Genomic DNA, 144179 nt, shown 5'->3' with positions numbered 1-144179 from the left:
TAAAGAACTCTATTATCTATAGCCAAGCCATCAGATACAATCGTATATGTTCCAACCCCATGGATAGAGACAAACACCTTGGTCGCCTCAAAAAGACCTTTTTGAATCAGGGTTACCATCCAAGAACAATTGAAAACCAAATTACAAGAGCCACCAGATTGTCAAGGAATCACCTGCTACATTACAAAGCTAAAGAAGAAAATAACCGAGTGCCTCTAGTAGTCACCTACAACCCAAATCTGGAGGTGCTAAGGGGAGCTGCACGGAAATTACAACCTTTACTACAAAAAGATGCCCGATTAAAATCCATTTTTCCAGACCCCCCACTGCTGTGTTTTAGGCAGCCCCCAAATTTAAGAAGCATCATTGTCAGAAGCTCCCTGTCCTCTCCAACAGCTGCAGGAACCTTTCCTTGCAACCAGAAAAAATGTAAAACCTGTCCATTTATAATGACCACGGACAAGATAAAGATCCCCAACTCACATCAGGACTACAAGATCCCAGGTACTTTCACCTGCATTACATCTAATGTGGTGTACTTAATTATTTGTACTAAATGTCCAACTGGGGGTCTGTATGTGGGGGAGACAGGGCAAAAGCTTAGAACAAGGATGAATGCTCATCGTCACACAATAAGAGAAAAAAGAATGGATCTACCTGTGGCAAAACATTTCTGTATCCCTGATCACAGCAGCGTGGATATGAAATTACTGGTATTGAAAGGTAACTTCACATCTCAGAGAGAGAGACGAGTTTGGGAGTACAAATTTATGACGAACTTTGACACTCTCAGTGCTGGAATGAATGTGTCGCATGGATTTATGTCTTTTTACATCAATTAAGGAATTTCCTTTTAAAACCTTGTGGGGAAACACAGAACTAGAACCCAATCAGAGGACCATAAAACATCCAGACTCCTTATCTATGAACTGGTCCAATGTTTATATTTATGTTTCTCCCTCTCCCATATTGATAGTTCTGCTTCACGTCACTTGTCTTATCTATTGCATTTTTTCTAGGCTGTATTGTGCATAAATATGTGACTTCAGATTTTGTATTAGTCTAGCCTGATGAAGAGACCTGAGTAGTCTCGAAAGCTTGCAATGTATTACCATCTTTTCAGTTAGCCATTAAAAGGTATTCACTACTGAGGACTCTCAATCCTGAATATTTTTCTTTCAATACCAGTAATTTCATATCCATGGTTCTGTGATCAGGGATACAAAAATGTTTTGCCACAGGTAAATCTATTCTTTTTTCTCTTGTTGTGTGACGATGAGCATTCATCCTTGTTCTAAGCTTTTGCCCTGTCTCCCCCACATACAGACCCCCAGTTGGACATTTAGTACAAATAATTAAGTACACCACATTAGATGTATTGCAGCTGAAAGTACCTGGGATCTTGTAGTCCTGATGTGAGTTGGGGATCTTTATCTTGTCTGTGGTCATTATAAATGGACAAGTTTTACATTTTTTCTGGTTGCAAGGAAAGGTTCCTGCAGCTGTTGGAGAGGACAGGGAGCTTCTGACAATGATGCTTCTTAAATTTGGGGGCTGCCTAAAACACAGCAGTGGGGGGTCTGGAAAAATGGATTGTAATCGGGCATCTTTTTGTAGTAAAGGTTGTAATTTCCGTGCAGCTCCCTTTAGCACTTCCAGATTTGGGTTGTAGGTGACTACTAGAGGCACCCGGTTATTTTCTTCTTTAGCTTTGTAATGTATCAGGTGATTCCTTGACATTCTGGTGGCTCTTGTAATTTGGTTTTCAATTGTTCTTGGATGGTAGGAAACTGTCCCATTTAAGGTATGTTGGACGGTCGATTGGCTTTTGATACAGGGATGTCTCTATTTCATTGTTTTTTAGCTTAATGATGGAATAGCAGCAATAGGTCCTCTACCAGAAGGAACCATCCTGGCCACCATCTTAAATTCTTACACATAAAACTTTGGTTTTCTGACACTAGTTTGGGCAAAAATAGGATGTTGGAAGTTCCTTAACTACTAATAAATTATAGTATATGTGACCTAAAAGAAGTCACAGTGACCTGAAGAAAGACATGTTTGGGCAAATGCATTCCCAAAGTAATATGAAAGGAAGAATCTAACCCCAGAAGTTATCAACTTAACTGAGACTACATTCCTCACAATAATGGCTACATTATTTCATGACATATTGTACTTTATGATAGTAGTAAAATTTCTTAAATATTTCTTGTGTTTATTTGTGAAAAAAATGTAAATTTGGCAATTTTTTTTTAATTTTTATGCCCCTAAATCAAAGCGTTGTGTCACACAAAATAGTTGATAAATAACATTTCCCACTTGTCTTCTTTACATCAGCACAATGTTTGAAACATATTTTTTTTGTTAAGAAGTTATAAAGGTTAACATTTGACCAGCGATTTCTCATTTTTTCCACAACATTTACTAAACTATTTTTTTAGGGACCACCTCACATTTGAAGTCACCTTGAGGAGTCAATATGACAGAAAATACCCAAAAGTGACACCATTTGAAAAAACTGAACCCCTCAAGGTGCTCAAAACCGCATTCAAAAAGTTTATTAACCCTTCAGGTGCTTCACAAAAATTGAAGCAATGTGGAAGGAAAAAAAATGAACTTTTTTTTTCACAAAAATTTTACTTCGGACACAATTTTTTTTAGTTTGTCAGGGGTATCAGGAGAAAATGAACCACAATATTTGTTGTGCAATTTCTCCTGATTACACCGATACCCCATGTGTGTAGGAAGATCACTCTTTAGGTGCACGGCAGGGCTCGGAAAGGAAGGAGCACCATTTGAGGTTTTGAATGTAAAATTGGATGGAATCAAGAGCGGACGACATGTCGCGCTTGGAGAACCCCTGATGCACCTAAACAGTGGAAACCCTCCATAAATGACCCCATTTTGGAAGCTATACACCTCAAGGAACTTATCTAGATGAGTGGTTAATACTTTGAGCCCCCCAAGTGCTTCACAGAAGCTAATAACGAAGAGCCGTGAAAATAAAAAAATCATATTTTTTTCCACAAAAATGATCTTTTTGCCCCCATTTTTTTATTTTTCCAAGGGTTTCAGGAAAAATTGGACCTGAACATTGTTGAACAATTTGTCTTGAGTATGCTGATGCCCCATATGTGGGAGTAAACCACTGTTTGGGCGCATGGCAAAGCTTGGAAGTAAAGGAGCGCCGTTTGACTTTTTCAATGCAAAACTGTCTGGAATTGAGTTTGAACACCATGTCACGTTTGGAGAGTCCCTGATGTGCCTAAACAGTGGAAACCCTCCACCAGTGACCCCATTTTGGAAACTAGACCCCCGAGGAACTTATGTAGATGTGTGGTGAGCACTTTGAGCCCCCAAGTACTTCACACAAGTTTATAACGTAAAGCCGTGAAAATAAAAAAATCTGTGAAAATAAAAAATCATATTTTTTCCAAAAAAAGATATTCCCCCCCCCCCAATTTTCATTTTCCCAAGGGTTACAGGAGAAAAAAGACCCCAAAAGTTATTGTGCAATTTGTCCTGACTATGCTGTTACCCCATATGTTGGGGTAAACCACTGTGATCGCCTTACTGCGATCTTTGGGAGGCAGAATGAACAAATCCACAAAAGGTGAAGAATTGGTTTTATTTTTTACGCTGATCCTCGTTTGGTATAAGTGATTAGGCAACTTTATTCTTCGAGTCACTGCAATTACAGCGATACCAAATTTATATCCTTTTTATCTTAAGCTTCTGTCACACACTGAAAGACACTTTTTTTTGTAAGATGTTTTTGCATCGTCATATTTTGAGAGCTATAATTTTTCCATATTTCAGCCCACAGAGTCATGTGAGGGTTTGTTTTTTGCGGGACAAGCTGACCTTTTTTGTTATAATAATTGTAATAAAGTCCTTTCTTTTATGTACAGTATGTATATATATATGTGCGTGTGTATATATATATATATATATATACATATACTAGCTATGAACCCGTTCTACATAAGGGTGGCGAGCATTTTTATTGGTATATGGTCTCCCATCCAGGTATGTGCTGCCCTCCTCCTATCCTGTTATGCTTGGCACCTCTCATCCCTATCCTGGTATGCATGGTACCCTCACCCCCCCCAATCCTGGTATGCATGGCACCCCATTCCTCATCCTGGTAAGCATGGTCCCCTCACCCCCAATTCCTGGCATGCATGGTACCCCCTCCTCCTATCCTGGTATGCATGGCACCCCTCCTCCCAATCCTGGTATGCATGGTCCCCTCACCCCCCAATCCTGGTGCGCATGGTCCCCTCACCCCCCTATCCTGGAATGCATGGTGCTCTCACCCCCCCCTATCCTGGTATGCATGGTCCCCACACCCCCATTCCTGGTATGCAAGGTTCTCTCACCCCCCTATCCTGGTATGCATAGTGCTCTCACCCCCCTGTCCTGGTATACATGCTACCCCTCACCCCCCAATCCTGGTATACATGGTCCCCCTCACCCCCCTTTCCTGGTATGCATGGTCCCCTCACCCCCCTTTCCTGGAATTCATGGTCCCCTCACCCCCCAATCCTGGTATGCATGGTCCCGTCACCCCCTTTTCGTGGTATACATGGTCCCCTCACCCCCCTTTTGTGTTATGCATGGTCCCCTCACCCCCTTTTTGTGGTATGCACGGTCCCTTCACCCCCCTATCCTGTTTTGCACGGTCCTCTCACCCTCCAATCCTCATATGCACGGTCCCCTCACCCCCCTATCCTGGTATGCACGGTTGTGATGTCCGTCTGGTGTAAGTCTGGACTGCAGTTGAGACAGCACCCCAAGCAACCTTGAGACCCTTTACCCCTATACAGGGATCTGGAATTACAGCAGAGCCCAGGAGGTAGCTGTCTGTATAAGAGCAGCAGACCAGAGCAGGACGGTTGCCAGAAAAAGAAAAATTAATGGACCGAAGGCGTAGTCAGGAATCCAAGTCTAAACCAGGCGGGCGGCAGAGGTACAAAATCGGCAGACAGTAGCAGAGTCAGAATCCAGGCCAAGTTCAAAGTCCTAAACCAGGAGGGCATCAGAGGTACAAAATCGGCAGGCAATAGCAGAGTCAAAATCCAGGCTAAGGTCAGAGTCAGCAATAGCAAATACACACTAGCACACTGGGGAAACCAAAACTATATCTGGCGACTTGCAAGACAGGCCCCAAAGTATTTGAAGGATCAGGTTATCCCTCACAGGCTCACAGTCTGATGACCTCATTTGGACCGCCCCCAGAACCAGGCCAGATGGCGATGCACCCACCCCTTCATGACTGACAGAGGAGCAGAGCCTGCACCCACTAGATGCCTGCGCAGGAGCCCCTACTCTGTCACCACCATCACCCACGGGCGAACCACGGCGCCTCCCAGTGGTTGAGGCAGGAACAGCAGTCCCCGAGTCTGACGGCGACGTGACAGTCCGGCGCTTCCCAGTGGCTGAGGCCGGAATAGCAGTCCCTGAGTCTGACGGTGACATGGCAGTCCGGCGCCTACCAGTGGCCGAGGCAGGAACAACAGTCCCCGAGTCTGACGGCAATGTGACAGTCCGGCGCCTCCCAGTGGCCGAGGACGGAACAGCAGTCCCTCAGTCTGATGGCAACGTGACAGTCCGGCACCTCCCAGTGGCCGAGGCCGGAACAGCAGTCCCCGAGTCTGACGGCGATGTGACAGTCCGATGCCTCCCATTGGCCGAGGCAGGAACAGCAGTCCCAGACTCTTACGGCGACGTGACAACGGTTCTCTCACCCTCCAATCCTGGTTTGCACGGTCCCCTCACCCCCTATCCTGGTATGCACGGTCCTCTCACCCTCCAATCCAGGTATGCACGGTCCCCTCACCCCCCTATCCTGGTATGCATGGTCCCCTCACCCTCCAATCCTGGTATGCATGGTCCCCTCACCCCCCTTGGGCAGCACGGTGGTTCAGTGGTCAGTGGTCCTGGGTTTGAATCCCACCAAGGACAACATCTGCAAGGAGTTTGTATGTTCTCCCCGTGTTTGCGTGGGTTTCCTCCGGGCACTCCGGTTTCCTCCCACACTCCAAAGACATACTGATAGGGAATTTAGATTGTGAGCCCCATCAGGGACAGTGATGAAAATATGTGCAAACTGTAAAGCGCTGCGGAATATGTTAGCGCTATATAAAAACAAAGATTATTATTATTATCCTGATATGTATGGTCCCCCTCACCCTTATTAAACTGCACACACACAAGAAAAAAAAACATTTATACTCACCCTTCTTTCCTGTGCTCCAGCGCTTTCATGTTCTGCTCTGCTGTAGGCTGGGGGAGGAGTCTGGCGCTGGAGTACGCGCATGCCCATAGTGCTGTGCGGAGCCATATTGCTGAAGACACACTTCAAATGTGTCTTCAGTAAATTGGCGCCGGATCGCGCTATGCGCATGCGTGATTCTGGACGCACTCCTGCCCCGGTCTCCGGCCGAAGAAAAGCCCCGTGGCAACGCTCCTCCCGCTCAGGTAAGTATGTAACTATGGCGTCGGAGATGGCGGTATGCAGTGTGTACAGTACCGCCATCTCCGGCGCCATACACATTCCTCACCGCTGGCTGCCTCATTCTGTCTGGAGCCAGACTGCACAGGCATATCGCGCTTGCGCAGTCTATAAAGGCTTCGGACAGAGTGACGCTTACAGCGTTATATTATAGATAACAAGAAAAAAAATGTAACAAGAAAAAAACAAAACAGCACCAAGACAATAACTTACTGAAGTACACGCTTCCCCAACCAGTGTTCATTTGGCACAGCAGGATAAGTAGCAAAAAACAGGGAAACAGCACATCATATTAAACTAAACAGCCACACACACATATATATATATATATATATATATATATATATATATATACTGTATATATGATTGCATGTTTGACATTTAAGTTTCTAGACTTAGAAACTCTAGTCAGCTGACGTAATGTGAACACATGGGTGTAACAATTGTGAATGCATAGTTGGCTTTCCTAATCTTACGTACAAATAAAAGTCTCAACCCTTTTACTTCTCTGGTAACGTAGATAAGGATTGCTGACAGTTAAGCATATTCCAACATACAGTGCCTTGAGAAAGTATTCGGCCCCCTGGGACTTTTCAACCTTTTCCCACACATCATGCTTCAAACATAAAGATACCAAATGTAAATTTTTGGTGAAGAATCAACAACAAGTGGGACACAATTGTGAAGGTGATCGAAATTTATTGTTTTTTTTTAAATTTTTTTGGAAATTAAAAAACTGAAAAGTGGGGCGTGCAATATTATTCGGCCCCTTTAAGGTAATACTTTGTTCTGCCACCTTTTGCTGTGATTACAGCTGCAAGTCGCTTGGGGTATGTCTCTATCAGTTTTATACATTGAGAGACTGACATACTTGCCCATTCTTCTTTGGCAAACAGCTCGAGCTCCGTGAGGTTTGATGGAGATCGTTTGTGAACAGCAGTTTTCAGCTCTTTCCACAGATTCTTGATTGGATTTAGGTCTGGACTTTGACTTGGCTATTCTAACACCTGGATACGTTTATTTGTGAACCATTCCATTGTAGATTTAGCTTTATGTTTGGGATCATTGTCTTGTTGGAAGAAAAATCTCCGTCCCAGTCTAAGGTCTTTTGCAGACTCCAACAGGTTTTCTTCAAGAATGGTCCTGTATTTGGCTCCAGCCATCTTCCCATCAATTTTAACCATCTTCCCTGTCTCTGCTGAAGAAAAGCAGGCCCAAACCATGATGCTGCCACCACCATGTTTGACAGTGGGGATGGTGTGTTCAGGGTCATGAGCTGTTTTGCCTTTATGCCAAATATATCATTTGGCATTGTTGCCAAAAAGTTTGATTTTGGTTTCATCTGACCAGAGCACCTTCTTTCACATGTTTGGTGTGTCTCCCAGGTGGCTTGTTGCAAACTTTAAACAACACTTTTTCTGGAAATCTTTGAGAAATGGCTTTTTCTTGCCACTCTTCCATAAAGGCCAGATTTGTGCAGTGTATGACTGTTTGTTTCGTATGGCTAAATGTTAGCACATCCGGTGGAGGAGGTGCCGTACAGTAGGTTCCCAAACCTTGAGTATATATAGCAAATACTGGGCACACTCGTGAATTGCGGATGTGAAAAATAAATTTTAATACATACAGTAGCCACTAGATACAAATGTTTCGGTCATTATAGACCTTCGTCAGTGTACTACAAAAAGGAAAATAAATAAAGCAGTGTGAAATACATAACAAAAGTATATACAAAAAAATTCTATAGAAGCATAGGTCAAATACACAGAGATAAGTAGGTCAACCCATTAAGAGGTAATCCAACATTGCAATGAAATATATCATAGTCTGATGAACACCAACATACCTAAGAATCTCACAAAGGTATTGCCAGTGGATAAATCTGTAGTAGTGAGAGAGAGAGCGCATAATTAGCGGGACCAAGTGTAGTGCCAACAAAGAATACTAATATGAAGGTGGAACCAACCTCATTAAATAGGCTGTGAAAGGCCTGGGTGGTCAGTGACCGCAGGTAAAGGCCAAAACTGTGAAGGAGAGTGTACAGACTGTTAAGTATGGAACGCTGGTGGAGAGGGACGCTAGGGGTTAATGTGGCGCCCCCAGGAGTATGGTCACCACAGTGGCATTGCCTTCCTTCAGGGAGGGTGATGTCAGGCTTGGAGGCAATGAAGGGTCTCTCTAACAGTTAACCATGTCATGCAACACAGTTCCCACTCCAGGCCAGCAGAGGGAGCTCTGAACCAGATTTGGGGGAGGGGTGCTCTCTGAGGGCCAGGAATGGAAATGAGGAGTTAATGTGAGGAGGGCAATGATTGTAGACGTGTGGAGAGAAGCTGGAGGTTGAGCTGAGGATAGAGCGCTCCCTCCCAGGGATAGCACATGATCTGGAGCCTGGTCTCCACAGTTGTATGGATACTGAAGGTCCTGCAACAGAAACCAGAGGAATAGGAAGCTGTAAATGCTCTATTCCCAACTAAGACTCGGAGGCATAACAGCGACGGGTGAGCCAAGAGAGATAGAGGGCTACAGCTGTCTGCCATATTAGGTAGTTCTAAGAGGCTCTATTCCCAACTAAGACTCGGAGGCACAACAGCGACGGGTGAGCCAAGAGAAATAGAGGGCTACAGCTGTCTGCCATATTAGGTAGTTCTAAGAGAAGATAAGGAGGAACTTCAGTGTAACACAGTACTGGATGTACCTCAAGCCAGCGCTAGGAAGGAGACTACACAAACCATCTGATAGAGAGATCCCTGAGTTGCTTCCAGGCTAGCCTGCTCCTGTGCCATTTGTAACCAGGACCCTGGACTGCATTTGCCAAGTAAAGGTAAAGAAACTGCACCCTTTTGTGTCCTTGCCTCCTTCCTGCAACATCCTCAGCACTGCTACATCTCTGTGCCAAACACTGCACCCTCTTCCTAAACATTTCGCTACACTGCCCTGGGACCAACAGCCCACCTGTGGAGGGTTCTAACATCATTGCTGCACTACACCATCTGTCCCAGAGGATCTGCTTGCAGCGTCGGCTTAACACCTCCCTTGCCGAACACCACAGGTGGCGTCACGAATCACTTATAAACTTTATTCCCAACTCAACCCCTTTTACATGGGTGCCCAGGGCCACAGACAGGTCACCGCTTCTGTGACAACCCCCTCTGAGAGACCAGCCCGGTACTGAGTACCCCACAACCCTGGGAGGGCGACCCATTTTCACTTACCAAGACAGCTGTGCTGCTCTGTGTGCTATGATGTAGTGATCCGCCACTTGTCAGGGAGGTAGTGTGAGAGGCCCTGCTGTGCAGAGTGTGTTCACAGCGTGCATTGAAACCGTAAGTGGGAGGCTGTGAGTGACAGCTGAGCTGTGTAGGGCGGAAGTGCCCATAGACTGCATTACAAAGCCTAGGAGACGGAAGGCATGCGTTCCACAAAGTGCTGGTCACTGAATAATATGCTAATGGACAGTGATGAGGCGGAACCTGTGAGTCCAAGGCTGGCAATACCTTTGTGAGATTCTCACATATTCTCTTATTCTTACCCTAGGTATGTTGGTGTTCATCAGACTATAATATATTTAATTGCAATGTTGGATTACCTCATAATGGGTTGACCTACTTGTCTCTGTATATTTGACCTATGCTTCTATAGAATTTTTTGTATATACTTTCGTTATGTATTTCACACTCCTTTATTTATTTTCCTTTTTGTAGTACACTGACAAAGGTCTATAATGACCGAAACGTTTGTATCTAGTGGCTACTGTATGTATTAAAATTTATTTTTCACATCCGCAATTCACGAGTGTGCCCAGTATTTGCAATAGATATGACTGATTGTTGTCCTATGGACAGACTGTCCCACCTCAGCTGTAGATCTCTGCAATTCATGCAGAATGATTATGGGCCTCTTGGCTGCATCTCTGATAAATCTTCTTGTTTGAGATGAAAGATTAGAGGGACGGCCGGGTCTTGGTAGATTTGCAGTGGCATGATACGCCTTCCATTTCAGTATGATCACTTGCACAGTGCTCCTTGGGATATTTAAAGTTTTGGAAATCATTTTGTATTCAAATCCAGCTTTAAACTTCTCCACAACAGTATCACGGACCTGCCTGTTGTGTTTCTTGGTCTTCATGCTGCTCTCTGTGCTTCCAACAGAACCCTGAAACTATCATAGAGCAGGTGCATTTATACGGAGACTTGATTACACACAGGTGGATTATATTTGTCATCATTAGTCATCTGTTGTGAATTCGCTTTCTGGTCTCCCTCTGGTTATTACTGAAGGTAGTGGAGCTGGTCAGATTGACAGACGGGTTGCGAGTTCTCTTTCTGGGCTCCCTCTGGTGGTTACTGGAGGTAATGGAACTGATCTGATTGACAGAGGCTTGCCACCTGATAATGAGGATGATGATTGGAAATCTGGGGTTTCAGATTGGGATTTAAGATAGCCGACCCCCTCTATCCCTGCTGGTGATTTTCTTCCTGTGCTTCCTGAGGTCTGATGTCTCCAGCTCTGTCCCTGCATGTTCAGCTAAGTGGTTCATTTGCTATTCTGTTTGGATTTGATCTGGTTTTGTCACTCTCTGCTTTGTGCAGGTCAGCCAGCTCCACCTGGTGCTGTGCTGAATCACCGCCCATATGTTACTACTTGTGCCAGTTTCTTTTGTCCCATGTTAGATTGGTCTCTTTTTGCTCTGCTTTCAGAATATACCAGAGTACTGATTTAGTGGGGGGGCGAAGTCGTGCGACTTCAGTGTTTTTGTGCATCAGACGTGTTGGACTTTTTGCAAAGTCTTTTGCGTGATTGCAGACAGTGTCTTTCCTTTCCTGTCCTGTTTAGTTAGTGTGGGCCCCATCATTTGTTCAGTCTATTTTCCTGCCTGCGTTTGTGTTTTCATCTTGTCTCACCGACAATATATGTTTGCGGGCTATCTATTCCTTTGGGGTCTGCTCTGGGGCAGTTTAGATTTCCCCTTTCTTGCTTTAGGCTTAGTTAGCTCTCCGGCTGTGCTGAGGCGTCTAGGATCATCGTAGGTATGCTCCACGGCTACTGCTAGTTGTGTGGATAGGATCAGGGGTCTGCAATCCGCTTAGTTAGAAACCTCTCTGGTTTTCTGTGGCCTAGCCTGGGCCTGCTCTCCTCCTCGGTGACCCATTCATAACTGTCATCTAGGACAACATTGGATCATTCAGAGATCCACAATGAACTTGTAGAGTGAGTTTGCTGCACTGAAAGTAAAGGGGCCGAATAATATTGCATGCCCCACTTTTCAGCTTTTGAATTTCCAAAAAAATTAAAATAACCAATAAATTTCAATCAACTTCACCATTGTGTCCCACTTGTTGTTAATTCTTCACCAAAAGTTTACATTTGGTATCCTTATGATTGAAGCATAATATGTGGGAAAAAGTTGAAAAGTTCCAGGGGGCCAAATACTTTCGCAAGGCACTGTATGTACTATTTTGCAAACTTTGTATATTGAACGCCATTCTGTTGTTCAACTTAAACTCAAAGAATCTGTGTTCTGTCTCCAACATTTAAATCATAATCCCTGATTATCTGCTTGTTAATGTTTACAGTGTTTTCTGGCTCCATCTAGTGACCAGAGTCATAACTGCAGTGTTATTGTGTGTTTTACTTTCACTTTCTATTTCCCTCTGTTTACAGTGCATTCTGATAAGCTTGCAATGCACCCTGGTAGCCTTTTGCAAAGGATTATGGTTAGTTCAGCCCCCATTTTCCCTCCAGTCCACCATTTTCCTTCTGCCTGCATTCAGGAAACATCTCATTTCTCTTCTCCCCTTGTGACAGCATCGCTGTTTCACTGCGCCAATATACCATGACATTCAATAAAGCACAGATTCAACCTACAGTCTCTTTATTGGACCCTGGTATAGCGGTTTAGCTGCCTGTATAGCTACGTGAAGTCTGCTTCATTTAGTGAGGACAGAACAGTGAAAAGGCAGCTATCCAGCTAGTGGGAACTCAGAGAAAGAAGAGCCTTCCATCCTGCAGTGGCCAGTAAAATAGCGGCCATCCAGCAAGTGGAATTCAAGGAAAAGACAGCCTTCCATCCAGCTTGCAGGAACTAGTGAAACTGCATCCACCCACCTAGTGAGATTCAAGTCACCGGCTACACAGAAACTAATACAGTTACAGCAGTCTCTGCACAGCCAAGCATTCCTCCAAGACACCATGTCCCACAAATCACACAGGACAAAATCTGTTACATCTGTCTCCTCAAAGACTATATCCATCAGTAGCGCAGTCGCCATTGCACACGCAAATGCTGAAGCCGCCAAAATGCGAGCAAGCTATGCAGAAGAAGTGATGCAACTTAAATTTGAGAAAGCAAGCCTAGAAGACCAAGAGAGAAGGTCACACACAGAGAGAGAGGATCAAGAGAGAAGGTTACGCTTAGAAAGAGATGACCAGGAGAGAAAGATGCAGTTAGAGAAGGCACGCGTGGATGCCACCTTAGAGAGCTTAGCAGTAAAAAGAGAAGCTGCTGCAGCCCTAGCTGAAGCAGAATCGCTAGAAGCCGCGCAAAACCCTGAGCTGCATAGCAGAAGCAGTACGTTAAGTATGAAGTTGCGACTGCAAGATTCACCACAACGCACATCTCAATATGTTAATGAACTTCCTGATCCAAGCAATAACCAAGAACACGACACATCCAGTGAAGCGAATGAGAGTCATCATGAGGCTCAGCTCCAGGAAAACGTGGAGCAAAACAACTCTGCTAATGACTAACTTGCCCCTCACCAAGTAACCAACGTGAATCACCTTGCTGACACACCGCATGTCAGACCGAAGTAATATAACACCGGTTGGAGCTACCCTGAGGATACTAACAGGTATGAGCGCACCTCACATCACTATCAGGGTGACCCATCACTAGTATACTCTGCTGACAACTGGTTCACAACAGAATTTGCTAAGTTCTTCACACGACTTGATCTGGTTGCCAAGGGACTCATGAAATTCACTGACCACGCTGAATGTTACAGAGTTTGGAAAGCTTCCTTCCAAAATGTCACTAGATACTTGGTGCTACAACACAGGGAATAGATAGAACTCTTAGTCAACTACCTAGGAGAAGAGTCAGTCAAACATGCAGTTAAAGTCAGAGACATTAATATAAACCACCCTCAAATTGGCCTCAAAGAGATCTAGAAGAAGCTGGATGAGTGTTACAGCTCAGCAGAGGTAATAGAGAGAGCCTTGTTCAAAAGAATCAATAACTTTCTTAAAATATCCAACAAAGGTCTCCAGAAACTTAGAGAACTAGGTGACCTGTTAAAGGAAGTCCTAGTTGCCAAATGTGAAGGTGACCTACAAGGACTTGCATTCCTTGATACAGCCAAAGGTGTTAACCTTATAGTCCAAAAAGAACACAGAAAGAAACAACACAATTATAAATATAAATAATTGTACAGCCAAATAACAATGAAAATTAAAAATTAATAAAGTAATAATTAAACAATGTGTTTCTTCCAAAAGGTGGATGGCAGACCATCCGGTATATATGAAAACCAACCACTGATATGGGGAGAACCCGAATAATGGGATTGTAAAAATGGAGACAAAATATAGATAAAAAATAAGCCTTTATTAAAATTATGGCCAAACAACAATGACAGCGATATTAGAAAAAACATATAAAAATTGGCAAGAAAACCGCATAATACATAAATGATTAAGTATTTATACTTATAATGATATCACCACATATAAAAAATGAAATGGGTCATATATAATACTCCCTATATATAGCAACCAAAACACATGGTAGGCGCAATGCAATAAGAAAATATATAAAGATATAGAGAAAATGCAAATATACCCAAAATTAGTAAGAAAAAATATATATATATAGAAAATGTATATGTATACATATAGAAAGTGTCTCCATTTTTACAATCCCATTATTCGGGTTCTCCCCATATCAGTGGTTGGTTTTTTTATAGTCCAAAAGTTGCCCTACAATCCACAGGAGAGGTGGCTCATACATGGTTCCATGTACAAATACAAACACAGCGTTTCATTCCCTCCCTTCTCCGTTTTTGTAGACTTTATACACAAACAAGCGACAATCAGAAATTATCCCAGCTTTGATTTTGCAATGTCATATGCCACACCGTCACAGTTGCAAACCCACGCAGAACGTCCGTTGCAGTGCACAAGACTTATGTTTCTTCCCCAAGTTCCAATTACAGGTCTGCTGGCTGCTGTCAATTAGAGACAAAGGTGCAGCACCTTGGCAAGTAGTGCCTGCTCCATCAGAAGCCTCATCCTCTCCTGAAATGCAGAGGCTTCAGGGGAAAATCTATGCCAGATCGCAGAAGCTTCCTGAAAGAGAACGGTATCTGCTACAAGTGCTGCTCATCCACAACTCATCTCGCCAAGGATTGTAAGGTCAGTGTAAAATGCACAGAATGTGGCACCACAGCTCATAAAACTGCTCTACACCCTGGCCCAGCTTCATGGAGTCTGTGCAGGGCTACTCACATAAATCAATATTTTGAGATGTACTCTTCATACCTGTTTGCAAGACCTGGACCTAATGCACCAAGCTGGCAGACAGTCGCGAGCCACAATTCATGGGACCGCGAGCCACATGTGGCTCCCGAGCTACAGGTTGGGGACCCGTGATATAGCATAATACACCAGATAGTCCTCAACATAGTATAATTCACTCCCCATAGGCAGAGTCTATAGTATAATGTACTCACAATAGGCAGCATCTATATTATAATGCACTCCCATAGGCAGCCTTGGTATTATAATGCACCCCCAATAGTCAGCCTCTATATTATAATGCACCCCCATAGGCAGCCACTACATTATAATGCACCCACATAGGCAGCCTCTATATCAGGGGTCCCCAACCTGTAGCTCGGGAGCCACATGTGGCTCGTGGTCCAATGAATTGTGGCTCGCGGCTGTCGTCCAGCTTGGTGCATTAGCTCCAGGTCTAGCAAACAGGTATGAAGAGTACATCTCAAAATGGTGAATTTTGTGAGTAGTCCGGCACAGAAAAGAGCAAATCTGGATGCACATATACTGGGCTTAGGGGTTTTGAGATAATTTAAGTATGGTACACTGAAGGATGGTACTACCTGTCAGAGGAGATGTTTGAAGCTGGATGTGACAGTGTGTTTTGGAGTCCTTGATGAGAGAAAACTGAATGGAGGTATTGTGAGAACCCCTGGATCTTGATATACTGCTTTGGGGTGATATCTGTGAAAAAGCTTTGGTTACCATTATGCCTGTAATGGTGGCTCTGGTTGCCACTATTGTGAGGGGGTTGGACCTGAATGTGGCTCTCAACCTTCTCTCATAGCTGAATGTGGCTCTCAAGGTCAGAAAGGTTGGGGACCTCTGCTCTATATTACAAGGCACCCCCATAGGCAGCCTATATATTATAATGCACCCCATAGGCAGCCTCTATAGTATAATGCACTTCCCATAGGCAGCCTCTATTGTATAATGCACCCCCATAGGCAGCCTTGGTATTATAATGCACCCCATAGTCAGCATCTATATTATGATGCACCCACTATAGGCAGATTCTATATTATGATGCACCCACATAGCCTCTATATTATGATGCACCCCCATAGTCAGCCTCTATATTATGATGGACCCACATAGGCAGCCTCTATATTATAATGCACCCCTATAGTCAGCCTCTATATTATGATGCACCCCATAAGCAGCCTCTATATTACGATGCACCCCCGCAGTCATCCTCTGTATTATGATGCACCCCCATAGGCAGCTTCAATATTATGATGCTCCCCCATAGTCATCCTCCATATTATAATGCACCCCATAGTCAGCCTCTATTTTATGATGCACCCTCATAGGCAGCTTCTTTTATATCAATAATTTTTATTAAGATTTTATATAAAACAGATTATACACCGCAACAAACATGCGGACAGTTGAAAAATTTGTCCTATAACAGCAGGACAATAAAATTCAAAGTAAAAACAGATAACAGCTGAAAATTCTGCATAGTAGGGTTAGTGAATACAATGTGCAACTTAGGAAGCAAGGGTAGGGATGATAGGTAATAAAATCACAGGTCCACCAATCAGGACTGGAAGGACGAGAATTTGGACACCACCCAGGGGAACCAGCGATTCCTTATTTTATTTTTGGTAAACATATCTGAGGTCAGAAGGAGCTCGTATTGGTAATGTTTATTGATTTTTTTGGATAATTTCCAATTTAGAGGGGATAGTTATTTCTCTCCAGTGGTCTGCCAGACACATACGTGCTGCTATTAGAATGTGTGATACAATTGGTCTCAAATCGCCAGGGAATATATGTAAACCGATCCCCAAAACCACTAGCGGACCGCTCAAACTTCTAGCCAGGCCTGTAACTGAGGTAATAATGTTAGACACTTCTTCCCAAAAAGGCCGGATGAGCGGGCAATCCCACCATACGTGCCCTAGGGAACCAACACCCGAGAAGCCCTTCCAGCAGGATCAGGGATAGGAACCACGGAATTTGGAAATCTTCAGAGGGGTGTAATTCCAGTCAAATTGAACTTTCTTAAGCAGCTCAAGATGATTGATACAGGAGGAATATTTCTGCAAGTCACCAGAAGCGGACCACCATTGGTCCGGGGTTGAGGAGAAAGCAAGAGCCCCTTCCCAGCGCCTCATATACATTTGTTTAGGACCATTACCGGGGGAATTAAACACTTTATATACTACCGAGAGGCCATGTTTTTGAGAGGAGGAAGAACTAAAAAAACGCTGTATTGGTGAGCAAAGAGCATTATGGCAGGATATGGGAAATGGGAAATACACATGAATTTAAAAAATGCTAAATTTGCAGGTACTGGTAGAAGTTATTTCTGTGAAGGCCAAATTCATCTATTAGGACAGAGAAAGGTTTTAATTCCTGAATTAACAGGATATCTTTCATGACCACAATACCATTCCTCACCCAATTGCCTAACGTGAGGCCATCCACATGAAGCTCCGAGGCTCTAATAGAGATAGACTCAAATGTAATCACCTGACGAGAAGAGACCAGATCAGACCAGTAAGAAAATGCCACTTTCATTGTCTGCAAGGGAAGAGAGGGGGCAAAGGAGCCAAGCACTAGGGCCTCCAGTAGAAATCTCAAAGTCCCACGTGGGGCCAAGTATTTCTCCACAAGCACCCATTTGTGAGTACTAGAATCATCATACCACTCCCTTAACGCCTCTAGAACTGCTGCTTTATGGTGCAAATAAAAATTCGGGACCCCCAGACCACCATGTGAATAACTATAAAATAAGGTAGCCATACCAACCCTAGGTTTCTTTCCTGCCAAAATAAATCTGCTCACAACTGCCTGCAGAAGAGAGAGAAAACTCTTGGGGAACCTCAAAGGAAGACAACGGAATAAATAAATAATTTTTGGAAGGAACATCATCTTAACTATCTGAATGCGCGCCATCCAGGAAAGGGGTAAATGTATTTGATTGTCTATGCCCTTTCGAATGGAATCAAGCAGAGTATTAAAATTCTGTTTGACAATATTGGAAAGTTTACAAATCCTTAGTCCTAGTATGAGAAGCCGTCCCGGGCCCAAGTATATGGGACAAGTGAGGAGATTCTATTTATAACAGATGGTGGAACATTAACCGAGAAGAGAACCGATTTTCCATCGTTTAGCTTGTAATATGAAATCTTAGAAAATTCAAGGAGAGCGTTTTTGATCCCTATCAATGATCTTTCACTATCAGTGCAAGAGAGAATTACATCGTCTGCATATAGACCGATCTTATGCTCTACAGGGCCTATTTTAACTCCAGAGATTTCCGGGTTGAGCCTAATGGACTCCGCCAGGGGCTCCATGACTAAAGCAAAAATTATAGAGGAAAGGGGGCAACCCTGGCGGGTCCCATTAGTCAGGTCAAATCTATCAGAATAGAAGCCAGCTGCGCAGACCGAAGCATTTGGTTTTTTGTATAAGGCCATAATAGCACCCTTGATAATACCAGAGAAACCAAATTTGTCCAAAACGGCGTCCACATAGCCCCAGTGTACCCTGTCAATCGCTTTTTCCGCATCTAGAGACAGGAATACACTGGGGGTACCACTGGACTCAAGAAAATCCATCAAATCAATCACTCTTCTAGTGTCATCTCTAGCCTGCCTCCCTGGGACAAATCCCACTTGGTCAGGGGAGACTAGGGCCGGCAAAACTGAGAGGAGTCTATTAGCCCAGACTTTTGCATATAACTCCACATCACAATTCAAAAGAGATATACTGTAGGTCTCAAGTTACCAGGAGAGGTCGGAGGCTTCCCCGGTTTAGGAATAGTAGTGATTGTCGCAGCCAAGCTTTCAGATTGGATATCAGATGAGTCCCTCCATAGTGAGAACGTTCTAACCAAAAATGGAGCCAAGATGTGCGCAAACTGGCGGTAGTAAGAATTAGAAAAACCATCTGGCCCGGGGGCAGAAAATCTCTTAGAGGAATTAATAACTCGAACTACTTCCTCCTCAGTAAGGGGGGCATTAAGAGCAGCCAGAGCCGTGCGGGAAAGTTTGGACAAATTTAGTTTAGCAAGGAAAGAAGAAATTTCACCCTTCGTGGGCTGGTGTGTTTTAGGATCTGACTTGAGATTATATAGTTGGGAATAGTATTCTTTAAACTCACTAGCTATATGAGTAGGGTTTAAAACTTTGGACCCGTCGTGCTTAATCAAAAAGGGAATGGCCATCCGAGCCTCCCTTTTCTTCACTCGACTTACTAGCACCCTACCGGCTCTATCACCCAAGCTATAGAATTTGGATTTAAGCTCTTTTAGATTTTTTTTATAGGAATACAGCATAATTGATCTCAGCTGATCTCTCAGACCTCTAATAGAGTCAAGGAAAATGTCAGAGGGGTGGGCCTTGTTTGCCCTTTCCAGGAGCTGGAGTTTAGACAAAATATCATTAAATGTTTTTAACCTTTCCCTTTTCTCCATTGCTGCAATTTTGATTAGGACACCTCTAGCAAAGGCCTTATAGGCTGCCCAAAGAGTTTCATCCGAGACCATTTGATTATCATTAATAGCAAAAAATGATTTTAATTGCCGAGCGATTTCATCGCTGGTATCTTGGTTAGTGAGGATATAATCATTCAGTTTCCATTTGGAAGGAGACCTGGTAGGCCTCCGTCTGAAACTGTTAGCATAATGGGCGCGTGGTCCGACCACATAAAGGGGCCAATGTTAATCTGGTCACAACCCAACAGTAACGAATCATCTACTAAGATATAATCTATTCTAGAGTAGGTATTAAACCTTAGGGAGTGAAAAGAGTAGTCTCTCTCTCCAGCATGAGCACATCGCCTTATATCATGAAAACAAAACTCACGGATCAGGTGGCCCATCTCTTTTCTGGCCAGGGCTTGGTGGGAACAATCTAGGAATTTACACATAGGGACATTAAAGTCTCCGCATATCACCGAGGAACCCTTTTATGTATGAATCTCAACTGGCCCACATTGGGAGCATACACTGAAGCAATAGTAAATTGCACATTATTTAGTAAACCAATTAAAATGACATATCTCCCCTCAATGTCCCCCACCACCCTTTCAAGCTGGAAGGCTACAGAGCTTTTAATGAGGATTCCCACACCCGCCCTTTTGTGGACATTATTGGCAAAAAACTGATGAGGATAATTAACATTTTTCATTCTACCATTATCCTGGGATAATAAATGTGATTCTTGAATGCACAAAACATCACTACTCGCCTTCCCTGCCTCCTTCCAGACCCATGACCTTTTATGCAGAGAATTTAATCCCTTTACATTTAGAGACAATACCTTTAAACCCATGGTATGTAAGGCCAGAAGTGGCTGTGATAGCTGAGAATCTGCTCCCTTTGGAGTATTAACCCTGCAGAAAGAAACGGTGCAAACAGTCAAGACCTATCAACAAATAATATGACATAACAATTAAAGAAAAACTGAGAAACAAGTTACTCCTCACATAACATGACGGAGCTACACAAGGACTGACAAGCAGTCAAAGCAGTAAGAGCGAAATAAAGATGCTCGTGGGGCAGGAACTGCAGGTGGGCTGGATGCGGCCACAAAATTTAGTAGCCAGCACCCTCTGCAGAAACAAAAAAAAAATCCAGAAAAATGGAGACCACAACCTCAAAAGGCGAAAGTTATGGGAACTTCAAGCTTTAAACCATTCAGGGTTAATTCTCCTGTTTTGGGGTGAACCTTTACCCAAGGAAGATGGCGGAGGGGGTGGAATATCCCAGTCCTCAAACACTTTCCCAAGTTGCGCAGTAGAGAAGCAAACCCAAGTGTTACCATTTTTACTGACAATGAGCTTGATAGGGAAACCCCAACGATACAGTGGGGAAAAAAAAATATTTAGTCAGTCAGCAATAGTGCAAGTTCCACCACTTAAAAAGATGAGAGGCGTCTGTAATTTACATCATAGGTAGACCTCAACTATGGGAGACAAACTGAGAAAAAAAAATCCAGAAAATCACATTGTCTGGTTTTTTTTTTCATTTTATTTGCATATTATGGTGGAAAATAAGTATTTGGTCAGAAACAAAATTTCATCTCAATACTTTGTGATATATCCTTTGTTGGCAATGACAGAGGTCAAACGTTTTCTGTAAGTCTTCACAAGGTTGCCACACACTGTTGTTGGTATGTTGGCCTATTCCTCCATGCAGATCTCCTCTAGAGCAGTGATGTTTTTGGCTTTTCGCTTGGCAACACGGACTTTCAACTCCCTCCAAAGGTTTTCTATAGGGTTGAGATCTGGAGACTGGCTAGGCCACTCCAGGACCTTGAAATGCTTCTTACGAAGCCACTCCTTCGTTGCCCTGGCGGTGTGCTTTGGATCATTGTCATGTTGAAAGACCCAGCCACGTTTCATTTTCAATGCCCTTGCTGATGGAAGGAGGTTTGCACTCAAAATCTCACGATACATGGCCCCATTCATACTTTCATGTACCCGGATCAGTCGTCCTGGCCCCTTTGCAGAGAAACAGCCCCAAAGCATGATGTTTCCACCACCATGCTTTACAGTAGGTATGGTGTTTGATGGATGCAACTCAGTATTCTTTTTCCTCCAAACACGACAAGTTGTGTTTCTACCAAACAGTTCCAGTTTGGTTTCATCAGACCATAGGACATTCTCCCAAAACTCCTCTGGATCATCCAAATGCTCTCTAGCAAACTTCAGACGGGCCCGGACATGTACAGGCTTAAGCAGTGGGACACGTCTGGCACTGCAGGATCTGAGTCCATGGTGGCGTAATGTGTTTCTTATGGTAGGCCTTGTTACATTGGTCCCAGCTCTCTGCAGTTCATTCACTAGGTCCCCCCCGCGTGGTTCTGGGATTTTGGCTCACCGTTCTTGTGATCATTCTGACCCCACGGGGTGGGATTTTGCGTGGAGCACCAGATCGAGGGAGATTATCAGTGGTCTTGTATTTCTTCCATTTTCTAATTATTGCTCACACAGTTGATTTCTTCACTCCAAGCTGGTTGGCTATTGCAGATTCAGTCTTCCCAGCCTGGTGCAGGGCTACAATTTTGTTTCTTGTGTCCTTTGACAGCTCTTTGGTCTTCACCATAGTGGAGTTTGGAGTCAGACTGTTTGAGGGTGTGCACAGGTGTCTTTTTATACTGATAACAAGTTTAAACAGGTGCCATTACTACAGGTAATGAGTGGAGGAAAGAGGAGACTCTTAAAGAAGAAGTTACAGGTCTGTGAGAGCCAGAAATCTTGATTGCTTGTTTCTGACCAAATACTTATTTTCCACCATAATATGCAAATAAAATGAAAAGAAAACAGACAATGTGATTTTCTGGATTTTTTTTTCTCAGTTTGTCTCCCATAGTTGAGGTCTACCTATGATGTAAATTACAGACGCCTCTCATTTTTTTAAGTGATGGAACTTGCACTATTGCTGACTGACTAAATACTTTTTTTCCCCACTGTATATAATGCCTTTATCCCGTAGAATCTTTGTAAAAGGGGTGAATTCTCTCCTCCTCGCAAGCGTGCCAGCTGAGAGGTCTGGGAATACCGAAAGGCGAGCAAATCTGTCTGGCAGGGAAGGTTTCTTCTTTAAACCAAGCAGGAAGGCCTCCTTTGTTTTATAGAAGTGAATGCGGGCAATAGAATCTCTGGGAATCGAAGGGTTAAGTCCTCGAGGCTTAGGGATTCTGTGAATCCGGTCCACTAAGATATCTGTCTCTTCTGCTTCAGGCACAACAGCTTAAATAAAGTCCTGTAACAGGGGGAGCAAATCTTTATCATGTACTTCTGGTATTCCTCTTATTCTGACATTGTTTCTCCTGGATCTGTCCTCCAGGTCCAGCATTTTAGATGTTAACTTGCGGACTTCAGCTTTAAGCTCCTCATGCTCATCTATCAGTACATTGTGGGACCCTGTTAACTCCTCCATTTTGTTCTCTAAATGATCTGTGCGGTTCCCTATAGCTCCTACTTCCCCCTTCAGCTCTGCCAACATGCTCTTTATATCATTTTGCATAGATTTCCTGAAAGCTGCAAAGAGGGATTTCATCTCCTCCTTTGTGACAGGCTGGTTGTCAGGGCTTGCCATTTCCACAGTGCCCGCAGTCTCCATGGAGCCTTCTCTGCTTGAGGCAGAGGAAGTAGCAGAACGTGCTGCTCCTGCAGACTTTTCAGCATGAGGGGAGGCAGCAGCCATCTTAGAACTCCTCTCCAGCCTGGAGCCTCTGGCAAAGAAGTCAGATACCTTTCTGGGGGAGCTCCGCAGCCCGGTTTTGGACCACCTCATCTGATCCCATGGTGATACTAAGTGCCTGGAGAAAGATTCACCGCTGAAGGAACTGCTGGTAAGATGTGTGAGCCGCTTCACCGCCTGAAGTCGTCAGAGCTCCTCGATTATGTGACCAGCACCATGCTCTGCTAGGCCACGCCCCCCATAGGCAGCTTCTATATTATGATGCACCCCCATAGGCAGCCTCTGTATTATGATGCACCCCCATAGGCAGCCTCTATATTACAATGCATCCGCATAGGCAGCCTCTATATTCTGATGCACCCCCATAGGCAGCTTCTATATTATGATGCCCCCCATAGTCAGCCTCTGTTATGATGCACCCCCATAGGCAGCCTTTGTATTATAATGCACCTGTGGCGCCCCTGAGGATCGATCACCACAGAGGTACTGCACCTTCTCCTGACCTTAGCCAGCTGGCATGGGAAAGGAAAGAGAAAGAGAAATGTAGAACTGTAACCTTCATTTCCATAAGGGAGATAAAGACAAATGCGGAACGAAGTGGAAAGAGAACAGAGAGGAGGAGTGCGTTGCATAGGAACCCTGCCTATAGGTTCTCAGCGCAAGGCCGGGGCCCGGTCGCCGAGGTTGTACAGACACTTATGGTTCTGCAGCAGACACCGGTGGAGTAGTTGGCTGTAAATGCACTACTCCCATCAAAGACTTGGGACACAACAGCAAACTGATAGAGAGCCGGGATTCAGGAGAAGGGAGTCCCCGAAGCAGGCTACAGCTGTCTGTCATACAAGTGAGAGTTGTTAGGAACATCTGACAGGAGGAACTTCAGAGAACCACGGTACTGGAGCTCTTCATACTAAAAGGCGCAATAGAGGAGTCGTTCAGGATGGCACATGTTGGCGGGGTGCTGGCGGGGAGAGTCCTATCTTGCCTGGAGGTTGGCTGGGCCTCTGCCCCGGAGGACACGGTACCGAAGCAGGCACCTGAGTGCACTACGAACCGTGAGTAAAGCTTTGAAACTGCAAGTTCTGGTATCCTCCATTCATTCCCGCATCAGCACCGCTACATTTGGGTATCAACATCTACACCATTCGGTGCCCCTACTCCTTCATCGCACCTATACACTGCCCTGGGACTACAGCTCTACCTGTCGGGAGCTATACCATCTTTGCTGCATCACACCATCAGTCCCAGTGGATCTGCATGCTGCGTTGGCTAACATCTTACTTGCCAAACACCACAGGTGGCGTCACGAACTTTTCATATAAACTACACTACAAGCATCACCGCCATTGATATTGGGCGACCAGGGCCACGGACCAGGTCATCGCTGCTGTGACACCACATCATCCCCCTGACACCGGCCCGGTGCCGAGTACCCCACAGCCCTGGGTGAAGCCAGCTAGGGCGACCCACACCCCCATTACAAAAATAAAAAATCCAATACTCACCTCTCTTCCTCCCAGCTCCTGCGCTGCTCACTGCTCCCGCTCATCTCCCGACTGCGGGCGCTGGGCAGTGATGTCAGAGCACCCGCTGTCAGACGTTAAACTCCTGGAACGCCTGGTCCACTCCCGTCTGATCCACTATCCCTCCGATAACTCTCTTCTCGACCCTCTATCTGGTTTCCATTCTTTACACTCTACCGAAACTACCCTCACTAAAGTCTCTCATGATCTACTAACAGCTAAATCTAATGGTCACTACGCCATGCTAATTCTCTTGAATCTCTCTGCAGCATTCGACACTGTGGATCATCAGCTCCTCCTCACTATGCTCCGCTCCATTGGAATCAAGGACACCGTTCTCTCCTGGTTTTCCTCCTATCTCTCTGACCGCTCCTTTACTGTATATTTTGCTGGTTCCTCCTCCTCTCATCTTCCCCTTACTGTTGGGCTTCCTCAAGGATCAGTCCTAGGCCCCCTTCTTTTCTCTTTGTATACTGCCCCTATTGGTCAAACAATCAGTAGATTTGGTTTCCAGTACCATCTCTATGCTGATGATACCTAATTATACACTTCTCCTGATATCACGCCTGCCTTGTAAGAAAATAGCAGCGATTGTCTAAACGCTGTGTCTAACATCATGTCCTCACTATATCTGAAACTGAACCTTTCAAAGACTGAACTCCTTGTGTTTCCTCCCTCTACTAATGCACCTATACCGGACATTGCCATTTCCGTGTGTGGTTCCACTATTACTCCCCAGCAACATGCCCGCTGTCTTGGGATCATACTTGACTCCGAGCTTTCCTTTGTCCCCTACATATGATCACTGGCTCGCTCTTGTTATCTGCACCTCAAAAACATTTCTAGAATTCAACCTTTTCTTACTTTTGACTACGCAAAAACTCTGACTGTTTCTCTTATTCATTCTCGTCTCGACTATTATAAAGGGCATGTCACACTAAGCGATATCGCTAGCAATATCGCTATAACTTGTGACGTTATAGCGATATTGCTAGCGATATCGCTGTGTCTGATACTTACCTACGACCGGCTCCCCCGCTGGTTATCGTTGATCGCGCGAGAACGTCCTGGACCGATTCTCGTCGTCAGCTTCCTGCGGCGCTTCCTGCTGTGACGACGAGCAATGCGTGGAGCCGGGCGGGAGGATGCAGGATCGCCTCGTCTGACAGGTAAGTAGCGACCCCCATCCCCAGCGATGTCGCTAGTGAGATCTGCCTGTGTGGCAGCTCACTAGTGACCACTTAGCGATGTACCAGCGATCCTGACCGCGTCATATCGTTGGTCGGGATCGCTGGTACATCGCTAAGTGTGACAGTACCTTAACTCTCTTCTAATTGGTCTCCCTCTTACCAAACTCTCCCCCCTCCAGTCTGTCTTGAATGCTGCTGCCAGGATCATATTCCTCGCCAATCGTTACACCGATGCCTCTAAACGTTTAGACCATGCATAACAGGGGGTGAAGGGACCATGCATATCACGAAAGGGGGGTGAGGGGACCATGCATACCACGAAAGAGGGGTGAGGGGACCATGCATACCAGGATAGGGGGGTGAGGGGAAAATGCATACCAGGATAGAGGGTGAGAGGACCATGCATACCAGGATAGGGGGGTGAGGGGACCATACATACCAAAATATGGGGTGACAGGACCATGCATACCAGGATAGGGGGGTGAGGGGACCATGCATACCAGAATACGGGGGTGACAGGACCATGCATACCAGGATAGGGGAGTGAGGGGACCATGCATACCAGGATTGGGGGGTGAGAGGACCATGCATACCAGGATTGGGGGGTGAGAGGACGATGCATGCCAGAATAGGGGTGAGAGCACCATACATACCAGGATAGGGATCAGGGGTACCATACTTACCATGATAGGGATGAGGGGTGCCATGCATACCAGGACAGGAGGTGGGCAGCACATACCAGGATGGGAGACCATATAGCAATAAAAATGCTCGCCACCCGGGCGTAGAACGGGTTCATAGCTAGTTATTATTATAATGATGGGAGAAGGAGCGCTCGCTCCTTCTCTCATCAATTCGGTGAGCTGTATTGCCTAGATGCCGATACAGCTGACCCTGCGATGTCAGGCGGGGGGCCCACTGCTGGTACAGGGCCCCCCACCTCATGCTCAGGGGCCCCATAGCAACCGGGCAGCAGAGGAGCGAGATAGATTCTCCCTGCTCTGCCACAGAATGTAACTGTATCGGCGTGCTGCGGCCCATGAGCAAGGTCCTGTCTGACTGGACTTGAACGGAATGTATAAAATTTTCTCTGGAGCACTCGCTGGCGCACTAAGATCATATGTGTTTCGTGTGTTGTTGGATACGCTACCACCCTGTGTGCATGTGTGCGGCTTCTAGCATGGCGATTGTGTGATTGTGTGTCTAAGCAGGCAGTGTAGGGTGGGAACTCCTGCTTGGTTCAGCATCTGACTCCGGTTGTTCTAAGTCACGTGTGCAGTTAGCACAGTCGAGTGTCAGAGTGAGCACAACCACAAGCCTAGACTTTCCTGGGGATAGCTATAGGCACCTCCAACTAGCATAATTACCGCTATACTCCTGTAACTTCTAACAGGATGTAGACTCTAGTGCTTCCTCTTGTAATACCACTCTGTGGAGTAGCAGAGTCAGGTATTTTGCACTCTGTTCACACTGAGTGACGTTTAACTCAGTGTGCTTAAGGTGCTTGCTCGCAGCTTTGCTCCGCCATTGTTCTATAGCTGCGGTTTTCCATCACCACACGGTGGACCCCGGGTTGCGATCAGACTTTATCATCTTTTAAATTCAGTGTGATCTGCTTGCCCTAATATTATCTTAGCACTAGGATCTGGCTAGCAATGGCGGATGAGCAGCAGCTTCCATGGAATATCCAGTAGCTGGAGACCAGGTTGTCTGCGTTAGAGCGAGCAACCTCAGCTGTGGATCAATCCGCAGTAGCGGTGCAGGCAGCCAGTGAAGCTGCAACTCCTGTTCCGTGTTTTCCACATTTCCCACTCCCCGATAAGTTTTCTGGGGATTGCAAGGCTTGCAGGGGATTTGTGAACCAGTACTCGATTCAGATGGAGTGGGCTACGCCGTTATGGTCCGGAGCGCCTCTCGTTTTTTGAGCGCCCTGAAACAGTTCTTTCTAGGACCCCAGGTTACCCATGATGCAGCACTCCAACTCTTGGCCTTGATGTAGGACTCTGGTCCCACCAGCCAGTTTGCTATTCGGTTTCGGATGCTAGCTTCCGAGCTGGAGTGGCCAGATAATGTCTTGGCCCCGGTGTTTTGGAGGGGCCTTGCAGACCACGTTAAGGATAGTTTGGCCACTAGGGAGATTACAACTACACTGGAGGATATAATAGTCATATCCACTCATATTGACTTTTGGTATGCCGAACAATGTTTGGAACGAGTCCAGCATAGGCAAAGGATTCGGTTGTCACCAAATTTTACCAATCCTTTTGGGGTCTTCGACTCGGACTAACGTACTGGGGGATTCTCTGGTGGGTCATAGGGCGGAGGCTAAATCCCGTCCCGTACGTCATCCTCCCTCTAACTTGTCTTGTTTGTGGGCAGGCTGGTCATTTCGCCAACAGGTTTTCCAGGCATCAGGGAGAATGTCGGTCTCTAGTGGCTATTGGAGGGGTCGCTCCAGATTCGTCGAACGTGTCCTCCAAACTAACGTTTAAGGTGACACTGTCCTATGGGTCAACCTCACTTCCTTTGCCCAACGGCACACAATACCCCTAGTGATGCACTCTAAGCCCATTACCATCTGAGTCAGCATCCACAGGATCCTGTGACCGTGCCCGTGCCCATTTCATCTTCCGGCTCTAGGGTGGTGGATTAGGCTGTGGAAGCTCGTGACACCTGGGACCGCACACAGGACGCCATTAAGGCCTCTATGGAGAGAATGAGGGTCTCCGCCGAAGCACATCGCCGTCCCGCTCCTGTCTTTGCGTCTGGTGATTTAGTGTGGCTCTCAGCCTGTAATATCAAGCTGCACGTAGAGTCCACTAAATTTGATCCTCACTGTCATGGAATATGACGTAAGTCTTATTGTTCAATCACGCACACTGAGCAATGCTACAGCTCCGTGGTTTTGTGTACTGACATGCTACATCCCTGATCCCCCTTGCAGCTTCCCCCTTCAGAGCTGCATGTGTGTGAGATTCCACGCACCCCCCTCCCACCAGCTACACTCTATGCTGTAACTTGAGACCCTAGTGTGTGCTGAGCTGGCACAAAGATCCGTTCTGTGACCAGCTAAATCCTGTTGCCGGAAACCCATGTTCCTTTGTCCATGAAAACTTAAATATAATGGCACCGATTACTGATAGAGGTGTGAAACTTACATGTTTGGAATGTGCATGGGTGAAACCACCCCTCAGTGAGTTTTCTAGATTCCAGCATCAGCAGAATCCAAGAAATGGATTTCTCCTGAAGTGGGTCATACAACTGCTTCATATTTGGGCTCAAATGAATGCCAATTTCATGCTGAGAAAAATGATAATTTTGTCACCCTTCTACGAGCTTCCCTCCCAGAGATACGACAATTATGAGTTTTTAGAATGTTTTAGTAACTGGAAAAAAGGGGAGTACATCCCATAGCTCCACCCTCTCAGTCATGTCACAACCACAGGGTATAAGATATTGAACCTCATTTAGGAGTGGAGCTTTTGCCCAGGACGTGAGCTACCAGAGGCTGTGCAGCCTGACTTGATGCATTGGGAAGTCTCCCCTGTCCCCACCTCATGACTTACCATTGTCTAAGATAATTGTAAGTGTTTTTCATCCCTTTTTATTTGTAATTGTCTGTACATACTATAATTGTCTCACTTTGTAACATCTTTTTCTACTTTTGTAAATACTGCCTATTCTTTTCGGAGTAAAATATAAAACTTTACTAGCTTTGCTCTCCTTGCTGAAATAACTTATGGCCACGTCCTCCGACTAAGTCAATGCTACTGAATGGGTTGGCTCCTGACCCAATATTAATTCAAAACAGGGGCTGATGACAGTGAAGTGCATTCTGGGGTATTGGGAAGACACTGGCAGTGACGGACAGAGGTTGATAAGTGTAAATCCCGCCTGGGACCGGGAATAGTCTTTTTGTCCTCACTGCAGCATGTCCAATATCCAGTATGCAGCAAGGCAGCCTTTTTGGTGACTACTTATCCTAAGTGCAGTTCACTGACTGACCTGAGGTTAAGGGGGGTGCCAGAGAGCTGCAAGTTCCAAACCAGAACTGGAAAGTGGAATATACATAATCTCTCCTGAAGAAGAACTGGGGGCAACTAAACACCCCCTGTTAATGACACTCACTATTTAGGTCTTTTCAAAGACCTGGAGCAGGTAAACCCTCTAGTGAATTGCCCTGAACCTTCTGCCACATCTAAATATTACCGACAACTTGCACGTCTTCCTCTTGAAACCCGAACACATTTCTTGGATTCCTGAGTCTTCTGTTGGGCCTGCGGATTCATCTTCGGACGATTTCGAGGTGAATGCAATTGTTAGTTCCAAGGTGATCCACAACGTGGACTGGAGGATAGGACCTGGGAGCTGGTCGAGCACATTCGTGCTCCCCAGCTTATCGCGGCCTTTGAGCGTAGCTAGGCTCGCCAGGGGGTAATGTTAGGAACCAGGATTCTCCCTCTGCAAAGGGTAGATTCCAAGCCTTGTCTGCCTCTGTGGTCTCCCAATCTGCTTTGGCTGCAGTGGGAGCTGATCAGCAAAGATGTCGGCCTCAGCGTCTTGCTCAGATTCCTGCTGTTAGCTTGGTTACTGCTGGCTCTTCAGTCAAAGCTATAGTAACTAGCAATAGGCAGCAGCGAACAGGCGTTCCAGAGGCTAAGTCCAGAAATCACCCAACTGAGCATGCTTGTGAGATGACGACCTCTCATTGGTGGTTGGTTATCAGCTGCTCGGGTGATGAAGCAGTTCCAGATTGGTCCACGAGCAAGGTCCTGTCTGACTGGACTTGAACGGAGCATATAAAAGGTTCTCTGGAGCACTCGGCATGCTAAGATCATATGTGTTTGGTGTGTTGATGGATACGCTACCACCCTGTGTGTACGTGTGGCGCTTCTAGCACAGCAATTGTGTGTGTAGGGTGGGAACTCCCGCTTGGCTCAGTATCTGAATCAGGGCGTCCTAAGTCGCATGTGCAGTTAGCACAGCCGAGTGTCAGAGCGAGCACAACCATAAGCCTAGACTTCTCTGGACTGCACTACTCAGCCTGGAGAATTTTAGGGTTATTCTCATTTTAGTAAGGAAAGTGATTGGGTCGCCCTCCCAGGGCTGTGGGGTACTCGGTACCAGGCCGGTCTCTCAGAGGGAGGTGTCACAGCAGCGGTGACACGGTCCGTGGCCCTTGGCGCCCATGTAAAAGGGGGTTTGAGTGATGAAATAAAGTTTATGAGTGATTCGTGATACCACCTGTGGTGTTCGGCAATGAAGATGTTAAGCCGACGCTGCAGACAGATCCTCTGGGACAGATGGTGTATTGCAGCAAAGATGTTGTAGTCCTCCACAGGCAGGGCTGTTGGTCCCAGGGCAGTGTAGATAGGTGTTGGGGAAGAGGTTGCAGTGTCTGGCACAGAGATGTAGCAGTGCTGAAGAAGCTGCAGGAAGAAGGCAAGGACACAGCGGAATGTAGTTTCTTTACCTTTACTTGTAAGTGCAGTCCAGGGTCCAGATTACAGATGGCACCGGAGATGATTAGCCTGGGAGCAACTTAGGAATCTCTCTGTCAGATAGGTTGTGTAGTCTCCTCTCTAGTGCTTACTTGAGGTACATGCAGTACTGTGTTACACTGAAGTTCCTCCTTCCTCTTCCCTTTTGGATCTACCTCGTATGGCAGACAGCTGTAACCCTCTATTTCTCTTGGCTCACCCGTCGCTGTTGTGCCTCCGAGTCTTAGTTGAGAATAGAGCATTTACAGCTTCCTATTCCTCTGGTTTCTGTTGCAGGACCTTCAGTATCCATAGAACCGTGGAGACCAGGCTCCAGATCATGCGCTATCACTGGGAGGGAGCTCTCTATCCTCAGCTCAACCTCCAGCTTCTCTCCACATGTCTACACTCTTTGCCCTCCTCACACTAACTAACTAATTTTCCCGTTCCCGACCCTCAGAGAGCAGCTCCTCCCCCAGTCTTGGTTCAGAGCTCCCTCTGCTGGCTTGGAGTGGGAACTGTGTTACATGTTATGGTTAACTGCCAGAGAGACCCTTCATTGTTTCCAAGCCTGACATCACCCTCCATGGAGGAAGGCAATGCCATTGTGGCGTCCATACTTCTGGGGGCGCCACATTTCCGCCTAGTGCAATTCAGTACTCCTGGACTGATGAAAAACAACATGAACAAAAATAAATGTACAAAATTTAGAAAAATTACAAATTACAAAAACCCAAGGCTCCAAAAATAGTCCTGTGATGGTAAGTCCATGCATCAACGTCCATGGTCCATTCCTGGGCAAATGGTGAACTATGTACAAAGTTGGTGACCACACACAGTCCTGTGGCCATAATGTCCATCAAAACTAAACTGGAATATTCCAAAAGGGATTTCTTACAGATTATCTGTAGGCACAAACTTGAACAGTTACATATATACACACAATTTCAACATTTACATGAACTTACTGTATCTATACACGATATCTGATGGGCGGTATACCTTGTGTAGTACGGGTAGACCTGCGTTACTCTGGTGTGGGTAAACTGGGTAGTATTCTCCTACGGACTCTTAATCTCACCATGGGTATGGCAGATTCACCACTGGCAGGGCGAGGGTTCTCTGGCTCCACTGCTGGTATGGCATCTGCTACCTGAACTTCCTGATTTTCAGAGTTCTCATGAGTCACTTCTTCTTGTACTACCAGTTGGGGAAATGTCAACACTGTTCACCACTATGGCATCATTCACTTTAGTCCAATTTGCAGGGAATTCTCCAAGTATAGTGTTGACCTTTTCTTCTTCTATGGGTTGGATGTTATTTTGTTCTTCCATTCTTTCTCTTAACTGGTCAGGGCATAATTTCAAATGATCCCTTGACACTGCTGCTGAGGTTTCTCCTCCATCTTTACTAATAAGGCACACCTTGGTATTGTCAAAATTTGAGGATAGAATGGTGTAGGGTTCAGCTTCCCACTGGTCATCCAATTTATGCAGTCTTCTTTTCCTCTTGAGGACTTGTTCTCCTGGTGACAAGGGGACTGCTGGGGAATGTTGGTTGTAGTGCCTTTCTTGTTTTTGTCTTGCCTGAGCTAGACTCTTCTCCACACACTCATACTCTACGGTACTGTTGTTGTCGTTCTGTATCCCAGTCAGCATCTGGTGATGTTACTTCAGGTGTCAGGACTCCCATATCCAAATCAATAGGCAGTTTACCAGGCCTCGCTCTCATTAGGTAGGCTGGAGTGCAGTTGGTGGAATTCACAAGAATGTGGTTGGGGAGGTGTACCAGATCTGGCAACTTTTCTGGCCACAGATTCCTCTCTTCCAAAGGCAAGGTCTTCAGCAGGTCAATCACCACCTGGCTCATCTTTTCACACATGCCATTGGTCTGTGGATGGTATGGTGTTGTCCTGATTTTCTTGCCACCATACAAGTTACAGAATTCCTGGAAACACTTCTGCCTCAAAAGCTGGACCTTGATCTGTAAGCACTCGCTCAGGATATCCATGTGGTCTACAGAAGTGCTGTTGAAAGGCTCTGGCTGCTGTCCTGGCTGTTTGATCTTTGACAGGCACTACTACCAGGAATCTTGAGTAGTGGTCCACGATGGTAAGAGCATAGATGTAGCGTGAGCGGCTTGGGACCAGCTTCACATGGTCTAGGGCGACCAACTCAAGTGGCTGTTTGGTTATTATTGGCTGTAGAGGAGCTCTCTGGCTGTTTCGATCCTTTCTGCGCAGGTTACATTGTCCACACTCTCGGCACCACTTTTCAATAGCTTTCCTCATACCAGCCCAGTAGAATCTCTCCCGGAGCAAGGCTGCCAATTTCTTCCATCTGAAGTGTCCAGTTCCATTGTGATATGCTTCCAAGACCATTGATGTCTCTCTCTTCGGGACTACCACCTGCCAGACCAGGTCATGAGTGCGGGCATTGATACTCCTCCGGCACAGCTTTCCTTCATAGATGAACAGCCGACCTCTTTCCTTCCACAACTGTTGGGTTTCTTCAGGAGCATCCGACTCTAGGCGTGAGTCAGCTTGTGACAGTAGCTCCTTCACCAGGCAGACTGTGGGGTGTCTATCCTGCGTTTCTGCCCAGTCATGATGAGGCAATGGATTTAGGGTGGCCTCTTTCAAGCCAGACCGTCTGTTTCTCACTTCTTGGGCACGTTGGGCCGCAATTGGCCGGTGGAAGGCAGGTAACTCGATTTCTTCAAGTGCCTCAGGGTCTTCTCCTGCATCTGGCAGATTAGCCATTCTGGACAGTGGATCAGCATTGGCATTCTTGTGCCCTGCTCGGTACTTGATGGTGAATTCATAGTTAGACAGCCGAGCCATCCATCGCTGCTCCAGTGCACCTAGCTTAGCAGTTTCCTAGTGAGTCAACGGGTTGTTGTCCGTGAAGATGGTAAACTTGGCTCAAGCTAGGTAATGCTTGAATCATTCAGTCACAGCCCAGACTATGGCAAGGAACTCCAGCTTGAAGGAATTGTAGTTGTCAGGGTTCCTTTCAGTGGGACGAAGCTTACTGCTGGCGTAGGCGATCACTCTTTCTTTGCCATTCTGTACCTGTGACAGTACTGCTCCCAGTCCCACTTTGCTGGCATCAGTATACAACACAAAGGGTTGGTCATAATCTGGGTAGGCCAGAACTTCATCTCCTGTGAGAGCCATCTTCAGTCAAGTGAAGGACCTCTCCAGCTCCTCATTCCATTCGAATGTAGGACTCTGCTTTCTGGCCTTCTTGGGCTGACCCACCAGAAGATTTTGCATGAGTGGCTATCACAGTGAAGCCTTTGATGAACCTTCGGTAGTAGTCTACCAGCCCGAGGAATTGACGTACTTCATGGAGGTTGCTGGGCTTCTGTCAGTCCCGGATGACTGTGACTTTGTCAGGATCCGGTGCCACACCCTCTGCACTCACTACATGACCGAGGTACTGAACCTTGGGCTTCAGGAGGTGGCATTTGGAAGGCTTCACCTTCAGGCCAAAGTTGGACAAGGTTTCAAACACCTCAGCCAGGTGCTTCAGATGGTCTTCATAAGTCTTGGCGAAAGCAATGACATCATCAAGGTACAACAGGACCATCTCGAAGTTCTTGTGTTCCAGGCAGCATTCCATCAGCCGTTGAAATGTTCCTTGGGGCAGTGCAGAGCCCGAATGGCATATAGATGAACTCACAGAGACCCATTGGGGTGATAAATGCTGTTTTCTCCTTGTCTGCCTCTGCCACAGGAACCTGCCAATACCCACTGGTGAGATCCAGGGTGGAAAAATAGTTAGCAGTTTTAAGTGCAGCTAATGATTCCTCAATTCTGGGTAATGGGTAGGCATCTTTATGTGTAATGCTGTTAATTTTTCTGTAATCAACACACATTCTCATGGTACCATCCTTTTTCTTTACAAAAACTATTGGAGCTGTTCAGGGGCTACAACTGTCTCTGATCACCCCAGCTTCCTTTATTTCCCGCAACATACTTTTGGCACATTGATATTGTGTTGGGGGTATTGGCCGGTACCTTTCTTTAATGGGTGGATGATCTCCAGTGGGGATATGATGTTGAACTCCTTTTGCCTTCCCAAAATCTAGAGGGTGTTTGCTGAATACCCGCTCATACTCCTGAGTCACTCGGTAAACCCCATTCTTTTGGTATGAAGGGGTGGAGTCAGTCCCCACCTGCAGTTGCTGACACCACTCCTCCAGCTGCTTTACAGAGCCATTGTCCTCCACCTGATCGGATGAGACCAAGGGCTCTGCTGCCCATATGGCGTTGTTGCTGACAGTAAGCAGCTTAGCAACTGTGGCATACCGAGGTACTATGGCCTCCTCCTCCCCACAATTCAAGAGGCGTACAGGTACTCTCCCTTTGTGAACATCAACTACCCCTCTGGCTGTCAGGACAGTGGGCCGGCTGTCAGAGTTCACTGGTTCTACCAGTGCCTGGTAATTTTTCCTCTGAGGCCTATGGCTGCCCGACACCAAATCAACATTTCAGATCGGGGGGGTATTGCAATGGGGAAAGAATCACTCACTCTGACGCTGCCAATTTCTCCTCCAGAGAGTTCTACCTGCTGTCTTTGCATCAGGGCCTTGATCTCCTTCTGCAGGACTCGTTGTTCACTGGAACCAGCAGTCTCAGCCATCTGTTGCAACAAGACAATAACCTCAGAAAGACAATATTCAATCACATTGGCACCAAGGGTCATCATTGGGTTACAATCTCGTCGATCAATATCTACAACTATCAGACCTTGAGATTTTAACTCTACTCTACCCACTTTAACAGTAATTTCTTTACATCGCACTTGTGGTAAAGACTGACCATTACTGGCAACTACTGTGAGTTCATCACTTGGGCTTCGAGTAAGTTCAGAATCAGCCCAATACCGCTTGTAAAGGATATAGGGCATAGTTGTCACCTGGGAGCCAGTGTCCAGCAAAGCGTTCATGGAGATACCGTCAATCACCACTGGGAGGACTGGTCTCCCTCCAACATACTTGGCTCGCCAGTTCTTTGGGCCTTGCGGTCCTGCTTCTGGTGGTTGGCCCTCTGCCCAGGGGTTGCTCGTTTAAATGACAGAATCTTGCGATGTGGCCTGCCTTGTGGCAGTAACGACAGATGGGACGTCCGTCCTGGTCATAGCAATCGTTGTTCCTTCCTCGGAGTGGCGGGATCCTCTTCTTCTTTAGCCACGGGATATCCTCTGGACTGGAGGTGAGCTGGATCTTTTCCTTGGAGGATACCTGCAGGGACTGCACGGTTTTAGCAAGTGCAGCCATACCCTTGGTCAACTCCTGGACCTGAAGACGCAGTTCTGCTGATGGATCTTTGTCCAGAGTCTGTGCATCAGCCTCCACAAGGATGGAAGGGAAAGATGTTGCTTCCTGGTGTTATGTAATCGCTGGGCACCTAGGGGGCGCTGGACGGCTGACCTTTGGTTCATGCAGCACCCGGATAGCCCTGTCTTTGAAATCAGCAAAGTCTAGATCAGGGTTCTGTAGGGCTATGATGCGCAGCTGTGCTCTGTGGGTGCTGGATAGGAGTCCTTCAATAAACTGCTCCTTTAACAGTCCATCTCCATCTTTCACACTGTCTGGATCAATCTGCTTGACGGCTCGCAGCACCTCCTGCAAGTTAAGAGCATAGTCCCGTATACTGTCCAGCTGTTTACATCTAAAGAATCTCATCTTGATTTCAGCGGCAGGGCAGGTGTCAAAGGTGCTCCTTAGCTTAGCCAGGATCTTTGAACAGTCTCTATCAGTGTCCTGCCAGGCTTTTACCTCTCTCTGTGCAGCACCTGTTAGCTGCCCAATAAGGATGTTCACCTTCTGGTTTTCAGACAGAGGATACACTTTAAACAAACTGCACAGTCTCTCTTTGAAGTCACTCAGGGTATGTGACTCCCCTGTATACTGCGGTAGCCATGCTGCTCCCGGTATGTAAGGCATAGACAGCGGCATTATGGGGACCGCTGCGGTGGGCACTGCTTCTTGCGACGCTGAGGGGTTGGCGGGGGCGTCCGCCGCTGCATCGGCGCCTGCCTCCGACATTCTTTTCCCCCCTAGTTAACGTTAGCCAGGCCCCGGGGTTGAACAGGCTTACTGGCTGCAGGCCTCAGCTCATCCCACTTCCCGTGCGCTGTCCTCTTCCCACGTGGCACTTCACTTCTTCGCACTCTTCGGCAGGCTCCGTCCACGACGGCCCGCCTCTTTGGTTTCCCGCGCGCGCCAAGCAGCGGGGTAATGGCGGCAATTTCACAGTCTATAGCACACACCAGTCTCTGGCACACAGGACCCGGGGACACCGGGCTCCGTAATCCTGTTCGTGACTCCTGGGGGCGCCACATGATAACTAGCTGATTGCACTTTTCATAGGGAATTCTTCCCACTTCTTTTGCACACTTTCTACTGTATCAGGACACTCCATGGCAATCCGTCTGATGAAGGTCTAGATGTAAGACCAAAACGTTATGAACTTTGGGATTGCTTCACTTTAATAAATCAATCTTTGCATACCATATGTGTGCTGGAATTTTGATGTATATAGCTGTTTATGTGACTGCCGGAGATACCTGAAGAAAGTGGATGGTTGATAAATTGTATCCCATGGGTAAATTACAAAGAAGAAAATATTTCTTTAAAGAAAACTTCAGGCTTAGCCCTATAATGTATTAGCAGAGTTTCTAAACATTCCCTTGTCTTTAATACCTCTTCTCCTACCTGCTTCCATTAAGCTGTCAATAACATTGTTGTGTGCATGATAATAGTGCATTCGGCTAGAGTGTTCTTTTATGAGTGGCAGCGTCTTGATCTGGTTCAGGTAATTTATCAATAATGTGCTGAAATTACACTGTATTGTTACCCTAAGTACTAAAACGTTTACCTATTATGATAGGATGTTTAAAAATGTTATTAGAGGTGATTCCAATACATTACAGAGCTAAATCCTGATGACAGGTTCCCTTTAAGTAGAATTTATTGACTATGAAAGTTATTTACAAGAATCATTAAATTGACCTTATCATGCTTATTTTCATTTATGCTTGGTTGTATTTTACAGAGAAGCAGAAAGCAAGAGTGAACATGTTCTTTACCTAGAACAGTATATACCAGTAATGTCTTCCTGTTTGTTCTGGAGTACTTACCTTAATGTCATGTTCAATTATTGCCACCTACTTTTTAGTGCTAGATTGATCATCAGCTTTTATCTGCAGTCATTACGTAAAGATTGAATCTTAGGAAAATCTAGCTACATGACACCAAAGAATGGGGATCCTCAAACCAACTTTCATGAAAACCGGTGGCCACCAATGAGTGCATGGTGATATTGAAGGCTTAATATTTTTCTATGTTCTATTTATTTTGTACTAACTAGTCCTATAGTCTCATTTTTTTTAAATATTTTTCTTATTTTCCTATCTCATATACAATGAGAAAACTATGTGCTATTGGTAGTGCACTGATTAAAACATAACAGCTTTAAAATCTCATAACATATTTGTGAGAAGGTGGAAGTTGATGGAAATTTCAAGTTGGAAATACATGTGTCTGTAAATGTCATAAAAAACCTGCCCAGGGGGTAATAGAATTGTTTTGCTCACAACTGGTATGCATTTGTTTTCTCCAAGTGTTCATGACTTAGAGTGCCGAGTCCCACAGTTTGGCATCACTGGTGATCCTGTAATCTGACTTTGAGTCAGAACAAACAGCTACAAAAGCGGTAACATTGAGGTGTACCTACAAACTTGCATGTTCCTTGGCCCTTGCAAGTAGGCATGGCTCTTGAGTCTTGACCCTATGGTGCAACCATAGATCACTTTCCTTTTCTTCCAAATTTCCTGGGATGATGTTAAAGTCCATTATGGTCACCCAAATTTGGAATAGTTTCCACCTTAATAGCCTTCCCCCTCTTATTTAGGTTTAGCTAGTTATAATTCATTTTGGATTAATTGGTGATGTCATGATTACTGCAAGAAGCTTATTTTATTAATTCTCTTTCCAGTTTCTATTCCTTTGGCTCTAGTCCAGTTCACATTGCTTACACAAAGATTTTCTGATTCGGTGTCCATATACTACAATCCTCTAGGTTCTTCTGATGCACTCTTTTTTTGAACACATTGTCCTTTTGCCTTTTCTAAGAACGAGCAATGAATTTGATTTTATGGGTTGGAGGAAGATTTTCTAAGCCACTTTCTGTAGGCGAGATGTCGAGATTAGAGTTGAGCAAAACGGGTCAAAAAATTTCAAAAGTCGGGTTTCATGAAACGAAACCCGACCCTAGGATGAGGTCGGCCACAAGGTCGGGGACTTAAGCGCCAAAGTCGCGTTTCAAAAGTTTGTTTTGCGCTCTTTTTCAGCCAATCAGGATCCACGGACACTGTGGGCAACGTGATGACATAGGCACGGGTCACCACCATCTTTCAGAAGGGCATGCAAGTGATTGGCTTGCTTTGGTGGGCATCACAGGGGGTATAAAAGGGCGTGCACGCCGACCGCCATGTTACTCATGCTGATCTCAGAATAGGGAGAGCTGCTGCTGATGATGATTTTGTAGGGAGAGCGTTAGGCAGGGAAGAAGACACCAAAAACTGCTTCTGCTGCTAGCGATTTTGCCTGTACAACACACCAGTCACTGTGTGTGCAGTGCAAGTGGAGGCTATATTTTGCCGGATCAGCGGTGTTGGTTGTTAGGCTGCCTTCTAAGGCTCCCTGATGGATGCATTGCTGTTTACCCACTGCTCTGCAAACTGCTTTTTTAAAAGCAATCCCAATTTTTTTTTTTGTCCTGGTGAGGTACTGAGCGTGCATTTTTTCACACCATACAGCGGTGCACACTCCTCACACAGTACCGTGTAACGGCTGTTATCACAGCCACAGTGAAGCTATCTGTGTGTCACTCTGTAAGGATAAGTCGAGGACATGTTTCGTTCTTACAGACCTGCACCTTCTAGTTTTGTCTAGCTTTCAAACAGTTAAATATATTTGCTGTTTGTTCACATTCAAAACTATAGAGAGACAGCGTGTGTCAGTCCGTATACTTAAAAAACACGGAGCTTGACAATTTTACGTACACCGGACAGCCGTGTACGTGCACGCTCCTCTCTCAGTACCGTGTAACGGCTGTTATCACGGCCACAGTGAAGCTGTGTGTCGCTCTGTAAGGATAAGTTGAGGACTTGTTCCGTTCTTACAGACCTACATTCTAGGGAGATTCCTATTCTGCCCAATTCTATATACACCTTGTAGTTTGTCATACACTAGCCAATTTCTGCCTGTGACATAGCGCTGTGATATTCACTGGGCCTCACACAATCCAAAAGTGTCCAGTGTCCACAAGTGTGTGCTGAAATTAAAAATCTCCGTTATCCTCTAGTCACATTTTTCACACCTGCGACATTAAGCCTGTGACATAGCGCTGTGATATTCAGTGGGCATCACACAATCCAAAAGTGTCCAGTGTCCACAAGTGTGTGCTGAAATTAAAAATCTCCGTTATCCTCTAGTCACATTTTTCACACCTGCGACATTAAGCCTGTGACATAGCGCTGTGATATTCAGTGGGCCTCACACAATCCAAAAGTGTCCAGCGTCCACAAGTGTGTGCAGAAATTCAAAATCTCCTTTATCCTCTAGTGACATTTTTCACACCTGCGACATCGAGCCTGTGACATAGAGCTGTGATATTAAGTGGGCCTCACACAATCCAAAAGTGTCCAGTGTCCACAAGTGTGTGCAGAAATTCAAAATCTCCCCTGTCCTATAGACACCTTGTACCTTGTTTTAAATTACTATATAGTTTGTTGGATTTTGTCTACATTTCTACCAAAAATGAGGAAGACTGGTGGAAGAGGCCGTGGAATTGGGTGGGGGTTGGCAGCTGGTAATGATGGTGTTGGTGGTGTATCTGCTGGTAGTGGCAAAAGCAAAATAGGACCGAATGCAGGAGGTGTTGAGCCTGCGTCATCGTCTGGCTCCACAAGGCCTCGAACGCTTAGTTTTCTAGGAGTTGGCAAACCGCTTTTAAAGCCAGAGCTTCAGGAAAAAGTTTTGTCTTACATTGCTGACTCAGCCTCCAGCTCTATCGCCTCCTCTTCTGAAGTTGTAAAAAATAAAAGCACTGAGTCGTCATTGGAGGCTCATGTTCATGAACCACACCTTTCCTTGTGTCCTTCACCCCAACCAAGATTGAAGGATGACGCAGGCCATACTACTGATTACTCCATGGAGCTGTTTTCACATACCATGCCTGGATTATCAAGTGAAATGGTGAATTACCCAGTACAAGATGAATCTGACATGGAGTGCACTGATGCACAGCCACTGATAGATGATTCTGCTAGTACATTCACTCAGAGCACTACATTGTCCTCGCAGTGTACAGAGCCAGATTCTGACCCTGATGAAACTCAGGTGCCCCTTCCCGCACACTATACCACCATACATGGTGACACAGAGGAAGGTGCACATGACATTGACGAGGAGGTGATGGATGACCCAGTTCTTGACCCAGATTGGCATCCATTGGGGGAAGAGGGTGCTGCTTCCAATAGCTCAGATGAGGAGGAGGAGCATCCACAGCAGACATCGACATCGCAACAGCTGTTATCTGGCAGGCCCGGAGCACTCCAAAGACAGGTTCCAAAAATCAAAAGAGTTGCTGGACAGCTTGTCCAGAGGGTCAAAATATCACAGAGTGCTAGGCCGCAAAATGTCTGCCAAAGTAGGAAGAGTGCAGTGTGGCACTTTTTTGAACAAAATCCTCATGATCCAGCCAAGGTTATCTGTAAGAAGTGCGCAAAGACCATTAGCCGAGGGAAAAATCTGAAAAATTTGAATACCGGTTGCATGCTTAGACATTTAACCAGCATGCACTTGCAAGCGTGGACACAACACCAAACCTCAAGTACCACATGTGCAACTGATCACAAAGAAGGTAGTCAGCAATGCTACATTGTTTCCCCCACTGTAAGCCCACCGGTTAGCACAGCAGCAAATGTTGAGGTGTCGTTGCAAGGCCACAGCAGTCAGGGAATCCCACTGTTATATCAACGAAAGACTGAATCTAGGCCATCAGAAAGAACACCAACTCCATCACCATCATCAACCCTCTCTCAGTCCGCCCTGTCCACCGCTACTTCCACCATATGCAGCTCTCAAGTACAGCTCACCTTCCCAGACACTGAGTAGGTCAAGAAAGTACTCAGTCTATCATCCGCGTACACTGGGTTTGAACGCCCACATTGCCAAACTAATCTCGTTAGAGATGATGCCCTATCGGTTGGTGGAAAGCGCAGCTTTCCGCAAACTCATGGCCTATGCAGTACCACGCTATGACCTTCCCAGTCGCCACTTCTTCTCTCGCAAAGCCATCCCAGCCCTCCACCATCATGTGAAAGACCGCATTGTCCATGCACTCAAGCAGTCAGTGAGTGGAAAGGTGCACCTCACAACTGATGCATGGTCCAGTCGGCATGGCCAGGGCCGTTACGTGTCCATCACTGCGCACTGGGTTAATGTGGTGGATGCAGGGTCCACAGGGGACAGCGGTGGTGGGACAGTGCTGCCTAGCCCACGGTATAGGAAACAGTTGGCTGTAGGCGTTCGACCATCCTCCTCCTCCTCCAGAAGCGAAAGCTCGTCCACAGAGCGCAGTCGTACGAGCACTCCATCTGCAGCTGCCACTGTTGCACACGAGGTGTCCCCCTATCGATCAGCTAGTGGAAAGCGTCAGCAGGCTGTGTTGCAGATGATGTGCTTGGGCGACAGACACACCGCCGAGGTGCTGGCTGAGTACTTTCAGCGACAAACTGAGTCATGGCTGGGCAGTGTACATCTTGAGGCAGGCAAGGTAGTTATTGATAACGGCCGTGCTTTTTGGCAGCCATAGCCCTTTCAAAACTCAGCCACATACCTTGCTTGGCTCATACCTTGAACCTGGTGGTGCAGTGCTTCCTCAATAATTATCCGGAGTTAACAGCCCTGCTCCAGAAGGTGCGAAGACTGTGCGCGCACATCCGCCGGTCGCCTGTACACTACATTTGTATGCAGAAGCTGCAGTGATTGCTCCACCTTCCCAACCACCGCCTCATTATCGACATTGCAACAAGGTGGAACTCCACGCTGCACATGGTTGAGCGGCTGTGCGAGCAGAGGCAGGCCATAATGCATTTGTGGGAGGATACACGGCCAGGCACTTTGAGAGCAGACATGGAGTTGACAGGTGTGCAGTGGTCGAAGCTGAAAGACCTCTGTAAAGTCCTTCAGTGTTTTGAGGAATGCACACGACTGGTAAGCGCAGACGACGCCATCCTAAGCATGAGCATCCCACTTATGCGTCTGCTCATGCAAACTTTGACGCACCTTAAGGAGCAGGCGTCTGCAGCCAATGTTGATGAGGAGGAAGAGGTGGAGGGAATCCTTGATGACATTCAGCCATTGTCTGCTCAGGGACCTCTCCTGGACGAGGTGGAGGAAGAAGAGGAGGAGGAGGATGATGATGGGGATGATTACTTAGGGGAGGAGGATGCATCTCGTGGGGCAAGTGAAAATGTTGGCGTGGCAAGGCCTGGTACAGGGTTTGTGCATGACTGGAGGGATGTGGGTTTGCCAGAAAGTGCTCCTCCACCCAGCACTCGCAGTGCATCATTGACACCAGGAACATTGGCCCACATGTCAGATTATGCCTTGCAGATCCTAAAAACGGACCCAAGCATTGCCAAAATGATGAACGATGACGACTATTGGTTGGCCAGCATCCTGGATCCACGCTATAAAGGCAAATTACAAAACATCATGCCACAGGAGAACCTTGACCTAATATTGGCTACTAAACAAGCAACTCTGGTTAACCGGTTGGTTGAGGCATTCCCAGCACACAGCAGCGGTGATGGTTCACACACGAGCCTTACGGGCCGGGGGCAGCTTGGCAGAGGTGTTCGTGGTGCACACAGCAGAAGTGGTGTTGGAAACAGGGGTTTCATGACAATGTTGTGGACTGATTTTTCACGGACCGCTCACACAACTGGTAATACTGCATCGATGGAAAGTGACAGGAGACAGCAGTTGTCAACTATGGTTAACAACTACTTTTCCTCCCATATCGATGTTCTCCCGCACAGGTCATTCCCCTTTGACTATTGGGCCACTAAACTGGACACCTGGCCTGAATTGGCACAATATGCCTTACAGGAGCTCGCTTGCCCAGCTGCAAGTGTGCTATCGGAAAGAATCTTCAGTGCAGCTGGATCAATCCTGACAGAAAAAAGGACCCGTCTGTCAACCCAAAATGTGGATGATCTAACCTTCATTAAAATGGACCATGCATGGGTTTCCAAGGATTTTATCCCACCTTCCCTTGATGACACATTGGTTGCCAGAAAAATGGCTTGCTTTGGTCCTCCTCCTATTCCGCGAACTTGACCTATTTCGCCTTTTGCAGCAGCTGAATGACCCACATCTACATATGCCACTTTGTAAACCTCCCTAAGTGGGCGCCCCCCCCATGGCCGGGGTCACCACCTAGCGCACAAAACCGTGCGAGTGCCGTTGCCCTGGACAGGTGGGTAGGCCGACTCTTGGGCACGGGCACTGGCATAGGGTCCCTTGTAGAGCAATCAAGTGTCTCTGACAGTGGTGGTGCACACCCGCCGTCAGATACACCGCCGTACTATGAGGGGCCCAGTGCCTGTACCGATGCCCACGAGTGTGCCCCCCTTGCTTGGACAGGGCCCCAGCATTTGCAATGTTTACCTCTCCCTGCTCCTCCGCTGTGTAGTCTGGGCTGTCAAATCCTTCACTGGGACTGCCACTACAAATTGATTGAACTGAAAGATGATGGTTAAGATGTAGCTATGCCCTGTCCTGCTGGCCAGGCTCTAGCTCCAGATGATCAGTGGCTTCCATTTCTTATGGACGTCGACTCACAATTACATGCAGTGGTGGTTTATCATCAGCTTTCACAGTTTTCCTACTCACAAACGTGTGACATTCCATCGCACATTTCAAAATGTGCCCTCTCATGCCAATCAAATAGAATCGCCTACGGCCTGTGGCTTCTGAGTTTTGCACGCCAAAGTTACGTGACAGATCATGATAGCCAGTGAGCACCATGTTTACATCGCTCCCTGTGATAAAAATTGGATTGAGATGAGTAACAGTGATGGAATCAACGGAAGTGCGATACAGCAAGACTTTATTCACAAAAAAATGTTTTCACTGTCTCAACACACAAATTAATTGAGGGTCAGCATCGCCTATAAGAATTGTGACGGAAGTTTTTCCCGTGAATAATAATTCCTAGATTTCTGCAATCAATAGCCTTTATGTCACTAATTGTATGCATCTCATTTCCTATTGCAGAGAGGCTGGACTGTATTACTGAGACAGAAATATATGAAGATTTAAAAATAACACCAAAAGTATATAGTTGCGTACACCTCAAATGCATTTCCTTTTTTCCACTTTTTAGATTGCTGTGTAATCCATACTGAGAACACGGAGATTTTACATGTTTAAACTATGCTATATATACCTGCTATCCAGTGATAAAGTACCCTTTCTCAACTTTGTACAATCTGGTCAAATCCATACTGGGCCTGAGAACATCTGAGTCTGCCTCCTGATCTATAGACATATATTTTTAATGTGTAAACTAGGCTACATATATACGTGTTATCCGGTGAAACTGTACCCTTTATCAACTTTCTACTATGTTGTTGAGTCCTTACTGGGCCTGAGAACGGCTGCCGAGCTGTTAAGCAAGCTACAGCACCTGTGGTTTGGACACGTAATTTTTTCAGGAATGACGGTTAGGCCTCACTCCGGAATTGCGGTTGACCTGAACTTACTGGGAAATCATCATTCGTGGGGAATAATCTGAATCCCAGATCCCCATCACTAACGGAGTTCAGCAGGTTATCTGCACCTGTAAGCGACAAAAGCTGGTCCTTTCAGTGCATGCAGCCCCGGACATGTACTGGAATGCTAGACCTGTTATTGCTCGATCTCACATGCCACAGCCTCGCGTATCCCTCTAGTAAGCTTGACGCATTTCGCGGGGCCATGCCGGAGTCTCGGTCGTTAACGGAATAAAGCTGAGAAATCGCTAGCACAACTACAAACGGACATACCACACCACACACAGAATCGACAAAGCTTGCAATCTGTCCATCTTTTCTGTAGCTTGTATGGTAGTGGTTTCCCGGGTGCAGTCCAATTAAGCCACAGGCTCCACTCCTGGTGGTGCCCTTTTGGACATTCCTTTAAGGTTCAGCTTTTCAATCATACTGCCCCCGGAAACCAAAAACTTTGCCTTCAGGGACGCTGTTTGGAGGTTCGTGGGAATAACGCCGCCCGATCAGCAGTCGGCATATGGGTCGCCCTCCCAGGGCTGTGGGGTACTCGGTACTGGGCCGGTGTCAGTGGGATGTGTCACAGCAGCGGTGACCCGGACGGTGGCCCTAGGCGCCCATGTAAATGGCGTGGTATAATGGTAAGAGTTTATATAGATAGTTTGACGCCACCTGTGGTGTTCGGCAACATAGATGTTAGGCCGACGCTGCCTGCAGATCCTCTGGGACTGATGGTGTTGTGCAGCAAAGATGGTGAAGCTCCCCACAGGTGGAGCTGGAGTCCCAGGGAAGTGTAGATGTAGTGATCGGGGAAAGGCACAGGCGGTGTAGGTGCTGGTACCCAGATGTAGCGGTGCTGGAATAACTGTAGGACACCAGAGCGTGCAGTTCCAAAGCTTTACTCACAGTCTGCAGGTTACACAGATACCTACCTCCGTGCTGTGTCCTCCGGGTCAGAACCTCTGCCAACCTCTGGGACCAGAATGGAAAGCTCCCTTCCAACACTCCGCCAGCATGTACCTTCCTGAACGTCTCCTTTCTAGCGCTTGTGGGGGAAGCACTCACAGGACCGTGGTTCACTGAAACGCCTCCTGTCTAACAGATGTTCCTCAGACTTTACTTGTATGGCAGACAGCTGTAGCCTTTTCCTTCTGCCTCGCACACGTCGATGCTGGGGCCTCCGAGCCTTAGTTGGGTACAGAGCATTTATAGCTGCTACTTCCCCCGGTTTCTGCTGCAGGAATGTCAGTGTCCCTACAAACTCGGAGACCAGAATCCGGACCATGCGCTCCAGCTGGGAGTGAGCCTTAACTCTGCTCATCCTCCAGCTCCCCTTCTCACGTCCACACACTTCCCCTTCCCTGCACAGAGTGCCCTAACTTACCTCCTCCCGACCACAGAGAGCAGCTCCTCAGCAGTCAGGTTCAGAGGTCTCCCTGCTGGCCTGGAGTGGGAAATGTGTTGTGTGTTGGTTTCACTGCTAGAGAGATCCTTCGTTGCTCCCAAGCTTGACAACACACTCCCTAGGAGGAAGGCAATGCCATAGTGGCGACCGTACTCTTGGGGACGCCACAAGTGCACTGATGCCCAGCCACTGCTGGATGATGCTGCTGGTACATTGACCCAGACCACTACATTCCCCTCGCACTCTACACAGCCAGAATCTGACCCAGAGGAAACTCAGGTTCCCCTTCCCGCATACTATACCACCTTACACGGTGACAAAGAGGAAGGTGCAGATGAAAGTGCAGGTTCCTTGAGCAGGTGGGGGGGGCATACTCATGGGCGATGGCACTGGCACAGGGCACCGCATAGTACGCAAAAGTGTCTCTGCTGGTGGGAGGGCCTAAACAGCCAAGTGCAGTGAGATGGAAGATGGGGACGACAAGGAGTTCAGAGTAGTGCAGGGATTCCCTAGCAAGGAGACTTTTGTAATTGTTTTCAATGTTGGGACAGCAATTTTTGGGGAGCACTATACTCTGGTGAATGATATATGGGGCCCACCATACACTGGAGCATTCCAAAGGTGGACATCAGACACTGGAGCAGCATTTACAGGGCCCATTATACACTAGAGCAGTAGAAATGGGGCCCATTATATATGGAGCATTATTTGGGCCCATAAGACAGTGGAGCTTCATCCATTGGGACCAACATATACTGTAGCATTATGTGGAGCTCATCATATACGGTTTGAAACATTATATGGGAATAATGATTCCGTATGGAGAAATATATGGGCCTCATTACTCTGTATAGCGCACTAAGCGCTGGCCATAATACTGTATGGAGTTATATACTGTCCGTTTTTGGAGGTATTGGAGAATTTAAAATGGATATCAGTCATGAGATGTAAGAAGTGAAGTATTTTTCATTGTACTATACTGCTATTTCTCTGCCGTATCGGAGCATCATGAGTTGTGGTATGTGTTAAAGGGGCGCTCTTTGGCCCTGGGCCCACGAAAACTTGGAGCCAGCCCTCCCCCCCACAACTGTAGCCAAATAACCCCCATTTTTCAGTGCGTAACTAGTATTATGAAGTTAATTAAGGTTGACAAGCTTCAGTAACAAGAATTTATGCTTTTGGCATTCAAATGGGCACTGTTTGTGTTTCCTGTCCTCCTCTCACTGCCGACTTTAATTCTCCATTGACTTACATTGGGTTTCGTGTTTCGGGACGACCCCGACTTTTCCCTATAGTCGGCCGATTTTGCTCGACCCGACTTTTGGAAAAGTCGGGTTTCATGAAACGAAACTCGACCCTAAAAGACCAAAAGTCGCTCAACACTAGTCGAGATCGTTGGGGTCCACTATAGACTTCAGGGTGAATTTTTGTAGGATGACCGTGATGAAAATAAAGAGTTGTAGGTGCACCAAGCTTTCAGCAATGCATGTCCTCTTTCCTGTAATACAGATAGTGTATTAGTATATTGAATTATCCAAACTATGAGGACCCATAAAACTATTCCCAGCTGGGACATTTATATTTTATCCACATTATAAATATAGAAATTTACAGCAAAATCACATTTATCTTGAGAACAGGGGACTGGAGAAGTGGCCATATATGCACTGCTCTTGCTGTTGACTCCTGTGACTAAGCTTCCTCAGCAACTCCCATCTAACTGAATGCAAACAATTTTGCACACAGGCAGTGGGGTTCTGTTCTTAAGATAGATGTGAATAGCCAATAAATGACCATTAGAAAGTCTGTGGTTCTCCTGATTAGAGATGAGCCATCCCCTGTATGTTCGGGTTTGGTGGTTTTGGGGAACAGGTAAAAAAGGTACAAGTGAAGGTACAGTATGGCTCTACGGCTATCAACCAAGTATATTAAAGAGGTTGTCCACTACTAAGACAATCCCTTCTCAATCTGAAAGTTTGCACCTGTGAAAATAAAAACACCATCTTCCTGTGCCGCCTCTGTTCCAGTGGTGTTAGCACTCGCGTTCCCTGGGGCTTACGTGCGGTTGTTACTTGTTATGACACGTGAGCCATGAAGATGTGAGAGGTCCACTTAATCTACCAGGAGTAAAACTTCTTACAGACTAGTTCCAAATTAGTCATCCAGTAGAACTAACCCCATATGTGCCTTAATGCTTGGGACAATTTTAAAAACTTTGCTCTAATTCCTAATGCTCATCATACTGGCGCCTCAATTATTATTTTATTATTATTAATATTATAATTTTTATTATTATTATTATTATTATTATTATTATTATTATTATGTATTTGGCACCATTGATTCCATGGTGTTGTACATGAGAGGGGGTTACATGCAAAATACAAATATCACTTACAGTAAGCAAACTAACAATGACAGACTGGTACAGAGGGAAGAGGACCCTGCCCTTGCAGTCTTACAGTGCATTCTATGTGTTGATGAGGATGGAGACAGTAGGTTGGGGGTTTGCAGCAGCTCTGGTGATGGTGAGGAGGCAGTGGGGTCATTGCACACTGTAAGTTTTAAGTTAGAGTTGACCTATTATTAGCCCATTTACGTCTTACATTGAGTTATGGGATTTACCTTGGGGATGTGGTTACCATGGATGGTCACATCTCTAGTGGTAGATCGCATTACACCAATTGGGAAAGTATCACTAATTCTCTGCATCTCATGCAACAAGACATTTGTGTAGGGCATTTTGTTCCTGTCATCCGCCTTAGGAGCCTTTTCTTTCTCCATACTTTGCTCCATGTAGTAATTCAAATTGAGTATACTCAGGACTACAGAATAGGAAAAGGATTGGGTATTCTGGTTACAAGTAAGCTGAGCTGCAGTACTCAATGTCAGGCAGCAGCTCAAAAAGCAAACTGGATTTTAGGGTGAATGTTTTCTCTGTCTACTAGTTTTATCAGTCCAAAATTTTGGAGGAAAAGGGAGGAAAAGGGAACCTACTGCATGGGCAGAACTGGTGACTTGTAATATCCTTAAACTTATATGCCATATGCAATATCTTTCTCCAGTGATAACAGAAGGTGTACCACATGCTAAAAATTTATCTGTGGAGACACAACATTGTGTCTTAACTAATCAGACGTCTATTTTTAGTAAACCAAGAAGAATAGGCTGTTATCTGTACGTTGGCTTTTGAATTTATGTGCTGGTCAAGAAAACAGACTTTTGCTTGTGTAAGCCTGTAATATTGATATTTCATATAATGTATTGTGCTGTTATCCTTCATGACTAGTGATGCTTACTGATATGCTGATATGCTAATTATGCATTGTATTAGGCTAGATAATTGGGTGACTTCAATAATGCCAGGAGGAAAAACTGCAAATAGATTAAATAATCACTTAATGCTGCTTGATCTCATCTCCATTCTTACCCTTTATGTCAATACTAAATGAAGGACACTTTCAAAGTATAAAAAGAGGTTACATGCCTATATAGAGAATAACAGAGTCAGAGAGAGACAGCCAGAGATTCTGCCAAGACATTCAAACATCCAGGGGACCCTACAGGACTGCTGGCAATACACCATGGCTTCATCACGAGGGATACTGATCTATCATTCTACAGGAAACAACCTAGGGGACCTCGGACTCGGGTGGAAGAATACAGATCTGTTCCACTGACCATTGCTGAACCATGGATACATTTGGAGAAAGCCAGGATTGGTACCCTCCGGTCGCCTGGCTCCATGCAGATGTTTGGAGAAGCCAAGTTGTGACCCTCGGGTCCACTGGCCTTGTACCTCAATGTACTGTCATCTTACTTTGTTTGTCGTTATCTCCTCTCTATGTGCATGCCACAGGTGGGGTAGTCGACCCTGTGAGCTCTGAAGTAACAGCTGCCATTATCCTGATGAGTCAGCGGAAGGGTGAGACTCTAATATGCAACATCTTGGGGTACTTTGCTGGGACTGTTCTACTTGTTATCTGCCTGTTTTTGTGGTTCAAAAAAGCACTGCCACACTTTTTTACCCTGACTCTGTGTTGTCTGAGTAGCGTTTTGCCCACTTTAAAGGGAGAGCGGGTGTTCGGAGGAACGATCCCTGGTCCATGCAGTTTCGGCTAGTGGACTTGGGTGCCCGCCAACCCCCCATGTCTTCACATTATCCATTAGCCTTTTCTTCATGCCTTCAAATATTTGAAACAGCTCTGAAGGGGAATGCATCAAGCAAAGACCAGCCCTGCCCCCAAAACAGACTTCACTTTTGGGATTTGGACTTTATATGCACTGCTGATTCCAAAAAGGATCCGATGACAGGTTCTAAAGAATAGTGGTTTATTGTCAACGCGTTTCATAGTCAAATTGACTACTTCATTCGGACAACCAGGTTTTCTCCTTACAATGCACACCGATAATGAGGATTTATGAGGGCTAGCATATGCAAGGAAAGTAGGAAGATGAGTAGGAGTAATAAACATGCTAATAATATTAAATGGCTGCTGGCAAATGCAAGAAGTCTTGCAAACAAAATGAAAGACTTGACAACTCTTATGTCATTCAAAAAATATGATGTGGCTGGACGAAAGCCATGATTGCGTGACAAACGTAGAGAGTTACACCATATTTATTAGAGACAGGAAAAACAAAAAAAGTGAAAGGGTGTGCATTTTCACTAAATCCAATTTAAGACCAATGTTCAATGATGACATTGGGGGGAGCTGCGACAGTGTAGAGTCAGTGTGGGTAATGTACATGGGGACAGCAATAATGGAACGCTGCTAATTGGAGTTTGCTACAAACCTCCTAATATAGCTGGACAGATAGAGTAGGAAATGCAGCAGCAAATTAAAAAGACAGCATAGACTAATAGGGTCCTTATTATGGGGATTTAAACTATCTAGACATTCAATGGGACATCTCCTGGCTGTTCTAAAAGCTGCAAGTTCTTATTCACAATTCAAGACAATTATCTCTCTCAGCTGGTAGATGATCTCCTGTGAGGAATTACGGTAAGTGCAAATCTGGATGTTGGTAATGTGATTTATCTGGACTTTGCAAAGGCATTTGATATTGTCCCACATAACAGCCTAGGCAAGAAGCTAGGACTAGGGGAAACTATATGCAGATGGGTAAGGAATTGGCTACATGACAGGAAACAAAGAGTCGTCATAAATGGTACGTTCTCTAAATGGGATATAGTCAGCAGTGGGGACCACAGGGATCTGTGCTAGGAATGATTCTTTTTAACCTCTTTATTAATGACCTTGTGGGTGGGATTGAGAGTAAAGTGTCAGTCTTTGGTGATGACACCAAACTATGTAGAATATTAAAATCTGACCTTGACATTACAATATTGCAAAACGATCTGGATAAGATAACTGAATGGGCAAACACTTGTAAAATGAGGTTTAATGTAGATAAATGTAGAGAAATGTAGTTAAATAGGAAAGGGTTCTTTACTGTTAGAGCAGTCAGAATGTGCAATGCCCGACCACAAGAGGTAGTAATTGCAGATGCTATTACATTTATTATACAAGGGCTGGATGATGTTCTCAAGTACACATAACTTTGTGAGCTATAGATAATTGAGTGATAGGAATGTATTTGTGGAGAAAGGTTGAATTTTGTGGACCTAGGTCTTTTTTCAACCTACGCATCTATGTTGGCTGAACATGTGCCATTCATATAGGCACGTGTGCAGTCACAATAGAAGGCTCTGATATACTTAATGAGCCAAGTTCTGGATTATTAGCACACTGTAAGGATAGGTTTTCAGCCTATTAATATTTCTGTAAGCTGACCACAGAGATATAGCTCCATTTACCTTTTATTTTTGGATATTTGATAAGCATCAATAAACCAAAGTATATTGTAATTGCAGTTGGTCTCTGAGCCTCCAACGAACATGTCTAATACAGTTTCTATCAAATTGGTTAAGTGGAAAGCTGTGTTCGGGTTCTTTGCTTCCTCTAAGGAAAAGCAAACCATCATTTTAGCAAGAACACTTAATTATCATAGTCAACTCATAGAATATCTAGAAGTGTTGTGTAGAAGTCAACTGGACTTGCAATGAAATCTTGAAAATGTTATCTTCTACTTTTTGTGAAATGTATCACTTCATTTTTTTCTACTTCTGAAATCCTCAGTGATCATCTACAATCTGTGATAGTTAGCAGCAAAAGTTCACTATCCCTAATATGGCAAAAACAGGGGAAATTAATGGGGTTGTCTTGGATCCTAGATCCTATCCCAATATGTAGTAGGTGTAATAATAATAATAATAATATTAGCAAATACCTCCAATTAGAAATGTAGCATAGTTTTTCTGATTCCCTATGACTCTTTCCTCATGTGCAGACATTGCAGGACACTATATATCCATGGTTATAGCCACTGATATATTGACTGTTAGTTAGCTAGTTGCTAGCCATCATAACTATGGAAATCTTAGGTCCTGAAATGCGTTGTCCATGAGGAAAGAGACATAGCGAATCAGAAAAACTGTGCTACATTTCTAATTGGAGGTATTTATTAATATTATTATTACACCTTCTACATGCTAGGATAGGATCTTGGAAATGGGAATACCCCTTTAAGTATTGCATGGGGCCATTATTATTATTATTAATTATTTATATAGCACCGTTGATTCCATGAAGCTGTACATGAGACGAGGTAACATCAAAATACAAATATCACTTACAGTAGACAAACACAGAGGGAAAAGAACCCTGCACCTGCGGTCTTACATTCTAGAGAATGATGAGGAAAGAGACAATAGGTTGGGGGTTGCAGTAGCTCCAATGGTGTTGAGGTACAAGCGTGGTCATTGCAGGATGTAAGCTTTCTTGAAGAGATGGGTTTTCAGGTTCCTTCTGAAGGATCCAAATGTGGTGGATAAACGGACATGTTGGGGCACAGAATTCTAGAGAATGGGAGATATTTGGGAGAAGACTTGGAGGTGATTGGGTGAGGAACGAATAAGTGTGGAGGAGAGAAGGAGGTCTTGGGAGGACTGGAGATTACATGAGGGAACATATTGGGAGATTAGATTGGAGATTTACAGAAAGGAAAGGTTATGGATGGTCGGTGTTAGTAGCTTGAACTGGATATGCTGGGAAATTGAGAGCCAGCTAATGGATTTGCAAAGGGGATAAAGTAGGAGTGTAGCGAGTGTAGCGAGGAGAGAGATTAATTAGTCGGAGAGCAGTGTTAAGGACGGACTAGAGCGATGCATGAGTGTTAGAAGGAAAGCCACAGAAGAGGATGTTGCAATAGTCGAGGTGGGAGATGTTGAGAGCATGCACAAGCATTTTGGTAGTGGGTTGAGAAAAGGATTCTGGAAATATTTTTGAGCTGCAGGTGACAGGAGGTGGTGAGAGCTTTGATGTGCAATTTGAAGTTGTTGGAATACGTTTGGTGCAACAACTTCATTCCTGGTGACATTAAAGAAGAGTTGTACATGAGCCAACCCCAGGGATATATTAAAAATTGTGAAGAGCACTTTGTTTGTAAAATGCAAAAATCTCTCTATGAACTTAAGCAGTCGGCAAGAGCTTGGAATTCGAAAATGAACAAAGTTTTGATGGTTGAAGGATTTAAAAGATCTCAAGTTGACCCATGTTTATATGCAAAAAATGGAGTGAAGGAGTGAATGTATGTTCTCCTATATGTAGATGAAAAATAAATTGCAAAGTTAGGTGAAATTCTCAACCAGCACTTTGAGACTAAGGACCTTGGAAATGTGACAAACAGTATTATTTGGAATCCAAATCCAGAGAGGGGAAGATGGGAGTTTTCTTCTCAACCAAAGTTCTAAAATTTCTGCAATCCTAAACCAGTTTGGAATGTCAGAAGCCAAAGGTGTGTCAACACCAATGCATCCATCCTAATTACATTTGGAAGGAGAAGATGATCTGCTATCCAGCAATGAGAGTTACAGACAAGCAATGGGGGCGCTTCTGTACATAGCAACCACAACTCGTCCAGATATCACAGCCACAGTTGAAATTCTCTGCCAACGTGTAAGCAAGCCATGCCAAAGAGACTAGAATGCAATTAAGAGAGTTCTTCAATATCTTAAAAGAAACACAAAGGCTAAATTTTAAGATATCTATATCAAGAGATCTCACTCTCAGAGGTTATGTGGATGCAGATTGGGCTGGAGATTCAAGTGATCAGAACTCAACAAGTGGTTACTTGTTCAAGTTAGGAGAAAATTCAATTTCTTGGTCCAGCAGAAAACAAGTGTCAGTCACATTATCTTCTGCAGAATATATGTCTGCTGCTTATGCAAGTCAAGAAGTAATTTGGTTGAAACAACTTTTGGAAGATTTTGGCAAGCCATTAGCTCAACCAACAGTTATGCATAGAGAAGAAAGTGGATAGGCACTGACCATACCGTGCAAAGAATATCCTTTATTGTGGCGTCAAGTTACCAACAGCAGGCAGATAAAATCATGGAGCAAGTACAGACGACGATCGTTTCGCGCTTACATTGCGCTTCAACAGGTCATATGTAGGGCAAAGCTCACAACATATTTAAAAGCAACCATTGCCCTTGTCCCACCCATCAAGCATCAGGTGACAGCATCTCATTAATTGTGAACAAGTGGAAAGCAAAAAAAATTACAAAAGACAGATGCTTCAGGATTACCTGCATGTTTTTTTTTTTATATGTTCCATTAGTCTTGGGACCCCTTCACCTGAGGTGATGGAGTTAAAGTGCTCACGGAAACGTACAAATAAGGGACGAATAGTCTTTCCAATATAGTGAAAACCGCATGGGCAAAAAACAACGTATACAACGTAATTTGTGCGGCATGTTATTAAATCTTGAACTTTATGCAAAATGCCTCCCATCTGTAAATATTTGTAGTAAGATGGAAGGAACAGAAAGAACAATTTCTGCATTTATGATTACCTACAGGCATATTTTTTTGCAATCAATTATTAGATTCAGTTTTTACACGATTGCGAACTAGAATATCTTTAATCCTCTGGTTTGTAACAAGCGGGCCCCTGGACACTATATCCGCAATTTCTCAATTTCTTTTTCTCCCTCTAGCAAATGCCAATTCCTGTTGATCGCAGATCTAATTTGACTATCCATAGGACCAAATCTAAAATTAAAAATAAATCTTTTTTCTTTTTTGTTCTGTTGGACCTGGCGTTTCTTTTCATATGAAGCACTAGGACAGTCCTCAACCTTCTTTAATGCCATGTCCAGTACAGATTTGGGATAACCCCTGTCTGAAAAACATTTCTAGAGGTCCATAGGTTGTTCCTTAAACCTGATGGGGTCATTATTAATCCTTTTCAGCCGTAAAAACTGTCTGTAAGGTAGGGATTTTTTCAAAAACAGCGGATGAGCGCTGTCAAAATGCAGCAGTGAATTGGTGGAAGTTGGTTTGCTATATACTTCTGTTCGTAAAAAGCCATCATCAATTTGTAATTGTACATCCAAAACTTCAAGCGTCTTGCCCCAAAATATTCATATTATTGGACGTGTTCAGGTGATCCACAAAATGGTGGAACGATTCCTGAGACCCGTCCCATACCATGAATATATTATAGAAAAAAGATTTATTTTTAATTTTAAATTTGGTCCTATGGATAGTCAAATTAGATCTGCGATCAACAGGAATTGGTATTTGCTAGAGGGAGAAAAAGAAATTGCGGATATAGTGTCCAGGGGCCCGCTTGTTATATACCGGAGGATTAAAGATATTCTAGTTTGCAATCGTGTAAAAACTGAATCTAATAATTGGTTGCAAAAAAATATGCCTGTAGGTAATCATAAATGCGGAAATTGTTCTTTCTGTTCCTTCCATCTTACTACTAAATATTTACAGATGGGAGGCATTTCACATAAAGATCAAGATTTAATAACATGCCGCACAAATTACGTTGTATATGTTATTTTTTGCCCATGCGGTTTTCATTATATTGGAACGACTATTCGTCCCTTATTTGTACGTTTCCGTGAGCACTTTAACTCCATCACCTCAGTTAAAGGGGTCCCGAGACTAATTGAACATATAAGAAAAAAACATGCAGGTAATCCTGAAGTTTTACGGTTCACAGGGATTGAAACCGTTAAAATGCCTGCACAAGGAGGGGACCTAAGTAAATTATTATTAAGAAAGGAGGCCTAGATGGATTATTCGGACTTGTGCTCAAGGCCCATCAGGTTTCAATGATAAAATCGATATGGCAGTGTTTTTGTGATTTTTTTATTTGTTTTTAAAGCATCTGTCTTTTGCAATTTTTTTTGCTTTCCACTTGTTCACAATTAATGAGATGCTGTCACCTGATGCTTGGTGGGTGGGACAAGGGCAATGGTTGCTTTTAAATATGTTGTGAGCTTTGTCCTACATATGACCTGTTGAAGCGCAATGTAAGCGCAAAATGATCGTCGTCTGTACTTGCTCCATGATTTTATCTGCCTACTGTTGGTAACTTGATGCCACAATAAAGGATATTTTTGCACGGGACGGATTGTGCCTATCCACTTTCTACTCTATGGATATACAGACTCTTTTCCTTGGAAGTGGCACCCGTATTCCCTGATGTGTGTGCAGCTTCATTAACCTGAGGTCATACAGCTGTCCCTTTGTCCTGCTTTTTTTCTTCTATGGTATGTGATTTGGATCAACCAACAGTTATCTATGAGGACAACCAAGGATGCATAAAACTTGCCAGCAGTGAGAAGATTAGTGCAAGGACTAAGCACATTGATGTAAAACATCACCATTTACGTGACTTAGTGGAACGTGGTGTACTCGAGTTTGTTTATTGCGAGTCTGACAAGATGATAGCTGATGATATGATAAAGCCATTATCAAGAGCCAAGTTTGTGGACTTCAGAACCGCAATGGGACTGCAGTAGTTGTTGAGTGGGGATGTTGGAATATGTTTGGTGCAACAACTCCATTTCGGTCTATGAGTGTTTAGTTGCTAGATTTGTATGCTGTTTATAAAATTAGAACAAAAAAAAAACAAAACTCCAAGAGGCTCACACAGGGAGAGCATGTGACTGTATTTCCTGTTTTTTCTGTGTCTGAGTATGAGAGAAGCAGCCTGCTGTAGATGCTGCACAGATAGAGTCAAACAAATGATTTATTCCTGATCTTTTAAGCATATTGTTCCTGATATTCCTGAATAAAGAAGCTCTGTTGTCACATGCTTGGAGAGTATCCTGAAAATTCCGCTGCCAAGAGAAGTACAAGGCAGAGTCAACGGTTACTGCGAGGCAGCTGATTTCCGGTAGAAGGGCAAGTGTGATGTCATGTTTTGTGATAGATAGATCAGGTAGGGTAGATATGCGAGATGAAGGAAAGATTAGTTCAGATTTTTCCATATTGAGCTTGAGGAAGTGAGAGGAGAAGGAGGATATGGCTGATAGACACTCTGGGATTCTGGACAGCAGACATCTGGGCCAAAGAAGTAGATCTGAGTGTCATTATTATCATTATTATTATTATTTATTGCTATAGCGCAATTTGTTCCATGGCGTTTTACATGTAAGGAGGGGTATACATAATAAAACCAAGTACAGTAATATAAAAAATAAAAAATACAAGTCACGACTAGTACAGGAGAAGAGAGGACCCTTCCCACGAGGGCTCACAATCTACAAGGGATGGGTGAGGATACAAGAGGTGAGGGCAGAGCTGGTCGTGCAGTGGTTTGGTGGATCGGTGGTTACTGCAGGTTGTCGGCTTCAGCATATAGATGGTACTGAAAGCCTTTATGAGTTGTCGCAAACCAAGGGTATACCTGGAGAAGAGTAGGGGTCCTAGGACAAAGTCTTGAAGGACACCAACAGAGACATGGCAAGATGAGGAGGTAGTGTAGGAGTAGGAAACGCTAAATGTGTGGTTGGTAAGGTATGAGGAGATCCAGGATAGAGCAAGGCCTTTGACGCCATATGAAGAGAGGAACTGTAGTAGCAGGCAGCGGTCAACTGTGTCAAAGGAAGAGGACAGGTCTAGAAGGGAGAGTATAAAAAATTGTCTGTTAGCTTTGGCAGTAAGTCGTTAGTAATTTTGGTCAAGGCAGTTTCAGTGAAATGATGGGGACGAAAACCAGATTGTAGGCTGTTGAAGAGTGAGTTAGATGCAAAGTGAGAGGAAAGTTCAGCGTGAACGTGCTGCTCAAGGAGTTTGGAAGCAAGTGGGAGCAACAATATGAGGCTATAGCTAGAAATAATGCTCGGGTCAAGGGATGGCTTTCTGACGATAGGTGTGATTGTGGCATGTTTAAAAAGCAGAGGAGAAGGTAACAGAAGTTAGCAATAGGTAGAAGAGATGGGTTAGGGATGGGATAAGTGTGGTGGTGAAGTTGGGGAGGAGGTGGGATGTGATGGGGTCAAGTGCACAAGTGGTGATGTGTGATTTGGAGAGATAAGTAGGCTCTACTTCTGTGAGAGGGAAGTTATGGGGTTAGGGCATTGGTCTGGTATACCAAGGGGTTGTGGTGGTCGAACAATAAAGACTTGCCTTGATTGACCTATCTTATTTTTGAAGTGTGTGGCAAAGTCCTCGGGAGAAATTAGGGAAGTCGGAGGGGGTAATGATGGGCAGAGAAAGAAGTTAAGTGTTGAATAACTGCTTGAGGTTGTAGGGTAAGGAAGATATGAGGGATGTAAAGTAGGCCAGTTAAGCAGAGGTGAGAGCTGATTTGAATGCTAGTGTTGCTTGTTTGAATGCGGTGAAGTCGTCTTGCAAATGCTTTTTCTTCCAACGCCGCTCTGCAATTCTGGATACTTGACAAAGCTTTTCAGTGATGTTATTGTGCCAGGGTTCTCTATTCATTTGTCCCACTCTGCTATGCATGGGAGGGGTGACTGAGTCGATAGCCGATTCGAGAGTAGTATTGTAGAAACTACTGGCAGTGTCTGTGTTATGAAATGAAGATATGGAGGACAGTGGTAGAATAGAGTCAGAGAGTATGCAAGTGTCTAGATGTGCAAGGTTTCTGCAGGGATGGACTAGTTGTTGGACTTGGGTGACAGGTGAAGAGGGCAGTGATGAGAATGTGAGAAGATGTTGGTCAGATAGAGGGAGAGGAAAAGTTGTGAAGTTGGATAGGGAGCAGAGGCGGGTGAAGACCAGGTCTAATGTACAATATGTCTGTCTGTGTGGATGGCTGAGGAGGACCACTGGAGGGCCATAGAATTCCCACTATAAAATCTATGTCACCTTAGTGTTTTTTTGGGTTAACCCCAATGGCATATTTAATCGGATAGCAAGATAAAAAAAATGAATGTAGACAAGTACCATAAGTCACAGGACAATCATTGCTTAGATATGCCTCAATGGATCAAGCCTCCGGCTGCCATATTGTAACTCTTTTTCTAAATATGAGAGATTTCAAGTTCTAATTATATATTCACTTATAACCACTATAGCTGGTGTTGTAGATATGTACTGACTTGATTCATTCGGATAAGGAAGCAATCAATGTAATCTTGGGGACAGGCTGGATCCAGTGTCTTCTGTTGGGTCTTGATGCTTTCCTTCACGTAGTCTTTAAGGGATTTAACAAGTTGAAATATTTTTCTATGGGGTCCACGTAAATACTTCATTATGCTAGGGAAGGTATCATATAGCTAAAAGAAAATAAAAGTTGTAATGAATAGGACTATACATACTGGAGACTCAAGTGAAACATTCACCTGCTTCTAAAATGTAGAAGCCATACAATCTTCTTCAGCATTTTTATTTGGCGTTTTTAATATTTAACGAATGTTGTCATTTGAGCAGGGAAATCCAACTTCCTGCTTTGAGAACTGTCTAAAGGGGTGTTGCATTTTTTAAAAAGCTTAATGAAAATCTGCTAAGTGAAGGGTGCATGGATAGGATGTCACTCCAATATTGATGAGAAGTAGAGAATCACAGCACATTCCTTCCTTTTGATGGATCCACCATTGCCAATTGTGCTAACTCATACACCTGCCTCTACAGTAATTTGCATTTTTCTAATGAACGTCTTGCTAACTGAAACAATTGCATTTTTCTGATGAAGGTCGTGTTAACAGAAACGTTAATTATTTAATGCATTTAATGCACTGATAGGAGTGCCATGATTTTCTGTTTTTCATGAATTATTTGTTTTGTAAACCAACCAACTCTTTTGAGCACTTTCCAATGAATGAGGTGTTATAGGCATCTCTAACATATTACTTAAAGGGAACCTGTCAGCAGGATTGTGCATAGTAACCTACACACAGAGTCAGGTTGGTGCCGTTATACTGATTACAATGATACCTTAGTTGAAGAAATACATATTGTGGTTGTTGTTTAATCTTTATTTCCAGTTTTCAGTTAATGATATGCTTGTGCTTTGGGACGGCCTGTGTTTGCGGAGCTTCATGTGGTGCTCTGATTAGACTGCTGATAGGTCACTGATCCCTCAGTGACCTGCCCCCTAATTTACATAATGAATATATGCACATCCTGAAAAAAAAAACCTTCTGCATGCAGGTGCCTGCTATTTCACCTGCGCTACAGCATAATCGCGTGTGTACTGTGTTAATAATGAATGTGGCTGAGATTATCTTGATCGTAAAAAAAAAAATCCATTTGAAAATGGCGCCCGCCGCGCCTGCGCAATAGCAGCTATCTGTGTATATAGAGGTGATCCAAGAGCTGCTATTGCACAGGGCCATCTTGCTAGAGAAAAATCATTTCCTCCTCAAAGATGGCGCATAATTTTTTTTCAATTTAGTTTTTTGTTATGATCAGGATAACCTCAACCACATTTATTATGAACACAATAAACATGCGATTATGGTGTTGTGCAGGTGCCCTGGCCTGAAGAAGGGTTTTTTGTTTCAGTATGTGCATATATTCATTATGTAAACTAGGGGGCAGGTCAGTTAGCCATCAGTGACCTGACAGCAGTCTACTTCAGTATGAATAGCTAATCAGAGCACCACATGAAGACCCCAACACAGGCCACCCCGAAGCACGAGACTCTCATTAAATGAAAACTGAAAATAAGCAGTAAACAAGAACTACAAGACAGATTTCATCAATCAAGGTATCATTGTAATCAGTATAACGGCACACACTATGTGTAAGTTACTCAGCACAATCCTGCTGACAGGTTCCCTTTAAGTAACCTCCAATATACATTTTTAATCTGTAATGTCTTTTTTTTTCAAAATCAAATGAAATTCTTATATTTATTTTACTTAGAATTTGCAAAACTGCCGCCTCACCTGACCCCAAGTTGATGACACAATGTGGAAAGCTTTCCGTGTGTCTGCAAGGGTATCCATCCACTTCTTATCACTGTAGTCAAAGTGCATCCCCATCACTAATCTTGAGATGATATTAGAGGAGGCACAAATGACAGTGGTACTGGGGTCGAATGGTTGTCCTAAAGAAATACAAGGTGTGATTTTGTAAGGTGCTCAAGCGAGGTAATCGGGGCCGAGCAACTGTCCCCACTCACTCTGGCATCCTACAGACAACATGTGTCCTTGTCTTGGTGTGCTGCTGTGTGTGGAGCGCATTGCGCTTACTTCAGGGCTGCAGGCCTGCATGTGTTCCAGGCTTCCTTCTTCTGGAACCTCAGCAGTAATAACTCCAGGAGACACAGAGTCCATAAAAACAATTTAATTTTTTCTTGGCAAATGGCAGTATTTACAGTCAGATGTAGAGGATAAGGCCCAATGGGGTGGCATCTTTCCCACAGATACAGAACACTTCAGCCCTCGTTCTTGGCATAGGTAGAATATTCATTTTAATATTTTCTCTAGCCCTAAGTGACTTTCTCTTTTTCTAGCAGTTTATCTGGATTCCATCTCACGCTGAGTCCAATTTTTACTGCAGCTTCAGAGGCAAAACATGCGCCCAGTCCCCGACGTCTATCTTGAGGTTTCCAGGCCAACAAAAAGCAAACTCATGCAGAGGGGTTCTCTGGAAATCCACTGCCAAGAAGTTCTAGGCTCTCATTATCCGTAGCAGCCCCTGGATCTGAGCCTGCTGCTAGTTACTGCTCAAAACTCACTGCTTCTGCCACTTCCTGTACTTGCACTATCTATCAGTTCCCCCTCCTAAACTGGGCCGGCCATTACAGTTAACCCTGTCTAAGCTAACTGCAGCCCCAGTGAGTATCACCGTTTTATAACATACATGAACATCAAATACATTTAACTCTTTAGAGTGTCAGGTAGCTGACCATCAGCTCCACCACTCCTGCAATTTGATGATTTCATTTTAAATTTTAAATAAAAAAAAAATGGACACATACCGTTTAAGCTTTTGAAGTGATTAAATAGGTGCTGGGCCTCCTCCTGTAGTGGTTCTTCTAAACTTTTCTTACCCATTCCAAAATCCTTTAAGGTCAGGAGAGAAAACTGCCTCAAGATAGTCCAGGACTCTCCATTGGAAAATGCTAACCCTTTATAAAATATCAAAGTGGATTGTTATTTTCTTCACACAAATTAAAATCTACTAACACCTTACTCTACAATAAATGACCCACTATTAGGTCTTGTGTAGATGACAATAGTTGTGGTCTGAGTGCAATTCATCAAAACGTCGAATCGCTCTCGGACCATTGTTATTCTGTGAAACCATGCACATGACTGAAAATTTCCTCTGAATCTCTCCAAGGGAAAAAAAAATCACAGATTGCACAGGAATAACACATTGCACTGACAGACTTTTTTACTGCAGTTTAAAATAAAAATATGAAAAAATCCAAAAATGATTCCTTTTTGGAGGCAGATGATAACTAGGTCACTGATAAAACACATGAGGTGTATAAGAAAGAAGGCAAGGCTTTTTGACGCTGGTACAAATATTTACACTTTTGGGGGAGTTGCAACACATTTCTTGTTTGGAAAGTGAGGAAACATTGGCTTTTTAACCCCTTAACGACTGCCAATACGCCTTTTAATGGTGGTAGTTAAAAGGTAGTTAAGGGTTAATTCACGGCGCTGTGGAGAAAGTACATAGCGCCCCTCAGTGTTGGATTTTCTCTGGGGTCTCGGCTGCCAGGGGTAGCCGAGACCCCAGAGAACATGAATCGGTCGGTTTTTACCGACCCTGCTTTTGCGATCGCCGTTATTAACCCTATAACGGCAACCGCAAAAAAAAGCCGCAATTATGCATTCAATTTCTCTTTCCTCTGATGTGATCGCACATCAGAGGAGAGAGAAATAGGGTCCCTGATCCCCCCCCGGTACCTCTTCTTGGTCCTCCGTTCCCTCCCGGTGGTCCCACGTCCCGCTGGCGACCTCCGATGGGCGCCGCGATCTTGAAAATGGCGGGCGCATGCGCAGTGCGCCCGCCGGGAATCTGCCGGCTCCGGCTGGCAGATTCCATTCATTATTTTGATCACTATGATAAACGATCATAGTGATCAAAATAAAAAAAAGTACATAATCCCCCCGTTTATCACCCCCTTATATAGGCAAACATAATAAAATAAAGAAAATATTTTTTCAGTTTTCCATTAGGGTTAGGATTAGGGTTGGGCTAGGGTTAGGGCTAGGGTTATGGTTGGGCTAGCGTTAGGGTTAGGGTTGGGCTAGGGTTAGGGTTGGGCTAGGGTTAGGGCTAGGGTTAGGGTTAGAATTAGGGTTAGGGCGAACTAGGATTAGGGTTAGAATTAGGATTAGGAATTAGGGATGGGATTAGGGTTAGGGGTGTGATGAGGTTAGGGTTGGAGCAAGAATTGAGGGGTTTCCACTATTTACCAACTTTTGGGGTCTAAAAATTGGGGTCTAAAAAAATCACTTTTGTGGAAATAAAAAAGACTTTTTATTTTCACGGCTCTGCGTTTATAAACTTCTGTGAAGCGCTTGGGGGTTCAAAGTGCTCACCACACATCTAGATAAGTTCCTTAGGGGGTCTAATTTCCAAAATGGGGTCACTTGTGGGGGGTTTCCACTGTTTAGGCCCATCAGGGCCTCTGCAAACGCAACATGATGCCCGCAGACCATTCCATCAAAGTCTGCATTCCAAAATGGCACTCCTTCCCTTCCGAACTCTCCCATGCGCCCAAACAGTGGTTCTCCCTTCATATGGGGTATCGGCATACTCAGGACAAATTGCACAACAACTGTGGGCATATGATTTCTTCTGTTACCCTTGTAAAAATAAAAATTTGGGGGCGAAAAGATCATTTTTGTGGAAAAAAAATGGATTTTTTATTTTCACGGCTCTACGTTATAAACTTCTGTGAAGCACTTGAAGGTTGAAAGTGCTCACCACACATCTAGATAAGTTCCTTAATGGGTCTAGTTTCCAAAATGGGGTCACTTGTTGGGGGTTTCCACTGTTTAGGCCCATCAGGGGCTCTGCAAACGCAACATGATGCCCGCAGACCATTCCATCAAAGTCTGCATTCTAAAATGGCACTCCTTCCCTTCCAAGCTCTCCCATGCGCCCAAACAGTGGTTCCCCCCACATATGGTTCAAAGTGCTCACCACACATCTAGATAAGTTCCTTAATGGGTCTAGTTTCCAAAATGAGGTCACTTGTTGGAGTTTTCCACTGTTTAGGCACATTAAGGGCTCTCTGAATGCCACATGGCAGCCGATCTCAATTCCAGCCAATTCTGCGTTGAAAAAGTCAAACGGCGCTCCATCCCTTGCGAGTTCTGCCGTGTGCTGAAAAAGTGGTTTACCCCCACATATGGGGTATCGGCGTATTCAGGAGAAATTGTACAACAAATTTTGTGGTTGATTTTCTCTTTTAACACTTGTGAAAATAAAAAAAATTGGTTCTGAAGTAAATTTTTTGTAAAAAAAAGTTAAATGTTAATTTTTTCCTTCCACATTGCTTTAGTTCCTGTGAAGCACTTAAAGGGTTAATAAACTTCTTGAATGTGGTTTTGAGCACCTTGAGGGGTCTAGTTTTTAGAATGGTGCCACTTTTAGGTATTTTCTGTCATGAACACCCCTCAAAATGACTTTCAATATGTTGTGGTCTCTAAAAAAAATGGTTTTGTAAATTTTGTTGTAAAAATGAGAAATCGCTGGTCAACTTTCAACCCTTATAACTTCCTAACAACAAAAAATTTTGCTTCGAAAATTGTGCTGATGTAAAGTAGACATGTGGGAAATGTTATTTATTAAGAAATTTGTGTGACACATCTCTCTGATTTAAGGGCATAAAAATTTAAAGTTTTAAAATTGCAAAATTTTCGCCATATTTAAGTTTTTTTCATAAATAAACACAAGACTTATCGAAGAAATTTCACCACTAACATGAAGTACAATATGTCATGAAAAAAACAATCTCAGAATCAGCGGGATCCATTAAAGCGTTCCAGAGTTATAACCTCATAAAGGTACAGTGGTCAGAATTGTAAAAATTGGCCTGGTCATTAAGCTACAAACTGGCTCTGTCGCTAAGGGGTTAAGATGTGCAAAAAGTGTCTCCCTTTTTTGAGCAGTTTCAAGTTTCTTATACCGGGTGAGTTATAAAGGACGGACGTTTTTAAACTAATCATAAAATCGTTAAATATTTATTAAATATAAATGTATTCACAGATTTGGTTACGTATACTGACAAATATTTGTCAAAATTCAAGTGTGGAAAACAACATCTGCCATGTGGTGGCCATTATCAGTGATGCATTTCCAAAGGCGTTCTTGGAAGTTGGCATCAACACGTTCCAACACAACTCTGTCGATTTGGGCAACTTCCACTCGAATAGCTTCCTTCAGTTCTTGTAATGATCGAGGCTTAAGCTTGTATACACGTGATTTGAGGTGACCCCATAAGTAATAATCGCACATGGACAGGTCTGGGGACCTAGGAGGCCAATTAATATCGCCAAACCTGGAAATGATGCGACCAGGGAAGAGAGGGCGAAGAACGTTCATTGTTGCTCCGGCTGTGTGGGCCGTTGCCCCATCTTGTTGAAACCACACACTAGAGATGGGGATATGTTGCCGTCGTAACTCAGGAACAAAGAAGTTATTTATCATGGCGATATAACGTTGTGAGTTCACGGTAACAGTATTGCCATTATCGCCTTCGAAAAAGTACGGACCGATCACGCCATATTTGCCCATAGCGCACCACACCGTTACCTTAGGGCTGTGCAGCGGTCGTTCATGTAATTCTTTCGGATTTTCATAGGCCCAATAACGGCAGTTCTGCTGATTAACCATGCCATTGACATGGAAATGAGCTTCATCACTCATGAATAAAATAAGGTTGTCGTTTTGCTCAATAATTGCTTCCATCTCATGTGCGAACTTCAGTCGCGCTGCGTAATCCCCGCGCTCCAACTGTTGCACAATGGCCAATTTATAGGGGTGGAAATGCAGATCTAAATGCAGGGGTACGTGCCGTTCGTGGAGCCCCCGGTGGTCGTTTGTTCATTAGTGTACCTCGTGTACGGAGTGCTTCAACCCAACGTAGGATAGTGTTACGAGCGGGAACAGCTTGATTTCTGTGAATATTGAAATGACGCCGAAACTCACGCTGAACGGCTGTGATACACTCATTATTCTTGACAAAACTGTCGTACGCAAAAACGCGATGTTCTATCGTCCACGGCACCATAGCTTAAACTGAAACTAAAATAAAAACAATGCTTTCACCTCACAAACATAACCCCGCCTCCCGCACATCTCTACCTCCACCTGGTGGTGAGTTATAGCCACTTCAAATACATCCGTCGTTTATGACTCACCCGGTATTTATACTGTGCAGATATTTATACTGTGGCTGGATACCAGAAACTCACTCAGCTTTTATGCACACACACTGATTACAAGCAAACAGGTCACAGGTGAGGATGTTACCTTTAGTAGCCAGTCAAACCCATTTGTGCATGTTATCAGGCTAAAATCACCAGGGTATGTAAACTTTTGATCAGGGTCATTTGGATGTTTTGGGTTGTCATTATGATTTAAAAAGAGAAAACACAGTAGATTGACATTAAATCGCTTCACCCAGCCACTAACCTTGAGTGGAGAATAAGTTTTGGTTAGGGATGAGCGAGTACTGAAGTCTTCAGACTCACTATACTCGTACCGAGTATACCATAATACTCGGGTATTCGGTACGAGTAGCAAGTCCAATGATAGTCAATGGAAAATGCGAGTAATTGTCTGCTGGACCCTACAAAGCGGTCTGGGGGCGGAGGAAAAGGCTAAAAAATGTGTAAAATGTTAAAAAAATGTACGCTGTAAACAAATGTATATAACATGGGGGCACCTGGTCAGGGGCTGCACTAGTGGTTTTACGCCACTGCTTCACTAGAATGTACAAACACTATTTGAAGTCCTGTGGTTTTTTGCCGGAAGAGCAGGACTCGTACGCTACTTACGCAGTGCCAGTGATATATCAGAAGTGCCGTAAGAGCTAGTGATGATGGAGGCGATCTTCTCACAGCTAAGTGTGTAAGTGGTGTAAGGAGAGCAATCTGCCCTAGGGGCTGTATCATGGTTAACGAAGGAAGAAGCCACCCATCATCATCATCATCATCATCATCACAAGGGATTCACAATTATAAAGCATGGACTATTGTCCTTGTTGTGCCACTGCCCAATGTATAGGCATAGATATAGTGTCTTCAAAACATTAACCCTAGGGGCTGTATCATGGTTGATGAAGGAAGTAAGGCAGGTCTGAAGGGCCAAACAATTATGATGAAGCTAGGACTACTAGCATAGAGGTGGCAGAGCCCAGTGTCCAGGCGTAGCCATAGTGTCTCCAAAAATTAGCCCAAGGGGCTGTATCATAGTTGATGAAGGAACCAAGACAGGTCTGAAGGGCCAAACAATTATGATGAAGGTAGGACTACTAGCATAGAGGTGGCAGTGCCTAATGTCCAGGCATAGCCATAGTGTCTCCAAAAATTAGCCCAAGGGGCATGATACCATGGTTGATGAAGGAAGAAGGGTCTCACTCTCATCACAAGTGCCTCCGGTAGGAAATATTAATTAACATAACATTGTTTTTGGCTTATTGACCATGAGGTACATGTGTCAGAAGCAGGTTTTGAAAACATGTGAAAGAAGAAGAAAAGGGGCTTGTATGGGAAGGGATGGATGTGACCACCAATTTTAAAAAAACATGTTGGTGACTTTAGGTTGGGATACTGTCAGGGTCCTGACAGCGCCGGCATACAGCCGGGACTCACCCGCACTGTAGGGACCCCTGGGGACAAGAACAGCCAGAAAATAAAGATGCACAGGACCTGAATGTAGAAGTTTAGCAAGCCAGCACAGGACTTACGGTCATGTGAACGGTCATGTGACTGCAAGGGGGCGGGGCTTAGCGTCCTGCTTTCAAAGAAGATAGAAAACTCAAAGTCGGGCAAAGCGGGGGTCATGCACAGTACAGGCAAGAGAGGTACAGGAGGGATAAACAGACAGGAGGTCAGACAAAGCCAAAGATCATACACAAGATATCAGTAAAGTACCAGGTATGAGACAGAACGGATAGTCAGGGCCAAGCAGAGATCAAAACGAAACAGACGTAGAAGGTACCAAGCAGAATCCAAATCAGTATCCAGAGAACAGACCGAGTCATACACAGAGAGTCATGCAACCAGAACACAGCACTAACACACTCAGGGGTCACCACACAATGCCAAGGGCGAAAGTATAACTGATGGGGGATGGGAGCTTCCTGAGGCTATAAGAAGCCTCCCCAGAACCAATGAGAGGCCACCAAAATAGGTCCCAAGTGTGCAGGTGAGAGTCTGCACTGAGGTCAGAACATTAACCCCAGCAGTGCCGGTCACCCAGCACTGGTATCATGACAGTCATCTGGAGGGCTTAAATACTGTTCCGAAATCAAGTCCTTGTTACATTTTTTCAGAGTCAGCCTATCTGCGTTCTCTGTTGTCAACCGTGTGCGTATATCTGTGATGATTGCCCCAGCGACACTGAAAACATGCACTGACATCACACTAGCAGCAGGGCAGGCCAGCACCTCCAAGGCATAGAAGGAAAGGTCGTGCCAACTATGCAGCTTGGATACCCAGTAATTAAACGGTACAGAAGTGTCAGGAAGGACGCAGGTATGATCACTTAGACAGTTGTTGACCATCTTGTTCAACTTCTCCCTCCTTGACATTGCTACTGTTCCAGCTAGTCCTTGGTGATGAGCCGGTTTATTGAAGATGGTCCAGTTTGTGGACAATCATCAAGCTTGGTGCAGTACTCAAAGTTATCAAGCACTTCACAAATATCACCGATCCTCCCCCACTCGACAGTTGTTATGTGTCTTGGCTGAGTCTCAGTGTGACAGGCATTTTTAAGCTGGTATTCAGAAAGTTCCTGTCACGCTCGCGCCTTGGCTGAATGGCGCGAGCCGGGGGTTGTGGCCCCACTGTGCCACAGACCAGACTACCCTGGAAGGGGCGTGACTGCGACAGCTACCTTGGTCTTCACTGGAGCCTCTGATGGTGAGGTCAGGCTTGTGCGGCAGATAGCTGTCGGGTGCCACTCCAGGGTGGTGTCTGGCTGTGGCTGCTGATCCCACTTGGAGACAAGTCACTTGGACAGATGTGACTGACAGGCAGACTGAGACACAGGGCAAGAAGGTACGACAGATACAGGGCAAGCAGGCGTGGCTTGGAGACACAGGGCAAGAAGGTACGACAGATACAGGGCAAGCAGGCGTGGCTTGGAGACACTGGGCAAACAGGCACGGCTTGAGACACAGGACAGGTGGGCACGGCTTGAGACACAGGACAGGTGGGCACGGCTTGAGACACAGGACAGGTGGGCACGGCTTGAGACACAGGACAGGTGGGCACGGCTTGAGACACAGGACAGGCGGGCACGGCTTGAGACACAGGACAGGCGGGCATGGCTTGAGACAGAACAGGTAGGGACCTGTTCACACAGCAGGCATGGATGCAGGCAGGCAGGAGTGGAATATGAAGGAACGGGTTTGGACCTGTTCACACAGGAGGTGCAGGTATGGATGCAGGCAGGCGTGGAATATGAAGGAACAGGTTTGGACCTGTTCACACAGGAGGTGCAGGTATGGATGCAGGCAGGCAAGAGTGAAATAAGAAGGAACAGGTTTGGACCTGTTCACACAGGAGGTGCAGGTGAAGGCAGGAGTGGAGAGAGAAGCTGCAGAAAGAGGTTCTGCAGCGGCAGCAGGAGTAGAGCAAAGCTGAACCACAAGGTCTGTGGAGAGAAGCTGCATCAAGAGGTTCCGCAGCAGGAATGGAGCAAAGCAGAACCACAAGGTCTGTGGAGAGAAGCTGCAGCAAGAGGTTCTGCAGCGGCAGCAGGACTGGAGCAAAGCAGAACCACAAGGTCTGTGGAGAGAAGCTGCAGCAAGGGGGTTCTGCAGCAGCAGCAGGACTGGAGCAAAGCAGAACCACAAGGTCTGTGGAGAGAAGCTGCAGCAAGGGGTTCTGCAGCAGCAGCAGGAATGGAGCAAAGCTGAACCACAAGGTCTGTGGAGAGAAGCTGCAGCAAGAGGTTCTGCAGTGGCAGCAGGAGCCGTGCAGACAGAGCGGCTAGAGTGCAGATGCACAGATAAAGCTGCCAGAGTGCAGATGCACAGACTGGGAGGACACAAGGAAAAACACAGCAAGGAAGGGAGCCACGGACAAGGAGAAAGGGAGACTGATAGACAAAGGTAAGACTGAGTTCAGACAGAGACACAAAGACACAAGGACCAAGACTCAAGGGCCAGGATATTCTGCCTCCTGGCAGGCGGACAAAGAAATGCTAGGCAAGGTACCAAGACACAAGAGTACACAGTAAGAGCCTTCAGAGAAGGCAAGACAGGGCCTGGCTGACTCAGCAGCAAGGAGCTAACTGAGTTTAGACATTGCACAGGCAATGTTTCAGTGGGAGTGGTGAAACTAAATAGTCAAGGGCTCCAGGTGATTGGTCAGGGACAGATTACCCAGGTGCACCCTGACTGCATAAGAACCAGAGAGTTCAGGCGCCGCCCCCCTATACACACAGTCAGTAAACATGGAGAGCAAGCAGGAAAACTCGAGGCATAGCACATGGAGCACAGGGCTGGCAACAGACAGTATTCACAGCATGGCTTGAAGCAGAAAGTAAGTTGGTGTGCGGGGGATGGGAGGCCATGTAGTGATGTCAGCAGGGTTGTTACAGTACCCCCCCCTTTACGGCCCCTCTTCCTCAAGCCTGCCAGAATGACCTGAAGAAGGAGTATGGAACCACACACAGTCCAGGCTGACACGACATCTTTAAGGTAGGGTGGAGTATGTGTGCCATCAGGAATCCCAGATTGCCCGGTTTCTTGGTGCCCAAAGGAGTCAGTTTCCAACACAGAGGGTACAAAGACTTCTTCCTCCAAATTGGCAAAAGGCAGGGACCTGGAAGCTTCAGACTTGACCCGTACATCAGCTGGCCAGCTAGAAACAGAAGACACCTTCACTGAGTCCAACTTCAGCCCGATATGCCAGAAAAATTGGACCTCCTCCTTCCGGTTGGTGAGAAACGGAGATACGTAGGTCACTGTTCCAACCTCTTCACCCACCTGCCAAATGGAAGCTGGAGGCATACATACAGGGAGCCATTTCAGCCTGTTACCCTGAAAAAACTGGACCACATCATCCTGGTTAGAGGATGAGTGAAGCTCTGTCTTGGGACCTTCACCCCTAGGCCACAGGGGAGCTGAAGGCATACACTCTGGATCCATCTTCAGCCCTTTATCCTGGGGAAGACAATCAAGAGGCAGGGGTGCTCTTGGGAGCAGAACACTGGTATAGTCGCTGGGGATGTGTGAGGAGACTGAGACCGCCTCCCCCTCTTCAGAGGCATCCTCACACCTTGACTTGGCGACTAGCAAACCAGGCGAAGAAGACGAGCTTGCTGACTGAATGCGACGCAAGGGGACCAGACACCTCTTGTCCCTTGGTTGTTTCAAGTGTGGTGCCTTGCTGGGTCTCCAAACATAAATGGGCATCAGGATCTCTGGTTCAGAATGACCCATGGGCATACCAGTCAGTAGATGGAAGATGAACTTCTTCATGTATAAAGCTCCGACCTGGAGTTGTAGTTGTCCTTGCAGGACTAGACTGTTTTCCAACAGGGCTCGGCCACCTCGAGACAACGCCCACATCGGCTTCAGGAGCTGTATCACAGAGACGACACACTGACTCCGTATGGCTGGCGGTTTATACACACCAAAGCTCCCAGAAGGCAGAGAAACAGTCATTGGCTTCACAGGACAGAGACCGTGGGGATGTTCCTTCACGAGACCAGATTGCGGCTGTAAGCTTGCCAGCTGCTTTTTCTTAGACCTATTGGACCTTACACGGGAGGCCGCCTTAGCAGGCTGAGGAACAGGAGTGTCAGGGACGGTCACAGACGGATGAGAGGATTCACCCATAGGTACCTCTTGTCTGGTCTGTATCTGGAAGCTTGAAGGGGAAGACATCTCAAGAGCAGCTGGACGAGGCATGTCGAAAACCTTACGGAAGGCCACCAGGAAGGCCCCCAGGCTCATGACGACAGGGTCCCCTGCTTCCCAAAGGGGACAGATCCAATTCAAGGCATCACCAGCTAGGTAGGACATGATATATGCCACCTTGACCCGGTCAGAGGGGAAACAAACTGCATTCTGCAGGATGTAGTGTAGGCACTTTTTCAGGAACCCTTGGCACTCTTTGGGGTCCCCATAGAACCTAGGCGGATCTGCTGGGTCGTGCTCTTCGTAGGCCAGGAGCTGCTCATAGATGGCCTTGGAGACTATGAGTGGTTCAGAAGTCTCCACAATTGGAACCACACAACGCGGAACAAACTCTTCCGGTGGCTCACACTGGCAGGGAGCGAGTTCATGACGCTCAGTGAGCGGAAGGACATGGGACTCAGCGGGGACCATGGCCTGTGCAAACTGTCACGCTCGCGCCTTGGCTGAATGGCGTGAGCCGGGGGTTGTGGCCCCACTGTGCCACAGACCAGACTACCCTGGAAGGGGCGTGACTGCGACAGCTACCTTGGTCTTCACTGGAGCCTCTGATGGTGAGGTCAGGCTTGTGCGGCAGATAGCTGTCGGGTGCCACTCCAGGGTGGTGTCTGGCTGTGGCTGCTGATCCCACTTGGAGACAAGTCACTTGGACAGATGTGACTGACAGGCAGACTGAGACACAGGGCAAGAAGGTACGACAGATACAGGGCAAGCAGGCGTGGCTTGGAGACACAGGGCAAGAAGGTACGACAGATACAGGGCAAGCAGGCGTGGCTTGGAGACACTGGGCAAACAGGCACGGCTTGAGACACAGGACAGGCGGGCACGGCTTGAGACACAGGACAGGCGGGCACGGCTTGAGACACAGGACAGGCGGGCACGGCTTGAGACACAGGACAGGCGGGCACGGCTTGAGACACAGGACAGGCGGGCACGGCTTGAGACACAGGACAGGCGGGCACGGCTTGAGACACAGGACAGGCGGGCACGGCTTGAGACAGAACAGGTAGGGACCTGTTCACACAGCAGGTATGGATGCAGGCAGGCAGGAGTGGAATATGAAGGAACGGGTTTGGACCTGTTCACACAGGAGGTGCAGGTATGGATGCAGGCAGGCGTGGAATATGAAGGAACAGGTTTGGACCTGTTCACACAGGAGGTGCAGGTATGGATGCAGGCAGGCAAGAGTGAAATAAGAAGGAACAGGTTTGGACCTGTTCACACAGGAGGTGCAGGTGAAGGCAGGAGTGGAGAGAGAAGCTGCAGAAAGAGGTTCTGCAGCGGCAGCAGGAGTAGAGCAAAGCTGAACCACAAGGTCTGTGGAGAGAAGCTGCATCAAGAGGTTCCGCAGCAGGAATGGAGCAAAGCAGAACCACAAGGTCTGTGGAGAGAAGCTGCAGCAAGAGGTTCTGCAGCGGCAGCAGGACTGGAGCAAAGCAGAACCACAAGGTCTGTGGAGAGAAGCTGCAGCAAGGGGGTTCTGCAGCAGCAGCAGGACTGGAGCAAAGCAGAACCACAAGGTCTGTGGAGAGAAGCTGCAGCAAGGGGTTCTGCAGCAGCAGCAGGAATGGAGCAAAGCTGAACCACAAGGTCTGTGGAGAGAAGCTGCAGCAAGAGGTTCTGCAGTGGCAGCAGGAGCCGTGCAGACAGAGCGGCTAGAGTGCAGATGCACAGATAAAGCTGCCAGAGTGCAGATGCACAGACTGGGAGGACACAAGTAAAAACACAGCAAGGAAGGGAGCAACGGACAAGGAGAAAGGGAGACTGATAGACAAAGGTAAGACTGAGTTCAGACAGAGACACAAAGACACAAGGACCAAGACTCAAGGGCCAGGATATTCTGCCTCCTGGCAGGCGGACAGAGAAATGCTAGGCAAGGTACCAAGACACAAGAGTACACAGTAAGAGCCTTCAGAGAAGGCAAGACAGGGCCTGGCTGACTCAGCAGCAAGGAGCTAACTGAGTTTAGACATTGCACAGGCAATGTTTCAGTGGGAGTGGTGAAACTAAATAGTCAAGGGCTCCAGGTGATTGGTCAGGGACAGATTACCCAGATGCACCCTGACTGCATAAGAACCAGAGAGTTCAGGCGCCGCCCCCCTATACACAGTCAGTAAACATGGAGAGCAAGCAGGAAAACACGAGGCATAGCACATGGAGCACAGGGCTGGCAACAGACAGTATTCACAGCATGGCTTGAAGCAGAAAGTAAGTTGGTGTGCGGGGGATGGGAGGCCATGCAGTGATGTCAGCAGGGTTGTTACAGTTCCCTCTGCTGCTCAATTACCCTTGCCAACATATGATATGTTGAGTTCCACCGTGTTGGCAGGTCGCAAATGAGTCTGTGGTTTGGCAAATTAAATTGCTTTTGAAGCGCTGCAAGACCGGAAACAGCGGCTGAAGAGTGGTGGAAAAGGGCGCAAATACGGCACACCTTCTCAAGTAGGTATGGCAAGTCAGGGTATGCTTTAAGAAATTTCTGCACCACTAGTTTCAGCACATGAGCCATGCATGGCACGTGTACCAGCTTCTTGAGCTTTAATGCCGCCACCAGGTTACGGCCATTGTTGCAGACAACCAGACCAGGTTGGAGATGCAGTGGGGAGAGCCACTGATCAGTCTGTTGTTTTATTCCTTGCCACAGCTCTGCTGCAGTGTGTGGTGTTTCACCTAAGCAGATCAGCTTTAGCTGAGCATTTTGCCGCTTTGCTGCACAGCTCCCAACTTGGGAGTGATGTGGAGGGTAATTCAGCATAGGATGAAAAGGTGGGGAGACTAGATGTATATGATGAGAAACCCTGATTGCGGTTGGGCACGCTATTCGTGGTGTGGGTAGGATATGTGTAGATGGTCCAGTTTGAGACTTTGTCCCACCCTCCACCAGGTTGAGCCAGTGTGCCATGACAGAGATGTATCATCCCTGGCCACAAGTACTTGTCCACATGTCTGTTGTAAGATGGACCTTCCCAGTTACGACGTTGGTGAGAGCACGCTTTAGATTGTTTAAGTCGTGCTGGTGTAACGCTGGGACAGCACACCGGGAATAATAGTGCCGGCTGGGGACTGAATATCGTGGGGCAGCCACAGTCAAAAGATTACGGAAAGACTGTGCCTGCTCAAGCCTAAATGGCTTTTTGTGCTTGTGAGTGCATGGCTTGGTATTTTAAGCATCCTTTCATACATCTGGGGCACGGACAATTGGACGCTTTCCTGGGACAAACAAGTGGATGAGCTTGTTGTGGCCTGTGCCTGTGCAACCGCAGCTTGTGAGTAAGAGGTATGATGATCACCTGCATCCTGCCCAGCAGCAGATTGGAAAATACGTATCACAGGCGACATGGCAGTGGTTTGACCCGCAGTCGCAGACAATGATTTGGTATCCTGTTGTTCAGCCCACCGACTAGGGTGCTTGGCTGCCAAGTGTTTCCACATACTGGTGGTGTTTTGGTTGCCTTTTCCCTGGCCTCTGCTCAGCTTCCTATGGCAGATTCTACAGATGACATTTGGTTCAGAAGGACTATCATAAAAAAATTTCCAGACAGCGGCTGAACACACCCTTGCCTTGACTTGGGGCACAGAGGGATTTCTCTTGGCAACAGTTGACACACTTAGCACTCTGCTCAAACCAGTAGCCCTTGGTGCCTTTGTTGATACTATGTATCCACCTTCATCCTCTGTGCTGCTGTGCTGGCTATATGTGCCAACGGTCCTGGTTAGATCGGTGGTCTCATCATCGACCACCTCGTCATCCATGTCATCCTCCTTCCGTGTTGATAATGGTGACTGGCCAGATGGCAACTGTGTGTCATCACCATCAGCCTCCACCTCTTCACCCGGTATATCACGTGGATGAAAGTGGCCTTCTTCTGGCCGTGGGGTTTCAAATATTTGGCCATCATCAACAGACGATACCCCCTCACATTCCTCTTCAATGTTGTGCCGTGAGAGGCCAGAGGCAATGCAAGGAAATGGATCAAACAGATCCTCGGAGTGCCCAAGGTTGGGGTCAAATGTTTCCTGTGACTCCTGACCAGGTGATGAACTAGGAACAGGTTGAGAAATGGATGACCCAGCATTATCTGTATGGACAGCAGACTGTTTTGTTATGGACGATTGGGTGCTGCTAGAACATTTCGTTGAGGCCTTATCAGCCATCCAAGACAGTATCTGCTCTTGTTCTTCAGGCTTCCAGGCCCGCTTATGTTCCAGACCGGGAAATTTCACCAGGAAACTAGATGCATCAACCTTCTTCGATCTCCCAGACTCTGTGCCTTGTTGGGCATCAACGACCCCCCGTCCACGTCACTGTCCCTTCACAACAGCCTTTTTAGGAATTTTAGATTTTTCTGCCATAGTTGCAGATGTTCAGATGCAGATATTGGGGAACAAGGAGCAGTTAGTGCTTTGTGGAAGGTAGCACTACAGCCTAGTACTGCTTTGTGTTTTACAAACAGCACCGCAACAGCAGAAAAAAAACTGCCCTGAGGTTTAAGGCAAGAATACGCACCCCAGACACCACACAAGACAGCGGTGCTGGCTGCGTGTCAGTTGTGCATTACCGTGTGTGTGTACTATTCGCTGTGATTCTGTGAACACAGCATCGCAACAGCACAAAAAAACTGTCCTGCAGGGTTAAATGTGACCCCAAAAAAAGCTGGGAAAACAGACACTACTCAGTCCCTGACCTTATACTTTCAGCTCTGAAAAGAGCTTTTGGGTTTCACAGAGGATTTCTGGATGATTTGAACCAAAAAACACAACTCTCCCTAGCAGCTGCTTACACTCTCCCTACACTTGCTGTGTTCTGCATGCAATGTGCAGAAAATGGCGGCGGCAGGGCTTAGAGCCAGGCTATGATGACTCATAGCCTATGATGACGCTGGGCGGCCAGCCGATCATAGTAATGCCACCCACAACCAAGAAGGCTGCGGCATTACTGCGATTGGCAACTGCTGGCCGGGAGATCCGAGTAGTGCGAGGTGAGTAGTGAAATACTCGCTATGTACCGAGTACCGCGAGCATCGCATTATTCGCCGAGTACTGAATACCCACGAATATGTTCGCTCATCCCTAGAGTTGGTGTTATCATTCATATTCTCTGAAAAAAGGCCAATAAATAAATAAAGCAAAAATTCTGCTGGGCCATGTAAACTTTTTTAGCACAACTGTATGTATTCTAATGCCAGCAGACATTTAGAGATAAGATGAGCCAATTATATTGCTACAATGAATGTCCAAAAATGTCTATATATATATATATATATATATATATATATATATGTGACTGATGATGTAATAAACACAGATCTGCTTTAATGCTCCATGCATCTGCGTAGGTCTTCATACACATATTTGAATTTTACAATTTAATTTGGAGCACGCACAACATCTCAGAACATCCCATCAGAAGATTGAAAACAATGGATAGGCATGAGATGAACTTAGAAGCAGCAGCATGGTATAGAGCAGTGTTCCCCAACTCCAGTCGTCAAGAGCCACCAATAGGTCATGTTTTCAGGATTTCCTTAGTATGGCCCAGGTGATGGAATTATTGCCTATGCAGGTACTACAGTTATCACATGGGCCATACTAAGGAAACCCTGTGAAAACATGAGGCGTTGGTGGCTCGAGGACTGGAGTTGGGGAACACTGCTATAGAGTATGATAGGACAGACAAGGGCATGTCAGGCTTGCAGCGTAGTATAAATAGAGAACACAACGGACAGGAGATTTGTGACTTTGTAGTGGTAGTGGTAGCAACAGCAGAGTATATGATATGATGGACAGGCAAGAGATGTATAAGACAAGGACTGCAAGCTCTGGCAACAACAGCATAATATAGACAGAACATTATGAACAGTGTGCCTGTTGGAGATATCAGCACCAGCGGAAGCAGACCAGTGTGAAACAGCGTGTGGTTTGAGGGTGTGAAAAAGTTGTGGGTTGCAGCAGATAGAACAGCATTAGTTTATTGGATAACCTATAAACCTATCATGTGGATAGTTGGTAACTTTTAATAACTAAAATCCCCTTCAACACATTTCAGGAGAAGCCAAGCACAGTGGCCTAAGTATAGCATTAGACCTCACTCACACTTCCAGGCTTTCAGTATGTGTTATATCCTTTTTATCTCATGGATAGAACACGTACCCATTATAACCTATTCTGTTATGCACATGTCCATGTATTTACAGGAACAATGTGTATGTGCAACACACACGGAGACATATCGGCAGCACGGATGATAAGGACCTATACAAGTCTATGGGTCCGTGAAAAACACATATAGAAAATGGAAGGCATCCATGTGCTCTCCGTGTTTGACATTGCAAAGTAGAGAAGAAGCTTTATAGTTTCTTTTTTTCTTTATTCAAACCAGAAAAACACTGATTGCACACGCTTATGGAAAAAAAGGACATGCGGATGACACACTGATGGTAAACAGTGACGGCACCAGTACCGAACGGCAATGCACAGACTGACCTCGGATCTCCTGACCAAAGCATGACAGCTTCATGTAATTCTATGAGGCTGTCATGCTCGGGTTGAGATAGTCATGTTGAGTCCATGCATTGCAGTTTGATCTCAGATTGATTTGCCAGATGTCTGAATGAGCCATTACAATGTGAGCCCATGGAGCTCGATATGAACTGGCAATTTGGAATAATTGCCACATGACAATGATAAGGACCAAAGCGCCACTGGAAACCGGGGAAAACAGTGATTGACGAGTGTATGACTGCACCTAAATCACCCTATATATATTAACCCAGATTTTACCAATAAAAAAATTAATGGATGTGTTTCAGCAAGGATTAAAATATTCAATTCCCATTAAAATATTTTCATGCAAATCAAATTTCTTGTCAAAATTTCAAGCAAACTGCCACATTCAAGCTTTATCAGACACTTTCCTCACTAGTAATTATGATGAACTGGTCATAATAAGCTTTTATGTGTCCATGCATTCTGCTTTTCACCAGTTTTCCCCTATGTAAACTATAGCTCAACTTTCAGTTGTGTCTGAGCTAGTGACTCACTAGCAGTGAGTGAAGACTTTGTGCTATGATGTTTCTCATACATAGCACAAAAAATAAATGTATGCACAACATAGAAAAAGATTTTCCAGCGTCTCCAGGAGATAAAATAACAATTGCTTTATTGAGAATATAAAATCTTCTTACCATCAAGTAAAAACAACATAAAGAGGCATATGGAGGGGAGCACTATCCTACGCGTTTCACCCTGAAAGGGCTTAATCATGGAATGCGTAAAAAAGGGTCTCCAAACAGATATTTAAGTGCAAAACATGTCAAGAAAACAGGTGATTCAATTAGGTGAAAAACACACCCATTACATTTAACATGGACAAAACCAAATTTGAAAAAAGTGTACAATACATGGAAACCAACACATGCGAAGGGTATAATGATAAACAGATCATCAAAAAAAAAATTATATATATATATATATATATATATATATATATATATATATCACATATAAAGCAGATAAAAAAACATATAGGTATTTAAAGGAAGCCATAATGTACTCTGATAGTGTTATAACAAGAATCTTATAATTTGCGGACAATTTGTACGTAGCTTATTATCAAATGTATTCTGATAGCGTTATAACAAGGATAAAATGTAAAGTTCTTCAAAAATGGCGACCACAATGTTGGCAAGGGAGGGGGAAAATTTACCTCCCATGCTAACGCCACACTTCTGAAGAAAAAATTCCCCATCAAAAGAAAAGTAATTATGTGTCAACAAAAAATTAATAGCTGTAATAATGAAGTTTTGAGTCTGTAAGGGATAATAACTATGCTTTCTGAGAAACATCTGGAAACAATCAATGGCTACATAATGTGGTATAGACGATTATAGACTGACAATATCACAGGTCAGCCACATATAATCATCATGCCAAGAAATAAGATTTAAGTTGTTTATTAAAGATTTGCAATCAATTCCCACCTTTTGATAACAAGCTATGTACAAATTGTTCGCAAATTATAATATCCTTGTACAAATTGTTCGTAAATTATAATATCCTTGTTATAACACTATCAGAATACATTTGATAATAAGCTATGTACAAATTGTCCGCAAATTATAAGATCCTTGTTATAACACTATCAGAGTACATTATGGCTTCCTTTAAATACCTATATGGTTTTTTATCTGCTTTATATGTGATATATATATATAAAAAAATTTTTTTTTTTTTTTGATGATCTGTTTATCATTATACCCTTCGTATGTGTTGGTTTCCATGTATTGTACACTTTTTTCAAATTTGGTTTTGTCCATGTTAAATGTAATGGGTGTGTTTTTCACCTAATTGAATCACCTGTTTTCTTGACATGTTTTGCACTTAAATATCTGTTTGGAGACCCTTTTTTACGCATTCCATGATTAAGCCCTTTCAGGGTGAAACGCGTAGGATAGTGCTCCCCTCCATATGCCTCTTTATGTTGTTTTTACTTGATGGTAAGAAGATTTTATATTCTCAATAAAGCAATTGTTATTTTATCTCCTGGAGACGCTGGAAAATCTTTTTCTATGTTGTGCATGCACTATACACCCGGGTCAGGGTGTTTCCGTGCGTCGGAGGTGTGATAAGGAGTGAAGAGGGGTGAGCTGAAAATTTCCTTCTTTTGTGCAAAAAATAAATGTAGGCTCCTGTTCTCCTTTCTCTATTTAGCACATGTTCAGAAGCAGTAGTAGAATGGAGGACATTATACAGCAGTACTGAGCAGTGTAACTGTGGATCCAACACTGGGATGAGATAAAACATTTATTAGAAAACAACAATATTTTATGGCTGTATGAACCTCTTTCTTTCATTCTGCTTCTCACTTTTCTCGTCTAGTAACCATAGACTGCAATAGGAACTGTAATCTGATCTTTCAGTGAGCTGTCAGACTGTCTCATTTTGATCAATATAGATTTTAGCCATATTTTAAATGAATGATTAGTTGAGGCAGGCAAAAGTGGAGAAGAAGTTGCTCATCATTGGAGAAAGAAGCATATTTTGATTGATGCAAAGTTTGTTGAACTAACAGTGACCATATAACTTTTATGGCTCAGTGGATCAGACCACTCTCAGTCCATCTATTATTATACACCTATAATAGATGTCAGACATCAATATCTAAGACAGTAGCTTACAATTCTACAGTCGGTATTATATCCAATCTGATAATTTATGACTTACCAGCATGACTGAAAATACATTCCACCAATGGAATTGCTCCACGATTCAAAAATACATCTCCCATGTCAACGAGTGCTTCTTTTATAATCTGGTATCCACTGAGAACTACAATATGTCGTGTGCCAAAGTAGGCAGTATAAATGGGGCCATATGTTCTTGCCATCTGTGAAATTGTCAAAATTTTAAAAGAGGCTTTGACATGGAATTAAAGCTATCCTAAGACAATTTGATTTGGCGATGGAAAGTGAATCTGAAATTTTCAACTTATTTGCTTATTTTTAAACTTAAACCAGTAGTGGTCAGCAGTGGCATAACTTGAAACTTGTGGCACCCAATGATAAATCTTCAACAGGGCCCTCAACTAACTCAGGTTTTTAGTAGTAATCGTCTTTTCATACGGGGTCAGGAGACTTTTAGGGCCCCTCAACTCTCAACCTTTGCACTGAAAGTGTTGGCACTAGAGTTGAGCGTCTTTTGGTTTTTTAGGGTCGCGTTTCGTTTCGTGAAACCCGACTTTTCCAAAAGTCGGGTTGAGCAAGATCGTCCGATTATAGGGAAAAGTCGGGGTCGTCCCGAAACACGAAACCCAATGTAAGTCAATGGGGAATAAAAGTCGGCAGTGAGAGGAGGACAGGAAACACACCTACAGTGCCCATTTGAATGCCAAAAGCATCAATTCTTCTTTCTTAAGCTTGTCAACCTTAATTAACTTCATAATACAAGTTACGCACTGAAAAATGGGGGTTATTTGGCTACAAACTGTGGGGGGAGGGCTGGCTCCAGGTTTTCATGTGCCCTGGGCGAAAGAGCGCCCCTTTAACACATACCACAACTCATCATGCTCCGATACGGCAGAGAAATAGCGTTATAGTACAATGAAAAATACCTCACTTTTTACATCTCATGACGAGGCCCATCTATTTCTCCATACAGAATCATTGGTCCCATATAATGTTTGAAACAGTATATGATGAGCTCCACATAATGCTACAGTATATGTTGGTCCCCATGGATGAAGCTCCACTGTCTTATGGGCCCAAATAATGCTCCAAACATAATGGGCCCCATTTCTAATGCTCTAGTGTATAATGGGCCCTGTAAATGCTGCTCCAGTGTCTGATGTCCACCTTTGGAATGTTCCAGTGTATGGTGGGCCCCATCTATCATTCTCCAGAGTATAGTGCTCCCGAAACATTGCTGTCCCAACATTGAAAACAATCAAATAAGTCTCCTCGCTAGGGAATCCCTGTACTTGTCTGGACAGGTGCTGTAGCTTGCTTAACAGCTCGCCAGCCGTTCTCACGCCCAGTATGGATTACACGTGATTGCACAAAGGTGAGAAAGGGTACCGTATCCCCAGATAACATGTATGGATAGCGTACACATTCAAAATATATGTCTCAGGAGGCAGGCTCAGACGGTGTTAGGCCCAGTATGGATTGCACGTGATTGCACAAAGGTTAGAAAGGGTACCGTATCCCCGGATAACATGTATGGATAGCGTACACATTCAAAATATATGTCTATACAGCATGAGGCAGGCTCAGACGGTGTTAGGCCCAGTATGGATTGCACGTGATTGCACAAAGGTTAGAAAGGGTACCGTATCCCCGGATAACATGTATGGATAGCGTACACATTCAAAATATATGTCTCAGGAGGCAGGCTCAGACGGTGTTAGGCCCAGTATGGATTGCACGTGATTGCACAAAGGTTAGAAAGGGTACCGTATCCCCGGATAACATGTATGGATAGCGTACACATTCAAAATATATGTCTATACAGCATGAGGCAGGCTCAGACGGTGTTAGGCCCAGTATGGATTGCACGTGATTGCACAAAGGTTAGAAAGGGTACCGTATCCCTGGATAACATGTATGGATAGCGTACACATTCAAAATATATGTCTCAGGAGGCAGGCTCAGACGGTGTCAGGCACAGTATGGATTTGACGGCCCAGATTACACAGCGGAGGAGCAGGGAGAGGTAAAGATTGCAAATGCTGGGGCCCTGCCCAAGCAAGGGGGGCCCCACTCGTGGGCGTCGGTACTGGCACTGGGCCCCTCATAGTACAGCGGTGTGTCTGACGGCGGGTGTGCACCACCACCGTCAGAGACACTTGATTGCACTATGAGGGACCCTGTGCCAGTGCCCGCGCCCAAGAGTCGGCCTACCCACCTGTCCAGGGCAACGGCACTCGCACGGTGTCGTGTGGTAGGTGGTGACCCCGGCCATGGGGGGGGGAGGCAGCACAGTTAGGGAGTTTTAGAAAGTGGCATATGTTGATGTAGGACATTCAGCTGATGCAAAAGGCGAAATAGGTGAAGTACCAGGAAGAGGTGGACCAAAGCAAGCCATTTTTCTGTCACCCTATGTGTCATCAGGGGAAGGTGGGACAAAATCCTTGGAAACCCATGCGTGGTTCATTTTAATGAAGGTTAGATCATCCACATTTTGGGTTGACAGACGGGTCCTTTTTTCTGTCAGGATTGATCCAGCTGCACTGAAGACTCTTTCCGATAGCACACTTGCAGCTGGGCAAGCGAGCTCCTGTAAGGCATATTGGGCCAATTCAGGCCAGGTGTCCAGTTTAGCGGCCCAATAGTCAAAGGGGAATGACCTGTGTGGGAGAACATCGATATGGGAGGAAAAGTAGTTTGTTACCATAGTTGACAACTGCTGTCTCCTGTCACTTTCCATCGATGCAGTATTACCAGTTGTGTGAGCGGTATTTGAAAAATCAGTCCACAACATTGTCATGAAACCCCTGTCTCCAACGCCACTTCTGCTGTGTGCACCACGAACACCTCTGCCAAGCTGCCCCCGGCCCGTACGGCTCGTGTGAGAACCATCACCGCTGCTGTGTGCTGGGAATGCCTCAAGCAACCGATTTACCAGAGTTGCTTGTTTATTAGCCAATATTAGGTCAAGGTTCTCCTGTGGCATGATGTTTTGTAATTTGCCTTTATAGCGTGGATCCAGGATGCTGGCCAACCAGTAGTCGTCATCGTTCATCATTTTGGCAATGCGGTGGTCCCTTTTTAGGATCCGCAAGGCATAATCTGACATGTGGGCCAATGTTCCCGGTGTCAATGATGCACTGCGAGTGCTGGGTGGAGGAGCACTTTCTGGCAAATCCACATCCCTCCAGTCACGCACAAACCCTGTACCAGACCTTGCCACGCCAACATTTTCACTTGCCCCACGAGATGCATCCTCCTCCCCTAAGTAATCATCCCCATCATCCTCCTCCTCCTCCTCTTCTTCCTCCACCTCGTCCAGGAGAGGTCCCTGAGCAGACAATGGCTGAATGTCATCAAGGATTCCCTCCTCCTCTTCCTCCTCATCAACATTGGCTGCAGACGCCTGCTCCTTAAGGTGCGTCAAAGTTTGCATGAGCAGACGCATAAGTGGGATGCTCATGCTTAGGATGGCGTCGTCTGCGCTTACCAGCCGTGTGCATTCCTCAAAACAATGAAGGACTTTACAAAGGTCTTTCAGCTTCGACCACTGCACACCTGTCAACTCCATGTCTGCTCTCAAAGTGCCTGACCGTGTATCCTCCCACAAATGCATTATGGCCTGCCTCTGCTCGCACAGCCGCTCCACTATGTGCAGGGTGGAGTTCCACCTTGTTGCAATGTCGATAATGAGGCGGTGGTTGGGAAGGTGGAGCAATCGCTGCAGCTTCTGCATACGAACGGAGTGTACAGGCGACCGGCGGATGTGCGCGCACAGTATTCGCACCTTCTGGAGCAGGGCTGTTAACTCCGGATAATTTTTGAGGAAGCACTGCACCACCAGGTTCAAGGTGTGAGCCAAGCAAGGTATGTGGCTGAGTTTTGAAAGGGCTATGGCTGCCACAAAATTACGGCCGTTATCACTAACTACCTTGCCTGCCTCAAGATGTACACTGCCCAGCCATGACTCAGTTTGTCGCTTCAAGTACTCGGCCAGCACCTCGGCGGTGTGTCTGTCGCCCAAACACATCATCTGCAACACAGCCTGCTGACGCTTTCCACTAGCTGCTCGATAGGGGGACACATCGTGTGCAACAGTGGCAGCTGCAGATGGAGTGCTCGTACGACTGCGCTCTGTGGACGAGCTTTCGCTTCTGGAGGAGGTGGAGGAGGAGGAGGAGGGTCGAACGCCTACAGCCAACTGTTTCCTATACCGTGGGCTAGGCAGCACTGTCCCACCACCGCTGTCCCCTGTGGACCCTGCATCCACCACATTAACCCAGTGCACAGTGATGGACACGTAACGGCCCTGGCCATGCCGACTGGACCATGCATCAGTTGTGAGGTGCACCTTTCCGCTCACTGACTGCTTGAGTGCATGGACAATGCGGTCTTTTACATGATGGTGGAGGGCTGGGATGGCTTTGCAAGAGAAGAAGTGGCGACTGGGTAGGTCATAGCGTGGTACTGCATAGGCCATGAGTTCGCGGAAAGCTGTGCTTTCCACCAACCGAAAGGGCATCATCTCAAACGAGATTAGTTTGGCAATGTGGGCGTTCAAACCCAGTGTACGCGGATGAGAGACTGAGTACTTTCTTGGCCTACTCATAGTGTCTGGGAGGGTGAGCTGGACTTGAGAGCTGCATATGGTGGAAGTAGCGGTGGACAGGGCGGACTGAGAGAGGGTTGATGATGGTGATGGAGTTGGTGTTCTTTCTGATGGCCTAGAATCAGTATTTTGTTGATATAACAGTGGGATTCCCTGACTGCTGTGGTCTTGCAACGACACCTCAACATTTGCTGCTGTGCTAACCGGTGGGCTTACAGTGGGGGAAACAATGTAGCGTTGCTGACTACCTTCGTTGTGATCAGTTGCACATGTGGCACTTGAGGTTTGGTGTTGTGTCCACGCTTGCAAGTGCATGCTGGGTTAAATGTCTAAGCATGCAACCGGTATTCAAATTTTTCAGATTTTTCCCTCGGCTAAAGGTCTTTGCGCACTTCTTACAGATAACCTTGGCCTGATCATGAGGATTTTGTTCAAAAAAGTGCCACACTGCACTCTTCCTACTTTGGCAGACATTTTGCGGCCTAGCACGCTGTGATCTTTTGACCCTCTGGACAAGCTGTCCAGCAACTCTTTTGATGTTTGGAACCTGTCTTTGGAGTGCTCCGGGCCTGCCAGATAACAGCTGTTGCGATGTCGATGTCTGCTGTGGATGCTCCTCATCTGAGCTATTGGAAGCAGCACCCTCTTCCCCCAATGGATGCCAATCTGGGTCAACAACTGGGTCATCCATCACCTCCTCTTCTATGTCATGTGCACCTTCCTCTGTGTCACCGTGTATGGTGGTATAGTGTGCGGGAAGGGGCACCTGAGTCTCATCAGGGTCAGAATCTGGCTCTGTACACTGCGAGGACAATGTAGTGCTCTGAGTGAATGTACCAGCAGAATCATCCATCAGCGGCTGTGCATCAGTGCACTCCATGTCAGATTCATCTTGGCCTGGGTAATTCACCATTTGACTTGATAATCCAGGCATGGTATGTGAAAACAGCTCCATGGAGTAATCAGTAGTATGGCCTGCGTCATCCTTCAATCTTGGTTGGGGTGAAGGACACAAGGAAAGGTGTGGTTCATGAACATGAGCCTCCAATGACGACTCAGTGCTTTTACTTTTTACAACTGAAGAAGAGGAGGCGATAGAGCTGGAGGCTGAGTCAGCAATGTAAGACAAAACTTTTTCCTGATGCTCTGGCTTTAAAAGCGGTTTGCCAACTCCTAGAAAACTAAGCGTTCGAGGCCTTATGTAGCCAGACGATGACGCAGGGTCAGCACCTCCTGCATTCGGTCCTATTTTGCTCTTGCCACTACCATCAGATCCACCACCAACACCATCATTACCAGCTGCCAACCCCCGCCCAATTCCACGGCCTCTTCCACCAGCCTTCCTCATTTTTGGTAGAAATGTAGACAAAATCCAACAAACTATATAGTAATGTAAAACAAGGTACAAGGTGTCTATAGGGAAGGGGAGATTTTGAATTTCTGCACACACTTGTGGACAGTGGACACTTTTGGATTGTGTGAGGCCCACTGATATCTGAGCGCTATGTGACAGGCTCGATGGCACTGCTGTGACAAAAGTGACTAGAGGATAAGGGAGATTTTGAATATCTGCACACACTTTTGGACACTGGACACTTTTGGATTGTGTGAGGCCCACTGATATCTGAGCGCTATGTGACAGGCTCGATGGCACTGCTGTGACAAAAGTGACTAGAGGATAAGGGAGATTTTGAATATCTGCACACACTTTTGGACACTGGACACTTTTGGATTGTGTGAGGCCCACTGATATCTGAGCGCTATGTGACAGGCTCGATGGCACAGCTGTGACAAAAGTGACTAGAGGATAAGGGAGATTTTGAATTTCTGCACACACTTGTGGACAGTGGACACTTTTGGATTGTGTGAGGCCCACTGATATCTGAGCACTATGTGACAGGTTCGATGGCACTGCTGTGACAAAAGTGACTAGAGGATAAGGGAGATTTTGAATATCTGCACACACTTTTGGACACTGGACACTTTTGGATTGTGTGAGGCCCACTGATATCTGAGCGCTATGTGACAGGCTCGATGGCACTGCTGTGACAAAAGTGACTAGAGGATAAGGGAGATTTTGAATATATGCACACACTTTTGGACACTGGACACTTTTGGATTGTGTGAGGCCCACTGATATCTGAGCGCTATGTGACAGGCTCGATGGCACTGCTGTGACAAAAGCGACTAGAGGATAAGGGAGATTTTGAATATCTGCACACACTTTTGGACACTGGACACTTTTGGATTGTGTGAGGCCCACTGATATCTGAGCGCTATGTGACAGGCTCGATGGCACTGCTGTGACAAAAGTGACTAGAGGATAAGGGAGATTTTGAATATCTGCACACACTTTTGGACACTGGACACTTTTGGATTGTGTGAGGCCCACTGATATCTGAGCGCTATGTGACAGGCTCGATGGCACAGCTGTGACAAAAGTGACTAGAGGATAAGGGAGATTTTAAATTTCTGCACACACTTGTGGACAGTGGACACTTTTGGATTGTGTGAGGCCCACTGATATTTGAGCGCTATGTGACAGGCTCGATGGCACTGCTGTGACAAAAGTGACTAGAGGATAAGGGAGATTTTGAATATATTCACACACTTTTGGACACTGGACACTTTTGGATTGTGTGAGGCCCACTGATATCTGAGCGCTATGTGACAGGCTCGATGGCACTGCTGTGACAAAAGTGACTAGAGGAAAAGGGAGATTTTGAATATCTGCACACACATTTTTGGACACTGGACACTTTTGGATTGTGTGAGGCCCACTGATATCTGAGCGCTATGTGACAGGCTCGATGGCACTGCTGTGACAAAAGTGACTAGAGGATAAGGGAGATTTTGAATATCTGCACACACTTTTGGACACTGGACACTTTTGGATTGTGTGAGGCCCACTGATATCTGAGCGCTATGTGACAGGCTCGATGGCACTGCTGTGACAAAAGTGACTAGAGGATAAGGGAGATTTTGAATATCTGCACACACTTTTGGACACTGGACACTTTTGGATTGTGTGAGGCCCACTGATATCTGAGCGCTATGTGACAGGCTCGATGGCACTGCTGTGACAAAAGTGACTAGAGGATAAGGGAGATTTTGAATATCTGCACACACTTTTGGACACTGGACACTTTTGGATTGTGTGAGGCCCAATGATATCTGAGCGCTATGTGACAGGCTCGATGGCACTGCTGTGACAAAAGTGACTAGAGGATAAGGGAGATTTTGAATATCTGCACACACTTTTGGACACTGGACACTTTTGGATTGTGTGAGGCCCACTGATATCTGAGCGCTATGTGACAGGCTCGATGGCACAGCTATGACAAAAGTGACTAGAGGATAAGGGAGATTTTGAATTTCTGCACACACTTGTGGACAGTGGACACTTTTGGATTGTGTGAGGCCCACTGATATCTGAGCGCTATGTGACAGGCTCGATGGCACTGCTGTGACAAAAGTGACTAGAGGATAAGGGAGATTTTGAATATCTGCACACACTTTTGGACACTGGACACTTTTGGATTGTGTGAGGCCCACTGATATCTGAGCGCTATGTGACAGGCTCGATGGCACTGCTGTGACAAAAGTGACTAGAGGATAAGGGAGATTTTGAATATCTGCACACACTTTTGGACACTGGACACTTTTGGATTGTGTGAGGCCCACTCATATCTGAGCGCTACGTGACAGGCTCGATGGCACTGCTGTGACAAAAGTGACTAGAGGATAAGGGAGATTTTGAATATCTGCACACACTTTTGGACACTGGACACTTTTGGATTGTGTGAGGCCCACTGATATCTGAGCGCTATGTGACAGGCTCGATGGCACTGCTGTGACAAAAGTGACTAGAGGATAAGGGAGATTTTGAATATCTGCACACACTTTTGGACACTGGACACTTTTGGATTGTGTGAGGCCCACTGATATCTGAGCGCTATGTGACAGGCTCGATGGCACAGCTGTGACAAAAGTGACTAGAGGATAAGGGAGATTTTGAATTTCTGCACACACTTGTGGACAGTGGACACTTTTGGATTGTGTGAGGCCCACTGATATCTGAGCACTATGTGACAGGCTCGATGGCACTGCTGTGACAAAAGTGACTAGAGGATAAGGGAGATTTTGAATATCTGCACACACTTTTGGACACTGGACACTTTTGGATTGTGTGAGGCCCACTGATATCTGAGCGCTATGTGACAGGCTCGATGGCACAGCTGTGACCTAAGTGACTAGAGAATAAGTGAGATTTTGAATCTCTGCACACACTTTTGGACACTGGACACTTTTGGATTGTGTGAGGCCCACTGATATCTGAGCACTATGTGACAGGCTCGATGGCACTGCTGTGACAAAAGTGACTAGAGGATAAGGGAGATTTTGAATCTCTGCACACACTTTTGGACACTGGACACTTTTGGATTGTGTGAGGCCCAATGAATATCTGAGTGCTATGTGACAGGCTCGATGGCACAGCTGTGACAAAAGTGACTAGAGGATAAGGGAGATTGGATTGCTTTTAAAAAAGCAGTTTGCGGAGCAGTGGGTAAACAGCAATGCCAGCCTGTCAGGAAGCCTTAGAAGGCAGCCCAACAACCAACACCACTGATACACCACTATATAGCCTCCCCTTGCACTGCACACACAGTGACTGGTGTGTTGTGCAGGCCAAATTGCTAGCAGCAGAAGCAGCTTTTTTTTCTTCTCAGCAGGACAAAAAAAAAAAATTGGGATTGCTTTTAAAAAAGCAGTTTGCGGAGCAGTGGGTAAACAGCAATGCCAGCCTGTCAGGAAGCCTTAAAAGGCAGCCCAACAACCAACACCACTGATACACCACTATATAGCCTCCCCTTGCACTGCACACACAGTGACTGGTGTGTTGTGCAGGCCAAATTGCTAGCAGCAGAAGCAGCTTTTTTTTCTTCTCAGCAGGACAAAAAAAAAAAATTGGGATTGCTTTTAAAAAAGCAGTTTGCGGAGCAGTGGGTAAACAGCAATGCCAGCCTGTCAGGAAGCCTTAAAAGGCAGCCCAACAACCAACACCACTGATACACCACTATATAGCCTCCCCTTGCACTGCACACACAGTGACTGGTGTGTTGTGCAGGCCAAATCGCTAGCAGCAGAAGCAGTTTTTTTGTCTTCTTCCCTGCCTAACGCTCTCCCTACAGAATCAGCAGCAACCTCTCCCTATACTAAGATCGGCAGAAGTAAGATGGCGGTCGGCGTGCACGCCCTTTTATACCCCCTGTGACGCCCACCAAAGCAAGCCAATCACTTGCATGCCCTTCTGAAAGATGGTGGTGACCCGTGCCTATGTCATCACGTTGCCCACAGTGTCCGTGGATCCTGATTGGCTGAAAAAGAGCGCAAAACAAACTTTTGAAACGCGACTTTGGCGCGTAAGTCGCCGACCTAGTGGCCGACCTCATCCTAGGGTCAGGTTTCGTTTCATGAAACCCGACTTTGCCAAAAGTCGGCGACTTTTGAATTTTTTCGACCCGTTTCGCTCAACTCTAGTTGGCACCCTTGAAGTTGTTCCAGAAAATAAAGTATTTCTCTAAGAAAATTATTGAACATTATAACATGTTTTTTATGTACATGTTTATTTTTTGTGTGTATTGGAGCAACACAAAAAAAAGAGGAAAAAAAGGCAAATCGGATATAATTTCACACAAAACTCCAAAAGAGGTAAGACAAAATTGTATGCACCTTGACAAAATTGTAGGCAAGCATCTTTATTTCAAGCATTGATGCTCGTTGAAACTCACCTGTGGCAAGTAACAGATATGGGCCATATGAAAACCACACCTGAAACCAGATAAAAAGGGTAAAAGTTGGCTCACTCTTTGCATTGTGTGTCTGTGTGTGCCACAATAAGAATGGAGAACAGATAGAGGAAGAAAGAACTGTCTGAGGACTTGAGAACAAAAATTGTTAAAAAAATATCAACATCACAAGGTTACAAGTCCATCTCCAGATATCGGGATGTTCCTTTGTCCACAGTGCCCAACATAATCAAGAAGTTTACAACCCATAGCACTGTATATAATCTCCCTGAACATTGACGGCAGAGAGAAATCAATGAAAGATTGCAATGCAGGATAGTATGGATGGTGGATAACCAGCCCCAATCCAGTTTCAAATAAATTCAAGCTGTCCTGCAGGCTCAGAGTGCATCAGTGTCAGCGTGAAATATCTGCTGACATTTGAATTAAATGAAACTCTATGACAGGGATCCCAGGAGGACCCCACTGCTGACACAGAGACATAAAAAAGCTGGACTGCAGTTTGCCAAAATGTATATGAGTAAGCCAAAATCCTTCTGGGAAAGCGTCTTGTGGACAGATGAGAGCAGGATAGAGCTTTTTGGCTAAGCAAATCACTCTACTGTTACGAAAACGGAATGAGACCTACAAAGAAAAGAACCCAGTACCTATAGTCACTTGGTGCCATGACTGTGTGCAAGTCATCATGAAATCTGAAGATTACCAAAGTATTTTGTAGTTGCAATACTTTTCTGGGAGAAATACTTCATTTTCTGGAACAATTTCCAGGGTGCCAACACTTTTGGCCATGACTGTATAGTTAGTCCTCTGGTGGTAAGTATGCAATCATTATAGCATCAGTTTTTACATCAGCAGTTATTAACAATTACAAGACCAAATACAGTTTTCATTGTTAAGGATTGTAATGTACCTGTTAAAAACACCAGTGCTGAATCTGACATGGCAAATGTATTCCCCTGAGGCAAATGCAAAGAATCAACATTTCTGTATTCATTGTCTTTCAGATTTACCTACAGAACCTTCCAACGGTCTGCAACATGTCAACTTAGAGTCCTCTTTTGGCTTGAGAAGCTTCTGTCTACCTCTTTAGCCAAGGGCCGATCCATCTCAAAAAATGTTCTCTCCCCTTATTAAAGCACCACTAATGTATGTTTCATGTGTGTAGTAGAATAGTTACCAGCTGCTGTTTTTTGCTGTTCTCAGCGCTGCTCCAGTCATCTTCTGCAGGTTGTGACCTGCCCGATCACTCCAGTGCTTGCTGGCCGACCAGAAGTCACTTCTCAATATAAATCTATGAGAGTCATAACGAGGTCAGATTGAGAATCTTATAGACTTGCATTGAGAGCTTGTGACCCTTACCTCTGACTTCCAGACAGGGGCGGGATGGGGGCGCAGCCTTATTAAGAGCCCCCCATTACTGCGTTTGGGCGGGCAGGCTTTCAAATAAAGCTTAAAATTGGATTGGATATGGGCTTTTGAATATGGGAAACGGATGGTGTATGGGTGGAGGTGGGGGGAGTCGGTGGGTGTTAGTGAGGGGGAAGTGCGGGAAAGCCGCAATTCCGACTCAGGGAGTGAAGAGGACAGAACCACCCACCCTCCCTTTTTTCTCTATGGTGTGTCACATTGAATACGGCAGGGAGGAGGATAAGATTAAGTGGCGGTGGTGCAGGAAAAGGCGGGGACATTGAGTATAGCGCCCGCCGGGGTATGTTTTTATGTGTACAAGATGGTGTTTGTTTGTCACATTGGCGGGGAGCGGGGTGGGGGTTCTTGGAATTGTCGTTGATCAGTCGGGGGAAGAAACTGTTAGTAAAATGCCTAACAGTTTAAAATTGTCTGGTTGTTCTGGTTTGGTTATGGGCTCTGGATGGGGTTTGATACTTCGGGAGCATTGGTGGTTAATCTTCTCGGAACGGGATGTATGGTGCCCTCGAGCTGGTGATGGACGGCTGAGGGTAACATGGTGGTTGAGTTTTCAAATTGTTTGCCGGATTGTTAAGCCAGATCTTGTAGCTCCAAGAATCCCCCCCCTCTTATAGTTACATATCAAATCTATTATTGTTCATGGTTATATGTTTGTTTAATAAAATTGGCCACTGTGGCCACAATTATCCAAAAGAATTCTGATGTAGTGTTTTATTTATAGGAAGGGGGTTGACATGTCAGCATGTGGGCCGACATGGAGGTTGGTTGCTGAAGGGGAAGCCGGACTCGCCATGCGCGGTCATGTCAGTTAGGAGTTACGGTCACACAACCGGACCAAAGCAGCGCCGGGAAGATCAGAACATGGAAACTGGAAAGTATATTATTAGGGGCAAAGAACTAAGATTAATGATATCACTCCGGTGGGGAAATAAAGAAAAAAGTGCGGAAGTGGTGCTTTAAGGAGATTCCTAAAACAATATCATATTTAGTAAGAAAATGGGAGAGTGAGTTTCTTTATCTTCTTCTTTCTGACAATCAGTAAAAATTGGACCGTACTCAAATGAGTTTGATCTGATTTTTTCATGGACCCATGCACTTGCATTATTGATTTTGATCCGACCCTCATATCAAAAATTGGGCATAAGACAAAAAGAAAAGGAAAACCAGCACCATTCAACCTGTGTGTTTTAACTTGTCCTTAAACCAAACTTTGGACTGAGCAATCAAGCCTGCAGGTACTGGGTGCTCACATAATAAGTTGCACACATACAGTATATATGAGAAGAATAAATAGTGGCACTCATCGGTCCTGTAAAATCCAATGTTTCTATTCAGAAAAACATGTTTAAAACTGGCTGCAGAGAGGGAAGGAGCACATGTGAGGGACAATGATAATTTTGCGCTCTCCTGCATGTCTACTGGTCCTGGGCATCTCTCAGCAATTTCCCACAGACCTCTCAGTCCATATAAAAGCAGAGGCCTGTGAATAGTCAAATGGAGTATCATAGGTATGAGTTCAATTTGTGAAAGCAATGGATAACACTTGTATTGGAAAATGGGATGTCTGAATGAGGCTTAACTTTTATGGTTTATTCAGATGTGTGAAGGTCCAGGAGAACTCCTTAAAGTTATGTGAACTTGCCGTTATTTAGATGCCAGTGTAAGGGACACAAAGGAGTGTCCGTAAGTGTAGATATATATATATATATATATAGATATCTATATATATATCAGTATTGTGGTGTAGTTACCACTATGTCAGCTAGGGGGCGCTGTGTGGGTGTCCCAGGACGGGTGTACAGGCACATTCAGTGTGGTAACAGGAGCAGGGTCCTAAATGACCATTATGGGTCTCAAGGTGGGTGGCCTTGGGATGCAGGCTCCAGGGTGTATTGATCAGCAGAGGTACTGCTGATCTTTCTGTTACACTGTGTCAGGGAAGCCTGTGTGTGTCTATACAACCTTTAGTGATGTCATAGCCATGTGATCACCTGTGGGTGTGGTTACAGGGCTATGTAATTGAGGTGTTTGGCACATGTGAGAGAGTGTGAGAGTGAGTCTGTCTGAGTGTGGACAGACTTCCATGTGTCCAGGTGGGACACTACAGAGAGTGTGAGAGTGAGTCTGTCTGAGTGTGGACAGACTTCCATGTGTCCAGGTGGGACACTACAGAGAGTGTATATGGGGAGGACTACAGCTCCCAGCATGTGCTGAGACTCTCAGTCCAAGTCTGAAGCCACGGACATTTCTGTTCCTTTGCCTGAAGTGAAGGTTACATTTCAGTGTTATGCTGTCTATGGTTTATGGAGTAATAAACCTGGTGAAATTTTAAAGGAACGTGCCTCATGTTTGTCTCCCACTGCACCTAAGCGAGTCACATCCCTACAATTGGCGGAGAACGCGGGCAGCGATTCCCAGAAGCACGTGTGGCAGCGCTGGCGATTCTGAGCCAGGAGAGCAGACGGTCTGACAACCGTGAGTAATACTGACTGAGGTCAGAGAAAGTGACTGTGTTAAAATTTGTGGGATACCTCTGAGGAGAAGAGGCGTCCAGGAACCTGTGTGGCCGACACAGGTAACAGACAGGAGTCTGTGTTGCACTGACCAGGGTCAGTGAGAGACTGTGTTCCTGGAGGGGTCAGTGAGCAAGGTCCTGGAGGGTCAGTGTTGGGAGGTTCTGGGAGAGGAATCGGATCCCTGGAACACGTGCTATGACCTTGGACCTGGTGAGGCGTGTGTTGGGCAGTCTCAGGCGGAGACGGATGTCCTGAAGAGCACCCGCTGAGCCCCTGGACCTGGTGAGGCTGGTGTGTTGGGACACCCTGGGAGGAGGGTCGGCTCCCTGAATAGCACCCGGTGTGCCCTGTGTGTTGGACGGTCTCAGGTGGAGACGGTACGTCCTGAGTGGCACACGAACAGGACATGTGAGAGACTGTGCATGTGTTTTTTTTCTTTTTTTTTTCTTTTCCTCTGCAAAACCTGAAGGTGCTTGCTGTGGCTCAGTGGGGTCACGAAGGTCTCGCAGCACAAGGACCTGGTGTTTTCTTTAAGGGATCTGCCCTGGGAGCATTGGTAGCAGACGCTGTCTGTCTACACCATCCTGCTGCAGCTTTATTGCATGTGACTAAGCGGATACAGTAGTTGTGGCTTTACACAACTATTAAGGGTGAGTACCCTGTATTATTGCTGCATAACCCATTATACCTGCACTGGTAAGGCCCTATGGGCGCACTTTTGTGGCTTTTTTATCTTTGAGGGTGACAAGCGGCTTCCAGTAACCCGGCGGGGTTACGAAGGTGACAAGCGGCTTCCGGTGGATCGGCGGGTCCACGAAGATGGCGCAGCAGGAGCTGCAGTGACACCAGCCGCTGTGTATGTGTGTGAACAGCAGCCGGAGGTGCCGGTGATCAGTGACAGCAGGAACTGTGGTCGTGCCAGCAAAGACTTGTGTGGTATCGTTAAAAGACAAACTGTACTGTGTGAACTGTGGCCTAAGAGGTTCTGCAGGACGGACATGGGGAAATCCCAAAATGGGGCGGTGACCCAAAAGGGGGCGGTGACCCAAAAGGGGGCGGTGACCCAAATTGGAGTGGCGGGGTGGTGGTCCAGAAAGTGGCCAAGTGTGAAGAAGTGACAGCACTGGGTGTCTCAGTAGGTATGTCTGGAGTACCGCAGTGTATGTGCAGGTCTTTTTCAGAATGTGGAATATCCTTTCCGGGGAGTAATGATGGGCCACAGATGTGTACAGTGATGCTGCACCGGGAAGGAGCCTTTGGTCGGCTGGAATCAGAGAGTCAGGTGACTCTGACAGGAACTCCTCTCGTTTTCTCTCTGACCGAGAAAAACATCAGGGTTCGCTGTAAACACGGGGTCACGGTGAACTACGCAGTAGACAGAGTAGTGTTTGAGGGGACCAAAGGTGGTGAGTGCCAAGGTAGAGGAATACCACGGGACTTAGTCTATGCCTGGGAGAGGGGCCGGGACTTTCTTTTGTTTGATGACGTTTGGTCGGATGATGGAGATGCTTCGACTGTGGGGCAAGCAGACACTGAGACAGTGAAGGCTCCTGACATGGACAGGTCAGAGGTAGAACTGACCAGAGGAAGAAGTACATCTGCCCAACTGACGGACCTGACGTCTCGTGATAAGACAGATGGTGGGCTGGGGGATGAGACGACTGGACTAGACACATTGGTGCTGGACGGTAACTGGAGGGTTCACTCGACTGGGGTGACTGACCCAGTGGTACCTTTTAACGATATAATTAAAGAGGTAGTGGTGCGACACGTGATGGACAAAAGAGAACAAGATCGTGAGATACAGCTGATAAAGGAGACTGTAACAGAACATGTCGAACGGGAAAGAGTCCTAAGGCAAGCAGCTGAGCACAGAGTGGATGAGCTGGAGAAGGAAGTCTCTGAGCTCAGAGGTCACCTGTCAGCGTGTAAAACCATGAACAAGACCCTGTTGGAAGATATGGAGGTGCTCAGAGAGGCCCAAGAGAAGCATCAACAGGAGATTCTCAGGAGAGAGGATGAGCGTCGCTACCTGGCAGAGGAGAAAGATAAAGTTCTGCAAGAACTCAGTGGAGTAGTAAAAGGTCTTCTGCAGGAGAAGTGGAGGGGCGAAGACGTACAGCGGCCGTGCCCGACTGATAGCAAGGCAGAACTGCCAAAGCCCATCTTGGAAAAGGGTCCTGAAGACTGTAAATCTCAGGAAGATGGTGAGCCAAGAGCTGCACAAGACAGTCACCCGGTCTTGGCAGATACCTTGAGGGAAGTGTCCGTGGGGAACCCAGAGCCATCTGTCCAGGATGAGAGCAAGTCCATGACCTTCAAGTGCGTGATGGAGGTACCCGAAAACGTGCGAGAAGCGTGTGCCAGCGAAGGTGTCCATGAGACCTTTAAAAAGGCAGTAAAGGCCTATAGTGTGAGCTGGGCACCAGAAACAGACCAGTTGGTGATACTGGCAGAAACGGAAGACACAGAGAGAAGGGTGGCTGTCCTGAAGGAGATGCACCTACAATGTCTCCGCACGAAACAGATGCTCGTGGAGCGTAATAGGAAAGCCGCTCGACGTCTGGAGCTTGCAAGGGAAGCACAAAGTCGGCTGGGCTTTGTGGAAGACATAATTCCGGTGCCCAGAAATCTGGTGGGGAAAGTCGTTGGCAGACTTGGAAAGGTGATGCAGGAGATGGTGAATCGATCCTGTGTGAAGAGAGTGAGGATCCCACCTGCTGGTGAAATCCAAGTCGTTATTGAAGATGACATGGTTCCTGTCATTGTGGTTGGTTCGGTGGAAAGCATTGGGAAGCTTCGCATGCTCCTGGAATATCGGGTAGCGTACCTGAAGGAGATTGAGCAGCTAAGACAGGATCGACTGCAGATGAATGAGCAGATAGAGAACGTCAGGTGGCGTCCCCCTCCAACCCAAGGTGTAAGGACCCGAAGGGATCCTCCAAGGAATGAAAGGACAGGTAGTCGAAGGCAAGAACGTCGAGAGTCCGCAAGTGGCCGTTCTAATCGTAGTAACATAGGCACGAGCCTCGGTGGTGGACATAGCGACAGAGGGTCAGACTCAGACCAGCCAGTTGGCCCAGCTGGACGTGGGACTCATGACCGTGCGAACTGGGAGAGCCAGCCAGTGAGAGAAAGGTCGCGTGATGAAGCACACTGCAGACAGTTGGAGACTAAAGAGTGTCTGGTCACACTGACGGACGTTGACGGGAAGGCCAAAGCCCAAGGCCGAGATACTGACCGCTGGGGGCAGGGGAGGCCTAACGTAAATATGCAGTATGACTACCGAAACAGACGGAGATGGTCCTCCCGACTGGTAGGGCAAGGTGACATGGGTGCCAGGTCTCAAGATCCCTGGGTGATGTCATGTGTTCAACCCCACAAGTTTGAACAGAGGGGGGAGGTATGTGGTGTAGTTACCACTATGTCAGCTAGGGGGCGCTGTGTGGGTGTCCCAGGACGGGTGTACAGGCACATTCAGTGTGGTAACAGGAGCAGGGTCCTAAATGACCATTATGGGTCTCAAGGTGGGTGGCCTTGGGATGCAGGCTCCAGGGTGTATTGATCAGCAGAGGTACTGCTGATCTTTCTGTTACACTGTGTCAGGGAAGCCTGTGTGTGTCTATACAACCTTTAGTGATGTCATAGCCATGTGATCACCTGTGGGTGTGGTTACAGGGCTATGTAATTGAGGTGTTTGGCACATGTGAGAGAGTGTGAGAGTGAGTCTGTCTGAGTGTGGACAGACTTCCATGTGTCCAGGTGGGACACTACAGAGTGTGTGAGAGTGAGTCTGTCTGAGTGTGGACAGACTTCCATGTGTCCAGGTGGGACACTACAGAGAGTGTATATGGGGAGGACTACAGCTCCCAGCATGTGCTGAGACTCTCAGTCCGAGTCTGAAGCCACGGACATTTCTGTTCCTTTGCCTGAAGTGAAGGTTACATTTCAGTGTTATGCTGTCTATGGTTTATGGAGTAATAAACCTGGTGAAATTTTAAAGGAACGTGCCTCATGTTTGTCTCCCGCTGCACCTAAGCGAGTCACATCCCTACAGTATATATACTAGCTGAAGAGCCCGGCGCTGCCCGGACATAGTAACTACCTGTGGTTAGTTAAAGCAAATTATAATTATCCTCCATCCCATAGCCCCGTGCCCATATACCCGTCATACATATCCACGATCCCATAGGCCCGTGCCCATATACCCATCATACATATTCGCCATCCCATAGTCGAGGGCCCATATACCCATCACACATCTTTCATCTCATAGTCCCAAGCCTATATACCCATCATACATATCCTCCATTCCATAGTCCCGTGCCCATATACCCATCATACATATCCGCGATCTCATAGTCCCGTGCCCATATACCCATCATACATATCCTCCATCCCATAGTCCAGTGCCCATATACCCATCATACATATCCGCCATCCCATAGTCGAGTCCCATATACCATCACACATCCTCCATCCCATAGTCCCATGCCCATATACCCATCATACATATTCTCCATCCCATAGTCCCATGCCCATATACCCATCATACATATTCTCCATCCCATAGTCCCATGCCCATGTACCCATCACACATCCTTCATCTCATAGTCCAATGCCCATATACCCATCATACATATCCTCCATCCCATAGTCCCGTGCCCATATACCCATCATACATATCCACGATCCCATAGGCCCGTGCCCATATACCCATCATACATATCCTCCATCCCATAGTCGAGTGCCCTTATACCTATCACACATCCTCCCTCCCATAGTCCCATGCCCATATACCCATCACACATCCTCCATCCCATAGTCCCATGCCAATATACCCATCACACATCCTCCATCCCATAGTCCCATGCCCATATACCTATCATACATATTCACCATCCCATAGTCGAATGCCCATATACCCATCACACATCCTTCATCTCATAGTCCCATGCCTATATACCCATCATACATATCCTCCATCCCATAGTCCCGTGCCCATATACCGATCATACAGATCAGATCCACCATCCCATAGTCCCGTGCCCATATACCCATCATACATATCCGCCATCCCATAGTCCCGTGCCCATATACCCGTCATACATATCCTCCATCCCATAGTCCAGTGCCCATATACCCATCATACATATCCGCCATCCCATAGTCCTGTGCCCATATACCCGTCATACATATCCTCCATCCCATAGTCCAGTGCCCATATACCCATCACACATCCTCCATCCCATAGTCAACCATTATGACATCATAATGAGCGGCGGGGCTTGCAACCTATGATGACATCAGCGTCGCCATGGCAATCATTGTGACATCATAATGAGGGGCGGGGCTTGACGCGCGCGCACTTTTTCCCCAGTATGTAGACAGGGGCAAAATGGTTTGGTGAATTGGAACGCGCGGGGTTAAAATTTCGCTTCTCAACATAGCTTAGGATGCTCTCGGGGTCCAGACGTGTGACTGTGCCAAATTTTGTGGCTGTAGCTGCGACGGTGCGGATGCCTATCCCGGATATACACACACACACACACACATATATACATACACACTTTGAGCTTTTTATATATATATATATATATATATATATACACTATATATATATATATATATATATATATATTTTATGTCGGATGTTAAGTACCCTTTCCCATTAACCTTATTCGTATTTATTGTACATGCCATGTAAATGTCTATTTACTGTATCTGTTAAATGTATTTAACATTGGACCCTGTCATATAGATAGGGAAAGTGTAGTACCCTAGTTTGCCCACTAGGTGGGGTTAGAGATGCTCAGCTTATAGTTAAAGTAGGAGGGGCTAACAGCTGTTAAGCCAGGGAGCATCTGGAATTTGAATCAGTTGGGCGGGAGCGCCCTGAAAGGTTTTTGGCAACATTACGTTAAAGTCAAGAGCTCAGTCATACAGAATTCGGGCCAGTATCTCATCAGGGAGTAACACCAGGAGAAGTACTGACAGTGCAGAATTTGTTCTTCTGCAGTTGCCAGAAGGAGACTAAGCTGTATGGGCAGGTTACTCAGAATGTGGCGTCTTATTTCATCTGTGGATATTCTTGAGACCGGTGCTAAACGGTTAAGAGGGTCCCCTACTGGAGTAAGACTGAGCAGAGTTGATGCTGAAAGACGGGAGAGCATGGTCCATCTTGGAAGTGGGCTTAGTGGGAGACAGGGAAAGACAGGGACAGAGGAGACAATGTCCATTGCCAACCCTGATGCTGAGGCTGGAGTGAATATGTATGCGCTGTGTAAAGGAAACAGTAAAGTTGATTGTTCCAGTATTGAACAGGACTGTGACTCTGTTTGGTCCACATCGTCTGAGGAGAATGTGCAGCACAGAAAGCTCTGAGGGGGAGCTGGAGAAAGCGACAGGTATGCTGACAGAAAACTGTCATGTCTATGTGAGGGGAGGCCAGGACTCCGTTGCCCCAGAGTCCTCGTCCACGACTACCTTCCTGGCTGAACCTTACACCAGCACAGTCGCCAAGTTATCCCATGCAAAGTTACCTCAGGAATCAGCCTGAAAAAGACATTGTGTGCACATACTCTTAAGCTTTTCACTCGCTGATGTAAAAAGTCAGTATATCTAGCAAATTTAGGACCTTCTCTCACATTTAGATTACCTGCCCAAATAGTACCATTTTGGGAGGCCATTAGACAAGAACTTAAAATGATTTGACATAGATATTGTATAGCCTCAACATTAAGACTGTTGTTTCATATGTCAGTCTTAATGATGGCAGTGCGGGAAAAAAATGTGCCAAATTCATGAACAAGCAAACGCTGCTTAAAAGGAATATGTCACCCTTTTTTTGGACTATGAGCTGCTGGCATCAACATCAGGGGCTTATCTACAGCATTACAGAATGCCCCCGATGTAACCTGAAAGATAGGAAAAAAGAGTTAAATTATACTCACCCCAGAGTCAGGTCCGGTCCGACGGGTGTCGACATCTGGTCCAGCGCCTCCCGTCTTCATATGATGCTGTCCTCTTCTTCTCTTCCTGTCATGGCTCCGATGCAGGCGCACTGCCCTGCCCTGTTGAGGGCAGAGCAGAGTCCTGCAGTGCGGAGGAGCTGGGAGATGTCCTGAGCCTGCACACTGCAGTATTCTGCTCTGCCCTCAACAGGACAGAGCAGTGCGCGTGCACCAGAGCCATGACAGGAAGAGAAGAAGAGGACAGCATCATATGAAGATGGGAGGCGCTGGACCGCAACACCCATCGGACCGAGACCGGACAGCCCCCCGGTGAGTATAATCTCTTTTTTCTTATTTTTCGAGTTACATCAGAGGCTTATCTACAGCATTACAGAATGCTGAAGATAAGCCCCTGATGTCGATGCCGGCAGCTCATAGGGCAAAAAAAAGGGTGACAGATTCCCTTTAATCAATTTGGTGCATTTTAGAAGTAGCATGCTCCTCCATGCATATCTCTACAAATGTTACTGCAATAAAGGACTAGGACAATTTCAGGCATAGGAAATGTCACCACTTTTGAAGAATTTGTCAGGATTCTCCGGTGTTAAGACTGGGAGCAAGCGATCGATCGGGTGACCGTAAGTTTGCACTTTGAAAATTTCCAGCAACATTTTGACTAGACATGTGCATTCTCACTCAGTTCACTTGTATTGAGCAAAGACATGCATGTCTAGTCGACATGTAACTATATGAATGTAAATTGCAAACTAGAACTCCAGCATTGGAGAATCCTGACAGCTCACATGCAGTGGGTTGTGCGGATTCACAAGTGTGCAGTCACATAAATGGACTATAGACTTCAGCCCCAAGACTGGACAACCCCATTAATATCCTGTGGGGTACTCGGAGAGGTATCTCCAAATCATAGTTTTTGCAGTTATATGTTTGTCATTTAAAAATGTCAATAAAAGCAGATGGAAAAAAAACAATGAATATATTAAAAAAATGCTAGATTTTAAAACCGTTGTTTTAATTTTTTTATTAGGGTAAAATTTCTGAAAATAAGCAACTTTGGAATTTATCTCTGATTGAAAAACCCTCTCCACTCTAAAGTATTTTAAAATCTATTGTTTACTAATTGTTGTCTAAGTTATCTGTCATGATCCAGTGTTGGATCTGGCGGTATTAAAAGCACAAAGTGAACTTTTTTTACTTTGGTTAAGTTCAAAGGTGTTTTGACTGTCCCCGGTGGTGGTTAGTGGTATTGCACCTTAGGTTAGGTTGCACTTAATTATGGTTCAGGTGTGACACTCTATAAATGGGTCTCAGGGTGTTCACTCACTGCTGGTGATATTTCTTGCTGAGTTGTTGGAGAGCCTGGTGGAAGGATGGAGCTGGATAGGAGTCCTGCGCAGTCAGCCAGAGAGAACGAGTGCCAGCTAATGGTGTCTGCAGGAAGGACTGGCATGGCCTGGTGGAGTCGCAGTTTATGGTGTCGGCTGGAAGTGCGTGCATGGCTTGGAGGAGTGGCGACTAGGAAGAGAGTTGCACTCGGCATGCGCGACTTGGTTGCTGAGAACTGGACTCGAGCATGGATTCTTGGCAGAGGCTGGACTCATCTTGGGACTCTGTGTACTGGACTGCTGCAAGTGGTAATGGACTCTGCTCCCAGGCTGCGCGATGGTGATGGATCCAGTTATGGTGATGGATCAGGGTGGAGGAGAAGATGCACACAGGAGGTGGGCTCTGTTCCTAGGAGCAACAGAGCAAAGATAAGTGGTGTTTCCTCTGTATTGTCTCTTTCCTCATGTGTGTTGTTAGTGCAGTGGTGGGATTAGTCTCCGCACTGACCTATTCCCTAGTGAGGGTTTAGGGTCAGGGCGAGCAAGGGGTTAAGGTTTGCGTGCGGCGACAGGTGCGGAGCCTGTATAGGGAATGTTAGGAGTGCAGGGACACTGGCTCAGGGGAGCTTAGGAGGTCTCCATGTCCCCATTCCCTATCGCAGGGCCCACCATTGTTAAAGTTACCCAGGTTCCCCCCTTATTATTTAAATTCGCCGTACTGGAGGCGGTGTTTCCAGAAATGTATATGTTAACGTGTAATTCCTAAATTCGCCAGGTGGAGGTGGCGTATCCACCTGCACGTTCTATTATTTAAATTCGCCCCACTGGAGGCGGTGTATCCAGGGTCACTTGTGTTATGGGTTCGCCTTGCGGCATCATCTGCGACCTGACACACGTGATCATGACATTATCGACTACCTCTGCAGACTAGCAGAGGTAGCCAGTTTCCAAGGCAAGGAGCACAGTGCTCGCAAGCTGTTTGCCATAGAACTTGAAAGTGCTGCTCTTCCGATGCTACCGAGGAAAAATCTGCTAACAGCATTGAGAAATGCACAGATCAGAGCACTGGCATTAACATGCTGCGGGTCTAAAAGGTCAATCTCCAGAAATGTATCCACCTCCGGAAAGCAGGAAAACAAGAAGCAGAGGAGCTATGCTTCTGGAGAAAATAGCATTAGATAACGCTTTTTAATGACAAATAAGAGATAATTCCTATTTTTCAAATCATCAAAACTTTTACGTTGTTCAAAAGCATGTCGAAAATTATGATCCCAGTCCTTATACTTTTCGATATTAAGACCCAACTTACTTTTGTTAAGCTCGGCACTACTCCATCTCTATGAATTTTTAGAAAGTTCCCTACAATAGGTAATGGGAATGGTCCAGGGGGCAACTTTTTTCTCTCCCATGCATATTTCCAGTAAAAGAAAACCAAAATAAAGGCGATAATCCCAGTCAAGACAACAATGACATTCTACTGGTCTGTCATGATTCTGATTTTTAATCCAGCTGATTATGACTGTTCTTCTTTCACTCCTTTCTTCTTTCACTCCTTTCTTCTTTTCACATTGGTAGGTGGGTGCTCGGAGTGCCCATTGGATCCAACCCAATGCTCCAGGGTTCTGTGAACAGCGTTCTACTTCTGACTCCGATCCTATTACATAGGATTTAGCTATGAGAAGCAGATTAAGGAGCCTAACAAAAGAAAAACAATCATTGTTCAGAACAGAAATGTATAATCTTCATACTGACCGCAAAAACATTCATGTTATAAAACCTTGCTGAAAGAGAATATGGAGCTATTAAAGAAAATCTTATATGACTATGTTACTGCAGGTGAATAGCATTCTGAATCTACCCACACATAGGGCCCCACTTCCAGGAAGAAATAAGCTTTATTTACCCTGGCAGCATTCTGTGTTCAGTTATTGGGGCGACTCCGACACAGCTTCAATCACCGCTCTGAGTATAGAGAGCAGCGGCGGTAAGCATGCCCCCGGCAGTTACTGATGGCTGAACCAAATGCTGAGCCTGCGACTATACAACCCTTGTTTCACAGAGCACTATCCTGTTGAAAGTTTCTTTTTCCAATAGGGTGACCTGAGGACATGAAGAGTTAAACTGTTTATGTAAGCATTAAGGCCCCGTCACACATAACGATGCACCAGCGATCCCGACAACGATACAACCTTGTCAGGATCGCTGGTGCCTCGCTACATGATCGCTGGTGAGCTGCCAAACAGACGTCACAAAATCAGTGATTTCGCTAGCGATCTCGCTGTGTGTGACGGGGTCTTTACTGTCCAAACGTCCATCTGTAAGTATTAGAAGACTGAAGACTTAGAGTATGCTAAGAAGACATTGCACACACCATTACTCCACGTCCAACAACCTCAATAATGCTACCCCCCTCCTATTAGCATAGTGCAAATGAACGCCAAATTTTTCACACCAGGGAACATTTTCCTCCTTCTCAGGAATATAACTTTTGTGCTCCTTTGTCCACTGAAGTCTTCGCTTGTTGTTGCCGTAGAGCAATGGTTCCCAACTTTTCTAAACATGAGAGGCACATTCAGCTCTGAAAGAGGGTCACTAGCTGCATCCAGACACCCCCCCCCCCCCGAGTAATCACAGCGTCAGACAGGAGCACCTTGGGTCCACCAGAGAAAATGATTCCTGGGACCCACAATATAGTTACGTAGACATAATACAAGCCGACCAATTGTGTGTTAAAACATGATAATATTGTGGTGTAATATAAAAACAGAATGGTTCACATATATCAAAAATGGTCTAAATTGAGTAAAATCTTGTGTACTCACTTCAAATCCAATATTCTATATTCATCAAATGTCACCCTTAATGATAAATTTGGTGCAAGTTATTTAAGCACATTTTAAAAATGGTAGTACACTTCTCGATGTTAAAAAAGAGCTGGTATCCAATACGTCAAATGTTGCATAGTTATAAAATTTTGCACAAATTGCTACTTTTTCTGCACTATTAAAAAGGTTGCAATATAAATGGATTTGCTCCATGCCTATTTTAAGACAGCCAGTGCCAAGGAATAAGGACGCTCCTCTCCCCATACTCACACATGCAGTGGGGAAAATACTGTAAGTATTTGCTAAACTGCCGATTTTGCAAGTTTTCCCCCTACAAATAATGGAGATGAGTCACCCTCCCAGGGCTGTGGGGTACTCGGTACCGGACCGGTGTCAGGGGGATGTGTCACAGCAGCGGTGACCCGGTCCGTGGCCCTGGGCGTCCAAGGAATAGGGTGGTGGAATGTATTAATGGAATAGTTCGTGACGCCACCTGTGGTGTTCGGCAAGAAAGATGTTAAGCCGACGCTGTATGCAGATCCGCTGGGACTGATGGTATGGTGCAGCAAAGATGTAAAAGCTCCCCACAGGTGAAGCTGTAATCCTAGGGCTGTGTAGAGGTGCTTGGCACGGGGATGTAGCAGTGCCAGAAGGGTAGAAAGCAGACAAGACACAGCGGGGTGCAATTTCTGTACCTTTACTTGATAACTGCAGTCCAGGGTCCTGATTACAGATGGTATTGGAGCAGGTTAGCCTGGAAGCAACTCAGGGATTCTATCTCAGCAGAAGGGCTGTGCAGTCTCCTTCCTAGCGCCTCTATATGTGAAGATCTCCTAGTACTCAGTTTACTGGAGATCCTCCTGTCAGATGTTCCCAAGAACCTTACTTGCACGGCAGACAGCTGTAGCCTATCTCGGAGACTCCTCTCTTCTGAGTCCCGGCTCTCTATCCAAGCTGCTGTTGTGCCCTCAAGTCTTAGATGGGAGCAGGGCATGTACAGCCTCCTACTCCTCTGGTGTCTGTTGCAGGACCATTAGTATCCGTACAACTGTGGAGACCAGGCTCCAGCTCTTGCGCTCTCACCGCAAGGGAGCACTCCAGCCGGAGCTCAACCTCAACGCTCTTTCCACACGTCTGCACACTTCACCCTCCGCAGACTGACTGACCCCCCTTCCTCTTGGCCCACAGAGAGCACTCCTCCCATTAATCCAGGTTCAGAGTTCCCCCTGCTGGCCTGGAGTGGAATTGTGTTGCATAAGTATAGGTAAACTTCTGGGGAGACCCATCATTGCCTCCAAGCCTGGCATTACCCTCCCCTGGAGGATGGCAAAGCCAGTGTGGCGACCATACTCCTGGGGGCGCCACAGAGAGGTCTGTAATTTTTATCCTAGGTACAGTTCACCTGTGAAAGATAGAAACTTAAACACCAAATCCAGAAAATCACACTTTATATTTTTTATATAATTTGCATTTTATTGCATGAAATAAGCATTTGATACAATAGAAAAACACAACTTAATATTTGCTACAGAAACCATTGCAATTACAGAGGTCAGACGTTTCCTGAAGCTTTTGACACAGTTTGCACACACTGTAGCAGGGATTTTGGCCCACTCCTCCATACAGATCTTCTCCAGATCTTTCAGGTTTTGGGGCTGTATCTGGGCAACATTGAATTACAGTTCCTTCCAAAGATTTCCTATTGGGTTCTGGTCTGGAGACAGGCTAGGAAACTCCAGGACCATGAAATGCTTCTTACAGGGCCAATCTTTAGTTGCCCTGGCTATGTGTTTAGGGTCATTGTCATGCTGCAAGACCCAGCCACAATCCATCTTAAATACTCTTAATGAGGAAAGGAGGTTGTTGACCAAAATCTCGAAACACATGACCCCCATCAATTCTTCCTTCAAAACTGTTCTGTCATCCTTTGCAGAAAAGCACCCCTAAAGTATTATGTTTCCCCCATGGTTGGGACGATGTTCTTGGGGTTGTACTCATGCTTCTTCTTTCAAACACGGCGAGTAAAGTTGATACTAAAAATTTCTATTTTTATCTCATCTGACCACATGACCTTCTCCCGTGCCTCCTCTGGATCATCCAGATAGTCATTTGCGAACTTCAATTAGGCCTGAACATGTACTGGAGTGAACTGGAGGAACATGCGTGCCCTGCACTATTTTGACGATGTACAGTGTTACTACCGGTAATGTTTGAGTCTGTGGTCCTAGCTTTCTTCAGGTCATTGTAGTTCTGGACTGATTCCTGACCTTTCTCAGAATCTTCCTTACCCCAAGAGGTGAGATCTTCCATGGAGCCCCAGACCGAGGAAGATTGACAGCCATCTTGTGTTTCTTCCATTTTCTATAATTCTACCAATAGTTGTTACTTTCTCACCAAGCTGCTTGCCTAGTGTCCTGTAGCCCATTCCAGCCTTGGTCTACAATTTTATTCCAGGTGTTCTAAGATAGCTCTTTGATCTTGGCCACAGTGGAGAGGTTGGAGTGTGATTGATGTGGACTTGTGTCTTTTATAGCGGTAATGAGTTCTAACTGTTGCAAATATTACTGATAATGAGTGCAGAGTAGGAGGGCTTCTTAAAGAAAACCTTACAGGTCTGTGAGAGCCGCAATTCTAGCTGGTTGGTAGGTGATCAAATACTTATTTTATGCAATAAAATGCAATTTAAGTAAATATAAATCATACAATGCGATTTTCTTTGTTTGTTTTTAGATTCTGTCTCTCACAGTTGAAGTGTACCTATGATAAAAATTTCAGACTTCTCCATTCTTTGTAGGTGGGAAAACTTGCAAAACTTCCCCACTGTAAAATCAATTCAAAACATTAATTCCTCGGCAAAGATGAACATCTGCGCCAGCTCCTGCTTTGGCTATTGAAGGACGCTGCATGTCATGGGTGTGAAGGAAGGTAAGAATAAACTTTTTTTTTTCTTTTTAAAATGTAATGGAGAAGAATGGAGGGGGCACAGGATGTGAAAATTATTACACAATGGGGACATTGTACCAGATTGGGGACATTATAACATGAAGGGGACATTATATCAGGATGGGTGACATTATACTAGGATGGCGGTCATTATATCAAAATGGGGGACATTCTACCAGGATGAGGGAAATTATACCAGGATGGTGGATATCATACCAGGATGATGGACATTATATAAGCATGGAGGACATTATACTAGCATGGGGTCATTACACCAGGATGGGTGACATTATACGAGGATGACGGACATTGTACCAGGATGGCAGACATTATATGAGGATGGGGACATTATATCAGGATGGCGGACATTATACCAGGATAGAGACATTATACCTGAATTAGTGACTTTATATCAGGAAGGGGGACATTATACCAGAATGGTGGACATTACATCAGGACAACAAACATTATATTAGAATGGAGACATTGTACCAGGATAGGTGACATGATACCAGGATGTGGGACATTATAATAGGATGAGAGATATTATACCAGGATAGGGACATTATACCAGGATAGGGGACATTATATCAGAATGGGTGATATTATACCAGGATGGATGACATTATACCAGAAGGATGACATGATATCAGGATGGGTGACATTATACCAGGATGGGGAACATCATACCAGGATGAGGGACATTATGCCAGGATGGCGGACATTATACCAGAAGGGCGGCATTGTTATAGCATGGAGCCCAGGATGCAGACATTATTGCTGGAAAGGGTCCAGGATGGGTGTCATTATACCAAAATGGGGACATTATACCAGTTATGGGTGATACATGGGGGCTGTCAGTCAAAGGTGATGCAAGGGAGGCTCAGTCATTCAGGGATGAAGCAAGAAATGAGGGAAGAGGGTCCTCACTCCTACCTTACTGACAGAGCCCTCTCACCTTATATCACCAATGAAGAAAGTACACCATTGACACTCACAGTTGGTGTTGGCCGGGCACAGGTAGTGATAATCCTGCTCAGTTACATAAATCTAACCTTTGGTGAGTGCGACAGCAGGAAGCCACACATCTTCCTGTGCTTCTTACTATCAGGCTGCAACATTGTGGGGAAGGGGCACTGTTTTCTAACCATAGCACAGCTCATTACGTTCATTACCTGAGCTGTGCTGTTAGTGCAGGGAAGAGGCCACAAACAAAACTAACACTGATTGGCTGTGCTGGTGCCAATCAGTATTAGGCTATGTGCACACGTTGCGGAATTAGAAATGGATCCGCAGCATTTTTTGACACTCGTATTTGCATCAAATCAGCAGTGTAGTGCACAACCAATATAATTGGAAACGAGAAAGGTAGTGAACATAGGTATGTAGGTCATAGGGGATTGTACAATAAATATCATACCAAGCACAAATGCAATTAATATCCCACAACAGTAAATACCGTGGACTGTAGTTAGACCGGTTGTCAAAATCACACATGAAAGGGGGGAAGGAACGAATCCAAAAGGACAACCAATGGTCATAGTATAAAATTGCTTTATTAAGTGGCAGAGCAAGGAACAATAAAACATGCTAAAATGCTAATTAATCATCCCCATAAGTAGGGGCACAATGGACCATGAATGTCAAATATATCAAATTAGTCATGCAAATACATGTGTTAGAAACAATATATACCAGGCAGCCTATTTAGAGAGTTATGCAGGCAAATTAAAAGTATATAATGGCCATAAGTTCATTGGGAGAAATAGATGGAGCGCATACATAAGAACAATAAATCAAAAATAACTGGCACACATATATCACCTGATAGACACTACAGGCAAACAGGGGGTCCACATGCCCACCCTACCAATTGATTCGGAACACCTTTGTCAGGGGTGCGCGGTATGGAACAAAGAGACGTTGTTTAAAAAGGGCTTAAACCGGAAGGACGACCTAAGCGCCGATACCGGAAATGATCATCTGCTGCCCAGGCAACGCACAATAAACCATTCAGGCACAGTAAAAGCAGAGCTGTGAAATCCGGAACACATGGGGCCCCACGTGACCGTACGCCCATAGCTCTCAGACGCCAGCAGCAGAAGGCAGTCAAGGCATTGCGCAGACACAAATTTAAAGTAAGGGCAGCCGCAGCTTATTAAAAGTGGGCAAAATTTCCAGGAATAAAGGCTCATGGAACATACACAAATCGGCAGCGCATTTCCACAAAATGGCAGCAGTAGATAATAGACAAATAACATTCATATAAAGATATAGGATAACAAAAATAATGAATGCCTACATATAAGGACACACAGTGGTGCCACTGTAAATAGGGAGCAATACAGGATGTTGGCAACAACAAATAAGAAAAACCATAAAAACAAGTATTTACACCAATGTAATGTCATAATAAATATATCCATATATCATTATATGCCAGATAAATATCAAACAAAAGCGTAATAAGTTACAGTAAATATAATAACGTGGAGACAGTATAAAATCAAAATTATTATAGCACATAAGTAAAGAGGAAAATTCCTTTATAATAAATAAACTGTCAACAAAGTATTAAAGCTGCTCAAGGGATAAACCCAATATAGCATCAGGCACACAACAAGGGATAAAGTCATACATAGTACAAGGAAGATGACAAATAACGGTTATAAGACAGAATTTCATCCATGTATATATAATCATGAAAACAACTGGGTTGCCTTCCCAGGGCCGTGGGGTACTCGGTACCGGACCGGTATCAGTGGGATGTGTCACAGCAGCAGTGACCCGGACCGTGGCCCTGGGCGCCCATGTAATGGGGAAAATGTGAAAGGTGGAATGTAGTTAGATGGAATAGTTTGTGACGCCACCTGTGGTGCTTGGCAAGTGAGATGCTAGGCCGACGCTGCTTGCATATCCTCTGGGGCTGGTGATGGGTTGCAGCCAAGATGGTGAAGCTCTCCACAGGTGGAGCTGTAGCCCCAGGGCAGTGTAGATGTAGGGGAAGAGGCGCAGGCGATGTAGAAGCTGGTACCCAGATGTAACGGTGCTGGGTGTGTTGGCGCAAGAATCAATGGAAGACACCAGGGCTTGTAGTTTCAAAGCTTTACTTGCAGTCTGTAGTACACACAGGTGCCAGCCTCCATGCCATGTCCTCCGGGTCAGGGACTCAGCCAACCTCCAGGCAAGATGGAACGCTCCCTTCCAATGCTCCGCCAACATGTGCCTTTCTGATCGTCTCCTCTTATAGCGCCTTTTAGTGTGAAGATCTCCTAGTACTGAGTTACACTGGAGTTCCTCCTATCAGATGTTCCCAAGAACTCTACTTGTAAGGCAGACCGCTATAGCCTGCTTGGGGAACTCCTTACTCCTGAGTCCCGGCTCTCTATCCGTGTTGCTGTTGTGCCCCCAAGTCTTAGATGGAAGTAGTGCATTTACAGCCCACTACTCCACCGATGTCTGCTGCAGAACCATTAGTGTCCATGCAACCTTGGGGACTAGGCCCCGGCCTTGCTCTTAGAACTTCTAAGTAGGGTTCTTCCTCTAACCAATGTCCTCTGTGTTCTCTTATTCTCCTATGTTCCGTACTTGTCTTTCTTACCTATGGAAGCTCAGGCTTCAGTTCATTGTCTTTCTCCTTCTTTCCTTTCCCATGCCAGCAGACCTGGGTCACTCAGGTCTGCTGCAGCACTCCTTCCTCCATCCCTCTCTCAGGGATCTTCTTTCCTCACTCCTCTCTGAGTGACTTCCTCCCTCCGACTCACCGACTGACCTAAATCCTAAACCTTCCCTCTCTTTTATGTATTCTCAACTCCACCCACCTCCCAGCACGTTTTGTGTTCCAAGCAGGGAGCCATCAAAGGTGCTCTGCTACACTCTAGGCAAGGAGCCACAATGTGGCTTTGCTGAACTACCCTGTTGTTTGGGGTGCGAGTGTTGGAGCGTGGTCAGGAGTTCCCACCTTACCTGGATGGTGGGGCACCACACCTTAGGAGAAGGTGCAGTACCTCTGTAGTGACTGAGCCTCAGGGGCGCCACACAACATATGATTCCACCTTTCCTCTTCATTTGTATGCCAAAGAATAAATCTATCCTGCGAAGACCAGGCCATTCCACTTCATTTGTAAGCCAATAGATCCATCCATAAGCCCAAGAAATAAAAGGAAATTCATAAATATATCTAGATGAAAAATAAAAAGTAATTAAAAACAAAAAGGGGAAAAGAAACCAGCAAGCATGTGGAAATCCGCATACCAGTAATCAAAGAAAAGGGGCGAAATTAAGGTTTTTATTCAACCCAAGTGTCCAGATCCACCTTGATTCAAGGCGTGCCAATCTGATAGACAATTTACCACCCCGCATGCCAATATCAATGGCATCTATACCTCTAAAGCGTATTAGTCTACTATCCCTGCCATGACATAATTTAAAATGTCATGGAAATGTCTTCAGTGTGGATGCATCCAAGTGGCCAACTGATGCCTCAACACCCAAAACATGTTCGCGTATGCGAACCTTCAATTGACGTGATGTAAGTCCTACATAAATTAAGTTGCAAGGACATGTGGCGTAATAAATAACATAGCGTGTATTACAGGTATTAGATTTTTTAATTTAATATACCTTGCCACTAGAATCAGAAAAGGTAGTGGCACGATCCATGTTAGGGCAAGCGACGCAGTGACCACATAGAAAGCATCCACACCGGGCAGCAGTAGCATCCAAAAACGTAGTTCTAAGTTCGGCCACATAAAGGCTACGTGTAAGGTGATCCCATTCTTAGCACGTCTGAAAGACATTGCAGGTCTCTCAGGTAATATTTTAGATATTATTGCATCTACCTTTAACCCCTTCACCCCCAAGGGTGGTTTGCACGTTCATGACCGGGCCAATTTTTACAATTCTGACCACTGTACCTTTATGAGGTCATAACTCTGGAACGCTTCCATGGATCCCGGTGATTCTGACCTTGTTTACTCGTGACATATTGTACTTCATGTCAATGGTAAAATTTCATTCAAATAACTTGCGTTTATTTGTGAAAAAATGGAAATTTGGCAAAAATTTTGAAAATTTCGCAATTTTCCAACTTTGAATTTTTATGCCCTTAAATCACAGAGATACGGCACACAAAAAACTTGATAAGTAACATTTCCCACATGTTTACTTTACATCAGCACAATTTTGGAACCAAAATTTTTTTTTGTTAGGAAGTTATAAGGGTTAAAAGTTGACCAGCGATTTCTCATTTTTACAACACCATTTTATTTTTAGGACCACATCACATTTGAAGCCACTTTGAGGGGTCTATATGATAGAAAATACCCAAAAGTGACACCATTCTAAAAACTGAACCCCTTAAGGTGCTCAAAACCACATTCAAGAAGTTTATTAACCCATTAGGTGCGTCACAGGAATTTTTTTGAATATTTAAAAAGAAATGAACATCTAACTTTTTTTCACAAAAAAAATACTTCAGGTTCAATTTTTTTTATTTTACCAAGGGTAACAGGAGAAATTGGACTGCAAAAGTTAATGTGCAATTTGTCCTGAGTACGCTGATACCTGATTTGTGGGGGGAACGACTGTTTCGGCGCATGGCAGAGCTCAGAATGGAAGGAGCGCCGTTTGACTTTTTCAATGCAAAATTGGCTGGAATTCAGATCGGACGCCATGTCACGTTTGGAGAGTCCCTGATGTACCTAAACAGTGGAAACCCCCTACAAGTGACCCCATTTTGGAAACTAGACCCCTCCAAGGAACTTATCTAGATATGTGGTGAGAACTTTGAACCCACAAGGGCTTTACAGAAGTTTATAACGTACAGCGGTACAATTAAAAAATCATATTTTTTCCACAAAAATGATCTTTTCACCCCAATTTTTATTTTCCCAAGGGTAACAGAACCCTAAAAGTTATTGTGCAATTTGTCCTGAGTACGCTGATACCCCACATGTGGTGGTAAACCACTATTTGGGCGCATGGCAGAGCTCGGAAGGGAAGCAGTGCCATTTGACGTTTTTGGCTGGAATTGAGATCGGACACCATGTCGCGTTTGGAAAACCCCTGATGTACCAAAACAGTGGAAATCCCCCACAAATGACACCATTTTGGAAACTAGACCCCCTAAGGAACTTATCTAGATGTGTGGTGAGAACTTTGAACCCCCATGGGCTTCACAGAAGTTTATAACATAAAGCCATACAATTAAAAAATCATATTTTTTCCACAAAAATGATCTTTTCACCCTCAATTCTTATTTTTCCAAGGGTAACAGGACCCTAAAAGTTATTGTGCAATTTGTCCTGAGTACGCTGATACCCCACATGTGGGGGTAAACCACTATTTGGGCGCATGGCAGAGCTCGGAAGGGAAGCAGCGCCATTTGACGTTTTTGGCTGGAATTGAGATCGGACACCATGTCGCGTTTGGAAAGCCCCTGATGTACCAAAACAGTAGAAATCCCCCACAAATGACACCATTTTGGAAACTAGACCCCCTAAGGAACTTATCTAGATGTGTGGTGAGCACTTTGACCCCCCTAGTGCTTCACAGAAGTTTATAATGCCCAGGCGTGAAAATAAATAATTCGTATTTTTTCCACAAACATGATCTTTTAGTCACCATTTTTTATTTTCCCAAGGGTACCAGGAGAAATTGGACCCCAAAAGTTGTTGTCCAATTTGTCCTGAGTATGCTGATACCCCATATGTGGGAGAAAACTACTGTATGGGCACACGTCGGGGCTCGGAAGGGAAGTAGTGACATTTTGGAATGCAGACTTTGATGGAATGGTCTGTGGGTGTCATGTTGCCTTTGGAGAGACCCTAATGTACCTAAACAGTGGAAACCCCCCCACAAATGACTCCATTTTGAAAACTAGACCCCCTAAGGAACTTATCTACATGTGAGGTGAGCACTTTGAACCCCCAAGGGCTTCACTGAAGTTTATAATGCCAGGGCATGAAAATAAAAAAATCGTATTTTTTCCAGAAACATGATCAATTAGTCCCCAGTTTTTTCATTTTCCAAAGGGTAACAGGAGAAATTGGACCCCCAAAAGTTGTTGTCCAATTTGGCCTGAGTACGCTGACACCCCATATGTGGGAGAAAACTACTGTATGGACACACGTCGGGGCTCGGAAGGGAAGCAGTGACGTTTTGGAATGCAGACTTTGATGGAATGGTCTGCGGGTGTCATGTGCGTTTGGAGAGCCCCTGATGTACCTAAACTATTGAAACTCCCCACAAGTGACCCCATTTTGGACACTAGACCCCCCACGGAACTTATCTAGATGTGTGGTGAGCACTTTGAACCCCCAAGTGCTTCACAGAAGTTTATAACACTCGGACGTGAAAATAAAAAAATCATTTTTTTCCACAAAAATGATATTTTTGCCCCCAATTTTTTATTTTCCTAAGGGTAACAGGAGAAATTGGACCCCAAAAATTGTTTTGCAATTTGTCCTGAGTAGGCTGATACCATACATGTGGGGGTAAAACACTGTTTGGGTGCATGGCAGAGCTTGGAAGGGAAGGAGCACCATTTGACTTTTTCAACTCAGAATTGGCTGGAATTGAGATCAGACGCCATGTTGCATTTGGAGAGCCCCTGATGTGCCCAAACAGTGGAAACCCCCAATTATAACTCCAACCCTAACCCCAACACACCCCTAACCCTAATCTGAGCCCTAACCCTAGCCCTAACCCTTGCCCTAACCCTAGCCCTAACCCTAAGGCTGTGTGCACACGCTGCAGATTTTGCTGCGGTTCCGCAGCGGTTTTGGCTGCTGCGGTGTACAGTACCATGATTCCCTATGGGAATCAAAAACCGCAGTGCAGACGGTGCGGAATTTTCCGCGCGGATTATCTGCGGTTTTCAATCCGCAGAAAGAATTGACATGTCAATTCTTTCTGTGGATTCTCCTGCGGTTTGCCATCTCCTCTATTGAGGAGATGAAAAACCGCAGGACAAAACCGCAGAGCAATCCGCAGGTAAAACCGCAGGTCTTTTGACCTGCGGTTTCACCTGCGGATTTTACAAAATCTGCGCGGATGAATCCGCACCTAATCCGCAGCGTGTGCACACAGCCTTACCCTAACGGGAAAATGGAGATAAATACTTTTTTTTTAGTTTTATTATTTTTCCCTAACTAAGGGGGTGATAACGGGGGGTTTGACTTACTATTTATGGCGGTTTTTATGTTTGGCAGCTGTCACACGCTAAAAGACGCTTTTTATTGTAAAATAGTTTTTGCATCACCACATTTTGAGAGCTATAATTTTTCCGTCTTTTGACCCACTGAGTCATGTGAGGTCTTATTTTTTGTGGGACGAGTTGACGTTTTCATTGGTACCATATTCGGGCACGTGAAATTTTTTGATCGCTTTTTATTCCGATTTTTGGGACGCAGAATGAAGAAAAACCAGCGTTTCATGAATTTCTTTTGGGGGGGTGCGTTTACACCGTTCCGCGTGCGGTAAAATTGATAAAGCGGTTTTATTCTTCGGGTCAGTACGGTTACAGCGATACCTCATTTAGGTCGTTTTTTTATGTTTTTGTCGGTTTTATGCAATGAAAACTATTTTATATAAAAAATAATTATTTTTGCATCGCTTTATTCTGTGAGCTATAACTTTTTATTTTTTCGTTGATGATGCTGTGTTGCGGCTTGTTTTTTGCGGGACAAGATGATGTTTTCAGCGGTACCATGGATATTTATATGCGTCTTTTTGATCGCGCGTTATTACACTTTTTGTTTGGCGGTATGATAATAAATCATTATTTTTTGCTTTGTTTTTTATTTTTATTTTCTAAGGGGTTCGCTAAAAGGGTTAACTAATGGGACAGTTTTATAGGGCGGGTCATTACGGACGCGGCTATACCTAATATGTGTACTTTTATTGTTTTTTTTTTTATTATTTCCAAAAAATGGATTTATTGAGGGAATATTTTTTTTTTTTTTTCTAATTTATTTGGCGATTTTTTTTAAATTTATTTTTACATTTTTTTTTAATTTTTTTTAACATTATTACATAGTCCCAGGTGGGACATCACTGTCCTGTGACAGATCGCTGATCTGTCACATCACAGATCACTGTGACAGATCAGCAATCTGTCACAGGCATTGAAGACTTCCTCTTGCCTGCGCTTTGCAGGCACTGAGGAAGCCAGCTTCCTCAGGTCCCCGAAGGCCCCGGTTGCCATCTTGGATCCGGGGGCCTGGAGGATAGGAGCCCCCGGCAGCAGCGCTGCACATTGCGCTGCCGTGGGGGGCTCAGGGAAGCACGGAGGGAGCCCCCTCCCTCCCGATGCTTCCCTTTAACTCCCGGTACACCGCGATCATGTTTGATCGCGGTGTGCAAGGGGTTAACGTGTCGGGGGCGGTCCGTGACCGCCCCTGACACATAGTGTCGGGTGTCAGCTGTGATAATCAGCTGACACCCGGCCGCTATCAGCGGCGCTCACCACGTGGGCGCCGCTGATCGCGGTAGACGTACTATCCCGTCCACGGTCATACAGGCCCGGGTACCGTGGACGGGATAGTACGTCGGATGTCAGGAAGGGGTTAAAATAGACCACAACTTCTGGAGGGCCTCACGCACCTTGGTGGCTTGAGAGTTATAGTTTGTCACAAATCTGATCTGGGTGGCATTCAAGGGGGACACTCTCTGCGTATTATTATAGAGAAGAGAAGGACGGGAGCTAAATCTAACCTTATTATACGCCTTCCTTATAGAGAGTCGACTATAGCCACGATTTAGAAACTATATTTTGAGTTCATTGGCCTGCTTCTCAAAATCTGAATCTGAAGAACAGATCCGCCTAAGGCGGAGAAACTGTCCCACACGGACCGCCTTGATAATATGCGCAGGGTGACATGAAGAGGCATGTAAGAGTGAATTTGTCGCAGTTGGTTTGCGAAAAATATCCATTTGCAACGTGCCAGTAATATCTTTCCTCACTGACACGTCAAGGAATTCCACTTTCTCAGTATCGCAGATATATGTCAACCGAATGTTACGATTATTGTTATTTAAACTGGCTAAAAAGAGGGAAAGCTCAGTGGGAGAACGCTGCCAGATCAAGAGGATATCATCAATATACTGGGTCCATAAGAGGTTGATCGGACAGGAAGAGGTCCCTTTCCCACAGCTCCAGGAACAGATTAGCATAGCAAGGCGTGAAGGTTGCTCCCATGGCTGTCCTCTGGAGCTGCAGGAAAATGGACCCCTTAAAAACAAAAAAATTGTGGGTTAAAGCAAATTCAGGTAATTCAAGGATAAGTTCCCTAAGTTTGGGGGAGGACCCTGAAAGTTCAAGAAAGAAACGCACTGCCTTTAGACCATTCTGATGTTTGATGCTAGTATACAGCAATTCAACTTCTGCTGTTGCCAAGACAGTATCGTTGTCCAAGTTAAGGCAGTCGACTTTTCTGAGAAGCTCTTCAATGTCTTTAAGGAAGGAAGGTAGATTTTCAACAAGATGTTGAAGATGGAAATCGATTCACCGGTTCATATTCTTCAGGAAGTTTCCACTCCCCGAGATGATGGGTCTGCCAGGTGGCACTCTAGGGTCCTTGTGTATTTTGGGAAGGAGAAAGAAGGTCGAGATCACAGGTTCAGAAACTTTAAATGTATTTGCCAGATCCTTAATAATAACACTTTCTTCCATGGTTAAATTGAGGATGTTATCAAGTTTAGAGTTGAAGGCAGACAAGTAAGTATGTATGTAAGTTTTTTATAACAGACAGCATTATGAAGCTGACGGAAAGCTTCTTTTTCATACATGGCCTTAGGCCAAATAACTACATTACCCCCCTTGTGTGCCAGCTTCAGCACAACATCATGGAGGTTTTTAAGCTGGTGTAACCTTGACGTTTCATCTCCATCCAAATTGTTCTTAATGAAACATTGTGAAATCTTCAAAAGATCCTGAGTAACCACCTGAAAGAACATATCAATACTTGCACAAGTAGAGAGGGGGGGAAACTTTCTAGATCGGGGTCGAATAGAGGGGGATATCTTACCTCTCTCACTGGTATTTCCATTGGAGTGCTCCTCAAGGGTTCTTACCGCATCCTGTTCTTCCTCGGTAGGGAAAAGTTGATGGAGATTATCGTCAAAAAAATGCCGCTTAAACAACAACGATCAAGCGAATAGGTGCAAATCCTTAATCGCTGTGAAGGCATCAAAGCCAGCTGTTGGTGAAAAGGATAGGCCTCTACAGAGTAGTGAAATATCGGCAGATGAAAGAACATGGTTACTCAAGTTAATCACCTTATTATCTTTACCCAGGCGGTTAGGTGAATGGAAATGGCGTCTTTGATATGGGTGATAGTTATAATTGCAAGATTTGTTCACAATGGCACCTGATCTCGTTGTCATCGAAATCGATGAAATATCTGACTGACCACTCAAAGATGAAACAGACGTGATGGAAGACGCATGATGTAGAGATTGTGGGGAGAGTTTACCCTTCCTCCATTGGTAAACCATATGTTGATGCTGATAATCTTTCTGATACCTGCCAAACTTATTAAGTTGGGACTCGTGGATTTTCTTAACCATTGCATCAAGAGTTTTCTCAAGATTAGAGTCAAATGACCGTATCTTCTCAGCAGAACAGCTTGTATGTAATTCACTATGAGACCAATTAAGAGCTTCATTAAAGTCGGTGAACAAGTGCCACATGCCTCTTCCCAGCTTGAAATGAACGGAGCATCCTCAATGGGGAAGGTGGGAATGACACGCACCGTTAAGCCTCTTGGTATCATATATTTTGTCACATATTTATTCAAAAATGCTCTGTTCCACCATAACTTTTTATCAATAGATCCTGAATACATTCAGTGGATACACCATTTACACTGAATGACACCCTGTCAGATCCAGAGGGGAGGTACATAATGATTCAAGGTCTTTTAGCCAATACAAAAATCACATTATGCAAGTTATACGCCCCAAATACTAACCAAATTGGCTGGTTGTGTAGGGTTTTGAATACTCTTCGCTGATGGTCTTCTAATAGTGGGAGGAGACCTTAGCATTTCATTGAATCTGCTCATAAACACCTCATCGGGTAAATCTTCTCTCTTACAAAAAGTCCTGAGAAAATTACATCTTAAATTGCAGTCACTAAACTTAATTGACATATGGAGAACCTTGAACCCCTCGACTAAAGATTATACCTTATTCTAAAAATGTCTTTTGTTTTATCAAGGGCAACAACAGAACAAAATAATTTTTTTCTTTCTATGTCTCTGGTTTCGTTCAGAAAATTTCTTCTTTCATGAATTGTAACTCACATTATGTTATATATTGCATTTTCTGCACTGCATGTAATGTGCAATATATCGGATGCACATCTAGAAAAATAAAAAAATGCATTGAAGAGCATCTTACAATATTTCTAATAAAAATTCATGTTACTCTTGTGCATCCAAACACTTTGTAAATTTTCCTGTTCCTGGGGCTGTGGGAGAGGGACCTATTTTTGCCAGACCAGCCGCCGTCAATGGAGCTCGTTCCTTTTTGGGCGCGCTACATTGATGACATCTTTTTTGTCTGGCATGACTCTTTAGAATCACTGCACACTTTCATTAATGCGTTAAATTGCAACAATTTGAATATACATCTGACATACCATCACCAACATGACACCGTCAAATTTTTAGATGTAAAGTTAAGGAGGGATGTGCATAACTGTCTTCAGACCGATTTATTTAGGAAACCAACTTTGGTCAATTCCTTATTGCAAGCCTCTTCTTCACACCCACCAGCCTTAATTTGTTCAATCCCAATAGGTCAATTTTTACGCCTACGGCGTATTTGCTCAGATGATTTGGATTTTGAAAGGCAAGCGGGGGAATTAAGAATCAGGTTCATGGAAAGAGGATACAGCAGATGCGCAATTAAAAGAGTGTACAATAGAGCAAAACATATGAAAAGACGGAATGCTCTATACAATACTCAAGATTCTAAATTGAATAAGGTTGTTCGGTTTATTACACAATATACTGGACAAGCAGACACATTACATAATTGTCTTAAGTAATCTTGGCCAATCTTACAGGCTGACTCCATCCTTTCAGGGTACATTGGACCTGCCCCCTGCATTACCTTTAGTCATCAAATTTGAGAGATAGTCTAGTCAAGAGCCACTATATTGGTGAACATAGTACCACATTTTTCTCTGGATTAAAACCTTATTTGGGATGTAGATCTTGTGGACAATGTGTGGCTTGTCCAAACATCATTAGTGCACAGATTTTCAGCAACTCAAATAATTCTCAGTCTTTCAAGATCAAACATTCCATTAATTGTTTATCAAAGGCTGTCATATATTATGCCACATGTCCCTGCTTCCTTATTTATGTAGGTCTGACTCTCAGTTAAAAATCTGAGTACAAGAGCACTATCTTCGTTTTAGTGATTATCAAAAAAATTTTCTATGGTGGATGAATGAAACCAGGAAGTAAGATGGTGCTTTTGATGAAGAATTCCTAATATGAAACAAGCAACATGAAGATTTTTTCTCTATATAAGTATCATGAGAATTTACAGATGGACTATTATGAGTTATTTATGTCCATTAATTTTTGGTAATTCATACATAGGACTTGTATCACTGTTAATCCACGAGATATATATATATATATATATATATATATATATATATATAGCAGCAATTGAATATACCAACCAATAGAATATAGATAAGCAGCGGGCTGGTGATATAGCAACAAAAAAATTAAAACTAATCTACTTTATTATAATCCTTAACCCCTTCGCACCCAAGGGTGGTTTGCACGTTCATGACCGGACCAATTTTTACAATTCTGACCACTGTACCTTTATGAGGTCATAACTCTGGAACGCTTCCATGGATCCCAGTGATTCTGACATTGTTTTCTCGTGACATATTGTACTTCATGTTAGTGGTAAAATTTCATTCAAATAACTTGCGTTTATTTGTGAGAAAAACGGAAATGTGGCGAAAATTTTGAAAATTTCGCAATTTTCCTACTTTGAATTTTTATGCCCTTAAATCACAGAGATACTGCACACAAAAAACTTGATAACTAACATTTCCCACATGTTTACTTTACATCAGCACAATTTTGGAACCAAATTTTTTTTTTGTTAGGAAGTTATAAGGGTTAAAAGTTGACCAGCGATTTCTGATTTTTACAACACCATTTTATTTTTAAGGACCACATCACATTTGAAGCCACTTTGAGGGGTCTATATGATAGAAAATACCCAAAAGTGACACCATTCTAAAAACTGCACCCCTTAAGGTGCTCAAAACCACATTCAAGAAGTTTATTAACCCTTTAGATGCGTCACAGGAATTTTTTTGAATATTTAAAAAAAAAATGAACATCTAACTTTTTTTCACAAAAAAAATACTTCAGGTTCAATTTTTTTTATTTTACCAAGGGTAACAGGAGAAATTGGACTGCAAAAGTTATTGTGCAATTTGTCCTGAGTACGCTGATACCTGATATGTGGGGGGGAACGACTGTTTCGGCGCATGGCAGAGCTTAGAATGGAAGGAGCGCCTTCAATGCAAAATTGGCTGGAATTCAGATCGGACGCCATGTCACGTTTGGAGAGTCCCTGATGTACCTAAACAGTGGAAACCCCCTACAAGTGACCCCATTTTGGAAACTAGACCCCCCAAGGAACTTATCTAGATATATGGTGAGAACTTTGAACCCACAAGGGCTTTACAGAAGTTTATAACGTACAGCGGTACAATTAAAAAATCATATTTTTTCCACAAAAATGATCTTTTCACCCCAATTTTTATTTTCCCAAGGCTAACAGGACCCTAAAAGTTATTGTGCAATTTGTCCTGAGTACGCTGATACCCCACATGTGGAGGTAAACCACTATTTGGGTGCATGGCAGAGCTCGGAAGGGAAGCAGCGCCATTTGATGTTTTTGGCTGGAATTGAGATCGGACATCATGTCGCGATTGGAAACCCCTGATGTACCAAAACAGTGGAAACCCCGCACAAATGACACCATTTTGGAAACTAGACCCCCTAAGGAACTTATCTAGATGTGTGGTGAGAACTTTGAACCCCCAAGGGCTTCACAGAAGTTTATAACGCCCGGGCGTGAAAATGAAAAAATTCGTATTTTTTCCACAAACATGATCTTTTAGTCACCATTTTTTTATTTTCTCAAGGGTACCAGGAGAAATTGGACCCCAAAAGTTGTTGTCCAATTTGTCCTGAGTATGCTGATACCCCATATGTGGGAGAAAACTACTGTATGGGCACACGTCGGGGCTCGGAAGGGAAGTAGTGACGTTTTGGAATGCAGACTTTGATGGAATGGTCTGCGGGTGTCATGTTGCCTTTGGAGAGCCCTTAATGTACCTAAACAGTGGAAACCCCCCACAAATAACCCCATTTTGAAAACTAGACCCCCTAAGGAACTTATCTAGATGTGAGGTGAGCACTTTGAACCCCCAAGGGCTTCACAGAAGTTTATAATGCCGTGGCATGAAAATAAAAAAATCGTATTTTTTTCCACAAACATGATCAATTAGTCCCCAATTTTTTATTTTCCCAAGGGTAACAGGAGAAATTGAACCCCAAAAGTTGTTGTCCAATTTGTCCTGAGTACGCTGATGCCCCATATGTGGGAGAAAACTACTGTATGGACACACGTCGGGGCTCGGAAGGGAAGTAGTGACGTTTTGGAATGAAGACTTTGAGGGAATGTTCTGCGGGTGTCATGTTGCCTTTGGAGAGCCCCTAATGTAATTAAACAGTGGAAACCCCCCACAAATGACCCCATTTTGAAAACTAGACCCCCTAAGGAACTTATCTAGATGTGAGGTGAGCACTTTGAACCCCCAAGGGCTTCACAGAAGTTTATAATGCCCGGGCATGAAAATAAAAAAATCGTATTTTTTCCACAAACATGATCAATTACTCCCCAATTTTTTCATTTTCCCAAGGGTAACAGGAGAAATTGGACCCCAAAAGTTGTTGTCCAATTTGTCATGAGTACGCTGACACCCCATATGTGGGAGAAAACGACTGTATGGACACACGTCGGGGCTCGGAAGGGAAGAAGTGACGTTTTGGAATGCAGACTTTGATGGAATGGTCTGCGGGTGTCATGTGTGTTTGGAGAGCCCCTGATGTACCTAAACTATTGAAACTCCCCACAAGTGACCCCATTTTGGACACTAGACCCCCCACGGAACTTATCTAGATGTGTGGTGAGCACTTTGAACCCCCAAGTGCTTCACAGAAGTTTATAACGCTCGGACGTGAAAATAAGAAAATCATTTTTTTCCTCAAAAATGATAATTTTGCCCCCAATTTTTTATTTTTCTAAGGGTAACAGGAGAAATTGGACCCAAAAAATTGTTTTGCAATTTGTCCTGAGTAGGCTGATACCCTATATGTGGGGGTAAAACACTGTTTGGGCGCATGGCAGAGCTTGGAAGGGAAGGAGCACCATTTGACTTTTTCAACTCAGAATTGGCTGGAATTGAGATCAGACGCCATGTTGCATTTGGAGAGCCCCTGATGTGCACAAACAGTGGAAACCCCCAATTCTAACTCCAACCCAAACCCCAGCACACCCCTAACCCTAATCTCAGCCCTAACCCTAACCCTAGCCCTAACCCTAACCCTAGCCCTAACCCTAACCCTAGCCCTAACCCTACCCTAACCCTAGCCCTAACCCTAACCCTAATGGAAAAATGGAAATAAATACATTTTTTTAATTTTATTATTTTTCCCTAACTAAGGGGGTGATAACGGGGGGTTTGATTTACTATTTATGGCGGTTTTTATATTTGGCAGCTGTCGCACGCTAAAAGACACTTTTTATTGTAAAAATAGTTTTTGCATCACCACATATTGAGAGCTATAATTTTTCCGTATTTGACCCACCGAGTCATGTCAGGTCTTATTTTTTGCGGGACGATTTAACGTTTTTATTGGTACCATTTTCGGGCACGTGACATTTTTTGATCGCTTTTTATTCCGATTTTTGGGACGCAGAATGAACAAAAACCAGCGTTTCATGAATTACTTTTGGGGGGGTTGCGTTTACACCGTTCCGCGTGCGGTAAAATTGATAAAGCGGTTTTATTCTTCGTGTCAGTACGGTTACAGCGATAACTCATTTAGGTCGTTTTTTTATGTTTTGTCGGTTTTATGCAATGAAAACTATTTTATATAAAAAATAATTATTTTTGCATCGCTTTATTCTGCGAGCTATAACTTTTTTATTTTTTTGCTGATGATGCTGTGTCATGGCTCGTTTTTTGCGGGACAAGATGACGTTTTCAGCGGTACCATGGATATTTATATGCGTCTTTTTGATCACGCGTTATTACACTTTTTGCTTGGCGGTATGATAATAAATCATTATTTTTTGCTTCGTTTTTTATTTTTATTTTTTAAGGGGTTTGCTAAAGGGGTTAACTAATGGGACAATTTTATAGGGCGGGTCGTTACGGACGCGGCGATACCTAATATGTGTACTTTTATTGTTCTTTTTTTTTTATTTCCAAAAAATGGATTTATTTGGGGGAATATTTTTTTTTTTCTAATTTATTTGGCGATTTTTTAAAAATTATTTTAACACTTTTTTTTATTTTTTTTTTTAACTTTATGAAATAGTCCCAGGTGGGACATCACTGTCCTGTAACAGATCGCTGATCTGTCACATCACAGATCACTGTGACAGATCAGCGATCTGTCACAGTCAGTGCAGAAGGCTTCCTCATGCCTGCGCTTTGCAGGCACTGAGGAAGCCGTCGCCATCTTGGATTCGGGGGCCTGCAGGAAAGGAGCCCCCCGCAGCAGCGCTGCACATTGCGCTGCCGTGGGGGGCTCAGGGAAGCACGGAGGGAGCCCCCTCCCTGCCGATGCTTCCCTTTAACCCCCGGTACACCGCGATCATGTTTGATCGTAGTGTGCAAGGGGTTAACGTGTCGGGGGCGGTCCGTGACCCCCCCTGACACATTGTGCCGGGTGTCAGCTGTGATAATCAGCTGACACCCGGCCGCGATCAGCGGCGCTCACCACGTGGGCGCCGCTGATCGCGGTAGACGTACTATCCCGTCCATGGGCATAGGGGCCCGGGTCCCATGGACGGGATAGTACGTCGGATGTCAGGAAGGGGTTAAAAAGGAATAAGATCCTGATAAAAGTGCACATAACAAAAAGACAAACACACATATATAAGACTACCAGAGTACTCAGCACTGATAGTCACAGATCGACTCCAAGGAACATTTTTTATATAGTGTTAATCATGTGAGAACATTTACAAGAAAATAGGGAATACCATACACTCATCCCTTACTATAATGTTTTCACCACTCTTATAGCCACTAGAGCCATTAATACCATTCCTCCAGTTTATAGGAGTAAATGCTTAGACGGTCTATGGTGTTAAACTCGCTCAATCAAAGCATCAGACCCAGTGTATATCCAACATCATCAATGCCTGGGTTTCCAGTCCATGACTATCAGTGCTGAGTAGGGATGAGCTTTCCGATATTGAAATATCGGAAATCGGCCCGATATTTGTGATATCGGAATTCCGATTTCCGATTCCGATATTTTTTTCACATCGGAAATCGGAAATCCCATAATCCTTCAGCCTCTGAGCGCTCCGTGGAGCCAATCAGGAGCTGAAGAATTGCTAACAACATTGTGTAACTCCCCTAAGCTTGGTAGGAGGCGTCCAAACTTGCTAGCTAGGGGCTGCGCTGCGATTGGCTGGCTGGATGGTGTGATCAGGCAGTATAAAAGGCTGCGCCTGCCATTTTAGCCTCACTCTACTGTGAAAGCAGATAGGGATAGGTTGCTGTTGGAGATAAGGAGCGATCTCGGATCTAATAGCGATAGAAATTGTTTTTCAGCAACTGTAGCATCCCCTGTGTGTTACAGAAGCAGTCTTTTTCCTCACTGACCCCGCTCAGTTTCATTTTTTGTGCTGTGCAGGCTCTCAGTGAGGTACTTAGTGAGACAGTGCAGAGCACATTCACTGCAGCTGCTGCAGCTCCTCTTGCTGCAGCACTGTGTGGTGTGTGTCTCACTGTCTTTTCTTTTCATCCCTTAAATCCCCTTCCCCTATTTTTTCCTAAAAGTTAAACACTATATAGGGATTGTTGTGTGAGGGACCCAAACAACCTCTGTGGCTGGTGCCACACAGCACCTGGCCCAGTCCCGGAGAATCCTTTTTTTTTTGGTATCACAGCAGTGTCATTAACTGTGCTGTGACATCTGACCGTAACGTGTACACCGATACCACAAACACACGTTACTCTTTGTGTAGGCCACACTAGATTCAAATAAAGTGTAGCAGACACACCATCATCATACAGTGCCATTAGTGTTTCTTATACCTGTTTGTAGTCCTACAGGAATAAGCACACTAATTCCTAATAATTACTTTCTTGCCGTTCTGAATCCATCGATAGAGATGAAGATGACAGGGAGTAAGGGACGTCCCCGCAGCGGCCGCGGAAGATGTGCATCAGCAGCTAGACATGGTGCACATCCAGAGCAAGCAGCAGGCCCAAGTCACTCAGCACCTACTTTCACCCGGCAGCAGTCATTTATGCGCAGCTTGTTAGGAGCGCAGGGCCATAGGCTGATAAGAGAGGATCAAGTAGAAACCGTTGTTGGTTGGATGGCAGCTGAGGAATCCACCTCAATGAGCGCAGCATACTCCCAGGACCTCTCCACCACATCGGGTCAGGCCACTGAAGAGCAGCACCCATCTGCTTCTTCACCGCCCACTAAATTGCCCAGACATTCAGAGGGCCAAGAGAAACCTTAATCCTCTTCTCAGAATCTGTTGGCTTGGAATCTGTGTGCCAACCAGACAGCATTCCTGCAGCTGAAGAAGAGGTAGTGTGCACAGATGCGCAACCACTGTGTCCGTCTGAGGAAGAAGTAGAGGGTGGTCCAGTGCCCACAGTGACCAGACCCCAGTCAGCAGATGATGATGAAACTCAGCTGCCAGTTTCTGCTGACGAAAGTGTATTGGATGACGAGGTCCTTGACCCATCATGGCATGCTGAGGGGCAGCAAGCAAGTGGGGATAGCTCAGAGGAAGAGCTTGCAGGTGTGGCGCAGCATGGCCGTCCACGTGGGAGAGGGAGAGGGAAAAATTGGTTGTCGGCTCCCTCAACTTCAGCACCCGTTAGGAGCAGGGCTCTTTTAAAGAACACAAGGGGTGCGCCCAAGAGTTGTGGTACATGGGCTTTTTTCGACCAAGTTGCAGATGACGTTACAGTAGTCAGATGCAAGCTTTGTTGACAAACTGTGCGGAGAGGGAAGAACGTCAGCAACCTTAATACCACCAATATGTTGATGCATGTCAGGAAGAGGCACCCTGTGGAGTGGCAGCATCACACCCAAGATGATTTGCCACCTGCAGCTGGTTCCCCACCATCCACCTCTTCAGCCACAGCGGCCACCTCTTACTCCAGCTCGCAAACAGCTGCTCCCGCTTCCTCGCCAGAATGCCAGGGTGCATCAGCAGGCAGTGTTGCCCTTACTCGGCAAACCATCCCCGAGCACAGTCTCTGAATGCTGGCATTGCCAAACTTCTGGCAGTTGAAATGCTGTCATTCAGGCTGGTGGACACTGACACCTTCCGGGACTTAATGGCATTGGCAGTCCCCCAATACAACGTGCCCAGCCGCTTTTATTTCAGCAGGCGAGCTGTCCCTGCCCTGCAGAAACATGTTGAGGGCAAAATAAAACATGCGCTACTAAACGCCGTTAGTAGCAAGGTCCACCTGACCACCGATGCGTGGACCAGTAACCATGGACAGGGACGATACCTTTCCCTCACTGCCCACTGGGTCAATGTTGTGGAGCCGGGTACAGATCTGGAGAGTGGCGCTGTACGTGTTCTTCCAACGTCACGGATTGCAGGACTCCAGTCTGTACACATAGACTCCTCCTCCTACTCAAGTTCCTCAGAAACAGCAGAGCAGGAGCCTGTTACGACCGATATGAGCACAGCTGTGGCCAAACGTCAACAGGCTGTACTCAAATTAATTTCTTTGGGGAATCGAAGCCACACAGCGCAGGAGCTCTGGAATGCTATCAAGCTGGAGAGCGATGTGTGGTTTGGGCCAGCGAATCTCCAGCCGGGCTTGGTAGTGTGTGACAATGGCCGAAATCTGGTGGCAGCTCTTGGCCTAGGCAACCTCACACACATCCCATGTCTGGCACATGTGCTTAACTTGGTCATGCAGAGCTTTCTGAGGGACTATCCGGATCTTGCTGCACTGTTGCACAAGGTCCGCATAGAGTGCGCTCACTTGCGGCGTTCCAGCACGGCAAGATCGCGCCTCGCTGCTCTGCAGCGACGATTTGGCCTTCCGGAACATCGCATCATATGCGACCTACCCACCCGGTGGAATTCAACGTTACATATGTTGGAGCGGTTGTGTGAGCAGCAGGCAGCAGTCATGGAGTACCAGCTGCATCAGGCCCAAACAAGTTGCACTTTGCGCCGTTCACACTTCAGCACCATTGAGTGGGCCTCTATGAAGGACATCTGCCTCGTTTTGCGTGCCTTCGATGAATCCATGCGGATGGCGAGTGCAGATGATGCACTAGTCAGCATGACTGTCCCCCTTATCTGCCTGCTTCAACAAACACTGCAAGCACTAAGGGATGAGGTTTCGGAAGAGGTGGAGGATGAGGAGTCCCAAATGCCATCTGCTTCTGGACAGTCTGCGCTACGTGTTTCCTCACAAAGGCCTAGGCAGGGGACACTTTGTGAGGAGGATGAGGAGGAGTCGATGGAGGAGGAAGACATCTCTCCAGAGGAGGGAGGTACACAAACCTCTACTCAGTATGTACAGCGAGGGTGGGGTGATGCAGAGCAGGCCGAGGTCACGCCTCAAACAGGGGACAGCGGTTCTTTGGCAGTTGGGAGTCTGCAGCACATGGTTGATTTCATGCTGCAGTGCCTGAGAAACGACCGCCGCATCGCCCACATTCTCGTCTCGGCTGATTATTGGGTGTACACCCTCCTAGATCCTCGCTACCGGGACAGCGTACAAAGGCTCATACCAACGTTGAACCGGGAGCGTAAACTGCGGGAGTACGAAGAGTCACTGGTGCAGTCCATAATGTTTTCCATTCCACCCGACAGCATTGTTGCTAGTGCTTTACAAAGCAGCTCTGTGCGTCGAGGCAGTGGAGGAAACTCTGCACAAAGAGGGAGCAGAGGCAGCGCCGCAGCACAAGGCAAGACCACTATGGCCCAAATGTGGCAAAGTTTTGTGTGTCCACCACAATTGTCTACACCATCAGCGACGCCTCGAGTCAGCAGGAGGCAACGCTTCCGTCAGATGGTGTCAGACTACATGTCTTGCCCTGTCACTGTACTCCCAGATGGCTCTTCCCCCTTCAAGTTTTGGGTCTGTAAGCTGGATACATGGCCAGAGCTTAGCCAGTATGCATTGGAGGTGCTGGCTTGCCCTGCTGCCAGTGTATTATCGGAACGTGTCTTTAGTGCCGCAGGTGGTGTACTAACAGACCGTCGCACGCGAATATGTTCCGATAATGTTGACCGGCTGACTTTTCTGAAAATGAACAAGGCCTGGATCTCCAAAGACTTTGCCATTCCTCTTACACACTAAATTAGTGGTTGGCAACTGTATCCAGGTCTGCTGGTGTGTTCATTTTTCTACCACCTGAACTATAATCCCTGTGCTTCAACACAGCCAGTTGTCGCTCAGATGTGTCGTCTGCACAGAGAAACACACTAGCTCCTGTGTTAGTGGGGTTCAGTAACGCCAGCTGATCCCCTGCTGTGTGGACGGCAAAGTCACCAGCTCCATCAACATTCAAACCACTACTGATTTTTAACCGTGCCCAACTTAGGTCTCTGGCTCCACTGTCTCTACTATTTCCCCTGACCTCCAACCCCGCCATCTACATCTCTGAAGTGGCGTCAGCACAATCTACACTTGTTCCTGTGTTCCTGTGGCTCAGTCCCATCAGTTTATCCCCTGATGTGTGTCCGGCAAGGTCTCCTGCTCTGTCCACATTCCCATAACCAGTAGTGGGAATGAGGACAGAGCTGGCGAACTTGCCGGACAAACATCAGGGGATCAACTGACGGGACTGAGCACCAGTAACACAGGAACAAGTGTAGATTGTGCTGACGCCACTTCAGAGATGTAGCTGGCGGGGTTGGAGGCCAGGGTAAATAGTAGAGACAGTGGAGCCAGAGGCCTAAGTGGAGCATGGTTAGAATCAGTAGTAGTCAACAACCTCCATAAAAACCTCTGCCCATTGGCCTCTGCATGCGGGAACTAGTTATGGGAATGTGGACAGAGCAGGCGACATTGCCGGACACACATCAGGGGATTAACTGACCGGACTGAACACCTGTAACACAGGAACAAGTGTGGATTGTGCAGACGCCACTTCGGAGCTGTAACTGGCGGGGTTGGAGGACAGGGGAAATACGAAAATCAGTGAAGCCACAGGCCTAAGTGGAGCTTGGTTAAAATTAGTAGAAGTCTACAACCGATCTTAAAATTTCTTCAATGCAGCCTCAGCCTGCTCCGTGCTTGTCCCTGGGCTTCAACACAGCCAGTTGTTGCTCGGAAGTGCCGTCTTCACAGAGTAAAACACTAGCTCCTGTGTTTGTGGGGTTCAGTAACGTCAGCTGTTCCCCTGCTGTTTTGATGGCAATCTGTCCTGCTGCCTCCCAATTGACAGCACATCAGGCCTCAGCCTGCTAAGTGCTTGTCCCTGGGCTCCAACATCGCCAGTTGCTGCTCATAACTGACTTTGGCATGGGTACTCCCTCCTGCCCAGCTTGGTTCCAGCCCTGCCTGCTGTTTCCGGGAAGTGTCAATGTCAGTTTGCCACCCCAAGTTGCCATGTCGTGTTGCGGTTGGGTTAGCCGAGGCTAGGGTGCCAGCAGTTTAGGTGCTTCCTATGTGGACTGCGGGTTCTGGTAAGAAAGGCTTGTTCCGTAGTGCCAGTAGGACAAGCACCCCCTGTAGGACTGTGTGATTCGGTAACTGCGGCCAGCTTGCGGCATGCCAACTTTGCTTTTCAGGGGTAACTTCTGCTACCCCTCCGGGTTCCAGCACCGTCAGCTGGTTCTCGTCATAGCCTTTGGCCTAGGTGCCTCCATCTCGGTATCCGAGTTCCGGCAACGTCTGCTGGTCCTTGGTAGTGCTTTGTAGCACAGGTACCTCCTGCTTAGTAACCGGGTTCCAGCACCGTCAGCTGGTCCTCGGTTGTGCCATTGGCTCTTATTCCTTCTGCTGCCCCTCCGGGTGCCAGCACTGTCAGCTGGTCCTCGCTATTTCCATTTGCTCTTGCAGCTTATGCTACCCCTCCGGGTTCCAGCACCGTCAGCTGGTTCTCGTCAGAGCCTTTGGCCTAGGTGCCTCCATCTCGGTATCCGAGTTCCGGCAACGTCTGCTGGTCCTTGGTAGTGCTTTGTAGCACAGGTACCTCCTGCTTAGTAACCGGGTTCCAGCACCGTCAGCTGGTCCTCGGTAATGCCATTGGCTCTTGTTCCTTCTGCTGCCCCTCCGGGTGCCAGTACCGTCAGCTGGTTCAAGAGGACAAAGAACAGGAAGACAACCACCAAGATGCAGAACAACAAGAGAGAGAAGACAAAGAAGCATAAAAAAACAAAGCAGAAGAACATTAAGCATAAGACTAATACTCTGAGCAAATGATATTATCTTATTTATAAGCAGAAGAAGACTAAGCAGTGTATGGGGGTGAGTCCGTTCCTCCTCGTGGTGCCCCTGGAAAAGGCCTGCTGCTGCAGGCCAAACTGAACGCGGACAAATCCTGTTGTAAATCTTTTGTGACAGGCAGAACGGAAGGTGTAAACTTCTAACTTTTCTAGATAACAACTACAGGAATGCCTGACACAAACAAGAATATGATGAAGAAGAATAGGAAGAAGATGAAGAAGTTGAATATGTAGAATAATAATTGTTGAATAAGAAGAATATGAAGAATGTAAGAAAAGGAAGAAGAAGAATGTAAAAAAAGGAAGTAGAAGAATTTAAAAAAAGGAATAAGAAGAAGAATGTAAAAAAAGGAATAAGAAGAAGAATGTAAAAAAAGGAAGAAGAAGAAGAAGAAGAATGTAAAAAAAGGAATAAGAAGAAGAAGAAGAAGGTAAAAAAAGGAAGAAGAATAAGAAAGAAGAAGAAAGAAGAAAGAAGAAGAAGACATACATGTCTGGCAAAATATAAATGAGGCTAACATAGTCAATATCTTTGTAACTCCTAACGTCTTTAAAAAAAAAGTTTAATTCCTGCTATTCCATTTGATTGGGCTAAACCTCTATGGCTTTAATGTCTCCTCCACCTCCCACAATACATTCTACATTATTCTTAGTTGTTTTTCTTCATGTAGAATTAACCTACAAGGAAAGAAAGGGTTTTTTTTAATTCCGATATTTTGGCCCCATTGACTTGCATTGGTTCCCGGTATCGGAATCGGCGATACCGATACTTTTTTTTAAGATCGGCTGATCCATTCCGATCCGATATTTTCAAGTATCGGCTGGTATCGCTCAACTCTAGTCGGCAGTGTAGGAGCCCCCTACGTGGAATCCGGGACCTGACACTCAAGGCTGGTCTCGACAGTGCCAGTAGGCCCTCCTCCTCCCCTGCTGCGACTGCGGAGTAAAGAAGACTGCGTCCGGGTTGCGGGGGCAAATGTGGCTCTTGCACCTTCTGCCGAGAAGACATTACTCTGGTAGAAGACACAAGACAGGAAGACAGATGCAGAAGACCCAAGACAGGAAGACAGATGCAGAAGACCCAAGACAAGAAGACAGATGGAGATGTCCCCGGACTCCAGTCTTTTTGCTCTTGAACTTGCGTCTTTGTGGGTTTTTTTTGGGCTTCTCGGCAGTGCTTTTGGCTTATGTCACTACTACATTGTGGTATCCGGGCTACAGTAATGTCAGCTGTTGCCCAGTACAGCCACTGGCACTTTTACCTTCTGCTGCTTATCTGGGTTCCAGTAACGTCAGCTGGTTCTCAGTAGAGTTCATGGCTTAGGTCCCTCCTTTGTGGTATCTGAGTTCCAGTAACGTCTGCTGGTCCTTGGTAGTGCATTCTGGCACAGGTTACCTCCTGCTTAGTTATCGGCCGCCGGTAACGTCAGCTGGTGCCCGTTAGTTCCATTGGCTCTTATGCTGATTTCTGCTGCCTATACAGGTTCCAGACTCACCAGCTGGTACTCTCAAGTTCCTGTGCCTACTGTTACTTCTCCGTATTTCCTCTGGGTTTGGGACATTCTGCAACCAGCCAATAGCAGGATAACCATAGACAGAGGCTTAGGAAGCAGTAGGAGCAGATGTACATGAACCAAAAGCAGAATATCAATATGCAGAATTACTGAATAACAGTAATATTATCAGCAGAAGAAGACTAAGCATGGTTTAAAGGGAGTGTATCCATTACTCCACGTGGTGCTCCTGGAAACTCCCTGCAAAGCAAGGCGAGCTGAACGTGGACACATGTCAGTCAAAGGGCATATTGACACCACCACCGGCAGTTTTAATTTAATAATGTAAAATCACTAACCCTAACCATCCCTATCCCCTAACCCTTACCCTAACCCTTACCCTACTAACCATAAATCCTAACCCTACCCCAACTAATCCTAACCCAAAGAAAAAACACCGCTGTTAAGAAGATGTTTTCCTGCTACAGCTTTCGCTCTGTGCATTTTTCTAGCGATTTTTTTGCTCCTCTGCCTCTGCAAACTCCTTCCCAATTATCCTGAGGTGTTTCCCCTCCATTTTATCCATTATATAGCACTGTAATGGTCATTTTGTAATTCCGATTTTTTTCTCCCATTGATTTGCATTGATATCGGAAATCGGAATTCCGATATCCGATATTTTTTCAATATCGGAAATCGGAATTGCGATACGATATCGGGCAGTATCGCTCATCCCTAATTCTGACAGAATTTTATAGGCTGAACTGGATGGACTAATGTCTTTTTTCGGCCTTACTAACTATGTTACTATGTTACTAATTCCTCCCTAGTTTTCTTTAAACGTGAATCAATCAAATCCTTAAATTGTGTCCATGAGTTATCAGATAATTTTTTCTTAAGTTCATTCTCATCATTAGAAACATCCTTAACAAGATCCTGATTTTCATTCTGCAAAAATTCCATATTCACTAATAAGATATCCATAGCAAATTTGTTTGACAGTGCAGAAAAATGCTCTCAAAAAACATTAAAAAAAAGAGATTGGGATGCACATTAGATCGTAAGCCCCTAAGGATTCGTTTACATTTATAATATTCCTTTAAAGTCATTAAATGCAATCGCAATGTAACTAAAAGATTACTATCGTTACCAAATTTACGTTTCAGGTCCAATAATGATGGTGTACTTAAAAAATTGGCATCGCCTTCTATCCCTCCCAAAATTCTTTCTTCATCTTCTGTAGTGTAACAAAACAAGCTGGGCAAATCCAAGTCACCTCTCAAAGTAGTCATGGTGAAAGGCAAAAAAACAAAAAGAAAAAGAGAATGAAAAAGATATGTGCACGCTACTATTGGTTATATAAATTAAAAAAGAAAATTAGATTTGCACAATAAAAAACAACGGAGAGTCCAGGTGCAAAGATTCCAAAGGCAAACACCAAACCTTAAAATGAAGGAATCCAAAAAACAGGAGCAGCACACCATTTTTAGAGTGAATTAGAGCTGTTTTATTTAGCCCATGAGTGCGATGTTTCGGTTCAAAAAGCGAACCTTTTTCAAGCAGTGAACATATGCCAAGTGTCAAATATTTATAGGTTGTACAAAGTTACAATAATTAACAGCAATATAGTGAATAGAAACAGAACTCCCTATCACAGAGTATACAAAAAGTGCCAAGTGCCATACAGATTAGTATAAATTCAATAAAGTGCAATGCAATAACATCACTGTGTTAAATCACATATAGTGCGTAACATAGCGTTAATTAGCAACAAGTGTCCAGGTGTATAATGTTATAATTAATCAGCTCCATGGCTTACCCCATATGACACATGGAAAAACATGCTGGTCGGTGTCCTGTAGTATCAAAACGCGCATGACAGGAAGAGAGGTTTCAACAACAAACAAGGAGTGCTTCACAGCGCATGTACAAAAAGAATCCAGCCTCTCTAAATGCTATCTTCATTAAGGGCAAGCGTATATCAAAAGCAAAACAAGCCGCGCATGCACGATAACAAAGTGCAACATAACGCTGTCTTAGCAGCAGGCAGATCAAATGGGAAATAAAATAAGGGACTGTCATACAGTGACCTAATAGAACATTAGAGCATATAAAAAAATCTGGAAAATTATGCTTGTTTCTTTAGGTATCACAAGAAATAGAGCTTTTAAAGATCCCCATATAAAGTGGATGAATATAGGTGAAAGTGGGTGCACCCAAATGGGCAAGAACACACCCCATTTGCTGGGGCTGGTAACTCGCCACATGAAAATGTGGGAGACACAAAACCTCACCAGAGATCCGTATCGCGACCCAAAATTTCAAATGGGTACAATGCTTCCTTAAAGACACCAATTAATTCAGAGCCAATCAATGGGGAAATAAATCTCTTATTTTTCACTGATGGTTCTCCAGAAAAAATAATCACAAATGAAAGCCCTTAATACATCTTTATTAGATACAGCAAAACATATTGATGTAATCAATGGGGCAAGTCATGGGTCATGATTCCAATCTGAAAAAAAAGAGAGAAAAAAAGCTAATCAAGCCAGGACAAACAAATAAGGATACTAATAAAGAAATAACACCTTAAAGGACCACTTGCAATTTAAAATCTACATTCAAGCCATGAGGCGTCAATGTGTTTAATTTGCATATCCAAAATAATTCCCTTATTTTAAAGAGCTTAACACGATCACCCCCCTCCTCAGAGGAGGGATATGATCGATAATCCGAAATTTCAGATTTTTTTCTGTATGTCTGTTTTGTACAAAGTGTTTTGGAACAGGTTGATCTAGCATCTTTTTTCTAATTGTGTAGCTATGGTGATTCACCCGGGTTTTAAAGTCCCAAGTGGTCTCTCCCAAACCTCAATTTACATGGACATTCTAATAGATAGATGACAAAATCACTTGAACATGTTAAATAGTGTTTAATGGAAAATGATTCATTAGTAATAGGATGCTTAAAATTGTCACCCATCAGCATATTATTGCAATTAATGCATCCCAGACAGGGATAGCAACCCATCCTAGTTTTGCCTGTGAGAGACAATTGAGTGGTTACTTTTTTTAGAACCAATATCCGCATGGACCAATTTGTCTTTCAAATTGCTTGAACGCTTATATGATGACACTAAAAGAGGGCACCAGAATTCTGCTATCTCAGGGAGACACTTAGATAACATAGACCAATGCTTCCTGACTATTTCAACCGCATCTTTGCTTCCCTCACAAAACGTAGTCACAAAAGGAATCCTTAAGGGTATAATAGCATTCTTTTTCTGCTTAACCAACAAACTTTCTTTATCAATACTTCTCACCCTACTTTCACATCTTTGAAGAACTCTATTTGGGTAATGTCTTTGTCTAAATTTCTTTGTCATCTCTTTCATAGAGGACTTCAACTCAACACCATCACTAACTATTTTTTTCACTCTCAAAAACTGACTGAATGGTAAAGCTTCGATTAAGCTACGCGGATGTGAATTTTCATATCTTAAAAGATTATTTTTGTCTGTCGGTTTCACAAATATTTCTGCTGAAAACAGCCCTTCACCATATTTTACGAGAACATTCAAAACCTGGACTTCCTTTTCTGAATAAACTATTGTAAATTGAATTTTTTGGTTCAAACTATTCAAAAAAAACTTTGAAATTTTCCAATTCCACCACTGTTCCTTTCCATAGGAGGAAGACATCCTCTATGTACCTCGACCACCTGATAACATTACCAAAGTGGTGGGATACATAGACCAGGTCCTCCTCCATGGCCATCATTACTAAATTTGCATATGCTGATGCCATATTGGCACCCATTGCGGTGCCCCTTTCTTGATTATAGAATTCACAGTGATAGGATGAGCCACCCCCTCCAAAAAATGCCTCCATTCTTCAAAAGCCAACTTAAATGCCAAAAGTTCTCCATTGCCCACATCATTATTTCTCTAGACTGAAGAGAACTTAATGGAGAAGAAGGCACAGGGTTTGAGGTTGGTCAAAGTGGCAGGTCCCTGGGACAACACCGCCCCCACCCCCGCCTTGGAAGCGTCCGCCTCCACAATGAATGGTTTGGTTGGATCCGGCTGTACCAGAATCAGAGCAGACATAAAACATTTTTTCAATTTCAAAAAGGTCTCTTTGGCAGCCACAGACCAATTTTTTACATCCGCACGCTTGCATGTAAGATCCATAAGTGGCTTAACCACCTGTGAAAACCCCTTAATAAACTTATGATAATAATTGGTGTACCCCAAGAAGCGCTTGAGTCACTTGAGATCTCGGGGTTGGACCCAATCGGCAATAGCCAGCACCTTCTTGGGGTCTATGCGAAACCCGACACAATCAGGTCCAGGAAAGAGCTCCTGTACAAAAAAGGAACACTTCTCCAGTTTAGCGAACAACTGATTTTCGCTGAGTCTTTGGAGAACCGTTCGTACATGCTGTAGATGAGTGTGACTGTCAGGGGAATACACCAAAATGTCACCAAATAGACAACTACAAAATGGCCTATAAGGTCAGCGAACACTACATTAATAAAGTTCGGTAATATGGCAGGAGCATTTGTAAGACCAAACGGCATAACCAGATTTTCAAAGAGTCCCTCCCATGTGAGGAACGCCGTTTTCCACTCATCCCCCTCCCGGAACCTTATCAAATTATAGGCTCGCCGCAGATCAAGTTTGGAAAACCACTTGGCCGACAACTGGTTACACAAATCAGGAATAAGGAGAATAGCATACATGTTGCTTACAGTTATCTTGTTGAGTTCCCGAAAGTCGAGGCAGGGCCGTAAACCGCCATCTTTTTTCTTTACAAAAAAGAACCCAGCCACCACGGGAGAGACTGAAGGACATATATGCCCTTTGCGGAGACTTTCCACATGACCAAATGTTCAGGGCCGGACAAGTTAAACAGATGGGCGTTAGGCAACTTAGCCCCAGGAATTAACTCAATAGCACAATCAAAGGGTCTGTGTGGCAGTAAGAACTCAGCCTCGCTTTTGGAGAACACATCTTCAAAGTCCTTCAGGTACTCTGGAATACCCTCCAGACCGACAGACGACACAGATACAGATTTAACGGGTTCAGACAATAAAGCTGATTTACAACATAGATCAACACAGTTACGGCCCCATTAAACAATCTCTCCTACCTCCCAATTGATAACTGGATTGTGGCGTTGCAACCAGGGCATTCCCAACACCAAACCAGCAGGCAGATTGTCCAGAACAAGCCTACTTATTTTTTCCACATGACCTGAGCCCATTTTAAGCAAAAAGATCTCTGTCACATAGAGAATCCCTTCTTTGGTGAGGGGTGAAGAGTCAAGGGCCACCACTTTAATTGGAGTCTTAAGCCTAACTGTCCCTATCTTGCATTGTGATTTTAACTGAGAGTTGACCAGGTTGATGACCCACAGTCCACAAAAGCTGTAGAGAAAGGACAGCAATCCACCAACAGTTCCACTTGCAGCAACACTTTAGAAAATGAGGAAAAAATGTACCTGAGGGTCTGGGCAGCCTCCTCGACAACTACCCAGGCCTAGTTGTTTCCCGCTGACTTGGTTGATGAGGGACAAGAGGGACAGTCCTTCTTCTAATGTCCAGTCTCCCCAAAATAAAAGTACAACTGCTTCTCGCGGCAGCGTCTATGCTCATTTTCCATGAGTGCGAGAGCGTCAACCTCCATGGCTTCAGCAGTGGGAATAGCTTCAGTTTCACTGGGGAAGAATGGTGTCTCCAGTTGCATCACCCCTCTTGCCTGCAGCCTGCGGTCCATCTGGACAGCCTGGGTTATGGTGTCCTCCAGAGAAACAGGTGGGGGGTGAAGTGCCAAGGCATCTTTCAGATACTCGGACAGGCCTCTATGGAACAAACCCCGGAGGGCAGCGCCATACCACAAAACCTCTGTGGCACAGCAAAACCACTCGGCAGAGTGCTTCCCCTGATATACACTCATCACCATATCCACAGCCAAACGCACAGTCAGGTTCATCATAGATATGCCCAAGGGCCTCAAAAAACGCATCCACTGACATTCTCTCAGGGGCCATAGAAGGGAGATAGAAAGCCCAAGACTGCAGGGCTTCCCTTGACAGAGAGATGATCCCACCCTCTGACATTCATACCCTGGCTGGTTGTCAAAAATGAGAGACCATGCCATTTTTTAAAATTATTTACTTAAATAATTAAAAAATACATTGTGGGAACCCCTCT

The 144179-nt window shown here is 45.2% G+C and overlaps 1 pseudogene; it reads right to left on the bottom strand.

Annotated features, from left to right (window-relative positions):
• Nucleotides 1–39573: 39573 nt before the first annotated feature.
• LOC141051641 (cytochrome P450 2G1-like) lies at nucleotides 39574–107429 on the bottom strand (annotated as a pseudogene).
• Nucleotides 107430–144179: the final 36750 nt, after the last annotated feature.

Source organism: Dendrobates tinctorius, unplaced genomic scaffold (genome assembly GCF_039654945.1).
Source record: "Dendrobates tinctorius isolate UK_male_01 unplaced genomic scaffold, ASM3965494v1 ptg000158l, whole genome shotgun sequence".
NCBI lineage: Eukaryota > Metazoa > Chordata > Amphibia > Anura > Dendrobatidae > Dendrobates > Dendrobates tinctorius.
This window is presented reverse-complemented; position numbering and strand designations above follow the sequence as displayed.